Source organism: Podarcis raffonei, chromosome 2 (genome assembly GCF_027172205.1).
Source record: "Podarcis raffonei isolate rPodRaf1 chromosome 2, rPodRaf1.pri, whole genome shotgun sequence".
NCBI classification, from domain to species: Eukaryota; Metazoa; Chordata; class Lepidosauria; order Squamata; family Lacertidae; genus Podarcis; species Podarcis raffonei.
The window spans coordinates 96,546,605-96,690,783 of record NC_070603.1 but is presented as its reverse complement, the minus strand read 5'-3'; the positions used below and the strand labels follow the sequence as shown (position 1 = coordinate 96,690,783).

Genomic DNA, 144,179 nt, shown 5'->3' with positions numbered 1-144,179 from the left:
CGAATTCCTGAAGTCTTTCGATCTTTCTTCAGAGATGTACGTGGATTTTGCTCAGCGGAACATCTGCTCATTCTCACAATTTTGATGCTTTCTGTGACATCTAGTTTTGCATGGTGCACAGTTTGTCACACACAAAGAACGTACAGTATATGTAGCTATTAAACTTGCTTCCTTTTTAATCTGATAACACAGACAGCAATAGAAGCGTTAAGTCTGAAGAGAGATTCTGTGGCGAGTTTCTCGATTTGCACAATGTTTACTAAGTTCTGTAGCTAAAATCCATGCATACCCCACGGAGTACATTTGAGTTATTTTGGCCGTGGTTCTTATAACAATTATTCTGGAGCATCCCATTGGTTTCAATGATCTGAGGTTTGCAGGCTTTAACTTGGCAGTGCAGTTTGAACTAAGATGCCAAGCTGGTGCTTTCATGATAGCAACAATAACTTGAGTTTCAAGCTGGAGCCTGTCAATCTGATCCTAAGCATTTGCAGCAGCCTATCAGCCTGTAATGCTGGCATAAAATCACGGCTTGTGATGTTGTGTTGGTGCAGCAGTAGGAAAGTCATTCTGTATTAAGCACTCACTTTCTGGAGGAATGGTATGCCTTTCGACTGGTCTGTTTATAACATCCTGCCCTCACTGCAGTAGAAAGTAAGGGATACATACACATATTTTCTCCCTACCCTCATATTTCAGGTAACCCTCTTATGCAAATATTTTTGCTGCCCTGACACACACCAGGAAGGAGGGCAAGCTTACATATTTAAAAACAGGGTGGGTAGGGGAAACGCAGGCAGATGAGTGGAGTAGAAATAATAAATTATTATTATATTATGAAAACATCTGGGCATAGTAGAGATGGTGTTGGAGCTGAACTGGGGAACCTGATCTCCAATCCTTTCTTGGCCAGGCAGCTCACTGGGTGACCTTGAACAAATTAATGTAACTTACTTTGCAAGGCTGTTATGAATAAGGAAAAAACATCATATGTGATGTGTGTTAGTAGATAAGGGAGATACAGTGGTACCTCAGGTTAAGTACTTAATTCGTTCCGGAGGTCCGTACTTAACCTGAAAATGTTCTTAACCTGAAGCACCACTTTAGCTAATGGGGCCTCCTGCTGAGGCGCCGCTGGAGCACGATTTCTGTTCTCATCCTGAAGCAAAGTTCTTAACCCGAGGTAATATTTCTGGGTTAGTGGAGTCTGTAACCTGAAGCGTATGTAACCCGAGGTACCACTGTACTGTATACCCAGATATGGAAATCCCCCTTAGTTTATTGTTAGAGTGGATCCAATATAAACTTCATAAAGAGGTGTCGAACTAGCCTCAGAAGATTAGGGAGGAGGAAGAGAACTTCACATCTATTAGAGAAAGAAGACCAGGCACCAAAACTAAAGTATTAGGGAAGACTCTCACTGCTATCTGGATTGATCTACCAGTATAGTATGAGTAAAGTTGGGTTGAGATATTGAACTAAATATTAGCAGATGTGTTAGATTATTACAATAGGAACGTATACATGTGGTGCAATTGTAACATTATGTATATAGCTTTTGAAAAGGCATTCTGTGTAACTGATGCACCAGCCAAAGCCACTCCACTCCAGGAGCAAGTCCAGTTCTAAGAGCACTTCCAGGCTATGGACCTTGTCTTCCAGAGCACTTCTCCAAAGGAGATACAGCCATTACAGTACATACTTCCCAGGCTCTGCAGCTTCCAGCAATAAAAAACTCATTCTACCTTGATTCATTCAGTTTATTCAGTCTTATCTAGTCCCTTAGAATGCAGGCTAGCAATTGAGGAACTAACAGTAACTGCTGCACTTAGTTCTGATGAAAAGGAGAAAGAGCAGAATATGGATGACAACACCATGCAGTTTCATGTAGATATTAAACAGCAACAGAGATGAGGTGGAATCCATGGGACTCCACGACACAACTGCAAAAGAATCAAAAAGAGACACCATGGTGTACAAAACCGGATGCTTTTATCTGCCGCAAGGGCCGCAAGGGCAGCAAAACCGGGCGCTTTTATCTGCCACAAGGGCAATAAAACCCATATTGGTCTCCACAGCCACAGCAGGCGCTGTAATTCTCCAATGGTTTGACTTTAACCCCGAAGGCACACTTCCCCATTGTCTCCCAAGGCAGACAGATGCCAACAAATGTACTATGCTAGTCCACTGCTAGTCGGTACTTTTCTCTTGAGGTAGTCTTTGCACAACTGTAGCTGTCACCAACTGCTACTAAAACATATGTAGGGGAAATTGATGTCTGGATGCCTAATCAAAGCCTGAAGCTCTACAACAGTACAAAAATGGAAACCGTAAAAAATGGAAACTGTGCTAAGTGGCAAGCATTAATTTTGCTACATACCGTGAAATAAAACATAAGCGTTACTGTGGAGAATACTTTTTAAAAAAAAAAAAACCTACACCAGAGGTCATTTCAATTCTAAGCCTGCCAAAGCAAATAATTGAGTATTTGGATTTTCTAAAAAAAAATAAAAGGGGAAAAATAAATATGTTTCTGATTACTCGGCACTAAATGTTGTGTTCTGTCATTATAGCAGATTGCTTAATTGTGCTACTGATTACTTTTCCTGAATTCTTCATACCGATGTCGTTTCTTCAGCAAGCGGTGGAAACACTAATTACCAGGAGGAATGTTGTCTCAGATTTTGTTACAGGCTTGTACACATTTTTAAAGGATGAGATATATAGAGTTTGCCTAATTCTCCATCCTGGCTTGTTTGTGTAACCCATCTCACTTGCTATTCACTCCTCCTTGGGGACTGTCAAAAGCAGAGACCAGAAAGCTGCCAAAACAACTGGAAAGCTCTTGGAACACAAATAAACAATTTTGAAACACCCTCCAAATGATGTCGTCTAGTCCCTTGGACTTCATTCTCACTCAGCAGCTGCATATTTATTTACTTCATTGCTCGGTGCTGTGTGAGGCAAGGCAGTACCTGCTTGCATCTCAATGTATGCAAAGTAAGGTTCGTCTAATATGAACATCTGCACTACGCAGTAATTGTACCACATACCCAGCACCCCTTTCTTAATGGCCCATCAACAAAACATAATTTGATGTTATTTAAGTTGTTTTCTAGTCACCTGCAGACTCCATCCCTCTGAACCTGCTTCTTAAGTTTCAAGCAATGGAATGGTTCGCACACACAAGGAAGAAAAGCCTTCAGGTTTGTTAAAATTAATTTGACAAGCTAAGTAAATAAATAAAATACCTTTCCATTAGGGCCCCCTGCTGATAACCGCCCAGCTTACTTGCTGCAACGCACATTAATGTGTTATCCCTTATTTATTTTTTTGTCATGCTAACTAATGAAGTTAATAGGGAGAAGCACATTGCTCATAGTTTAGAAGCCTGGTAATTGCAACGGCCATTTATATGGATAATAAGGAAAATGCAGGGTAATGATTATGTTAGGGGGGGAAACAAAGAGCAGCTCTGACAAGACAGAAAGCGCTCCCTGCTTTGTGAAATTAATCTCCGTATTAGTAGGAAAGATCTGCAATGTGCTCTGGTGTTGTTGGGGGTTTTTTGGCTTTTGAATTCATTCTGATGTATCTTGTGGGTCCTTCCGGACAACTGCAAGGGGTGCCCCACAGCTATTTAAGTCTGCTGCCACCCACCAGCTCTGTGGCTTTTTGTTGCCATCTAAAAGCACCTGTTGCTTGAGAGCCCATCTAAGAGAAGGAAAACTCTGATGCTAAACCTCTGCTGCCTTGTGCGATATCTTTGGAAGAAGAAAAGGCTAAGGAGCAAACCCTACACAAATCTGGTGTGGAGTCCCTAAGGGGGTTGGAGGGCTCCTTCCTATGCCTCCTTCCAGCAACTCTTGCGTCCCAGCTAGTGTCAAAAGCATTATTCTGCTTTCCTCTGGACCACATCAGTGATCTTGTCGTCTGGGCAGCTTAGGACCTCCATACATACTGCCCAGGCTTGCGCCCCGGGGAAGTCACTTTGATGCTGCTAACACAGCAGTATGGCTTCACACACACACACACACACACACAGAGAGAGAGAGAGAGAGAGTTGCACTGCACTCCATTGTATACAAAACTGTGTTGAATGGTTTCTTTAAATGTAAAGGTTCATCATTGTTCCACCCGATGTGTATGTCTTTAAGGGGCCAGAGCAAGGGCCAGAGCAAGATAACGAGACCCAGCTTTACAGCTGTGAAGCATAGCAGGTGCTGCTGAGTTGTATTTGATTAAGGTGTGTCAGCATTTGGGTGTAGTATATAAGGAGCAGCACCTAGCTCTCCCATTACCCTGGGGGATGGGTTGGTGGTTGGGTCTGGTTTGGTTGTTAATGTACTTAGTGTAAAAGGAGTTTTTGTTTTTCTTATTAAAACCTTGTTTAAGTTATTTTTGAGTCCTTTCTTTTTAATGCATGGTCTCCCCAGCAAGCTCTCTGCAGCGTTACCATACTGCAAACAGCCAACATCTTTGGTTATGGGCCCAGCTGCTGAGTGGATGACTGCATATTTTTGGACTCTGAGAAAGGTTTGAAAACTCCTTCTCCTGTTAGCGTAGTTCTGTGGGTCTGGAAGAGTTCCAGAATGGTTGACCGGGTTCCTGAAGCTGAGAAGGCTCTGGTCTTCCCACAGCTAACAGATGAGAACTATAGTTTATGGTCTTTTCGGGTGGAGGCACTTTTGACCTCTAGAGAAGTATGGACCTATGTAACTGATGACCCTCCTGACCCTGTGACTAATGCTTGGTCGAAAGGAGATGCAAAAGCCAGGGCAATAATTAATTTGGCAGTCAGTGACCAGCAAGTAGTCTATATAAGAAATAAGAAAACTGCCAAAGAAATGTGGGACAGTCTTGCAGCAGTGCATGTTAGAAAAGAGTCAGCATCTGCATTGACGTTTTTCAAGCAGTTGTACCAGACGAAGTTGCAGCCTGGTGGTGATTTGGCAGCACACTTGAGACGTCTGGAGGCAATACGCTGCGAATTAATTCGAAGGGACATGGACATACCTGATATTCAGTATGTTTTTATCATTCTATGTTCCCTTAATGAGGACTTCGATGGTATAGCTAGCCAGATATCTGCCGTTCCACCAGCACAATTAACTGTGGAAGGGGTGACGGCAAGATTAATGGGCGAGTTGGACAGAAGGGAGGCTTGTGCCATAAGCACTCCTATTTCCAGAAGTAATGAGGAACGCCATATGCAAACTTGTGGTGATACAACTGCATTTAAAGCTGCAAAGCGTTGTTGGTTCTGCAGTAAGCAAGGACATTTTGCAAAGGACTGCAGATCCAAAAGAAAGCAAAGTACTCCCAAGCCTGTTTCTGTTCATCAGTCACGGTTGTCAGCCCAGCAGCCGACATCGTATAGTAGAGACAGAAACGAGCCGCGAGTTTTCCATGCTAGGACAACAGATCGTAAAAGACTTAAACGTGCCAAGTGGAAGTCTTTTGTTGTGGACTCAGGAGCATCTCAGCATATTTGCAACGATCGAAGCTTGTTTATTTCTTTCGAAGAGGAAATTGGTAATGTACATTTAGCCAATTCACAAGTCTTGCAGTCGCTTGGCAGGGGTACTGTTAAACTTGACTCTTTAAACATTACAATAGTGAACTGCATTTACTGCCCGTCAGTGGACAATTTATTATCAGTAAGGTGTTTTGCTCGTCAAGGCATAACTGTGCGTTTCTTAAAGTCAATGTGTGAGTTTTTCGATGGGAACAAACGTCTATTATATGCCCGGGAATCTGATGGTTTATATAGACTGTATTTTCGCACCTACTCACAATTGCCTATTAACTGCAGAGCAGCACAGTCAAGCCAGGGGTTGAGGAATGTAAGGCCTCATTCCGGGTGTGTCCACGAGGCACACAGAATTCTGGGACATCTGAATTTTGCTGATGTGATTAAGACAAAGAATATTGTTAATGGCCTCAACTTAAAACCATGTAAATTCTTTATGCAATGTCTATCCTGTTGCAAGAATAAGATTAAGGTTGCACGCAAGGGTAGGTGCTCAGATAGGAAAGTAACTGAGCCATTTGAGCGTGTACATTGTGATTTAGTTGGGCCACTCCCACCTTCATTAGGAGGTTCTAAGTACTGGCTTACTCTGATAGACCAGTATAGTAGATATTGTTGGACTTATGCAATAGCTGAGAAGTCCCAAGCATTTGAGAAGTACAAAGTTTTTTGCAACTGGGTAAAAACGCACTTTAACAAACCAATTAAGAACCTGTTTTCTGACCGGGGCGGGGAATTTGTTTCTGAGGATTTTGAGAAATTCCTGGAAGCGCAGGGGACTACTCATGAGTTATCTTGCCCCCGAAGTCCCTGGCAAAATGGGCTTGTTGAAGTTGTGCAGCGTGACCTACAGGCAGGGGTTAAAACGTATCTGCACGATGCTAATCTGCCCAAAGACTTTTGGGCTGAAGCGCTTAATGCGTTTTGTTATGTTAGAAATCGCAGTTATCATTCTGGTTTAGATGTCACCCCCTATGAGAAGCTGTTTAAAAAACGCCCTAATCTGAAATACCTACGCATTTGGGGTTCAGATGTAATTATGCATTATCCCGCTAAGCAGAAATTGGGTGAACGTAGTGTCCAGGGAAAATTAATGGGCTACCAGCAGGGGGCGTACAGAATTTACATACCAGCAACTGGCAAATTTCATATTACCAGAAGCATGATACAAACTGTAAATTGGAATGGAGTTGCTGTTTTCCAAGATACTGATGGTATAGCTAATACTGAGGAAGAAGAGGAGGAAGCAGCAGCAGCAGCAGGGAATAATGATCCTGAATTAATGGAAAAAGACAAAAAGCCTGTTGAATCTGATAATTTGTTTGATGATTTAAAGTCACAGACACCTGAGGGGAGGTTAGATTCTCTTGAGTTTTCTGACCGTGAGCTTAGCTTACAGGCATCTCTTCAATCTGACAATGATTTACAACCTGAAACTAGTGGTTCACTTAGTCCCATTAAGTCTGAGGAGTCTGACTCTCCTTCCGGACTGAGACGTTCAGATAGAAAGAGACAGAAGCCACAACGTTTTGCAGATGAACATTTTAATACTGTGTATGCCAGTAAGGCAGTTTTTGAGCCAAAAAGCTACAATGATGTTCAGAAATTACCTAAGCAACAAGCTGCAAATTGGTATAAAGCTATGAACTCTGAGATAGCTTCTTTAAAAGAGCATAACACTTGGTCTCTTGTACCACAAACCCCAGATATGAGACTTATTGATTCAAAATGGGTTTATAGAGTTAAAATGAATGACAAAAATGAAGTTGTAAGGTACAAGGCTAGATAGTTGCTAGGGTTTTCAACAAATTACAGGTGAAGATTATGATTTGTGTTATTCACCAAGCGTAAAATATGAAACAGTTAAGCTTTTGTTAAAAGATGCATCACAACGTGGACATTCTGTTTTGAAAGACATGTACAAAGTATGCTTTATGTTTTTGTTCCACAATGATGAACCGCAGGGGAAATGTTGAATGGTTTCTTTAAATGTAAAGGTTCATCATTGTTCCACCCGATGTGTATGTCTTTAAGGGGCCAGAGCAAGGGCCAGAGCAAGATAACGAGACCCAGCTTTACAGCTGTGAAGCATAGCAGGTGCTGCTGAGTTGTATTTGATTAAGGTGTGTCAGCATTTGGGTGTAGTATATAAGGAGCAGCACCTAGCTCTCCCATTACCCTGGGGGATGGGTTGGTGGTTGGGTCTGGTTTGGTTGTTAATGTACTTAGTGTAAAAGGAGTTTTTGTTTTTCTTATTAAAACCTTGTTTAAGTTATTTTTGAGTCCTTTCTTTTTAATGCATGGTCTCCCCAGCAAGCTCTCTGCAGCGTTACCATACTGCAAACAGCCAACAAACTGAGGGTAGGGGAAAAGAATCACTTTTCTAGAAAGGAAAGGTTAACTTACGGGCACTGGATGGAACGCACCAATAACTGAGGGCCCTGACAGCCTGTATCCCACTTTCAAAATTGGTTTCCTTTATAAATGTTTTTGCTTAGTTGAGCTTATGAATGATTTCTTCAAATTGTGCTTCATTGCCACATGTACTAGACCAGGGGTGTCAAACTTAAATTCATCGGGGGCCGCATCAGCAGCTTGGTCACCCTCAAAGGGCCGGTTGTATCTGTAGGACTATGTGTCCACTCAATATAAAAACAAGTGGAGGTTTCCTGAATGCATGTAAAGTGAAGTTTTCCTGTGTAGAACGGCCGGCGCCGCTAGAGGGCAGACGTTCTCTGGCTTGTAGGCTGCCGCGCATGCACTGAAGAGGCGGCTTTTTTGTGTAAAAAAAAAAAAGCGATAATAAGAGGTGAAGGCTGGCGGCCGGCGGCGGCTACACGGGCCACATGACGAGGTCTGGCGGGCCGGATTCGGCCCGCGGACCTTGTGTTTGACACCCGTGTACTAGACAATAGCTGGGGGGGTGTCCTTAGGAGGTGATGCATCTGATGTTTGTGTTCCCAGTAGATGGGACAGGAAGAAGTTTCATGGCTGTCACGTTTAGACTGAATAACATTTGACTATATTAAACTGGAGCATATAGTGGGGAATAAGGTAATATTTCCACCTTCTTTATTACAAATAAGAATTTTATATACTCTTGTGGTGGCTTTGATAGCTATAATTTGGGGTGCTTTTTTCTTTCTGTTCCTTTCCCATGATAGTTGTGGGAGAGAGGTTGAGTGTGAGGGAAATCAGCTGCAAGAAAGTGGAGTGTGTGTGTGTGTGTGTATGACGCAGGTGGCACTGTGGGTTAAACCACAGTGCCTAGGACTTGCCGATCAGAAGGTCAATGGTTCGAATCCCCACGACGGGGTGAGCTCCCGTTGCTCGGTCCCTCCTCCTGCCAACCTAGCAGTTCGAAAGCACGTCAAAGTGCAAGTAGATAAATAGGTACTGCTCCGACGGGAAGGTAAATGGCGTTTCCGTGCGCTGCTCTGGTTTGCCAGAAGTGGCTTAGTCATGCTGGGCACATGACCCAGAAGCTGTACACCGGCTCCCTCGGCCAATAAAGCAAGATGAACGCCGCAACCCCAGAGTTGGCCACGACTGGACCTAATGGTCAGTGGTCCCTTTACCTTTACATTATATATATATATATATATATATATATATATATATATATATATATATATGCTTTAAAAATTAACATTATAAGTGGTCTAGTGAGGCAAGGTTATTTATTTTTGACACATATTGTGTGGGCTGAAAAGTCTCCTTTCTCCATATCAGGGGGAAATTGTTTAATGCACACTGAGGTAAAAGGGACAGGAAGTGTTTTCAGAAGCATTAAAATAGAGGTGCCTTATATCTACTTATGCTCATGCACACGTACAAAGCCATGTCTTTCTATACTAGCTGGAAAATAGATTTGATTTTAAAAATTGCCTGCTACTGTTTTTGCGTCCTGCACTGAATGTATACGGACATGCACACAAGGAGCTCAAGAGTCGATGACACTTTTAGCATCCTATGAAAAGGAGTGGGGTGAATCCAGTCACAGATTCAACCAATGAGCAAACATCAAAATAAATATTCTGTGCATACAATATATGGCTAGTAGGAAAAGCTGAATGGCTAAATAGGATGCAGAAGAACAATGGGGGTTTGTGCATACAGTGGTACCTCGGGTTACAGACGCTTCAGGTTACAGACTCCACTAACCCAGAAATAGTACCTCGGGTTAAGAACTTTGCTTCAGGGTGACAACAGAAATCGTGCGGCGGCAGCGGGAGACCCCATTAGCTAAAGTGGTACCTCAGGTTAAGAACAATTTCAGGTTAAGAACGGACCTCCAAAATGAATTAAGCTCTTAACCCGAGGTACCACTGTACTGCGATTTCCACTTTATGAACCACACAATTCAAAGTAGCTCTGGATAAGGAAGGCCACCACAGGATCATGAAAGGGCAGCAAAATGTTGTTTGCTTATTTTTTTATTTTTCCCTGCTAGGGAGAGGTGTTAGTGGGATTTTCTGACTCTGTTGTCAACATAATCTGACTGCCCTTGGGTACTATGCACCTTGATTCGGGTGAGGGCAGGGTTTGGTATGCCTCAAGCAGCAAAATGAACCCTTAGCATGGCATGCCATTTAAAATATTGCTGCACGCCACCCCAATTTCCAAGTGGTGAGAGATTCCAGGGGTTCCAGGCGCTTACCCAAGGTCCAGCTATTTATACATATGTAGAACCTGAGCCTATGATGGAGTGGCTCACAGCATTAACACCCCAGAAGATATTGTTCCTCCCATAGCCACAGCCACAGCAGAAATCAGGCATGGCTTTGTCTCTCTGGCTTCTGCTTGCTTCTATCCCAGCTCATGCACACTCTGGCTTTTGTCTTTCTCACTACCAGGCGGGTGAGGGAGGGGGACCACCCATTTGTGCAATGGCATAGAGCAACCTCCTCTGTTATACTAACATCCATACATAGGACCATTAACGAACCAAGAAGCTGGTCTGGCTGCTTCAACAATTGATTCCGCCATTGGATTTAAACCCTTGCTGGTTCCAGGACCCCCCTCCCCTGCAACTCACAACACTATTATTGATAGTTGGGAATGGAAATTGTAGTGGCTCAGTGCCTCAGGGGTCTCTCTTTTTTTCTGCCCATCTGACAAAACAGTTCCTTACACTATCTGACTGGGGGCTAATGCTTCCTGTGTACTGTGGTTGCCACTTGCACACAGTCAGGCCGGTCTGTCTGAACCACATTGGATGGGAGTATTATGTGGCTGCTTCCCTAGGTTGTTAGCTCCCGGCACTGCCGTGGGAAATAGCCACATTACCCATCTGCTCACATGGTTCCCTCCTTCACATGATATTATTGTGGTGGAAGACCTGGAAGAAGAAGAAGACGACGAAGAAGAAGAGTTTGGATTTGATATCCCGCTTTATCACTACCCGAAGGAGTCTCAAAGCGGCTAACATTCTCCTTTCCCTTCCCCCCCACAACAAACACTCTGTGAGGTGAGTGAGGCTGAGAGACTTCAAAGAAGTGTGACTGGCCCAAGGTCACCCAGCAGCTGCATGTGGAGGAGCAGAGACGCGAACCCGGTTCCCCAGATTACGAGTCTACTGCTCTTAACCACTACTCCACACTGGCTCTCAACAAACATGCCACACTGGCAACATTAGACCCACCCAATGCTATCTTTCTAGAAAAAGAAGTGCTGGAACTCATCGTGAACATCTTCCTCATTGTCTTAGCATGACAATGGAGAGGTGACGGAACTGAGTTCTGGTGAGTTCTGGCTGAGCAACAGGAGCTCACCCCATTGAGCAGATTTAAACCGTCAACCTTCCAATCAGCAAGCCCAAGAGGCACAGCACCACCCACTCCTTTTTTTTACATACATAATGACCACCTGTGGTTGCTCTCCCCATGCAAGCCTCTTACAGGATTTGCTGACCTGAGTGGGTCAGGATCTTCATAATACTGTTAGTGGCTACTGGGAGGGCACAATGCTTAAGTCAGATCAGACTCTGAGGGGCAGATTTTCTGTGCTCATAAACATATGCACACGTGTACAAGTTGAGAGACAGTCACCATGAGGGAGAAAGCCACCTTAAAGTAGTCTTAGGAGGAGTGTGCTTACAAACTGGTGAATTTTTGGACTGTTCTTGCTGAAATCAAGACAGCTGGTAGCCTTAAATCCACAAAGGACTCAATGGATCATGAACATTATTTATCTGAATAGGTTTCATGTCAAAATACTACCTAATCCCTATTGTAGAGCTTTCCAAATTTTTGTTGTTGGTGACACGCTTTTTAGGCATGCATCATTTCGCGACACAGTAATTCAGTTTTACTAGCAAACCAGAGGTTAAACTAACCCCTTTCTAGCCCCGGGAGGAGCGCGGGCAGCATTCACATGACACACCTACACACTGCAGCCAACACACTGAGTGTCGCGACACACAGTTTGGAAATCTCTGCCCAATTGGAAGGAATGGAGATCTTTACATCTGCAGTGATAAATGATCTGTTCTTCTTCACTCCACCCCTCCAACTAATAGGTGCATGTTGCTCAAATCTATACTAGTTAATGAAAAAATAATAGACCAAAGTAGCTTGAAAATCATTTAGTTACTGTCAATTGTGATGCTGGATCAATGAGGGACATGATTGTCAATTACCCTTTTGCTTTTTATTTTGTCCATTGCAATTATTTGAGATCAATACTTTCAATCTTAGTTGATAATAGATATCAACAGTACTGCCTTGCTGTAGACAGACTGCTATATTATGGTAGGGTAGCTATCATAACTATTTAACTAAGTGACTTCACTTCCACTCAACTAGGATAAATATGGCTTCCCGAACCAAGGGCATGTAAATCATTTTTGGAATGATTGCATGTCAACAAGCAGTTCACCATGAATGGCAAAGGAAGTGATACATCTATGTTTCATTCAATGGTATGGCACTGGATGAAAAATACTAATTATTTAAATATTGTGTTATTTTTTTTAAAAAAAACCAGGGACCGGAAAAGGATGATAGGTGATTGATACAAAAAAAAGAAGCACTTGGGGTTGTGCTCATGAGTACATGAACATGTATTTCAATATGATCTGTTTTACAGGATTCAACTTGTGCACTTGTGTGTCTGTGCACACATGCAGCCTGCCTCTCTCTCTTTCTCTTAGGCACTCCATTCCCTCTCCTGATTCCCACAGCACCTTCTTTGCACTGCCTCCCATATTGTTCCATTCCAAATTGTTCCAAATTGCTCGCCCCCCCCCCCCCAATTGTAGGTGCTCCACTTTCTGTTCAGCTGCTCAGGTGCTGATCTGAAAAGCACACAAACCGAAAAGAGGAAGCAGGAGAGAGTACTGTTCTTCTACTTTGTTCTTTAGCTCCATTTACTTTTCAACGAGGGAGGGAGGTAATCATCCCCATCAACTCCCGATGAAGGGGCCAGTGAGTGGAGGGGTGGGCTCAGAGGCTTTGTGGGCACCAGGGAAACCACTCACCATAGCCCCCTCCACCTCTTTCCCCTTTTCTTCCTAATGTAACACTAATGTCTCAACAAATGAAACTGATCCGTAGAAAATGTAACTTGAAATAAGAGACATTGCACATACTTTTGTAAACCAAGAAATCTTTTTTAAAAAAGAGAAAGAGCCACTGAACCCAGAGGTGCTACATTGGTGACTCCTACCATACTTAGTAAAAGGGAAGCGGGTGGCGCTGTGGGTTAAACCACAGAGCCTAAGACTTGCCAATCAGAAGGTCAGCAGTTCGAATCCCTGCGACAGGGTGAGCTCCCGTTGCTCGGGCCCTGCTCCTGCCAACCTAGCAGTTTGAAAGCATGTCAAAGTACAAGTAGATAAATAGGTACCACTACAGCGGGAAGGTAAATGGCGTTTCCGTGTGCTGCTCTGGTTTCGCCAGAAGCAGCTTAGTCATGCTGGCCACATGACCTGGAAGCTGTACGCCGGCTCCCTTGGCCAATAAAGTGAGATGAGCGCCGCAACCCCAGAGTCGGTCACGACTGGACCTAATGGTCGGGGTCCCTTTACCTTTACCATACTGAGTGTTCATAGAATTGTGCAGTTGGAAGGAAGGGTCATCTAGTCCAACCCCGTCCAATGCAGGAATAACAACTGTTCTAGCAACTGAGCCAGTGAATTTGGGGAATCTGAAGTTCAGCAGGAATAGGTCACATAGCACAGCAGAAAATCTTAACCTCTGTAGCAGCTATGAAATATCCCATCCATGTTGAGATTCACTGATCCATAATTGTGCCACATTTGTGACTTTTCTGCCAGACTATATACAGGCCTGACTTTCCAGAGGCCTTCAAAATAAATCCTAGCTACCTCACACTTTGCTCATTTTAATGTTCAGATGCTACAGCACTGATGTTAATGGGGATTAACCATTAGCCATCTGATTGCAACATGGGACATTGCCAAGGCTTGTATCTTTCTGTTAATAGGCAGCGCACATGTTAGACTGAATCGCCATTGGGGGCAGGATTCAGCCATGCTAGGATCTGAAAGTATAGTAATGCTTTATTTATTGGCATATGCATTGATGAATAAGTTGCAAGCTGTACAAAACTACAGCTCATCCAGGTGCATAGATGGCAGCAAAGCAATTGGGTCATGTGACCTTTTACCCCTTTGCACTCTAGCACCATCCGTCAGGATTCGTTTTAGTTCTAAATGTACATGCCACTAGATTTCTCGTAACAAGTATCATTCAATGCAGTGGTAGCTGTTGGAATAATCCTTGCTCCACTGAAGTTAATGGGTTAATTCCCCATTGACCTGACTTTAAGATGTCCAATATTTTACCATCTAGGCAAAGGGGATGATGCCACAAGCAAACCATGTTTGTCCATCAAGGCCTTGGCAAATCCAAAAGATTTTGTACCCATGAATGAAACCAATCACTGTTCCCACTAACAGTGAAGTGGCTCCATACTGGTTAGTATGGCAGTGTATCAGGGCCACTCAGGAAGAAGGAGGGTTCTTCATGCCTGGGAGATACCCTAAGTATGCAGAAAGATGCTGCTTTTAATGCCCCCGTAGACAGCTAAAATAAAGCTTAGATTCATGTACATTTGGGAGTAAGATTCAGGTAGGTAGCCGTGTTGGTCTGACGCACTCAAAATAAATTTAAAAATTGTGCAGCATCACCTTAGAGACCAACTAAGTTTGTTCTGGGTATAAGCTTTTGTGTGCATCTGAAGAAATGCGCATGCACACGAAAGCTTATACCCAGAACAAACTTAGTTGGTCTCTAAGGTGCTACTGGACAATTTAAAAAAAAAAATTGGGGGGAGGGGTAAGGTATGCCTATATTTTGGGACTTCTCCATTTTAAGGTTTACTGCATAAACCAGTGGCAAAGGTTCTATCAACCTGACAGAAATGTATCTGACTCAAGAGGAAGAGGATGTGAGGAACAGCTGGGTTGGATTCATGGCTCATTAACATTAAACAGGTCCATTCCTTCTCTGTATTTGGAAAAACTCCAGTTCCTAAAGACTACTCAGGGGTGCCATGGAGGGCCTGCGATCAGTTGTTCAGAACAAACCAGACAACACAGAGGTTCCTTTGCTCTCTCCCCCTCAGCCTTCTTCAGTGTCTAGCTGAGCTTTAATCCACCGTGTCATTGCCAAGTGCCGTTTTCAAAAACAATGTGCTCAGAACCAATCTCCCCTGGCTGCTGGATGGTTGCTGCATTGTGCCAACTGAAGGGATTGTTTGGCAGGCTGCTGTTATATAACAGAATGTGACTAAGATGGCCAGATGTGGCCTGTCACCTCAGTGATCAGCCAGCATGGAAAAGGCAAGGACAAGCTGCTCTCCACAAACACGAGTTACAAGGGTGGAAGTATAAACAGAGCCTACTCGGATGTGGGAGAAAGCGCAAAATAACTGAAGACTTTGGGGGGGGGATGTATAAAGAAGGGGACCAATTATAAACAGAAGAATATTTACTAGTGCTTATTTCATTCTCAGTTAATATTCTACCCCACAAGCTCCAAATTCTCTCACACCTTTAGGAAACCCAGACCAAATAGCAGAATTAAATGTTAATAGTTGCATGTCTAAACGCAATTTTAGCTAGGAACACTTTTGTGTAGCTTCTTTTGAATTCTGAGGCAGGGTCAAGTAAGGTGGGAAAAGAAGGCGAGTGAATGATAAGTGTTGGCAGGCAGGGTGGGGGACAGTTTGACTGGAAGGCAATGGAAGAGAAACCCAGGGGTTCTGTTCTGAACAGAAATGTCTATTCAGATCAATTAAATTCCTCTTCAGGTCATTTCCAGTTGTTTTTCAGACTTCATGTGATGCGACTTGCATAACTCCAATCTTATCCCTGCAACGATGAGGTCTAGAAACTTGCTTTAATGCGAAGAAAGCTGAAATGCTGCGGACTTCTATGTCAAGACTCTCCAACACTGAGGGAAGGAGAACTGTCAACCACCTAGCCCCCTTGGTGTTCCAGCTGATGTGACCTTGACCTCTGCCAGCCATTACCAGAGGGCTGAGCAACATCTTGCCCTGAAGGGAAGATAGAGGATAGAACGGCCTGGGGAGCTTCCAAACATCTTGCTCCCTGTGCTCCAGCTAAGGTGCTCTCTGCCTTTCCCAGCCACTGCAAGGACTGTATAAAGGCCTGACTTTCCAGAGGCCTTCAAAATAAATCCTAGCTACCTCACACTTTGCTCATTTTAATGTTCAGTTGCCACAGCACTGATGTTAATAGGCATTAACCACTAGCCATCTGATTGCAACATGGGACACTGCAAAAACTATCTTGCCCTAAGGGGAGGAAGGATACAGCTTTCAGCCGCCGACCCCCCCCCCAAAAAAGTGGCATATAAATGTCTTAAGTTGGTATATAAATTTCCCAATGGTGCAATGTTGGCCATACAAAACACCAGATTTCACACACACACACACACACTGTGCCCAAACTCAGCTTGGCTTGTATGTAATCACAGCTTTGAACATGCACTCACCACCACATCCAAAGTGGTGGGTTGTTTTGTTTTCTGTGCATTGTGCCAAGTGCTGCATATACAAAAATACTCACGGCTTCAGAAGTGGTGGCAAATGTTTATCCAGAGCCACCTGCATGTGCTAGCCAAAGAGGAAACAGGGTTCCTTTTCATTGACTGTAAAAGCTGCCATCACACTTGGTGCATTTGAAACCTAAGGTTTCTTAACACCCTCTCCGGATTTCTGTAGGTGCTGGACTTATTGGACTCATTGCAACTAGAAAAGAATACAAAGTCAGTCTGAAGGTGCTTTTCTTACATTGTACTGACTGCAGAAATCTAGTCCTGTTCATATTATTTAGGTCCAGGATGGTGTTAGTGGTCAACCAGGTTGGGCATTGGCCAGGGGCCCTTTACTGACCTGGCCTGACTGCACCACCACTCACCATCACCCCTTCTGAATGGCTGTTTAAGGAGTGGGCAGGTGCTGCTGCTGCTTTTAAATGGGAGAAAAGCTTGGCTCCTATCCGTGGTGGCTTCCTGCTTTCTTAATTTACCCAAAATGCAATGTGCTGGCCTATAGATCTATAAAACTCATGATACTCAGCCTATGTATCTAGAAAACGAGAGGTATCACAGAAAACCCCATGATGGGCAAACTTAGGCCCATGAGTCAAATGCAGTCTTCCAAGCTTCTCTATCAGGCTGTCCCCAGTCCACACTCCTCACTGGCTTTGCACCCTGACTGGGTGTTTTTGCCTGGCTAAAATGCGCCCTTGAGCTTTGATAATGCTCCTTGCTTGGAGGATAGCATAGTCTCCACCTGCCCTGAATATGCCGGTACCGTCAGGAAAACCCTTAAGCCCTCCCAGCTTCTCACTTTCTCATGCCAAGTCCCAAATCGCCATCTTTCTTGAGGTACACTAACTAGAAATGGCTTCACATAGGGCGAAGAAGAAAGAGGTGCCAACTGAGGCAGCCTCCTCCCGCTCCTGCTTTGCCACTGCTCCTGGTTTTCATCTAAGGAAGGTTGGAGGGTATGGGACAGAGACAGAGATGTGACCAAATGAACGCCTGTTGCTCACACCACTTTTGTTTCTCTTCCTGCCCACCACTTGTATGTGGCCCCCAGAAGATTGCATCTCCCAGCCACTTATCAGAGGGCTGGACATCATATTGCCCTGAAGGGAAGGGAAGAAGAACACAGAGTGGCCTAGAGAGCTTCCAAACATATTTGCTCCCTGTGCTCCAGCAATATTACAATTAAGGGAAGGGAGGAAGAAACAAATTTGGATTTGGGCCTGTATGTTGAGATTCCTGCATTGTAGGGGGTTGGACTAGAGGACGCTTGAGGTCCCCTTACACCTCTGCAATTCAATGATTCAATGACTCTTCACAGTACAACGCTCTGCATATCTGTGCAGAAGTAAGCTCTACCCAGTTCAATGGAGCTTACTGTGTATAGGATTTATTCATTTTTGTAGGCAGTGAAATAATCTTCATTATACAAGTAAAAGCGCTTTGCGATACCATAAACTTTTAAAGCCCTGCACATTTCCCCTCTAATCAAAGTGATACATGTCACTTTACCTCCCACTGATATATTATTATTCAATATCTGCTTATATCTTGGAAACACTTTGTTTCAGAATATGTTAGAATGATGTACAAATCAGCTGGGACATTAATAAAAAGACTGAAACAAAGGGGGGAAAGGCTTCGGCAGATATCCATGCTTTTAAAATTCTATCTTAATGCACGCCACTTAACGTCCTCGGATTGTCTTCAGTACCAGAAGTGGGGAGAGAGAGTTGAGGGAAGAAGAGAGCGAAAGTTAGACGTGTGCCAATTTTCAAGCTAGGAAGCATATCCCTTTATGCTAGTTTTCTGTTTCATATAGAGATGACTTCTCCATACATTAGGTTATGGTGCCATCTTATGGCAGCTTCTTACCACTATTTTATGTCTGTTTAATGATTTCGTAGGTATCTTCTTAATGACTTTAAAGGTTTAAAGCAAGTTAAAAAACAAAGCCTGATTGCCGTATAATATAGAACTTGAAAGAGAGTTATGGAACAAAACTGGACACACAGTTTTGTTTCCTTAGAGGTTTTCAACTCTCTTATGGATAATAAAAGCAAATATACTGTTTATTAACTGTATATAGTGTTGAAGCAATGATTCTTCAACATCAACTTCGTTGGACTGGTCATGTTGTGCGGATGCCTGATGATCATCTTCCAAAGCAACTACTCTATTCCAAACTTAAAAAAGGAAAGCGTAATAGTGGTAGTCAACAAAAAAGGTTTAAAGACTGTCTCAAGGCAAATCTTTAAAAAGTAGTATAAATACTGACAACTGGGAAACACTGGCCTGTGAGTTCTCCAGTTGGAGAACAGCCATTACCAAAGGTGTCATGGGCTTTGAAGACACTCGAACTCAGGACGCAAGGGAGAAACATGCTAAGAGGAAATCCACATGCTTGGCAAATCCACACCGTGATCAACTCCCATCCGGAAACCAATGTCCCCACTGTGGACGGATGTGTGGATCCAGAATTGGCCTCCACGGTCACTTACGGACCCATTGTTAAAACTGTGTTTATGGAAGATAATCTTACTCAGCTACGAGTGATCGGCAAAGAAGAAGAAGATTATTAACTGTATATTTATTAACTGTATTCTGCACTAGTTCCCCACCCCATTAAAAAGAAGCGTGTATCTATAGAATTAGGTATTTCTAATTAGAAAACCCTTTTATTATTTCAGTCAGAAGGTTCTTCCTCTAGAAAGGTCTTAGCTGATATTCTGCATATGTTGGATCTGTACATGCAGTACAAATCTGAACTGCGGGTCCTGTATTGAGTGACATAGAATAAAGAAAAGGTAGAAATTGGAGAATGAGTATGTTCTTTGCTGCCATTTCAGCATAGGGATTCGCTTTCAGAGCAAATACATGACCTAATGTGGCTCAATACTTCTCTGAGGCATAACCTGCTGAAGTTAAACAGCTCTGAGGCTGGTCTGTGCCTCTGGATAGGAGGCCACCCGAGAGCCACATATATGTGTCTGTGAGTTCCGCACTGGGAGAAAGGTGGGTATAAATGTGAGAAAGTAAAATAAATCTTAAAAATTCCAGACATGAATCCTATGCCATTAAGTTGTAACGTGGAATTCCCCCTCCCAACCACATTCAAAACAAATGAGGAAATAAACAAAGTCGTTTATTGCGTAGCTGCCTCTTCAAAAACCAACTTGTTTGACAGAGAAACAGACTAATCAAGAGGAACCTTACAGAGGGAATGGCACTTCTTCCTCCCCTTTCACCCTGCTGTAAATGGGCAGCAATTAATTACAGAGCAGAAATGAAAGCCAAAAACTTCGGTTTCCCTGCAGCAAATTAAAATGAAATCCAGTCTTACCCAGTGAAATATGTGAACTATTAATATAATAACAAACAAATCAGTGATTTGTGTTTTCAGACATTTCAGACCCCAAATGCCATAGAAACGCCATTGGAATTTCTGGTTCTCGCCTCAGTTCATTTTGCAGTTGACCTGAAGGCAGGGGAATTTCCTAAGCCCAAAGGCCTCCTTCTGCCAGTGAAGCCTTCCTGTTTCTTCTAACTGTTTTGAGTCCCTAAATACTCTGGGATGATGCCCCTCTGACCATAAAAGCAGTCCTATCATAACTGTCTGAAAGTATCAGATAGTAAACAGGAGGGCAATCACACGCTGGCTTGAAAGTCGGAAAGCTGAACTTTAATTTAAAATGTTGCTTCAGATGTAACTATATGCCTAGCATGACCGTTTCCTCTTTCAATTAACAACACAGTCATTACCCAAGGAAATAAAGCTTTCCCTACCCAAATGTGTTTCTCAGTTCTAAACAGGGAAACATTTCCTCAGCTCTATAGAAAGAGGTTTTGTGAAACAACACTCTTTCTAAATGTTCCATATATTCTGGAGGTTATATTAATCTCACTGAGAAACACCCAAACCCAGACATTGTAGTATTTTATTTTTCTGCTCTTGCTCTCTTGATACATTACAGATCACCAGCAAGTTCATCTCTACACTGAGCTTGACAAGAACTGAGTGTCCAGTCCACACACAGGTACACTATAGATTCCTTCTAAATTTCTATTAATTCTGATTTGTTGAAACATGTCTTTATGTTAAGCTTGATCTTGCTCTGCTGGAAGCTATTCAAACCATGCTATTTCTAAAATGTGTAGGCTAGAATAATTTCAAGAGCCCTCAAATGACTTACTTTAATTGACTGAAATTTGTAGCACTTGCAAGTAGCTTTTTGTCAAGAGTGGCTGCAGAGCAAACACGCTACATCTCTAGCCAACTCCAACTATATTACAGCCATACCTTGGAAGTCGAACGGGATCCATTCCGGAAGTCTGTTCGACTTCCAAGAGGTTCGAAAACCAAAGCACGGCTTCTGATGGGCTGCAGGAAGCTCCTGCAGCCTATCTGAAGCCCTGGAAGCCTAGTCGGATGTTCGGCTTCCAAAAATATTTTGCAAACAGGAGCAGTCACTTCTGGCTTTGTGACGTTCAGGAGCCAAAACGTTCAGGAACTAAGCTGTTTGACTTCCAAGGTACGACTGTACTATCAAGCAAGGATGAGGAAATTCTGGTTCTCCAGACGTTGTTGGGTGACACGTCCCATTATCTCTAACCACTAGCCATGCCGGCTGGGGCTAATGGGAGTCCAACAGCCACAGTTTTTCCACCCCTGCTGTAAAGTAATTAAAAATAAAATAAAATAGTTGCAAGCCCCCTTGAAGGAGATTGAAGGAATGCTGGGAGATCATATGTAGAGAGCATATGTGCCTCCACTGAAATGTGTGTACTCCCAGGATTAATGTTCATCAACTTCTTTTGGAGAGCTTCACACCACTGTCTTACCTTGGGATGTATGGACAGAGCGCACTCTTCGTTGGTGCTCCTAGATCTTCTTGTGTATAGTTATAGGGCTACAAGATGCACTGCAGGAATGATTAATCCCCACTGTGACAAATGGATACATATAATGATCTCAAAACATGTTTTAAGCAGGTAACTCCCAGACAAGATAAAACCCTTAGATTTAAGCTGCTCCAGACACTTTGACTTAGAAAGAAAGAAAATGAATCCATTTCCAGGTTTTTCCTGGTTGTGGATAAGATCCTGTTACTAAGTTTTGTATTTTTTGGATTTTTGTGAACCGCCCTGTGTTCTTTGGATGGAGGGCAGTATACAAATCTAAGTAATGATAATGATAATAAGTTTTAATCAGCTTATAGTTATATTCAGCACAAATTGCCTGTAAATTTTTTTAAAAAGGTTCACTACAAAGCAGACAAATTGAGGTCTGGGCCTTTAGCCACCTCTCCTAATGCCGCTAGCTGTTTCAGGCCTGTTACAATGCCATTCCCTACAGACTGATCCTTATTCAGCTTTGCAAACAGACCAGCCATCCCTGAAGCCCATCTTTAGAGCTCTGCTTAAAATAAGTTCTCTTATTTGTCTCTTCACCTCCATTCTTTTCACCAAGCAAGCAAATGTATTACTTGGGGATAAATGAGAGCTCTGCCAGATCATATTCCTCAGGGTGGTCAACCATAGGCTTCTGGAAAGCTCACAAGCAAAATATTCTTCTGTGTTTTGAGCCTCAAAGAGCTATAATCAGAGATTATCCTCCTAGTGGCAATTTAGTGCGTGGCAATGTTACCTTGAAAAAGAGCCCGTTTTAAGCTGGTGTGATACCAGAGGTTTTGAATAGTCCCGTCGTCGTCCCCCCCACACACAAAAGCAAACAAACAATCCTTCACGTTGTGCATTCAGTCAATTCTCCCACCCCCTCTTTCTCCAAAAGCCCACACTTACCAGACACAGCTGTCTCCTACGCAGAAGAATGGAAGCAAATAATTAATTCGAACTGCCTACCAGAGGATCCGTGTAGCAAAAGCTCAGGCCAAAGGGACCCAGTAAAGAACTACATTTCCCAGAATTCCCTGGGAAGAGAGATTGATTGGTAAACTCCTCTGAGAATTGCAGCTCTGGGAGGGGAATAGGGGGTCTTCTAACAACTCCCAGCACCCTTAACAAACTACAGCTCCCATAATTCTTTGCTGGAAAGCGTGACTGTTTAAAGTGGCACCATAGTGCTTTAAATGTATACAGTAGTGGGAATGTGGCCTAACTCTGCTCAACGGTCCATTCTAGCCTCCTTTCAACAGTGAAGGAGGGAAGAAACCCATGGAAATTAGCAGAGGCAAGGGAAGCAAGAAATGGGACATGGGAAAATGTTGGTTCCGATGACCTTAGGCTTAGCTTCACTGAGGGCCCAGGCTGCAGTTATGACCTAGTCCTTATCATACGCATTAACTGGGACAGTATTGTGCACGGAATGGGCTTTAGCTGCTTTACACACACACACACATATACACGTCTCCTTGGCTTTGTTAACACCGCCCTATGTCCATTACAGGAAGTTAAAAGAACAGAACTGCAATGAACTATATAGATAAAAATAACCTAATGGGTTTCCTCGCACAAAATCATGATGTTATAAACCCATCACTCCCGTCCTCAATTACAATCAAATTCATGTTTTCCTCTCTAGGCTTTTGCTGAAGCAGGTTCTGTGCTACTTGAGGATGTGATGGATGGTTCATGTATTGGTCTTTGCCTTCAGCCTGCCTTGGCTCGCTGATTTATGGAGTTTTATTGACAGCAGCTGTAGCGGAAAGCATTTCTCCTAGCCCCTCTCCATCACAGATAACGTGTCATAGACACTGATACTAAAAGCAGACAGTTTGGAGGCTTGATAGAGGAAATTAGGCATCAGTAAACCATGAAATACCACTGACTGGCTTGTCTGTAGCAGAACAGCTTCGGAGGGGCTGTGGTGTCAATTCTACAGGAAGAATACAGATCACTGCTCACTTGAGAGATGTTAGCGCATTTTCAGCTCTTAACTACCCTTCCTAGAGGATTAACTTTTTCTTCTTTTTTTGCAAGACATGAATCCTCTGCTTCTCTGTCTATGTAGCAGATGCAAGCAACTGGCAGCCAAGCACAATACAGTTTCCATATAGCAAGTGGAATCATGAGGGCGTATGCCAAACCCAAACTTTTCAGCATTCTCTTATTTGTAGAGTTACTGTTTCCTGAGTGGCTTCCAGGTTTATGTTAAAGCACCAGAGTACATAAAATACCTTAATATCTACTTTGTACCATGCCACTAATAACAGGAATCTAATTTAACATTGTTTTATCATGGCATTTTAAGTTGTCTGGCTTGCTATTTTTTATGTGTCACCTTTTTTAACCCTCCGTTATTTATTTTTATTATTATTACAGTATTTATACCCCGCCCATCTGGCTGGGTTTCCCCAGCCTCTGTGGAAATCCACACGTAGACTCATCCAAGGATAATATAATACAACTGTAGTTTGCATTTTTTCCTTTCTTCAGTGCTCAGGTGCTTCTTAATATATTCCCTAAAGCATGACCTTCTGCAGTACTTTGGGCATATCATTCTGAAGCCCCTAAAAAAAAAATCTAGGTGATACAGTAATGTTTATTTTTTTTAATAGTATCAACAATACCTGCAAAAATGCATTCTCTGGAAAGGACCTTTTAATATATTTATTCAATCAGCAATTTTAGAAAATGTTAATACTGCTGTTATAAGTTTCATTGCTGTTCCACTCATATTTGTTTCGCTTTCTCTGTTTTGTAGCTGTTGCTGTCCAACCTAACCATAGATAGCATTTTGTCGACTGCCTAGAAAACCCTGGTGTAAAGGTGAGACATAAATGTTTGCAAACTGTTTTTAGGGTTTTTGTTGTTGTTTTTTACAATCAAGCGGTGCATAAATTTTATGAAACAAAAATAAAATAAATGTAATGGATCTGATTTTTATGATAACTACAATATGACTGCCTACTGCAAACTGGCCTGGCTTTCTCCTAACTCTTCTAGGAATGAGCTCTATGTACTAAAATAAGCTGACCTTCAAAAGGACAGCACTGGCTTTCCCACTCAATGGCAGTCTTACAACTTTACAACATTAACCCTGAAGTAGCCAAGCAGATGCTGCGGTTTCCTGTGTGCAGTTTACTATAACATGAAAGGGGAAGTGAGTGGTTTGGCCACATAGCTGCACAGGATACAAGACAGATCTAGCCCAGTGTGTTCTTCTATTCTAACTGGAAGCTGCTATCAAGGGTCTCAGCCAGAGGACTTTCCCTTCATTGGTTCTCAGTGGACAGCCAGGTGCCTATGGGAAGCCTGCAAGCAGCACCTGAGCATAAGAAGCCCTCTCTCCACCTGCAGTTTTCAGCAACTGGTACTTAAAAGGCATACTGCCTGCCTCCAAAAGTGAAGGTAGTACATAGACATCATGGCTGGTAGCTACAGATAGCTTCCTTTTCCGCATATGTGTCTAATCCTCTTTTAAAGCCATCCAACTTGGCAGCCATAATTTCCACAGTTTAGCTATGTGCTGTACAAAGAAGTGCTTTCTTCAGTTTGTCCCAAATTGTCTTAGCGTTCAGCTTCATTTATCCACCTACTTTCTCCACTTACTATTTAATTCTGCTTGATGCCTAGAGATGTTAGAGATGGAACCTCAAGAGAGCCTGCTCCAGTATGTCATTTGTGGGACTTAGAGATATGGTAAAGGGCAGAGAATTTGAAATTGAGGAGAGAAAGGATGGTAAATTTTTGTCCTATAGAATGACCACCAGAATGATCATTTCATACCCTTGTAGGGGGGAAGGCTTTAGGGCTCACAAAAGTTTGAAAAGACCTCAAAAGTAATCTAGTCTAACCCCTTATTTTAGTCTTTTGAAATCTGGCAGAGACGCTGTTCTTTAGTTTAGGAACCATTATTCACACATTAAATCCAATTCCTGTCAGCTACCCACAATGGCATACCACATATTTTAAGTCTGTTTCAAGTTGCATGAGATTTTCGACAGAACTTCATTCTTCATTAACTTGTCAAATTAGGAAAATTAGGAGATCTGTCAGAGTTAAGTGTAGTTAAGATTGACGATGATTTTTTTAGATCAAAATTTGGGATATCCCTCCTCTACTTCTTTTATCTAATTTCCCTCATCTCTCTTCCTACTCCCCCAGCATCCTATGAGAAATTATCACAAGGGGAAGATGAACTGTTCTGCACTCAAAACTGCTCATGATACTTTCTTTTTGTTAATTAAAGAAAAAAGATAAATTTTGACATTTAGGTACATGTGAAAATGTTTATACAAGTAATTCACTATGTCAGTTATTGTGTCTCTTTCTTGCATTCAGTTATTTGCATTATAACAAGTCTCTGTGTGTGTCTCTTTCCCTCCTCCCCACTCCTGGTTCATAACTCTTCAAGTTGATCCCATGGCAGGAGGAACACACACAAACCATTCTCCTCTGTACATCTTCCAGTTGGCAGAAAAATGCATTGACACAGTCCTTGGGGAGCTGTCGCTCCTTTGTACCCACTATGTAGGAGGACAACATTTAATTAATTGGCACTGATAGAAGTGTGTGATCTCTTTGGAGTTTTCCTTTGAAGAATATGTAAGACATGGAATTCAGGAGATGAGTGAAGGTAGACTCGGCAGTTGTAACAGATACAGGTCCTTGATGTACCGTCTCTCAAGTAGCAGGTTGCTGTCTTCTGATTCCCCCTCCCCGTTTTACTTCCATCCAGTTAAATCCTTTTATCCAAGGCAGGAGTGTTTTGAGATCCACAGTAACAGCCTCAGCTTTAGCGCAGTGGGACAATTCAATCCTCCTAAGCTGTCAGCGATTCTTGAGCCAGATGTTTTTCAATGCGTAATATGAAGATGTAAAAAAAGAGTCAATTGCTCTAACTGGAAGTGAACTTGAAGAACACGGTTTAGCTTTCAAATCATAGCATTTCTGAAGATGTTGAATAAGTGCTTATTATTATTCTTAAAAAAAGAGGAAACATCTCACAAAAAATATGATGGATACATACATGTAGATTCAAAAGGCTAACTTTCTCTGCTGTGATGCAGACAGTTCTCAAAAAGAGTAAGTTTCTTCGAAGTAGAAATTGTTAGAGCCATTTCCATGCATTTGTTCTGCACATTCACATGAAGTGCTTGAGACCAGCAAAGTTGGCCCATCTTGCCTTGCCTTGTGAAGCATGTGAGCCTTATTGAATTGCTACAATTACACCATTTATTACATATTGAATTTATATCCCGACCTTCCTCCTGATGCAGCCCAGGGAGGCAAATTTTAAAAACAAAGCAAAAATATTATAAAACAGTCAAAACATTAGAAAAAACTACAGTTAAATATCTCTAATAGCAGTTACAATTAAAAACATTCTTCCATCCAGGGATCTACCACTCCAATGCCTGAGTAAATAGGAATGTTTTCATATTCCTCCTGAAAGTTGGTAAGGATGGAGGCAGGCACACCTCAACAGGGAGGGCATTCCCAGGGCCTTTTCAGTAGTGGTCCCACAGCCAAGAGATATGCCAAACTCATCAGTCAGAACAAGAAGATTGGGTCCACACAAGATTTTCCAGAAATTTCAAGAAAGCAAAGAGCGAGAAAAGAGAGCTATTCTTAACAAACCTCGGGCATTTCATGACAGATCAGGAAAACAAAACAAAATCTGCTAATAATGAATGGTATAAGGTAATTAGAGAAAAAACTAGACATGTGGGTCAGAGGGAGGAGAGAGACTGAGGTAATGGGAAATATGAACTTTTCCTACCTCAGGTTTCTGACATCTTCAAATGTTTCTTCAGATGAAGTGAGTGCAGCAGAATTCTATGTAATTACTGCTGTAGACGCCTCTTTAATTAGTTGACCCAGCGGACAGCCTTTCATCCTTATTAAGAGGAATTTACAATTAAAAGGCATTGTGTTAACTGCAAAGCTGTACTCCGGGGAGCCATCGAGCCCTCTGTTTCACTGAAGAGGCCCATCTCATTTGGAAGAAGCGTTAAACAGGACCAAAGCATATTTTTATGCCAAGGCGAGAGCAGAAGCACTGTGCGCATGAGAGCAAAATCAGAGAATCAGAGAATCGTAGAATTGGAAGGGACCATGAGGGTCGTTTAGTCCAACCCCCTGCAATGCAGGGAACTTCCACTACCCTGAGATTAAAAGTCTCGTGCACTACTGAGCTGTACTGTGGCAGCACTGGAGCAAGAGGCAGAGTTATTGAGCACCTTCATGGCACACTCCTAAGGATATTTACAAATTAAGTCCCACTGGTTTTAAACATGGCATACTTTTGTATAGATATCTGGGCATAAATAAAAAGCATTCTCAAAATGTCCAGATATACCAGTTTTGCCCAAAAGCAAGAAAAATAAAGAAAAGGAAAAACGGAGTGAGCGAGCATTTAAGGGAGGACCTATCCAGCCACTCTGAATGTTACTGAACATGCGTGCACATGCAAGGGACAGATTATTATTTCTCTAGGCACACAGTTCAAAAGGTCTAGTTTAATTGTCTTGGGCCCGGTCTTATTCAACATCTTTATCAACGACTTGGATGATGGACTCAATAGCTTCCTGATCAAATTTGCAGATGACACCAAACTGGGAGGGGTGGCTAACACCCCAGAGGACAGGATCACACTTCAAAACGACCTTGACAGATTAGAGAACTGGGCCAAAACAAACAAGATGAATTTTAACAGGGAGAAATGTAAAGTATTGCACTTGGGCAAAAAAAATGAGAGGCACAAATACAAGATGGGTGACACCTGGCTTGAGAGCAGTACATGTGAAAAGGATCTAGGAGTCTTGGTTGACCACAAACTTGACATGAGCCAACAGTGTGACGCGGCAGCTAAAAAAAGCCAATGCAATTCTGGGCTGCATCGATAGGAGTATAGCATCTAGATCAAGGGAAGCAATAGTGCCACTGTATTCTGCTCTGGTCAGACCTCACCTGGAGTACTGTGTCCAGTTCTGGGCACCACAGTTCAAGAAGGACACTGACAAACTGGAACGTGTCCAGAGGAGGGCAACCTAAATGGTCAAAGGCCTGGAAACAATGCCTTATGAGGAACGGCTAAGGGAGCTGGGCATGTTTAGTCTGGAGAAGAGGAGGTTAAGGGGTGATAGGATAGCCATGTTCAAATATATAAAAGGATGTCACATAGCGGAGGGAGAAAGGTTGTTTTCTGCTGCTCCAGAGAAGCGGACACGGAGCAATGGATCCAAACTACAAGAAAGAAGATTATACCTAAACATTAGGAAGAACCTCCTGACAGTAAGAGCTGTTCGACAGTGGAATTTGCTGCCAAGGAGTGTGGTGGAGTCTCCTTCTTTGGAGGTCTTTAAGCAGAGGCTTGACAACCATATGTCGGGAGTGCTCTGATGGTGTTTCCTGCTTGGCAGGGGGTTGGACTCGATGGCCCTTGTGGTCTCTTCCAACTCTATGATTCTATGATTCTATAATTACCCCACCCAAATCTGGCATGGCTCCTCCTCGTGCACCAAGGGCATCTGATGCAGGTGAGGGGCTGCAAGATGGATTGTGTTTTGGTTTTTTAAATCTTGCCTTTCAACATTGAAAAAACCACCACCATCACCCCGCAAAAATGGTAGAGAGAGAAAAAGCAGAAATCACTGCACAAGCCTGCCAACGAAGTAAAATCAGCAAGCACACAAATGCGCAAAATGATCATCTCATTGAAAGCTTGTGAAAACATAAAATTTTAGAAACCAGGTAAAAAGGAAACCAAATTCCAGTGGAGGGCATTCTGTGACCAGAGCACCTCTACAGTAGAGGCTTTATTACAGATTAAAAACCACATTATATCAGAGCCTGGAGGTACAGGGCGTCTAAGAACCTACTTTGAATCAGGTGGTCCTTCAGAACGTTTGGCCCTAAGCCAGGCATAGGCAAACTGGGCCCTCCAGATGTTTTGGGACTACAATTCCCATCATCCCTGACCACTGGTCTTGTTAGCTAGGGATCATGGGAGTTGTAGTCCCAAAAACATCTGGAGGGCCCAGTTTGCCTATGCCTGCCCTAAACTATATAGGGTTTTATAGGTCATACGCAGTAATATTGAGCTGTGCTCAGAAACCTTGCTAGCCAGTTAATTATTTTAAAAAGAAAAACTGTTTGAATAGTCTTCAAGGACAGCTCCAGATCCACGAGGGCATGGCTGTCACCAGGCACTTGCAGCAGATGCAGCACCTTAAACTGGTGAAAGGTGCTCCACATCCAAAAAGCCACTTACACCAACCAAATAAGGGCTCGATCAAGGGGCATCCCAAAGCTGCAAACTTGAATTGTCAAAGGGGAATGAAACCCAAAAACAAAGAGGAACGTCACCACCCAGATCCAGTGACACCTCCCCTCCCTAACTGTACTTCCATTTTGTTGGGATGAACTCCGAGTTTATAGTTTGTCCACCTTCATCCAGTCCATTAACTACACCATGAGGTTGGCAGAATACACAGCCCCCGCGATGAGACAAACCTCTCTGGACGTCTTCCTGATGTTGCACAGCTCCGGGACGTCCACAAATTATCAGTCCCTGGGCACTCCAGCGACGCATAGCAGATGCCTATGTGTACGCACACTCTGCAGAGATTAGCAGAAACGAAGTGGAGATTGGTGTGCTCATTCTAAGCTTTTATTAAGCAGTATGTACAGGACAAAGTGATCACGGCGTCCTCTCACTTCAGCTCCAAGAGAGAACAGAAAGTAAAAAGTACAAAAACACAACAGAGCGGAAGAAATAAGGCTAGCTTCCGTTCTCAGGTTTTCCAAGCCTAGAAAGTAAACATAGACATGTGATGTAACAGTCACACATCAGCAACAGAGGAGGGAAATGCTAACAGAGATACCTGTTCCACACTTATATCCACTATATCAATGGAAATATAATTTATGACTGTTACAACACCTCACTCCAAACGACCTCATTTGGTGCTGTTGTAGTACGTTTCATGGCACGGGGGACAAAAACAGCACTGCAGTATTTCACAGCACAAGTGTCAGAAAACAAAGAGTGAGAATTCCCCAGCACCACTTTCAGGAGTTAATCCGGCAGGTAGAAAAAGAATTAGTCGTACCTCGGAAGTTGAACAGAATCCATTCTGGAAGTCCATATGACTCCCAAAACGTGCGACTTCCAAAGCACGGCTGCAGAAAGCTCCTGCAGCCAATCGGAAGCTGCAGAAGCCCCATTGGATGCTCGGCTTCCAAAGGAACGTTCAAAAACCAGAACAATCACTTCCGGGTTTTGATTGTTTGGGAGCCGGAACATTCGACTTCCAAAGCGTTCGGGAGCCGAGGTATCCTAAGGATACCAGGATGAATCTAGAAGGATACCGTGGCTGATGGGTGTCAGATACCAATGAGAAATCCTGGGAAATTGCCAACACAAGACTCCCTTGCCTTTTCGCCAGTACGCATTGTTCATCAGAGCAGCCAAGACTGTTTCAGTGCCAATCAGGCTAAAAGTCACTCTGAGTTGGACTCATATACCATCAGTGCCATCCAAGAGTGGCTGGCGTGGAAGAGCTAGTGTTATGAAAGGGAGAAAAACTTCTCTTATTTTTTTCATGCTTTGCATAATTTCATGAACTTCTATCACGCCAACCTTCTCTCTAAAATAAGACGTGCCAAACTTTATCCCATTCATCGTTTTGGTTGCCTCTTTCTAAACCCTTTCCCAATTCTACAATATCCTCTTTGAGGCAAGATGACCAGAACTGTACACAGTGTTCCAAATACAGCCACAACATAGATTTGTATGACAACATAATGAGATGGGCAGTTTTATTTTCAATTCCATGCCTAATGATCCCTAGCATGGAATTTGCCTTTTTCAGAGCTGCTGCACCCTGGTGGGTCAACATAATCACTGAGCTACCCACTATGACTCCAAGGTCTTGTTCCTGGTTGTTCATTGTCACCTCCTGAGTCACCTCTGTTGCTGGCAACAGACCAAAAGGAAAGACGTCCCACCAACGCAGGTATGGTTGCTAAATGGTATGGTTTTAATTGTACATGGTGCATGCCTATGTCTAAGAGGGACTTTACTATGTTGCTATGGAAGCCAAATAAAATAAAGTTAGAGAATGACAGTGACATATTCTAGAACAGGGGTCAGCAAACTTTTTCAGGAGGGCCGGTCCACTGTCCCTCAGACCTTCTGGGGGACCGGACTATATTTGGGGGGGGGGAGTGAATGAATTCCTATGCCCCACAAATAACCCAGAGATGCATGTTAAATAAAAGGACACATTCTACTCATGTAAAAACACGCTGATTCCCAGACCGTCCGCAGGCCGGATTTAGAAGGCATTTGGGCCGGGGCAGGCCCCTGGGCCTTAGTTTGCCTACCCATGTTTTAGACTAGAGCATCTTGTGATGTTCAGTGCTGAGCTGCCTCTCCAATGAGACAAAAGCGATTTATGAGCCCTTTTTGAAATTTTAGTAATGGCTTCTTCAGTCCTGATTCTGTAAATACTGAGGACATACTGTACTGTTAGGTCTTTGAAAAATATAGACAAATGTTTACTCTTATGTATAAAAACAGCATATCAGGGTGGTGACCTTGAAGAACACTTAAATTTCTTTTTTTAAAAAGAGAGAGGGAACCCAATAATAAATGCAGTTCTGAATAGATGTGTACGAGTTTATAAAACTTTTAATAATGCTAGTTAAAATGCACAAATCTTAATTCATAAATACAAATGAACTAGTACAAAAATTAAAAAGGGGAAATTGATTCATTTAGAAACACATTGAATTCCAATGGCTGTCTCTTGTAGGATTAAATGGGTTGTTATCAGTGCAGTCAGAACGATTTCCAAAATACTAAATGCTAATCCAGTAATGCTGCCTAGAAGAGAATGCACATTCCTCTAGCTCATTGTGAGGAACTAAATAAATCTTTGGTACTGTAATAAAAAGCAGAACAAAAACTCCAATAATTAGTGCGGGGAGGAAAACACACACAAACTAATGTTGAGAATTTTCACATTCATGCTTCAAAGTGTAATCAACTTTTCTTCTCTATCGAAAAATGTATTTAAGGCGCCATCATAGCTTGCAACTAGATACAGTTGAACTAGTTATGTTTACAATAAAAATTACTATGCATTTGATACTGACCTTCATGGGTGAAGAACACATCTGATATGATTGCAGGGGGGTAAGAAGGGAAGATCTGTTTTATAAAAAGTTTGCTAAAGGAGATTTGTTAAGGTTCCCATTTTAAGTGAGAGCACAGCAGAGGGGTTTAAGTTTTGGTGTTTGTTTTTTTAAAAAAGAAATATTATTATTTTTAATTCAAACTATATTAGGCACCTCTGGAACAAAGAGTTGCAATTTTATTCATCCCCCCCCAAAAATAGGTATTTGAAATAGCTAAAAACAAATGCCAATCAACAACTGACTGCTCCATACCTGATGGCAGCTTCCATACCACAATCAGCATAACTGCATCTGCTCCAGTGTGACTATGATCACAGAAATCAACAGTGATGCATCATCACAAACAATGCTTCAGCCCGAGCAATGTCCATCTTCAAGCCTACCCGTGCTCTCAGGACAGATATGAGCCATTTGATACTGACCTTATTTTAAGGGGCTTGTATCTAACGAGTTTAAATTTAGTCACATCAGAAGTGTATTTTCAGTCTATGGGCTCTGTTCAGTGATCATTAAAATATATTTACAGTATGCGCATTATCAGTGCATAAGCAGAGGACATTGGAAGCAACCCAGGTACTGTGCAAGCTCCATTCATTTCAATGGAGCTTGAGCAGGATTCCCCTTGGATTTCTCCCACTGCCTATTAGGACAGTGCAAATTACAACCTCTCTGGGGGACAAATCTGTGTGTATCTCTTAACATGATGGGAATGTCTCAAAGCAAAGTATTACAGAAAAACATGGTTCACAAAGCTATTAATTTCTCTAGGTACAGCAAGTCTAGAAAGAGCAGCATATCATGCCTGTGCATATTTGCATTTGAACTAGGTATAGTAAACTACTTAACTGTAAAGTCTTCTACCTTAAAAAGAAAGGAATACTAAGTAAAAGTGACCTTTTCTTTGTTAAGCAGTCATGAAAGGAAACATCACAATCAGCAACTGAGGCAGCAATACTCCTTGCTTTTGAATAGCACCAGCTCAAGAGGAATATAACAATCTAAAATAACCAGGCTTTGTGGTGCTTTTGCAAGTGTTTTTGTCCATCTTTCCACTGTGATGATCTCAAAAAAACCCCCCAAAAACTAAAAATTACAACTTGAGTTCAGGACTGCCTCCTGTGTTAATGTCTCCTGCGTCCACCTTCAAAAGCGTGGTGCTCTTTGTGAGCTGAAAGATAAGATGACACAATTATTAAATATGCAAGTATTAAATATATTTTGTTGATTATAGTCATTTGGACAGCACACTCTGCTACATGCACAATTTTTACTTACGTTTATAAAAAACTGCTTTAAAAGATGTTTGGGGCAAAAGTTCATAGATCTTTTCTAGAACTGTAGCTTCACTTGCTAACGACGCGTTTACATTCCAAACTTGAACAACATCTTCCCGATCACGGACACTGACGCTAACTCCTATTACTTCATCACCTGCCAAGAGAAAGCATCATCATCATCAATCATCTAAAAACTATCTTTGTTACTGGAGCCAGTTTGGACTCCTTACCCCAAATCAAAAACACATCATGAATAAAAAACAACAAATTAGTCCTAAAGGACATGTTGTGAGGTGGGGGAACTTTACTGTAAACATGCTTTTCCTACAACTTTCCCACGTAACTGGTATAAATTCTACCTCAATAATTATGAGCTATAAATAGATAACTTTAGTATTAAGCTTATCATAGAGATTTTTGAAATATGTTGCCCTGTTTGTGCTTTTGGCTTGTTTTTGTTCGTTTGACTGAACCACAGGGGTCTGGGAGATGGCAAGTAATTCAACCCTGCATGGCTTTCCAAACCAATCAAATAATAGCATTATTTTATTTTACTACCCATTGACACATATTACTTATTTCATCACTGTAAAACAGGCATCCCCAACCTACGGCCCTCCAGATGTTTTGGCCTACAACTCCCATGATCCCAAGCTAACAGCACCAGTGGTCAGGGATGATGATAACTGTAGTCCAAAAATCTGGAGGGCAGAAGGTTGGGGATGCCTGCTGTAAAACAACTGTACCTATAAAAGAACATTTCTTTATTTATGGTTGGTACTATATTGGGTATACAAAGCCGGGGAGGGAGACCAATCAGGCAAATTCAGATTTTAACACAGAAAAGTACCTATCCTATTTCTAATGCTATTTGCTAGCATTATCCCAAGAAGTGCTACATAAGAAAATATGACACTACAGATAAAAGTGCAGACCAGTAAAAAGGTCACAAACCACATTACGGGGATAATGTAAACAGCTGAGCCCTGCATCTGATTTTTATATATTACATGCATACACAAAAAGACCAAACATGGTCAGGCAGTAGCTGAATGCCTGGCTCAGAAGACATTCCTGTTAATTTCAATGGACTTTCACCCAGGTAAGTGTATACAGGATTGCTGCCCTAACCACCAGTATAATTCAGTCTGCTCTAATTATTCAGGGAGGGGGGACTATTTAGACATCCCAATCACTATATATAGGGGACATAATGTAAAATGGAACAATTTCATTGTTTTGTGTTTTTAGACAATTAGAGAGGTCCCAAAATCACTAAGACTAAATCTAAGCATGATTGGTAACACTGATATTCTATTATATGAAACTTAATAGAATTTGTATTTTGTTGTTGAAGGTAAGCCTGTTTTCCGAATAAGAGCACGGAAATCTATAGAGATGCAAAGAACATCAGCATGATTCATGAATCTTGTGTGTAAAGCTGGAGCACCTAACATCTCTAGGACCCTGATTGCAGTGTGTGGTGCAGGCTTTCTGTTGGTGCATAATCAGGCACTAAGGGAGGCAGAATCTTTTGCCAAAGCACCAGTGCCCTCTTATGCTTTATTTGTCTTGACTTGGTCAAGAAGTACTCCTTTCAAATCATTAACCAACACAGAAGGATGCCTTTCCACTGTAATGACCGAAAGTGATGGCAGCCAATGAAGGAGCAACCTCTTTCCTCTAGGTTCTCTCTTCTTCTGTAGCACGTGATAGTATAGAGGGTACCCACTTAGAGTGAATAAGGATCAGGCAGACGCAGCTTTGGAGAAAAGAAGGTGAGGTTTTATTGCTGAGCAATAAGGACCCAGTGGAATCTCTTCCAAAGAACTGGGACCCCGAATGACAGAAATCCAGAGGACTTTATACCTGAGCAAATCACAGATCATGAGACAATCATGAGACAGTCACGAATCACCAGCGAAAATTAACCAATTATCGAGCTTCTTGCCAGGCTTGCAGCTCCTGGTCAAGCGCAGAGTTCTACTTCTGCTTTCCGTTGCCTGCAATGATGCGCTGTCTAACCTTTCCCCTAGTTCTGACAGGACAGGGAGTTTTGGAGTTTTTGTGGTTTAGCTCTTACTGTTCTGTGGATTAATTTAGCCTGTATTTGAGGGGATTTTGTACCAGTGTCTCTGATTCATGTCTTCCCCTTTGTTCAGGGTACACGGATGTTTTCTAGGGGAAAGGTCGGTTCTACCGTATTTTTCGCACGATTGGACGCACCGGACCATAGGGCGCACCTAGTTTTTTGGGGGGGAAATAAAGGAAAAAATTTTTCCCTTTATTTCCCCCCCAAAAGCAGGTCAGGGAAACCGAACCAGGTCGAGGAACAGCGGGATAGTGGCGCTGTGCCTCCCTGCTGTCCCCCGAGCTTGTGGGGCTGGCTGATGTCTGCCTGGCGCGCGGGGCGCTCTGCTTCAGGGCGCCCCGTCCGCCGGGCGGCAGGCTGCGATCCGCAGCTTGGGGAGCCTTGCGGGGAACTCCTGCAGGGCTCCCCACCCTGCGGATGTGTTCCCGAAGCGCCGGGCGCTCTGCTTTCAGGGCGCCCGACGCTCCGGGAAGCAGGCTGCTATCCGCAGCCTAGACATCCCTGCGGGACCTCCCGCAGGGTTGCCTAGGCTGCGGATGTGTTCCCGAAGCGCCGGGCGCTCTGCTTTCAGGGCGCCCGACGCTCCGGGAAGCAGGCTGCTATCCGCAGCCTAGACATCCCTGCGGGACCTCCCGCAGGGTTGCCTAGGCTGCGGATGTGTTCCCGAAGCGCCGGGCGCTCTGCTTTCAGGGCGCCCGATGCTCCGGGAAGCAGGCTGCTATCCGCAGCCTAGACATCCCTGCGGGACCTCCCGCAGGGTTGCCTAGGCTGCGGATGTGTTCCCGAAGCGCCGGGCGCTCTGCTTTCAGGGCGCCCGACGCTCCGGGAAGCAGGCTGCTATCCGCAGCCTAGACATCCCTGCGGGACCTCCCGCAGGGTTGCCTAGGCTGCGGATGTGTTCCCGAAGCGCCGGGCGCTCTGCTTTCAGGGCGCCCGACGCTCCGGGAAGCAGGCTGCTATCCGCAGCCTAGACACGGCTAGCGGAGCGCTAATCCCGAAGCTTGGGGCTGCGGAGCTCAGCGCGCCTCAAGCTTCTGGGTGCCGGCAAGGTCTAGACGGCTAGCGGAGACCTTGCCGGCACCAAGAAGCTTGGGGCGCGCTGAGCTCCGCACGCCCCAAGCTTCGGGATTAATGCAGCGCTCCGCTAGCCGTGGGAGAGCTGGGTCTCCCACGGCTAGCGGATAGCTTCCTGAAGCCTGGAGAGCGAGAGGGGTCGGTGCGCACCGACCCCTCTCACTTTCCAGGCTTCAGCGAAAGCCTGCATTCGCTCCATAGGACGCACACACATTTTCCCTTGCTTTTTAGGAGGGAAAAAGTGCGTCCTATGGTGCGAAAAATACGGTAAGTTGCTGTTCCAAGCAGTTTGCAGTTAGCTAAGGCAAGAGCTTTCCTTTGATTCAAAATGGATTATAAAAATACTGTAAGCCCTGATTATGTGTGAGCATATATGAATATATTGATTACTGATAACTGATTATATGAATAGCATAAGGGTAGCCCTTCTTTCCTTGCCTCACTTCCTCTGAGTCACTTTGTGCAGGATCTGTGGCAGTCCTGTTCCCACTCTCTGTCCACAAATTCTACGAAAAGCGAGCGATGCTGATATGTCAAAAGTAGGATGGCAAGTGAAGACATTTACAGTGGTACCTCAGGTTACATACGCTTCAGGTCAGACTCCGCTAACCCAGAAATAGTGCTTCAAGTTAAGAACTTTGCTTCAGGATGAGAACAGAAATCGTGTTCCGGCGGTGCAGCAGCAGCAGGAGGCCCCATTAGCTAAAGTGATGCTTCAGGTTAAGAACAGTTTCAGGTTAAGTACGGACCTCCAGAACAAATTTAAGTACTTAACCTGAGGTACCACTGTACATTCTTTTCCTGGCAAGGATCAAACAGCTGGATAATTCTCTTGGATTATGAAGGTTGCCTGAACAAAGTTGGAGAAAATCAATCCCTCTCCCTAGGCTTAATCAGGCAAAGGGACAATGCACTTTGATAGGATGAAAAGTGTCAGCAGGGGATTTTTATTTGTAAATTGTGCTAGCAATGAGTAACCTTTTCTGTGCTGCACCTATTTTATGCTTAAAACCTAAGCAAGGGGTGCTCAAAAAATCAAGACAAAAGCAAATAACAGGAAGTACTTTCTCACCTCCTGCACAGCGGTCTGTAAACTGTTCCCCAATTGTAGCAAGCAACAGCTCTTTCCAAACTGCAGACTAGCAAAAAACCAAGAAAATGAAGAAGCTGGTTACGTTGCAGTAAGTATTCCATTTGCAGTTTGAATAGCTATACTGTCTGCAACAGCCACATTATTCTGGTGCATTTTATTACAATTTCACATAAATTATATCTATATGTTTAACTTGAACATATTCAACAGGTGATATCCGGCTAATTCATGCTCAAAGCAGAACCATAAAACCAGTGGACTTGCCCATTAATTTCATAGGATCTACTCAGAGTATGATTTAGTTGGATATCACACCAACTTCAATCAAGACTTCAATGATCACGCATCCAAATCTGTTCTGGAGCAAACCAGATACTATAGGCAGGAAAGAGGGCAAAAGTAAAAGTGAAGATACTGGCTGTCTGATAAATATACAACGGTCATTTGAAGAAAATAGTAACAGTGCCAGCAGCTTTTAAGCAGTCAGCACCCACATGAGTGGAAGACTGATGCTCAGAAAACAACACACACTTCAGAATGCTATTAGAGGCAGAATAAGAAGAGGAGGAGGAGGAAGAGGAGGAGTTTGAACTTGATATGCCGCCTTTCACTCCCCTTAAGGAGACTCAAAGCGGCTAACAATCTCCTTTCCCTTCCTCCCCCACAACAAACACTGTGAGGTGCGTGAGGCTGAGAGACTTCAGAGAAGTGTGACTAGCCCAAGGTCACCCAGCAGCTGCATGTGGAGGAGCGGGGAAGTGAACCCTGTTCACCAGATTACCAGTCCACCACTCTTAACCACTACACCACACTGGCAGACATAAAATGTCTTGAGCTATCCATGATAAAAAATAAATAAAAGGCCATCTCATTATACAACTGAAGTTTAGTGTGAGTGATCCTTTACTGTTAAATAAGTAGACCACATGCACCTGCATCACCATAACCAACTGGGTACGACTATATATAATGTTAAGCACGTACCGTATTGTCTTTGGGGACCTTCATTTTCCACACACCTCCCTTGGCATTGCTTTCTTCTTCCCTGAGTTGTGAGGAAAAAACAATGCTTGGCTGCACAGACTGGCAATTTTTTTACACCTAGGTACAGTGCAAAGGCACAGATTCCAACAGCCCAGAATCTTACCTCATTTAAACATAAAAATAAATGCAAGTTTTTTTAGCTTTGAAGCAGGTGGAAATGCCTAGGGAATTCTCAGAATGTAGGAAAGGGCCAAATAGGATGCCTAGTGGTCAACAGGTCAGACTTTAGTTCAGGCATAGACAAACTCGGCCCTCCAGATGTTTTGGGACTACAATTCCCATCATCCCTGACCACTGGTCCTGTTAGCTAGGCATCATGGGAGTTGTAGTCCCAAAACAACTGGAGGGCCAAGTTTGCCTATGCCTGCTTTAGTTCTTCACCCCTTCCCAAGCCAATCAGTCAAAATAATAATAATGGAAAGCTTGTTCATACTTTATAGAAGTTGCAGGACTTGAAGTAATTTGAGAAAAAAATGAAACCTATTGTGCTACTGTCCTCCAGCACCTGCTGCCTGAAACAACTGCTTCACAATGCCTAATGGTAGGCAAACCCTGAGTAATCTGCTGGTGCATGAAAAGATTTTTCTGAACATAGCCTGATCATACCTAAACATGTATTTATCATGGATCATATCCAACAAGTTGGTCGCAATAGTGCAAAGACCATCTTCCTGCGTGATGAGACTTTTCTCCCCTCTCTGCCCAAAGGGTTGGAAAAACCTCTAGAACAGATTGAAGGATGCATAGGGAGAGGACATCCTGGTGCACAGGTGAAAGTCTTTGCACTAATAGAATAACTTTGTTGAATACAATACTGCAATTTAGGTAACCCTACTTCAGAACCTAACAATTATGATACAAGTATACATTCTAGTGCCGTTTAAAGCAAAATCTGGGTTGTGGATAGGCAGTTCCACTGGTGAAAGTTTCAGAATAAGTGAGAACGGCATGGAAGGCACGCAAGTCTATGGTTTATTATATATAATAAATACACTCCTCAAACATTATTAATTATAATCTCAATTATTAAACCACATTTCATGAATTAGAAGACAAAAACAAGGCCACTATCAAAATAATTAAAAGGAAATGACTTAGCTGTGACATTAGTGCTACCAATTTTCCCCTACAAAAAAGTGACTGTGAAAATTTTGATCAAGGGGACTTCAGAAGAAACAAGCATATTTTTTCAATTATGACCTTCAAACTATGGCCCCTCTTAGATGCAGCTTTCAAATACAAGTGCAGGTATGAAAGGAAACAGAACAGCTTTCATTTCCCTTTGGCATCCTTCTAGCATAGAAAAAAAGGGAACAAATCCCCTATAAGCAAGTCTAAAATAATTTCGGAAGAGACAAAAACACTTGCCCAAACACACAGCTCACCTTGATCTTGGGTATAATGACTTTTTGCATCAGGTGCGGGCAGGACTTGTCAGCAGACTAGGTGAGGCTCACCAAAGCAGCAATTTTATCAAGTGTTGCTCACTTTTGCAATCTGCCCATGTTTACACCTATACTGTAGACTGGTGCAGCCCCTCATAACATTAACTTCCTGAGTCTACAAGTTTGGCATAATGGTTTGTTGCCTTTCACCATTGATGGTCAGTACTTTTTTCAGAACTGCAGCTTAAGCAGCAAGTGCCTTTTAAAAAACACATCTGTGTTTTTTAAAAAACGTATTCATTTGTACAGACTGTTTTTTACAGTATTTGTCTTGCTTTCCTCAGTAGACTCTTCTCATGGTTTTAAGGGAAATACCGTATTTTTCGCTCTATAACACGCACCTGACCATAACACGCACGTAGTTTTTAGAGGAGGAAAATCCGTAGGCATGCCATCCGTAGGCATTCCCTCCATAACACGCACAGACATTTCCCCTTACTTTTTAGGAGGAAAAAAGTGAGTGTTATGGTGCAAAAAATACGGTACATTTTTCGTGTAACAAGAACGTGTACCACATTTTGGTCTTAGGTTTTAAAAAGAGCAGGTTGTCAGCATCAACATCCAAGTAAGCAGAAGTTTGATTCAAGTCAGTAAGATCCATATGGGTGTTTTGTTTTTGTTATTTCTATAAATACATTCATTGAACCGTGAGTGGCGCTGTGGGTTAAATTACAGAGCCTAGGGCTTGCCGATCAGAAGGTTGGCGGTTCAAATCCCCACGACGGGGTGAGCTCCCGTTGCTCAGTCCCTGCTCCTGTCAAGCTAGCAGTTTGAAAGCACGTCAAAGTGCAAGTAGATAAATAGGTACCGCTCGGTGCGCTGCTCTGGTTCGTCAGAAGCGGCTTAGTCATGCTCCCTCAGCCAGCTCCCTCAGCCAATAAAGCGATAAAGCGAGATGAGCGCCACAACCCCAGAGTCGGCCGCGACTGGACCTAATAGTCAGGGGTCCCTTTACCCTTATAAATACATTGGACATGGCTACTTCAGGCATGTCCAAGACCTTGAGCACACCCAGCAGGATACTGCAGTTTGTGAGCATAAGATGTGCCCCACCACCACCACCCGCAAAACTCCACTTGTATCTCTGCATTTGTATCCATTTCAAAGGTGGTCTGCCACATGAAAAAGTGATCTACTGTTCAAGAAACAAATCCAAAGCTTCACGCTGAGAGAGGGCAACTGATTGCACAGTTCCCTGAAGCCCAGCCTTGTCTATGCAGCACTTGCCACAAATAACCAAAATTTCAACATATTTTAACTTGATTTTGCAAAGCCTGCTTTTAGGTAATTATATGAGAAAATCATATTGCATAATATTAACATTTAAAAAACACCATGGGCAAACAAAAACCAGTTCAGTGTAATTTATCATGTTTACTAAACATAGGTGTTGTTGTTTTTTCAAAAAATAACCTTCTGATCTTCCCCCCGCCTCTCTACTTTTGTTTCTATTTCCCCCCCCATTTCTTCTAACTTACACGTAAATAAACAAGTAATGAATGCAGTTTGTGGCTGGAGCGCCATAATAATGTGAATGTAAACATACCACAGCGGCCGTCTTTCTCCACGCATTAAATGATAACTACATCTCAGAGGCAGGTTTGTCACAGGAGGAATATTGTTATAAACACTCCAGAAGATCTAAAGAGAATTATTACACTTCGTAAATTCACACATAACAGCATGGCATTTCCTTGCTTTGTTTAGCTCTGTGGTACAGCACATGCTCTGCCTGAAAGAGGTGCCAGGTTCAATCGCTGGCATCTCCAGATAAGGAAGACCACCCCCCACAAGAGAGTCACTGCCAGTCCAAGGAACTGACTTGGTATAAGAGAGCTCTCCATGTTCAGAAATAGGGAACAGGGTGTTGCTCTTGGTTTTTTTCCACATGCTCCCCTAACCTGAAGGATAGCTGCACCAAGACTTTTTGATTTCCTATATGCCCTTCACCAGAATATGCCAGGGTGGGTTACTATAAAATACAGTCCCAAACTATTACAGTGGTACCTTGGGTTACATACGCTTCAGGTTACAGACTCCGCTAACCCAGAAATAGTGCTTCAGGTTAAGAACTTTGCTTCAGGATGAGAAAAGAAATCGTGTTCCGGCGGCGCAGCGGCAGCAGGAGGCCCCATTAGCTAAAGTGGTGCTTCAGGTTAAGAGCAGTTTCAGGTTAAGAACGGACCTCCAGAACAAATTAAGTACTTAACCCAAGGTACCACTGTACAGTGATTTAAAAAGCAATAACCAAGTGAAACAGTTTCAAGCAAAATGCAAGGTATTGGAACTAGACCCAGTTGTGTTTCCTAAGGAAGCTGGTTTTCTTCCACCGTGCTAGAAACTGAGCCACTAGCCTACAACTGATCTTCAATAATGCAACAGTTCTGAATTCAATGCCCTCTCAGGCGAGCTTGTAAGTCATCACTTAAACTTGCAGCCCATAACTTTTGGCAAAACAACTAACACATTTTAAAGTAAATTGTAGCTATAATTACAGAAAGGTAGCCGTGTTGGTCTGCCATAGTCAAAAAAAAATTTTTTCCCCTTCCAGTAGCACCTTAAAGACCAACTAAGTTAGTTCTTGGTATGAGCTTTCGTGTGCATGCAGATACAGGTGTATCTGAAGAAGTGTGCATGCACACGAAAGCTCATACCAAGAACTAACTTAGTTGGTCTTTAAGGTGCTACTGGAAGGGAAAAAATTTTTTGTTGTAGCTATAATGTTATCTTCATAAAGAAAACAAGGAACCCCCAACATCCTAAACAACAAGGGAATTGAGTCAACAATAAGCATCTTAAACAATGATTTTAAACATGACATTTTAAGCATGCTTTTTTAATTATTATTTTTGAAAGGACAACTATCCAGTATACCTATAGCTTACTAGTTCTGCATTGAACATTCAAAGGGTTGCATCCAATGAAGCCATTGAACAAGCAGAATGAATTCTGTTTCGGCAATGAATCTTCACCTTCCCTTTCATGTGCCTCCACATGTGGTTTTTTTTTGTTTTTCTGAGTTTACAGATTTTTGAGTGTGCATGGAGAAGAGAAATTCTGTTATGCCACTAGCTGCTACTAAGAAATTGGGTAAGGGGAATCCTGGGGTGCAAAATCTTCAAGACAACCATGTGCATATATTCCTACCTGGCCTTTACTCCCCCAAACTAAAGACTATGGGTGGTATTCAACTAAGTTCTGCTCACGGTGGACTCACTGAAATTAAAGAACGTGACTAAGTTATGTCCAGTGATTTCAATAGATCTGTTTTGAGTTAAACTTAAGAGACTACTCAGGGAAGAATTTCATGCAAGACAATGTACAGCTGGTTGCCTCTAACCAAATCACTGTGTGGGGGAGCATCTTCCACTTGTGCAACAGAACTTCTCCCCCCACAAATATCTGCTCTAAGGGACCCCCCAATTCTCCAGAGCAAGTTGGGGGTGCACACTGGGGGGGGGGGAGCTACGATCCAAGGCATGAACAGACGTTGTTCCACTCATGCAATGACGTTGTTGGACTCAACCTTGAATCAGATCATTACAATCCCTGTACACTGAGAACAAGAAGTACAGCACAACTTTCAAATGCAAGAGCAAGTTGCATTTCTGCTTTCAAGGCAGCACTGGCATTTCCCTCAAAAGGGAGAATTATTCAGTGCCTTTTTTGCTCGTGGGCTTTCTCATGTTGATGTTTGGTCTATACAGATTGGTGGGTCCATTTCTGTCTTCCTGAGTAGGCCTCTATAGATGGGGAGTGGACACTGGCAGCAGGAATGCAGCCTGGGATTCTGCGCATCTGTACTGCAACATGGTGACAAGGCCTTTACATCACACGGCCTTCAATTCCTTTTGTTTCATGCACCAAAATTAGTATTCACAGAACCCCCGCTTCCTGAAAATGAGCACTTTCTGTGTCTGCTTGACACTGTGATGAGACCAAGTTAGACTACACAGTAATTTTCTTTGTTTTACTATAGCACTGAGGAATTCTTCTGTTCTCAGCTTCAAATTTTTGCCTGTTTATCATAAACTAGCAGAAACTGATGCTGGATTCCCATCAGTTCAGCAGCTTATAGATCCATTTACTAAAGTAAATTAGTAAATGTGTGGTGTGTTTTTTTAAAAAATAAACTATACTTTTAAATTTAACATACAAAGAATGATCATTTTATTAGGGGCAAACTCAGTGATACATAATAAGTTTTCTGTTCCTGCAATAACAATGACTTTAGACCTGTAAAGGGTGTTTACAAAAGCATTCCCCCCCCCCAATTTCTACTGATCGTAATACAATGCCTTATTATAAACCAAACTGACTGATTTTTCAAATGTTTTGTTAGATTAGAAGTTACATCTCAGCTCTGAAAAAACCCCTGTTTGGTCTATCAATAATACATGGGATTTTATATTGCAACATGAAATTCTCATATGCAGCATCTTTGTTACCTGTACAGTTTGTACTGTGTAGATTTTCTTTAAATTTGATGCACATTCAGCAGCTGTTGTCCCAGGAAGTGACCTTGAAAAAAGGAGAGAGAGGAAGAAACCATATATTTAAAGATTCGGTATAGTAAGTGTACTCATCAGATTTATGAAAAGAAAAACATTGATATACAGTGGTACCTCTGGTTAAGAACTTAATTCGTTCCGGAGGTCCGTTCTTAACCTAAAACCGTTCTTAACCTGAGGTACCACTTTAGCTAATGGGGCCTCCCGCTGCCGCCGCTGCGTGATTTCTGTTCTCATCCTGAGGTAAAGTTCTTAACCCGAGGTACTACTTCCGGGTTAGTGGAGTCTGTAACCCGAAGTGTTTGTAACCCGAGGTGTTTGTAACCCGAGGTACCACTGTAATAATAATTATAATAACACAAAAGTATGCTTTTAAAATACATTTATATACTATGAGAGCAGGTACCATAACTTATATTATGGAAGTTGACATGGTAAAATGGTGAATCTGATCAATATATTTTGGTGGGTTGTTTCTTTTAATCAATATATTTGTGTGATCATCCAACTCTGCTTCACAACAAAGCTGTGTGTTTGAGAATTACCAATACCACGGGGTTTGTGGGTGGAAGGAAAAATGGAAGTAAGTCATAACAAAACAAACTACTCTCTTTTGAAGTCAGGTTTGGGGAGGGTGGTTACATCTACTGTCAGAAGGTGATGATATAGTTTCTTGTTTCTCTCTCTCCCTCCCCCTTTCCTTCCAATCCTCTTTTTCAATTTGGATAATTCATTTTGAAATAGAATGCAGTTTTTATTTAATTTTACAGACATTTTGTTGTTGTAATTCTGCATAAGTTCTATTTGAATCCAGAAATTTCTCTCTTTTTTTCTAAACTATAATCACAAGCGTTGTTGTTGTTATTAAAAGAAAATAATAATAATACTGGGAGAAAGGCAACATGCACACATTTTGTTTTGTTAAATAAAAATATTAAAGTTCCAATCTTGCACAATTAAGCCGTTCAACTCCTATTCAGAGGGTGTTAAAGAAGCATAATACTGCAACACACTTGCCTCCATTGAATACAGTAGGAAATTACTTCTTTGTAAATATGATGAACACTGACAAATTGGAAGAAATACTGACTGAGGAGGGTGCGCTGCCTATATCCACCCAAACCTCCATGGACGTTCTTTAGCTTCAATCCTTATTTTAGCCATAGGCAGTGCTTTTTTTCTGGGGGTACGCATACCCCTAAACATTTTGTGAATTTCTGTACTTTTGTCCATTTACTGTATTTATTTTCCCTGATTTGAACTGTAAAATGGTGGTTGTCTTGAGTCAAAATGAGAGTACCCCTAAACTTTTTTTAAATGAAAAAAAAGCACTGGCCACAGGAATATACAGTGGTACCTCGAGTTACAAATGCCTCAGGTTACAAACGCTGCTAACCTGGAAGAGTTACCTCAAGTTGAGAACTTTGCCCCAGGATGAGAATGGAAATCGTGTGCTGGTGGCGCAGCGGCAGCAAGAGGCCCCATTAGCAAAAGCACGCCTCTAGTTAAGAACAATTTCAGGATAAGAACAGACCTCCAGAACTAATTAAGTTCATAACTAGAGGTACCACTGTATTTTAAACATGTTCTGCATCTCACAAGGCTTAAAGAAGCATTATTCTCACAACAAAGGGGTTTTAATAAATTCTTCTATTTATTTTACATCTGTGCCACTAGATGGCCACATTCTATAAATCTAGCAAGACACTCTCTATAGTGAGTAAAATCCAAGAATAAAAGCTCACACAAGTTAATTAATGTCATGTTATTTCTTTTATCATGGGACCCTGTTCTCATACGGAAACGGGCCATGCGGAGGTCTTAAATATACCTGCATACATTTCCTACAAATACAGTACAATATACTTGTGGCTAAGTTATCCATATAGAAGTCCTTTCCTCTAAAAAATGTTTGGGGGTACTCTTTTTCCTACTCATATTGAAATACTGCCCCTCAATGAGGCCAAACTTAGATTCACAAAATGTTTAGGGGTATGTGTACCCCTGCGTACCCCCCCCCCGATGAAAAAAGCACTGCATATAGATACCCTGGAATACTTTTTAAAAGAGACTAACTCTGGAGGAATCATGTTGCTTCTCCTTTGCGAAACTAACGTGAACAGCGTCCTATGGACTATTGCAGGCATAGGCAAACTTGGCCCTCCAGAAGTTTTGGGGACTACAGCTCCCATCATCCCTAGCTAACAGGACCAGTGGTCAGGGATGATGGGAGCTGTAGTCCCAAAACATCTGAAGGACCAAGTTTGCCTATGCCTGGATTACTGAGTTACCCAGATCTATCTAATCTCATGCAAGCGATATGCACCCAATATGGTTCAGTAACCAATTACAACCATAAGCTGACAACCATAGCAGCAAGATGGACAAGTCTTGCCAAGCAAGAAGATCCCATTAGCAGCATCTGTAGCAAAGGTGTAGTGTTTTCTTTGGGCTTAGATTCAGTCTTTGCTCACCTACAGAATTACTGAAACCCACAGGCGCACCTTTATAGCTACATATCGGGAACACTTGGCTTGCTGTAAGAACTGACCCTTTTTTTTGTACCACGAAAAGCTCCAAATTGGGATAATTTACCAAGCAAGCTATCTTTTGGGCCTTCAAAAGAGACTACCAAACTCAGGATAGCAAAGAGATTATGTTATCTTTGTTATAGAAGATGAGCCAAATGAATGTGTGATTGGAGCTACGTGTCTTCTGCTAACAGTTTCATAAACAGATGGAAAGTGAGTTAATGTACTGAAAAAGTATCCCTTCTTGTGATGTTTGCTCTAGGCAGAGGTAATCATTACATTACAACATTTTAAAAAAGCAACCCAAATCCATGACAATGTAGGGAATGAGTGGATTTAGTCTCTGTCTGAAAAGCAGGTAACGGACAACATCAAAACCAATGGCTGACTATTGGAATGGCTAGACATGCAAAATTCACTTCTAATTGTACATCTCTCTGGATCATGCCTCTTGTTTTTAGTTCCAAATACTATTTCTGTTGATTGGAGAAGCACTCAGTACATTTGCAGATGGCAGAAATCTTAGCTATCTTAACTATTTTTAAAGTACGGGTAGAACAGAGATTTATCCATTAATTTGCCTCACATAGCGATGAACCACATGTCATTTTACAACAGCTTGAGAAAACTGATTTCTCCTTTGGTATGCTGAAGAGAGATGCTGAATTCCCCCAAACTGATAGCTTCTAGTCAGCTGCCTTAGACTATTAACTTCCATCCGCTGCACCTAACACAAAACAGATTCCTAAGAACCTACTAGTGATCTACAAATTATTACTATCACAGGCTTCTTTGGTAAACTTTCATAAGTTGTATTTTAAAGGGGGAAATACCCAAATGGGCAATAATTGTAAAACATATATGATTCACTGCAGATTGTCTCAGACAATACTACGAAACAGCATAGTTTCAGGATGCTTTTCAGGGGCAGTCCCACCAAACGCACATTACGGGGATCCAGTTTAGAGGTTACTAAAGCATGTGTGACTGTGGCCGGGTCAGTCATCTCCAGGAAAGAACACAAGTGGTGTAATAGTCAAACCTGTTGAATGGTTTCTTTAAATTTTAGGTTTCATTATTGTTTCACAAGATTTGTATGTCTTTAAGGGCCAGAGCAAATAACAGGACCTAGTTTTACAGCTGTGAAGCAGTATAGCAGGTGCTGTTACGTTAATTAAGCTGTTGGGTATAGTATTTAAAGAGCAGCATGTAGCTCTCTCAGTACCTTGGTGGATGGGTCACACTTATTGATATAATGTAATTTAGTGTAAAAGGAATTTTTGTTTTTGTTACAGTGGTACCTCGGGTTACATACGCTTCAGGTTACAGACTCTGCTAACCCAGAAATATTACCTTGAGTTAAGAACTTTGCTTCAGGATGAGAACAGAAATCGTGCAGGCAGCGGGAGGCCCCGTTAGCTAAAGTGGTGCTTCAGGTTAAGAACCGTTTCAGGTTAAGAACAGACCTCCAGAACGAATTAAGTTCTTAACCCGGGGTAACACTTTATTTGTTATTAAACCAAGCAAAAGTTACTTTTGCGTTTCTTGAATGTGTGGTCTCCCCAGCACGCTTTCTGCAGCCCAACTAATCTGTGAAATAGCCAACAAAACCTAGACAAAGGACTCCTGGATGATCAGGTAGCAGCAGTGATTAGAAGCAGAGACAGATTGACTACAACTCTGCATCCTAAAAGTGGCTGGGCCATGCCCCAGTAGTAAAGCATACTCTTTGCATGCAGAAGGATCCCATATTTAATCCCTGGCACCTCTAGAAAAGGCTGGAGAGACCCTTGTCTGAAATCATGGAGAGCTGCCAGTCAGTGTAAACAATAGAGAGCTAGATAGCTATAAAAGGTAAAGGACCCCTGGGCGGATAAGTCCAGTCGAACTTGACTACGGGGTGTGGCGCTCATTTCACTTTCAGGCCGAAGGAGCCAGTGTTTGTCTGCAGACAGCTTTCCGGGTCATGTGGCCAGCATGACTAGACTGCTTCTGGTGCAACGGAAGCCAGAGCACACAGAAATGCCGTTTACCTTTCCGCCACAGCGGTACCTATTTATCAGCTTGCACTGGTGTGCTTTAGAACTGTTTGGTTGGCAGGAGCTGGGACAGCGCAACGGGAGCTCACTCCATCACGGGGATTTGAACCGCCAACCTTCTGATCAGCAAGCTCAGTGGTTTAGACCACACCTGCGTCCCTAGCAGTGCTAGATAAACTAATGACATGGCTTGGTGTAAGGCAACTTCCTATGAGGAGTGCAGCCCCGTCCAACACAGGCTGCATAATAAATCCTGGATTACCCCCCCCTCACTAAACAGAAACAAGCAGATGGGTGCAAAAGAGGGTCTGCCTGGCAGCCTTGGTGTATGAATTTACTTCTGTAAGTGAAGCTCTTCTTCTGTTTATAGAACTACTACCTTAATACATACACGTATGTTGGTGTGAAACAGACCCAAGTGCTGAATCCATGAAGCAAAATGATCCTCATTTTGAATCTGCAACATAGTGTAGACAAAATGTAGCTCTCCTGCTATATCAGATGGTGAAATATGTTTCCAAAGGCTGCCATTGTCTACATCTGGTTATGTCAATGAAAGATTTATCATTAACTTTATAGAGGATTGGCATACAGGCCAGCACTGGGCCCAGGTTGACATTCCCACCTAAATGTTAAACTATTTTCTCTAGCAAACTAAAATACGTTTTGGAAGAAGGGAGGGAGAGACTTGGCACAACAAAGTAAGTTTGGCAATATCAAAATGTCCATGAAAGAGTTCCAAGGGGACAATTTAATACTGATGTGAAAACATTCTGTAAGCACTCCAAGGGTAACCTTGGCCTGCCAGGCTGAGAATGGTATTTCAGTGCAAATTAAGTGACTGTAATCAGACAACAGTGCATGCCTGAAACAAATTTTGTTGAGCGGTTCCTACACAGTCTCTTTCAGAAGACACTCAACGCAGTTATGGTGATGACAACAAGTTGTTTTTGGCCAGTAATTTACTCCACAAGGCTTTCATTACTTTCACTTCCCTGAAATTAAGAGGGCAAATGTCAGATGGCCACTGGCAGTCACCCTATTCCATAGTGAAATAAAAACTAACCTATTCCAGTGAAACTGGAACTAACAACAGCAGAGGATAATATACAACTGATGCCTAAACAACATGTCTATTAGGGGTGTGTCCCTTAACAGCTGCAATTTATACACTTCTGAAATAGTTAGTTGCTCTCTGGTTTAAAAATATTCTTATTTTTATTGTATAGTTTTAAGTATGACTGTTGTAAACCACCCCGATATCATTTATGAATAAGCAGTATATAAATATTTGTACAAATTAAATTAAATTTCCTGTCACTGAATGAACATGATAAACCTTTACTTAACATGTTAAACTAAACCTTTTTTGGTTAAATAACATCTGGCTACAGTGCTTTTAACTCACTCATAGTGGGCTGTAGTCAACTTTTATGCAGAGTGCACACACTGAAATTAGTGACCACAACTAACTTAGGTCAATTAATTTCAATAAATCTACTCGAAGTAAAAGATAGTTAACTACAACCCTGTCTTTTTAATCATGCATAACACATACAGCACCATAAATCCCCACACACACCCCAGAGAAATGTAAGAGAAGTATGCTAGGTGAAACAAATATTTTCTAAGTTTTTAGTCTACATCATGAATATTTGTCAGGCTCTTTAAAAACGTACATGTACTTTACATTTCATGCAAAATTATAATCATAAAATGTGCAAAAAGTGTACGGTTGTATTAAACAAATACAAAGTAAAATCTAATGTTTCACAATTAGCAGAATGTGGTGCAATAGCACGGAGAGATAAAAATCAGATTGCGAAATTCTGGTTCAAGTTACTACTAACATTTCTAGCAGTAACAAAGGTGCCGGGACTCCTGGAAACCACAACCTCTAAATCTGGTGATCCAGTATGTGCTAATCCCAGATGTGCATCAGGTTTTGCAAGCCTTATGACCTCCCTCCTTCCCCCTTCTGCAGAGGGGAGTGACAGAACGAACTTCAAATGACTGTGCTGCAAATGTCAGGTGTGCCTGTAGGTGGTGATGTGTACAAACAAAGGTCTCCCGGGTTACCTCTTCCCTTTTCTTTCTCTCTCTTTCTGGAACAGAGGCTCTTTGATCACTATAACAATACCATACAGAACGGTACTATGTAGAGCGATGCAGATTCTCATTAGGTTTATTTCTATGATTATGGATGAAATTCAGTGTAGCACTAAGTGGGGAATGTGTGCATGGAAGGAAGTCCACTCACACAATGAGACTTATCCCTTCTTCCCTCCACCCCACAACCCCTAAACTGTTCTGGGTCTTACTCCTTCACTGCTAGCAGCTGGTGGTCAGGGTGTGGTTTAAAAGGCTAGTTAGTATAAGGCCTCCATCTCGAGCTTTCCACTCGCTGGGAATAACACAGGTCTCTAGCTCCTAGTTTTTCTGCCTTACCTGAACTATCTGCCCTTGGACTGTTGCCTGACTTTCTCCCTAGATCACATTTGAACCTAGACTGATTCTTGATGCTTGATCCTGGTTTGTTTGGACCAGGGGTTGGCAAACTAAGTACCGGGGGCCAGATCAGGCCCAATTGCCTTCAGGATCCAGCCCGCGGACTGTCCATGGATTGGCATGGGGATTCTGTTCGTTCGGGCTGCACCATTCCCCACCCCCCGTGCCATTCCATTCCCCCCACACACACACACCGTGGCGGCGGCGCCTCCTCCCTCCCTCCTCCTGGCTTCTCCCCGCCCTGCCTAGAGGAGGAAGGGGGCTGGGCTGAGCTGGCTGGGCGCCATTTTAAACAGCCCCTCTGCGGAGCCAGCCCTTTCACACCGCTCATCTTCACTCTGCCGCCACCACTCTGGTACTCCTGTGGGCCAGAGAGCGGAGCGGATGAGCTCGCTCTGCCTTCCCACAAGAAGCAGCAGCGACGGCAGCCCCTGGGAAGGTAAGTGGGGCTGGGGAGGAGGACTACTTGCCCCCCCTCGCCTCTTCTTCCAGCTCCCCCCCCCCCAGCGCCGCTTCTCCGGCCCACCACAAAGTCTGAGGGACAGTGGACCGGCCCGCGGCTAATTTTTTTTGCCAACCCCTGGTTTGGACTGTGCTAATTCTGCAATGCTACCCTCGCTTATGAATACTTAAGTGAGAGGCTTATACCTCCTGTAAATGAGGCCCTAGCATCTGAGGGCATCCCCTGGACTGTGGATCTATCAGGTGGGTGATCACAAGAGTGGGGGCTTTTTCTGTGGTGGCTCCACAATATTAACACCCCCAGTAGAGTGGCAGCATGTGATTACAAAGGCTTTTCAGAAGGCCTTAAATAATCATTTGTTTTGTTTGGCCTACACTAGCACTGACTGCAATCTAGAGTACGGTTAAGGAGCAGGAGTTCTGAGTCTGTTTCAATTTTGTCAGTTACTCTTAGTAATTTTATTGTTGCTAAGTTGCTTTGGATGGGTTTTGTCTGGAAAAGTGGCATACAAATATTTGTTAAAAGTCCACAGGCTTTAGCTGAGATTCCTGCATTGCAGGGGGTTGGACTAGATGACCCTTGGTGTCCCTTCCGACTCTTAAGATTCTATGATTCAAGCAGCCAAACACAGCAGCTTGCAAGATTCACCACTTGGCAATCAGGTGGGGTAATCTGGTTGGAGGAACAGGTTCTTCTCTTCCACAAAATCTAAATGCCATGAATAGCTAACATATGACTGGGTAAATAAACTGGTAACTTTTGTAGAATAGCCTGTAAGGTTGAAGGTTGTCACTTTGGCTACCAAGCTAACCACATTCAATCCACAGAGCTGTTGTGTCAATTGCAGGCTGTGCAGTCGTAATCTGCCAAGTAGGAAGACGCCAAATGTGCTTTGACCCAATGGGGATTCATCCTACCTCCTGGACCATAGGTCCCAGTAATCTAGCCAAACTACCTACCAGGTGAAGCTGGAACATGTGCAGAGGAGGGCGACCAAGATACGAACCAATGACTTCTGCTCTTTCGTACAACCAAAGAAGGCATTGTGCTTGCTATTGGCATGTGTTTGGTATTTATTATGAGAACCAATTTACCTGAATCTGGCTGGCCACTGTTTAAGCAGAATAGGTGGGCCTTTAAGCTGGCCTAGCTTTTATGCATGCCTCAGATGGACTGCTACCACTGCAAAATGTGACCTCGCTTTAGTCCAGTCATTAAAACATGGTAAGGGAAACACTGGCCATCCATATACTGTTGGACTACTACTCACATAATCATCTCCGGCCAGTGGTGAGGCTGATTGGGACTAATGGAAGCTGGAATCCAACAGCATCCATAGGGCCCCAGCCTACCCACCTCTGCAAAAAGTATTTCAGAAGATTCTATTCTGCATGTGAGAAGGCCAGATTAACTTGGGGTGGAACCGAAGGCAGAAGAAGAGTCCTGTTCCAGACTTAGCCTGCCAATTACTCTAATTTCCAATCATCTAAATAATAATAAACCTCAGCAAGTGCCCAGCTGCCCTGTTCTGTCCTCAAGCCTATGGCTTCTAATAATAGGTTTGGGTCGGGTAGGGTCACTGATGTAACCACAGAAGAAAAGTCTTTTACAAATGTTTCCTTACTGAAAACAAGGCTGTGATGGAAAACGTGCAGTGGGCTGACTTTCTGCTAAAGTAGCCCTCAAATTAGGAGGCACATCTTGAGTGGGGGATTCTCTGCTTGTGCAGCACATTACATAACTTGCAGTATAACCAGCATGTACAGAAATTTCAGAGTATTCCATTTATGTGAGTCTCACTCACTTTGGTGGCATTTCTGCAAGCTGATCTTGAGTTTGTTACCTTTCAGTAATGTCTTACTGTTGGCATCCAAGTAATTAAACAACCTTGGAAGGATTTTTATCATTAAAGGCCCGATATTTTTTTTCTTCAAAGAAACATGAGATACAGACAACTGAAATGAAAGGTTGTAGATATCTAGATGGCTCCTTGAGTGTAATTATGCATGAAACCAGCACATCATATGATAGCAATCAATCACAGAAACTCAAGAGTATGAAGGATTGTTTTTTTAAGTAACAAAACAGCTTTTGCTAACGGCTTTGGGCAGTAGTTGCCAGCATAGCACCGTTCAGAATGATCAACTGTCAGGGGAGAGAGCTGTAGTCCAACAAACATCTGGTGGTCACCATGTTGGCCAGGCACAGGCAAACTCCAATCAAACTCCAATCCTTAGCTAACAGGACCAGTGGTCAGAGATGATGGGAATTGTAGTCCCAAACATCTGGAGGGCCGGAGTTTGCCTATGCCTGATGTTGGCTATACCCCTGACTTAGGAAGTAAATTACAATCTGGACAGAGATTTGATTGTCTATCCCTGTCCTCTACTTCTGCACACTTAAATATTATCTCTCCTTCACAATTCCTGCCCTTAAGAAACTAGAACAAAACTCATTGATACCCCCACCACGGTATATAACCAAATATATATCACCTAAATAATATGTATCTAATCACCAATTTTAACTTTTTGGGTATTTCATGTAACTGGTGAAAACTGGATGCTATGGATTAGTCCGGGGGGGGGGGCTTTTTTTTTTTAAAAAAGCAACAACAGGAAAGAACCTAACATCATCTTCAGTGCCACATCTGGTGAATCCCAACTTGGGAGAAAGGTGGAATATAAATGCATTCAATAATATAAATGTTGGCTTATAGTGACCCTAAAGATTTATCGTCACCTTTTGTTGCTTTGTTTGCTTACCCAAGGCCTTTTGAATGGTTTTGCTGAACTATTCCTGGCCTGCAGACACATTGTGTTTTGGGCACCTTGCTTGCTTCTACAATCAATATGTGGATTATACCTAAGGGGTTTGTAAGGTGAGGTAGCTTAGATCATTCTTTATCCTACAACAAGATGTCCTGCCATGTGTTAAAATACCTAATGCAAGATGGCTATAATTTAAAGGCAGCAGGCGCAATGTTGGCATATAAGCTATGAGAAAATTTAAAAAGGATACTGTATTTTTTGCTCTCTAAGACGCACCAGACCACAAGACGCACCTAATTTTTGGAGGAGGAAAACAAGAAAAAAATATATTCTGAATCTCAGAAGCCAGAACAGCAAGAGGGATCGCTGCGCAGTGAAAGCAGCAATCCCTCTTGCTGTTCTGGCTTCTGGGATAGCTACACAGCCTGCATTCGCTCCATAAGACGCACACACATTTCCCCTTACTTTTTAGGAGAGAAAAAGTGAGTCTTATAGAGCAAAAAATACGGTAATTTCCTACTGAGTTTAAGTGGACAATGAGATGGCAGAGATGTGATTTTAGTAGCAAACATGGGGACTCAGATGAGAAGTGCAGAATGCTACTTCCTTACCTCCTTGCATCTTCTTTCCCAAGTATTTTTGCTTTTGCTGAGCTCCAATACATCAAGTGACTTTGGCTGTGAGAGGTAAAGGGGCGGCACATCTCACCCATGTGTTCCTTTTGCTGTTAAAATCAGACGCACTTCCCACTATCTTCACGATATGAGAGTTCCATTTTTAAGTACACAAAACTACCATGGTCACATTGTAGCTTGTCCCTTAGTATTTCATTTCAACAAACCCTTCAGTGGTTGTAAAAGGTGCTAACCAAATGCAATTGGTCATAAGAACATTTCAGGATTTATGTAGCTTGCCAGAGAAAGCTGTTTATACCTCAAGGACATGTTTCTTTCTCAAGTTACAAAAACAGATTGGTACAGGAAAACAAGCCAACCACCTATGACAAGCTCCAAATGGACAGCGTGCGTGTGTGTCATTTGACAAGTACTGGGATATCATGGAGTTATAAAAAGCAAGGCTAAAGAAGCAACCAATTGTAGTCTGATGCAGTATAAGAAAGCAAGCATGTCAGTCTTTTTTTGTAATGACTGGAGGAGTGGATCTGGAGTGAGAGACACTGGGAACAAGTCTTATATGGCTTTGAATCTTGTGGAAAATAAACACCGGATAGAGGTTTTAAGAAAGGATTATGGTTTCTTAGCAAAACAGAGAGGGGAACCAAGGTTTGTTTGTTTTTTATCATGAGTGGAGGGAAGGATGGATTCTCAGACAGCTCTATTTTAAAGCAGTGAATGAAAAACAAGGTAGGAAGAGATCATGTTGCAAATTATGGACAGTTAAGAGCAGATCAAAGTTTCAACCATAGAAGGATATTTCAAGAATATGGGTTGATATAAAATAAAATAGCAACACAAAACTTAATGAGAAGGGAAGAGTTAATCCTTTGTAAAAATTGCCAAAATTGTAAAAAAGTTTCACCTGTTGAATGTCTGCCCATCGTAGGACTTTAAAGGAAGGGGGCAATCAAGCACGGATTGTAAGGTTTGTGTTGAAATAATGTTTGCCATTGATATATGTTCAGTAAGTGTCTTTGTGTGTGTGTGAAACCTAAGAGTAAATAATCTGCATTTAATCCAGAATAACTACCACCCACTAGTTCCCTAACTTTCATTATAATCCACTTCACCAACACCATAGTTTCTTGCAGGCATGCACAGAAAGATAATGCCAAATAGGATGGTTAATGGTTATCAAGGAGTCATTAGTTTGTACTGTGGCCTGGAATACACACCTTTAAAGGGCGAAAAAAGAGTAATTTCTAAATTGTGAATATTACCTATATTACCACTATGCTGTTTCCCCAAGATGACTTCTAAAGTGACTCTGTGATGTGGCACAGAAGAACCTTGCAGCACAATCCTACATGTTTGTTCAGTGGGACTTACTCCGAGGTAAAAGTGTATAGGATAGCAGCCCCACTGTTCTTTAATGCGTGTGGATGTGCCACCCTCAAATTTACCTGTGGGGTTGGGGCTGAGGGGAAGACTAGGAAGAATGAGTGGGAAAAACAACAGTAAGCAGTCTCGAAAGTAAGCAGGGAAAGACAAAAACTGTTTAGCTGGTAAAAGAGGCCTTGGGGTGGCATGGCCCCTCTCTGATATTGGGTAAAGGATTATGGCTAACTTTTTAATGGCTAAGTCTTTGCCTCAATTTATGCCTTGTGGTGTGTTTTTTTAAAATAAAGCATGTGGACTGCACTGTCCACTGATGCAAAAGAAGTAGCAGTATCCCTTTTAACTTCTTGTCACTGGTGGGGAAAACGGGGTGCACACAACAATATGTTTCTTATCAAGGCCCGTTTTATGGTACGTGCAATTAAAAAACGTTATTGTTAAATTTATATCTCACCCTTCCTCCCAAAGGAGGCCAGGGCAAAACAAATACTTTGTTTTGTTTTGCTTTAGCTTAGGGAATCCATGCCCTAGGGGATGTATTTCCAGACAGCAGCTGGTCTGAAAACTATCCAGAGAAGGTTGGTTAAATCAATAAACAAACCACCTTAAGCGCTGGGTGCATTAAAAAGGAGTTCCAAAACTGGCAACAAAGGGAAGCGGAGCAGAAATGCCACCCAATGGGATAAAAACACAAGAGCTAGGATGCCCCAAGTTGTTCTAGGGTACCTAAGAGGCGAGCCTTTCCCAAGGCAACCCACGGAGTAATGTTGCCCCTTTCCCACCCGACCTTGTGCGTCTCAAACCTTGAGGAGGGGTAAAGCTGCACTTGTTGGCTTTTCTGCCTGCAAGCTAGATGCGCGCATGCATTGTGTGTGGATACCACCGAGTCAGGAAAAGTGAGCCTCTATCACTTCCCTCTAAGAGCCCCTATCACTTCAACACGCTTAACAGGGATGATCCCCCGCTATGGAAAAAGAGGTCTCAAGAGTTCAAAACCTCGCGGAGAAAGCGAGCCTGAGGGCGCCCAGGGCTGGTTGCCGGGGGGGGGGGAGCCAAGGAAGGGCAGAAACAGCAGCTTTGGGTGGGTTAAGCGAAGTAAAGCAATCGGGGCTGGAGAACAGAAGACACCCCCCCTTTCGTTGCCTTCGGCGGAGAAGGGAATTAATTCGCCATGGGGACGGAGCGAGCTGAGCAGGAGAGGAGGCGGCGGCGGCGAACAAAGGCCGGTCCTACGCCGCCCACCCCCGCCGCTGCCCCCTTGAGCGCATCTTTTCCCACCCTACCGGCGCGGGAGAGGCGAGCTCCAGGCCGCGCGCTCCTTCTCCTCCTCCTGCTGCCGCTCGCCTTCCCCATCCGGTGTGCCGGCGGCCCCGCACTCACTTGTCGAGCCAGAAGGTCCACGGCGAGTGCAGCGGGATCCCCTTGCCGGCGTCGGGCTCCAGGCCGCTCAGCTGCTGCTGCGGGTCGGGGTCGAGATCGGCCTCGTCGTCCGCCTGGTGCTGCTGCTGTGGCGCCGCCGCTGCGGCCGCTGCCGGGCTCGGGGGCTCGGGCGGGCCCGGCTGCCTCTCGGGGGGGCTGAGCGCCATTGCCCTGCGCTTCCTTCGGCCCAGGCTGAGTCAGCGCCGCCTCGCTCGGCGAAAGCCCGCCTTGTTGCGTACACAGCCGGCGGGCAGCAGGGGGCCCTGCCCGCCCGCTGCAAATCTGGCACGCCGAGCGGGCAGGCCTCGCTCGCTCTGTCGCTGGCTGGGGGGATCTCGCCTATTTATAGCGCCTTTGGCTGAGCAGCGGCCCCCTGCCCCGAGCGGCTTGCAGTCTCCTCTCCCACCCATGTCTCCTCCATTCAATCTCGTCACAGTGGAGGGAGGCGCAGCTGGTCCTTTGAGCCCATCCCGGGGTGGATTTTTGTCACACTCTATCTCTCTTCGCTGCCCGCTATTTAACTGGCCATAAGTGAGTTTAAAACCAAGCCGTTACAATAAATTGAATCTGGATGGGTGTTGGTTTTGTTCGAGAAGCTGGGCTTCAGATTCCACCTCGGCCAAACCTCAGCTGCCTTCATTGGGTTTGCCCCATTTACACCAGCTTTGTTAGATGGGCAGAGGCGCAGAAAAATATAGTGTGTGCTTTGAGCATCCAGAGTCGGCTGAGGTGGAATTTGAAGCCTCTTTGGACACATCTTAACACTTTCCACTGGCTCTTTTACCAGTGATATGCCTGTTCAAACATGTAAGCTCTTTCACAGGCAGAATCATTGGATGTGATTCTGCTTCCCCACATGCACATTCAAGTTCTACACATAATGTAATAAAGAATTCGTGGTTTGTTTTAATTGGTGTCATGTTCTGCTTCTTTTGTGAATTGCACTTGCAGATTGTGAAGTGGCCTCATTAGTTAGCTACAAGCACGAATGCTTGGACAGCACACTATGAGCTGTGTGGAGGAACCCGCACGAGGTTTGTTTTGCATACGTGCACGCACACACACACACACACACACATTTTGTATTAACTGCCTACTTTTCATCACTTCAGTTGGAGCATGATCCCTTTCTGCAAAAATAAAATAAAAAATGGCAACATGGATTGAAAAAACAAGCCTCTTTCCACTGCCCCCCCCCAAGTTATATGATTCCATTTTGAAGATAGAAACTACATATGGATGCTTCCTGTGATCCTTTCTGTGTGATGCATGGACTTCTGAACACGAGATGTTTGAAGTTCTACTACAGTAGTCCTCTGGTTGTTCTGTAAACGTCCCTGACCATCAGGTATATACTGACATAATCACACAGAGCCAGTGTGGAGCAATGACCAGAGTTAACTTTGAAGTATGGGCGAGTTACTTTAGCTCAGCCTAACCTCTCACAGGACTATCATGGCTGAAATGCTAGTGTGTTCCACAGAGGAAGAGTAGATTCATAAATGTGATTATTACTTTTGGCATAGGGCCATTGTAATATCACACAGTTTGTACATACTGTATGTTCTTCAGATTTTGCAGCAATTACTCCAGAGGAGATTCAGCAAGACTTTTTAAAGATCTGGCAATCTCTAGTACCTACTTAATGTATGAATAGTCACAAATAACTGCATATAGTATTTATCTAGAGCTTTTAACTTCACTAGCAGTACAGTACGTAGCAATGATGTGTCTCAGTTTTCCGGACAAAATGTTCAGTCTTTTTTGTGTTTGTTCTGTTAGAGACTGCTGTGTTACCAGCTTTGCTGCTGTTTGAGTGCCTTCAGAGAGTGTCTTGAAGATAGCTACTCACGTCTATTCATTAAGGTGGACACTCTGCTGACTGGAATGGGGTGGAGGCAGGTTCGAGACAGCTATGAAGGCAAATCCAGACTGAGCTCATTCCTTCTTTCAGTGGCAGGGCCCTCTCTGTTGGCTGCCTGGCTGTGATGTTGGGCCAGTCAAAAGCTGAATTTGCTGCTCTAGCATGTAGGAAGAGGCATGCCTCTCTTTCTTCCAGGTGTAAGAGTTCACTTTTACTACACCCGATTGAATAATCCCTTTAGCTTTATCCATGAAAATACTTCGCACATAGTTTGTGGATTTTGGCCTTACATATGTACTGCCAACAGAATCCCACGTGTTCTAACTCTTGTGCACCTGAGAATGCACATTTCAGTGAGGCCACAATGTCCCTGAAACTCTCTTGCGTAATGGAACAAAGAATAATGTAAGATGCTGAAAGGATATTGAGTGGTCTGAACGATTTTCTGCACACTGCTTCTCCAAATAGTCATCAACAAAACTATGTTTCCTTATGCAATCTCTGGGAATCGATGCAAAAGGTCACAAACTGCGTATAAAAGAGACAAAGCATTTTACAAAAGAGGAAACAAACAAAATAATAATCTCATCATTTAAATGGGGAATTTTAATTGCTTCCCAATTGAATAAAATATTGAGCAGCAGTGGCATTACGCGTGCCTGTTTTTTTAAAAAAATGGTCATTTTCAGATAGAAGGCAGAAGATTGTGGTCACAAGGAACAATCTTGATTTCTGCATTTTGCTGTGCTGCCTGTGAGACTCTTGTTCTTTGACAATGATAGCTGTCTGGCATGCAAAGGTATAATTTTTATATTGTGCTCTGTCAAAATAACTAGATTGGTTTTGTATTCCCAGAAAGGGCAAAAGGAAAGAATTGACTTGAATGGCAAAAAAGAAAGGAAGGGCTGTCCCAAAGTGGTCTGCTTTTTGTTGTTGTTTTAGCCTTCCCCTCCGATATGTGGCTCTTTTAGGGTACTATTCTGTGATCTATTCTCTCCTATTAACCTACACTAGACCGTAGTATATAAGGGAGATTATAAGCTTGTCTTGGATAGTGGTCCTATTTATGGCATTTTCTTTTGCTATGAGGTTGGACTGGCCGGAATTAGTTGTGACCTCTAATAAGAAATACTGTACTCTCATTTGTGATTTCTGATGTACGGTACTTTCAATGTACAGAACACTTGATACCATCATTGTATATGTACCCTCTGAGAAAGGTCAAAATGAATAGCCGTCTGGGACATACAGTGCTGGTTGTTTGGCTAACATTAGCAATGGCTGAAGTGGATCACAGGGTATTCACCAACAGAGCTTCTTTCTGCATGGAGAGCTTCATGGCTACCTTGTGGGAGATATTAGCTGTTGAGGGAGGAGGACTTGTTTAACCAATACAGTCAGTGGGTGAAGTTACGCCCTTTTTTTTACTCTGGACTGAATGGCCTTACAACCCTGCACAATTCTTAGACCAGAGCTTTCCAATCTTTTCATGCCAGTGACACACTTTTTAAACACGCATCATTTCATGACACAGTAATTCAGTTTTACTAGCAAACCAGAAGTTAAACTAACCCCTTTCACACAAGGCACCTACACACTGCAGCTGACACACTCATGTGTCACAACACACAGTTTGGAAAGCTCTGCCTTAGATGATAGAACGTATTATTTCACTTACTTCAGAATATGGTAACTCAGCCCTTCTGTTTAGGGGGCCTTTCTGTTCATTCTGTTGAGACTGGGGACCTCTGCTACAAAGCCCTGCCCATATGGCATCAATGGATACAGCTGACCCAATAAAACGTTTTCCATGTTTTGGGAGGGCAGGAACACTAATTACAGTACTGCTAGAGACGGTGCATGGCTCATTGACTGCACCGGCAGTGTAGTGGAAAGACATTTGTACATATGGACTTATGGAAACAAGCGATCAGTCAAAAGCAAAGCCAGAACAAAAGAAGAGCATAGGAGTGATATTGTAAACCAATATGCCTTATGCTGAAGATGACAGCCATTATTATGCTGAAGACGAAAAAGTACGAGTGTGTACGTACGTACGTACTGTATGTGTGCGTGCATGCCAGAGTGTTTGTTTTGGTGAGGGCCTTCCCATCTAGGAAAAATTACATACCTGAGTTTTTCCAGTACTAGTTGTCATGGAAACAGAATGAGTTTTACTGATAATGGGTATATGTAGGGTGCTTGCTGTGCTGTGAAATAGGTTCTTTGTGCATTCTAATTGTAGGAGTTCATTAATAATAACGTCTCTTACATAACCTTAGCCCTGCTAATATCCCCAACCTATTATTACAAAAGGTGAACAGTGTTATGTAATGTGCAGGGTGCATTGGACTCTCAAGAGTAAGCCAATCTGAAGCCCTTTCTAGCTCCAATAACTATGTAATGGAATTTTATGTACCTCAAAGCAATTATTTAGCAGTACTGTACAGTGAGGCTTCCAAAGCCATAGTGACTTTTTCAATGGCAACCAAATGCCTACAGCAGTGAATTGACTTAGATCCCCTTCCCACGAAGCTTAATATTCCAGAACCCTGGCTTAGAACTTTGGAGACTTTGATTTAGATATTAATGAGTAACCCACATGGCCACTTGCAAAATCCATTTAGTTCCAAAAAAGCCTATTCCAGGCTGTGTACTGGACCTAGACATCAGGTATTCAGAGGTAAATAGATAACTACGCTGTATCCGAAGTGAACTGCAAGATACATTTTTCCCCTGTTAAATTTGACCTATTAAGCATCTAACCTCTGGGTTTCTTCCTTTATTTTTATTACCATATTCAACTCAAATTCTAGAATGTGTGCCCATTTTAGTAGACTAAAGGTGTTTAGTCTGAGAAAGAGGTTAGATTAGAAACCGAACTGGTATAAAACTGAGGCACATCTATTATGGCATTGTGGAGAAAGATAAAGTTTAGGAGCTCAGATAACTCTTTGGTTTTTTTAACCAAGTCAAGCTATTTCTCCATTTTCTGCTTCAGCTAGTCAGGGATAAGGCTCTTTCAGTAGATCCTAGTTCTTAATACCTTATTTCTGGTTCCTAGTTCTTTACTGAATAGCTTCTGCTTTCTTATTTAAGATCCATCCTACACACATTAGGAATGCTTATGCTCAATGAAATCAATTACCTGGGCTGCAATCATACTCGGGAGTTTGAACACTGAGACTTATTTCTGTTTCAACATGAATAGGATTTACTCTACATGGCATCCAGAATAAGGCAGAAATGGATTTAGATGCAGCCTGTATATATATATAAAAAAACCTTGAAGATTTCAGCAGCTCTGGGCCCCAAATAATGTTCAGGCCACTCCAATCCATGGCACCACAACACTGTCCAATATGAACTGCTCTGGTATGCCTAACCCAAAGCTTAATCTAGGAACAAACCTAGGCACAAGATCTCCCTTGGTGAGCCACTAAGCAAAGGAAATTCAGAACATTATACTGTATAAATTTATTATATAATCTGGCCATTAGAGGGAGCTTCAATGGTTTTTTATGAATGGAACCAAACAACTTTCCTGGCTTGCTTGTCCTTCCACCAAGGCTGCATACTTATTGAAGCAACCGTATGCAGCACCATTGTAGATAAATCAGATTTCAGAATACTAAACTACCTCTGACACTGGCATTTACTTTACGAAACCTCATTCCCAAAAAAATCAGCAGGCTCAAAAGAACCAGTACTTTATTTCAATGGATGCCTGTCTCAAGTGTGCAAACTGTATTCTCCCAGTAAGTTCTATAGTATATGAGTAATGTTAAACCTTTTGCAAAAATTCAAAGGGGATAAATATTTATTATAATCCGTGTTTGTGAACTAGCCTTTCTGTCCACATTCTGCTCCTTTAATTATGTTTGGCCTGCCTTTTTATTTATTTGGAAACTCCGATCATAATTCTTCAAGTGTTTCTTCATTACTCCTGCTTATGACCATATTCCCAAGAGAAATTTAGAAAATACCTGGGGAGGCAGACTTACCTTTGTGACACTGGTAACAATCAATCTACTCCCTCCTCTTCTCACACCCATTTGCATAATTACAACCCTATTGCCAGCCATGCAATACAGTTAGATCAAATGGTTGCCTAGCAACCAATTGGCCCTCAGTGCAAATTAACCTCACGTAGTTGAGGCCCTTGACTATTTGTGCTGCACTGAGGTGCCCACCCTTCACCCTTGACATTCAAAGGGGACAATTAACAGCACTGGGAACTTAAAAAGCTCCCTTATTCCAGGCTACACAACACCTCCATCTAACCCCAGGGTACGTGGGGAACCTTCTTCCACTTGAGGTCTGCATTCCCTTCTGTAGAGACATGCAAAATAAAGTTTATACACATCTAAATTCAATATTGTGGACTGTCATTTCACTACCTGAAAACTCCACACAATACAGTATCTTTTATTTTAGCTGTACAGTGGTACCTCGGGTTACATACGCTTCAGGTTACATACGCTTCAGGTTACAGACTCTGCTAACCCAGAAATAGTACCTCAGGTTAAGAACTTTGCTTCAGGATGAGAACAGAAATCACACAGCAGCGGTGCAGCAGCAGCAGGAGGCCCCATTAGCTAAAGTGGTGCTTCAGGTTAAGAACAGTTTCAGGTTAAGAACGGACCTTCGGAACGAATTAAGTACTTAACCCAAGGTACCACTGTATGTCTAGGGGAGCTAACCCATGTCCCTTTGGATGTTGTTAGAATCCAACTTCCACAACCCCTGTAACTATATTAAAAATGGTAAAGGTAAAGGACCCCTGACAGTTAAGTCCAGTTGCAGACGACTCTGGGGTTGCAACGCTCATCTCGCTTTACAGACCCGAGGGAGCTGATGTTCGTCTGCAGTTTTTCTGAGTCATGTGGCCAGCATGACTAAGCCGCTTCTGGCGAAACCAGAGCAGTGCACAGAAACGCTGTTTACCTTCCTGCCAGAGCGCTACCTATTTATCTACTTGCACTTTTTGGCTTGCTTTTGAACTGCTAGGTTGGCAGGAGCTGGGACCAAGCAACAGGAGCTCACTCCCTCATGGGGATTCAAACCACCGACCTTCTGATTGGCAAGCCCCAAGAGGCTCAGTGGCTTAGACCACAGCGCCACCTGCTTCCATGTAATTATATTGGGCACCTAATTAATTGCTGGGGTGTCAGGGGAGGGATAGTACCTTTGGTGGGGGACAGTTCATGCTCCTTCTGGGGTAGTTTGCCCACTACCCAGCTCTCCCCAGTGGCTCCTAGAAGCTGTCAGCATATGACAGCAGCCACACCCTAGGAAACTGCTTCAATTGGCTGGCTAAACAGGCAAGGGTAACCGATGAGTCTCAAACCCTTGGTGAGTTAGGGACAGCCTCTCCTCTGCATGTGAAGACAGACTCTGGTGGATCACACAGATGAGACCAATAGTTGGTCCAATGGTCAAGAAGGCGGTTTCTGCATGTGCTGTAGAGGGAGCTGAGCGGCAGACGGGGCTTAGCAACCTAGGTAGGTAGCCCATCTAGAAGGAAAGCTGATCCTAAACCTCTGCTGCCTTGTGGGGTATCTTCAGGAAAATAAAAAGCCAAGGACTAAACCCTACACAAATCCAGAGTGGAGTTCCTAAGACGGCTGGATGGCACCTTGTACGTCTCCTTCCAGGAAATCCTGCAGCCAAGCTGGTGCCAAACATATTGCTCTGCTTTCCTTTGGAGCACATCAGCAAGGTCGAGAGGGAGGTCCTGTCTTCTGGACAGCCCAGGACCTCTATACACACTGACTGCCAAGGCTTTCACCCTTGCAAGGTCACTGCTGACAACGCAGCAGTTTGACTTCACCCCCAGAGGCACACTCCATTATCTCGAGACAGACAGATGCCAACAGCAATTAACTGCAAGCCACAAAATGCTTGCCTCTCACGGAAGGGGATTTTTTTTAAACTTGAGAGGAATAATAGATTTAGAGCAAAGAAGTAACAGAGCTTCTAAATGCTGCAAGCTACTTATAAATGGACTAAGGAGCTTATTCAGTCATTGTATCTCCACAAGCTCATTAGCTTGTTGCTGTAGTAGTCCGTGCTGTGGTTTAAGGCAGTTAAGGCAGGTTCCCTGGCACTCCCTGCTCAAATATATAAGGAAATAGTTGTAGGAATCAGGTAGCTGGGATGAAAAAAACAAAACAGGATTCTAGAGAGATTTGGGTAATCCTTTAAGAAATCGGATGAAGAGTAAAGTCTTATGAAATCCAAAGCAAAGCTGGCATAACCATAGAGACGCAATTCATGGGCAACTTGTACGCTGCTGCTTAAAAGTCAAACCAGGTGGGTTCTTGATTCACATGAAAACTCACTTGTATGAAGCAGTACCCATGTGATTCAGCGATATTGAAGTACACCAGGGAAATGTCCTTGGAAGCGTTTTCTTATTACTCAAATCACACAGGGCCCACAAGTTGTTTGTCATACGGACAGTAGCCTTATCTTCCATGAATTTATCTGATTCCCTTTCAAAGCCATCCAGGTTGATGGCAAATTGCAATCGCCACATTCTCTGGTAACGAATTCCATAGCTAAACTACACACTGTGTGAATAAATACTTCCTTCTGCTCCCAGCATTCAGCTTCATTGAATAACCCCAGGTTCTAGGATTATGAGAGGGGGAAAAACAGAACTTCCTGCCTACTTTCTCCACCCGCATAACTTTCTGCCAGTCATGTGACATCACAATTAGGTCATCTCGTTCCGTTCCCCCGTCTAATGGGTTAGGAGAAGGTTGGCAAAGTGTAGGGGGCTCCGGGCTCTTTTAAAGCTTCAAGGTGACATCAGCAGAGTAACATGCAACAGCAAACACCCAGTCCATCAGTCACTCTTCACAGCTTCAGGGGAGAACCTCCGCTGGCTTACATCTGCAAAAATCAGCCAACATCAGCCATGCACCATCTACCTGCTTCTTCTTCTTTTTTTATTGCATTTCACAAAACTAACATTTTCTTTTTCTTTACAGAAGAACAAAGAACAATTAAGTCCAACCCAGAAAGTTGTTGAAAAGATGCATACATAAAATGGGTAAGTACAACCATAATTCAATTTATACATATATGCTAATCAGGAAATACATATTTCTTTTTTAGGTGCAGGTAAGAAGTCTTGTAAGTTGTCAGTTGGAACATAAGATATAAAGTCTGACCAAATCACATGTACATGTTCCACGGGTTCTTTGCCTCTGATTACAGCAAATGTTGAAAGTTAACTTTTTCAGCAAGAGACCAAATAATGTTGCACCATAATGCAGGAGGCAATTCATGTTAAGTCTTCCATTTTTGTGCTATAAGGTAGTATTGCAACTGCCAGCCATGAAGTTAATAACTGTATTAAAGAAAACTGTTTCAGATTGTTATCCCACACATTTTTTAATGCAAGTTGTGGGGTTGCCCGATTTTCAGACTTTAAAATTTGTGCAATTTCTGTAAATACCTCTTTCTTGTAACCAGGATAGGCCTGGATCTCCTGTATTTATTTTAAGTTGTTCTTTGGATAACAGTTTGTCATTAACATGGAAATCACATGTAAATGGGGTTTCCCCGCCCCCCCCCCCCCATGAAAGGATTGTACTACGCAAGGCCGAATCCTGGACTTGAGGGTGAAAACAGTGGCATTAGAGGCAAGTATAACAGAGACTGACAGCGCTGCCACCTTTTCCATACCTGTAGCATATTCAAAGTTGTTTTGGAGAGCCTAATAAAAGGAAGCACCCATATTTTTGTGTCTGGTATCATTTCACCTTCCACGTCAACCCATTTCTTATTGGATCCGACGATAATAAAACTTAGCTCGAGTCATTTGTTTAAGCTTGATTTCTTCTCTCAGACCTATGTTATAACAAGTTATCAGCAACTTCTTAAGATTAGTTCTAAGACCCAGTATTTTATTTTTAATTTTCCTAATTCTAATCTGAATATTGGTAGGGCTTCCTTTTGGAGGCCAATGGAGGGGTCCGGCACACTTCTCTGCGCGGCTTCTGCTCTTCCCCCAGGGACCTTTGACTCAGCAGAGCTTGTAAAACACAGCGGAACAGAAGCAGGAAACGTTCTTCGTGTGAGGGCAATAATTCAGGCTGGATGCAGCAGTCTCCTTATCTTTAAAGTCTTTATTCCTTAGCAAAACACAACATCTATAAATCTCCTGGCGACAGTTCGCACATCGCTGCTCTCTTCTCGGAGCAAACACGCACACTGAGAGACGCAGTAAAACCCTCCCTTCAGTGTTCTAAACCCGCCCTCAGAATGTGAGGCGTCATCACTCAGAACTCTTAACCCTGTAAGTTCTGAGCCTCTCCTAACACCCCCTCTCGAATCACGTTCTGAGAGGACTTCTGAGTGTTCAACACTTTTCCCATTGCCTTCCGCCCCTTCCTGGCATCGTTGTTAGGCACCTGTTGAACCTCACAAACCTTAGGTTCGCACTGTGCGAAACCAACCCACGCATTTGTGACCTGAAACCTCTCAGGTGGAATTCCCTTTGTAGCCCGCGATGACCGCCTGGGCACAAACTGGGGTGCTCCTTTTGACCCACTGGGGCCAGCATGTGCGTCTTCCTCATCAGAAGACTCCCCCCCTGACTTGACACGTCTGTGAGCTTTCTCCATTATGCGCACAGGAGATGAGGGCTCACTCTTGGACACTCCCTTAACAACCTGTGGAGACGCCCTACTCTGTTCAGGGACCTGGTCTCCACCAGCAGGTTCAGGCTCTGGCTCTCCTTCCTCCTCAGAGTCAGACAGACAATCTGAGTGAACGTTAGAGCGCGCTTTGCGCCTTGCCCAACCATCCTGCTCAAAGAACTCAGCCTGTTTACTGACCAGAAGCTTGGTCTGATCACCTTCTGGATATGCGAATCTCCACCCTTTTGTCGCAGGCTCATATCCACAGAAGATCATTTCCTGGTACCTTGGGCCACCCTCCTGCTGCAGAAACTTTGGTACAGGCACCATGGCTCTGCTACCAAAAGTGCGAAAGAAATGCACAAGCGGCTTCTGCCGATGAAGCAGGAAATACGGGGTGTCACCTACCACTGCATTGTAGCACCTGTTCATCGTGAAATTGGCTGTCTTTACCGCCTCCCCCCAAAAACTTTGAGGCAAACCAGAGTCATCCAGTAGAATCTCTGATGCTTGAACCAGAGCTTTACTCCTAAGCTCTGCCACGCCACTTTCCTGAGGAGAAGTCATCTTGTGACGTATCCCCCTCTGGCGAAAGAAACCCTTTAGAGCAGACCCAGTGACCTCTGAACCTCCGTCACATTTGAACCCCTGCACCTTGGTGGAGAACCTTAGTTCCACCTCTGCAACCCAATCTTTGATCAGTTGTGTTGCCTCCTCCTTAGTTTTCAGCGTGTACGCCCATGCGTTCCGCGTATAATCATCTGTCAGCACCATCAGCCACTTGGCCTTGCCCAGACTTGGCTGTGGCATATCAGAAAGGTCTGCATGCACAAGCTCAAAAGGCTTTGTGGTTACTCTCTCCACCCTGGGATCATTAAATCCCTTGTTTCTGGCTTTTCTGCAAGCTTTGCAATTCAAAGGTTGACCACATTCTTTTACCTTGCATCCTTTGGTGCACTCTGATAACATCTGAACATCCTCACAGGACCCATGTGACATTCTCTTGTGCCACACGCAAGCACACGACACATGAGTGTGATCAGTGGCTTTCCCAGTATTCCCCTCACCCTCCAGAGGTGTTTCCAGAACAAAGAGGTTGTTCTGATCTTTCTCAACACTTATTAGCTTTTTCCCCCCTCTGGAAATTGTGCAAACATTTTTTTCAAAACTCACTGAATATCCCTCCTGTAAAAGAGAAGGTACAGATAGCAGGCAATGTTTTATCTCAGGCACGAAATAAACCTTCAATTCAGCCTGTAAGAAAGAGACAAACATGTTAACAACATGGGTTACACGTCCCTGTGAACCTGTAGCAAATTTAACTGTTTTCTCAGTTGAAACAGCCTTGCAGTTCCACATTTGTCCACCAGGTGGCGCTGTGACCAGATGGGCATTCGCAGCCGAGTCAACAACCCAACGTAGGACTCTCCCCCCTCCGGAGTTGTCCTTCTTTGTTGCCTTAGCAACTGACTTCCTGCTGCCCCCGACCTTGGGGCGTTCGCTGCAGGTGTTGTTGTTGTCCAAAACAGCCATAGAGGCAGACAGCTGATAAGCGTTTTCACGCCTGCCCCCTCTGCAGGCCCAGTTGCCATGGAAACCCGGCTGGTTCCCATGGGAAGCGACCTTGGACACATCCTGCCCTGGCTCCCTTGCTCTCTGTGGGCAGCTGCGACGCAGATGGTCAGCCGAAGCACAAACAAAACATCGCCGAGTGGAAAACTTTGCAAACTTGCCTTTGGTCTTCTCTGCCCCCCCAACCTTTCCAGCAGCACTCCTCCTTGAGGCTTGCCTGCTGTTGGGAAAATGGCCTTTGGCTTCTGCTGTGGTTTCTCTGCAAACCCCCTCCAGCTCCTGCCAAACAGCCTGGGCACTCTCAAGACTCTTAGAATGGCCTGCATTTCCACTCTTGGGTGCAACTCTCTTCTCTTCTCTCAGCTGTTCTCCAGCACGCAGCTCATGTGTAGGGGCATTCTGGCAGCCCTCCAACACAGTCCCAGCCCCCTCTGGGCTTTCTGGGCGTCTCTCAGCCCCTGCTGGGCTTCCAGCCCCCTCTGGGCTTGGTGCCTCCTTTGAGTAGCTCTCAGCCCCTCCTGGGCTTGGTGCTTCCTCAGAGCAATTCTCAGCCCCCTCTGGCCTGGCTCCCACTGCTTTCTTCAGTGCCTGCCTTCTCCCGGCCCAGGGCTTGCTCCCGTCCACCTTATGAAAAGGGATTGACGACTTCTGGCTGTCTGCCATCTCTCCCCGGGGCCCGGCCTACTTACGGTACAGTAGCACCTCCCGGTCTGGCAGATCCTTCCCAGCGAGCTCCCTTCGCTCTAGCTGGCTCCAGCTACCTTAGCTGGCCTTTGGCTGCTCCTCAGCCTCTTTGCCTGCAGTCACCCTTCCCAGCGTCTCATCGCCTCTGGCTGCAGTCTCTCACACACGAACGTTGCTTATCTTTATTGCTGATCTTCCATAACCTTTGGAGGCCAATGGAGGGGTCCGGCACACTTCTCTGCGCGGCTTCTGCTCTTCCCCCAGGGACCTTTGACTCAGCAGAGCTTGTAAAACACAGCGGAACAGAAGCAGGAAACGTTCTTCGTGTGAGGGCAATAATTCAGGCTGGATGCAGCAGTCTCCTTATCTTTAAAGTCTTTATTCCTTAGCAAAACACAACATCTATAAATCTCCTGGCGACAGTTCGCACATCGCTGCTCTCTTCTCGGAGCAAACACGCACACTGAGAGACGCAGTAAAACCCTCCCTTCAGTGTTCTAAACCCGCCCTCAGAATGTGAGGCGTCATCACTCAGAACTCTTAACCCTGTAAGTTCTGAGCCTCTCCTAACATTCCTGAGGGTTAGGTAACATATACATCATGTCATCAGCATAAAAGTTTAATAAATGCTATTCAACCTTTCCCCGATAACCCTTGATACATGAGTAATGAAACTGCTAATGGTTCCAGAGAAACAGCAAAGAGCAATGTGGACGGGGACAACCTTGCTTTGCTCACTTGCCAATATGAACAGACTTCAAATTCACAGCATTTGTGCTAACAGTGGACTGGTAAGAGGCACAGAGGACTCTGATAGTAGTCATGAATGTTTTGCCCATCTGATAGTGTTCTAAGACTTTAAAAAGTACCCCCATTCTAAAAAGTCAAAGGCCTTGTAAATGTCCAGTGACGTCACCAAAGGGCTGGGATTCTTCTTAATTACTATCATATATTATACTGACTAACCTGCATGAGTGTTGTGTCTGCCTGGGATAAACCTGGTTTGGTCCGAATTGACAATTGTATGGATCACCCTGCTAGAAGCCATGACTGATGTAAAAAAAAGTTGGTTGAACAGGGTGATCCATCTGTAAGATTCCACTTCCTACCTTGTTTAGATAAAACAATTATTTTCAATGGGGACCAAATGTTTGAGAGGGCTCCACCCCTCCAAACGACATTAAACAGCAAAGTTAAATATGGTGCTACTGCAAAGCTATACAAAAAGTGCTACCAAAGCCATCTGGTCCAAAAGCTTCTGAATGTGAATTCCACCAGCATCCATCCACCTACATCTGCCAGCTTCTGCTTGGTCCACTACCAAACATCAGCCACCTTCCGGCTACTCGTCCGTATCTGCTTGGTCCGTCATTGGACATCAGCCAGCTTCTGCCATGGATATCAGCCACCTTCAGACCACAAACTCGCCACCCACTCTGTAAATTCACTGGCTTTTGCAAGCAAACTTGCCTTCTCATCTGCTCCACAGCATCCTCATGCCAGATGATCACCTCCTTCCAACTGCCAATTTGCTTCCTTCACATGGTAGTATCCATGTGGTCTCCATGGGAGAAAAAGGTGAAGCGGTTATTTCAGTGTGGCTCATCAAAGAACTCGGGGGCGGGTCTAACTCTCTCCACTGAATGACAGACAGCATACCCAAGGAAAAGAGGTTTCCACCGTGTACAAAATCATGGAAATTTTCAGTTTGATACTGTCACAACCATTGCCCATTGTGTTCTGTTGGCTGAGAGCAAAAGGAAAATAGGAAGGGGACCAGGGAGGGAAAGGAGGAACAATTACACTTGCTCACAAATGCCCTTGCTAGAGTGGTGGCAGACCCATTTGGATGAAATTGAATATGTTGACCCATTTCGTTTTAGTAAAAAACATGGATCAAAAATCTAAAGGTACATTACAGGATCTGTCTGACAGGGTTGAAAGTTGAAAAGAAGGTGAAATATCTGGGGGTTTGGTTGATGAATAAAAATGCAATGTTATGTCAAAATGACTGAAAATATGAAATGTGGTTATAGTAGACTTACACAGATGGAGAAGTAGTGAAAATGAATGTACTACCAAAAATGCTGTTTGTTTCAGACTGTGCTGCTGATCAATTAGGTTACCTGTTTTAAACAACAGCAGAGACATAACGGTGCAATGGCAACTTGCATTAGGTTAGATTTTATTCACTCCTGCAGGTGCAAGGTATCATCTGATTATTAATTTATGAATTCTTAAGATTAATAAGATAATTTTTATCAGTTTTTTATAATTCTGCTTTCCTGGTTTTTATAACTCTGTTTTTATGATGCAGTTTTATTCTATTTTTATGTTGCTTGTCTGCATACTTCTTAGAGGTTTCTAAATATTAAGTAGGTTGGAAAGGTTTTCAAATGAACAAAATAAATAAATTGTCCTCACTTTGCTGAAACTCTACAGTTCTCTTCATTGCTTTCTTTTTTACACCCCAACCAAGGAAGAAAAACTTAACTTTATTTTCATGCAGAATTATTCCTGCAACTTGAGAGAGGCCTAAAACATGACTCAGCTTTCCCAGAAGTCTGCATTTCCTTCCTCTCCCCCAGGGTTCTACTGGGCTTTTACTTAAAGGGACAGTAACATATCAACTAACAATGATAACAAAGCTTTGAGCAGACAATAAATTTACAAAAGATTAAAGTAGACTTAGATTACCTTCTGCAGGTGGTGTCTGGAAAACCTAGTAGTTCTCAGATATTCTTAGAAGGCAAACAGAGAGTGAGTGGGATATCTCAACCATGGACCTGGGTTTTTCCCCTGGAAAAAAAGCATCTCCCTTCACATCCACTGAACTTCCATTCCTTTATGACATCATAGGTCATTAGTAGCCAATGGTAACAGCTGGTGGGGGCCATCACCATTTAGACCTATTTTATATCTATATATCAATCTATATCTATATCTATATCTGTGTCATTTTTTGGGGGGGAGGTTTTCTAAAAAAACAACTTTGCAGGTGATAGGAACTTTACTTTTTTGAAATATGGCAACTCTAGTTTTATTAATACATTTACGCCCCATTTTTTATCCAAGAAGCTTCAGGGGCCACACACGTCGTTTCCCCTTTCCTCATTTAATCCCCACAACAACCCTGTGAGGTAGGTTAGGCTGAGAGGCAGTGACTGGCCCAAGGTCACCCACAACCGTTTCTTAGATTTCTCAATGTGTCCCAAGGCCCAAAAGGTTTGGGACTCCTGGGCTAAAGGGTTCAAATCCCCACTCAGCCTCACTAGGTGACCTTGGGGTTGTCTGTCTTTCAGACCAACTTACCTCACAGGGTTGTTGTGAGGATTAAAGGAGGCCAGAGGAGAAATGTAATAATATAAAGTCATCTCCATTGGTCATCTAGGACACAAATGCTGTCCTAAGAACACTGCAAGCCCTCCTGGATCTGATTTGCTCAGGACACCACTGCTAAAGGGGCACCTTTTCCCCTACAAACCTGCAACGTTGTTGTTGTTTCAGATGATGGGTTTGTGTTGTGATATTTATGGATCCACAATGATGAAGGGCATGCTAGATAATTCATTTCTAACTCTTAGGATAATGGTGGAATGAAAATCTGCCCTTATTCCCTTATGGGGGACACAAGAGCCCTGATAAAGTCCTTTGTTGGTTCTCCATCGGTCGGAGGAAAAAACAGAGGCCAACCAGAGAATACTGAGAAGCAAAGCAGCTAGTAAGCCTGATCTTTAGTGAACTGTTGCAACAGGGTGTCCCCTTCATACGCAGGAGAAGGAGGAGGACCCAGAGCCAAGGTGTGTCCGCCCTTATATAGACATTTTAAATTGCCCACCTTGGAGTCCAAGACCACCCCAGTAACATCATACCTACATCACAGAAGGGGTGTAGCTCAAGACCACCACCCCAGATACATCATACCTACATCAGAGAAAGAGCGGCTAAAGAAGAAATCTGAGTGGGTTGTGTACCTCCTGTCTGGCAAGTTACCTGTTAATGTTTACTGGATTGATACCCTGGGGAGCCTGGCCAGTCTTTTGTAATGATAAGTACTTAGTTCCTGAGCCAAGTCACAGGGTCACCCTATTCATACACAGACATACCCTTAAGACAGGATTTGTGAAGGAGTAGACAATGGGGAGGCTCCTCCATTTGACCTTGCAGAGAAAACACCTGGTCAGCCTGGGAGTCAAAATGGCTCCATGGCTGCTCTCCTGTGCAGCTTCAGACATGTGGCCTATATATTTATGTATGTGTTTGCTTGGTACATTTATGAACCTTTATTATATACATAAGACCTTAATTTATTTATTTCACTTGAAAAACCTTCTTTTCTTATTTAAAGGACAGCATATACTTTAGTAAATCTCCAGAGATCTGTCTCCTGTGTCCCAATGGAGTTCCTGTAAATTGTGGCAGTAAGAATTGCAGCAAGGTTGAAACAGGAAAACGGTAACGTAGAAGAATCTCCCCATTTTAATTCATCCCTGAATCCATTTTGTGCAGTTAGAGCTTTGCAGTTTGAAATCTGTGCATGAGCTTTCCTACCAAAACAAACAAGCTGTTTTGAAGTGCGTGTGCAAGCCTGTGTTCTCTTGCAGTTCCTAGTACAACTGAAAGGAATGGGATGTATGGAGAACGAAACACTAGGAGAGCGGCCAAGCATAGTAATGACACTAAGGACTCAGCTACATTAGTAAAGAAAAAGCAATTTGAATGCGCTATAAACATGCAACACCAGATGGCACCAGAGAGCAGGAAAGTTTTAAAAGCAGTTTTCAATGGAGATTTTTTCTTTCATTATAATGATCTATTTTCTGACTTAGTCATAGTGTATGTTTTTCCTGTGTCTAGATCCACCCTAAGTCCTAGAGCACGGAAGAAAACAAAAATATCAGCACAGATAACCGAAAGCAGACATTGACAGACCACTAATACACAGAGCAATAACTCAGAAGACAAAGACAAAAGACAAGGAAAGATGGTTTCATGTATTCAGTAAGAAGGTTGGGGTGGGCTGGTCTGAAGAGCCAAAGAGCAACAACAGTGTGTTGTAAGTGTGTACTTGTGATGGGAAGGATTGCTGTAATTGTCTTTTTAAGTGGTCATCACCTAGTAATTGGGCATGTATGAAAGCCTCTCTCTGACTTTTTAGGGGCTGATCCTATGTACATTTGTACTAATAAAGGCCTAATTTAACGCTAGCTGGCATTCTGTTTGGGAGCCCCGGCTGGGACAAACACTTTACAAATTTCTCCAACCATAACCGTATACCGGTACATCTCAGTTCCCATTGCAGAACGTAGCTGAGGGACACTCTTGAGTGTGGTTTAATTTTCTTTTTTCTTTTTATATCATGCTGCTCCTCTCTTTCTCTCTTCCCCACTGCCACACCTAGGGTCTCGCTGACTTCCCTGTGCCCACCTGACATACCTTCTGCAACTTAAGCATATGAAGTGTAGCTTCAAAAACGATTGCCTTAATTCACACTGACAAAACACCCACTGTGTGATGACAGGAACGCAGGCCGGTTTCAAAGCCGAGCTGCCTACACTTTCTCACAAAAAAATGACACTGAACTTCTACCTCATGCCAAGATAGCCACTTGCCAAGCTAAAGTGCTTCAGGGGGATATAGAGGTGAGGCATAACATTCACTTGCGAGCCATGATACGATTAACAATTGCCATTTCAGTACTAGTGGACTGTAAAAGAAATAGAGCGATGGAGATGAGGGGACACTTCTCAGGCTCCTGGCCAGTCTGCGTTATCATGCAGTGGTGGTTCAGCTGTAGACCTTCTTGGGAGAAACTGACTATCTTGACCTATTCCAGTTGAGGTTCAGGACTCCTCTAGGGACACAATTGGTGTCAGGAGTGCGTGCAGGAGCCAGGCCCTGTGACCAGTAGGACTTTGCAGGACTGCGGCCTTCCTAAGTTTGTTCTGAAGAGGCAAAGCACGGCTGCACAGGTGAGGCCAATTGGTAACTCACAGCACCTGGTGGCAAGAGCCGGGAAGGGATATAAGATCAACATTTCCCTTCAGCTCTTTGCCATAGCAACACGCTTCCAGCGTTTGGCTTCCAGCTTCTTGATCCCCGGATCCTTGACTTCGTGACTCTTTGCTTCCTGACCCTCGGACCTCTGACTTCTTGACTCCCGGCTTTCTGACCCTCGGACCCTTGACTTCCTGACTCCTGGCTTCTGGACTCTTGTTCCTGCTCCCACCCTGCCATCTTGCCCCCGGCCCCAACGTCCTCAGCCGGGACTTTGATCACCCATAGACTGGACCATGACAATTGGCCTTGGTTGCCCTGGTGGATGACCTTCTTAGGGAGATATAAAAGAAAGCACTTATTCACGCAGCACATAGTTAAACTATGGTGCACTCACTCTCACGGGGCAGTGGAGGACACCAACTCAGATGGCTCTGAAAGAGGATTAGACAAATTCATGGAGGAGAAACCTATCAATGGCTATGCTCTTTCTCCACAGGTGGAGGTGGTAATACTTCTGAATACCAGTTGCTGAAAACCCACAGGAGATGGGCGAGCTGTTGCACTCATGTCCAGTTTGCAGGCTTCCCACAGTCACCTGGTTGGCTACAGTGAGAACAGGACTCTGGACTAGATGGGCCATCAGCCTGATCAAGCAAGTTGTTCTTATGAGAGGGATGGGGAGTGTGACCCTGCCGATTCTCTCGAATCTCCCAGAAGCTTTTGATTCTGCAGGATCAGTATCTGCAGGGGCCCGAGCCACCGCGTCACTCCCTAGAGATACTCATGGCTTGGGTGTGCTGCAAGCCCTGCAGTAAGTGCCGCCCCCTGTGGTGTGGCACCCAGTGCCCCCCACCAGCTATGCCTCTGAGCGCAGGTCATGATTTTGTCCCCAGTGGTATTTAATACCCCTCACCTTGTCAAATTTGGTCCATTAGCAAATGACTTGATCCTCTAAGTACTTTGCCAAAAGACTACAGAGGTTCTTTGGGAGTAACAGAGGGTCACCTGCTATTATTGGGCAACCTCTGAACCATGCAGAAGAGCTTCCCTAGCTGGCAGCGAGAGGATGCAATGGAGGCAGTAGGGTATGTTTTCTTTACTGTCCTCACTACCCACTACCACATGGTGGGTACTGTCATGTGATCTAGCCCATGCTCAGTTGGCATCGGCATGAGACCTCTTCCATCTGTCCTACAGCCATGGTCTGGTACACCAGTTTGAAAGATCAACACTAGCTGCCTATTAGTGTCCAAGTTTTGTGTTATTTGAAGCCCCAAACAACTTGGGACCAGCATACCTAGCAGACTGCCTCCCCAGTACAGACCAAGCTGACCTTCAAGATTTTCTGAAGATATCTTGCTGGCCATTTCATGTCCAATGGATTTTCACTTTATGTCAGAGTGGAAGAGGGCATTCATTGTGACAGCTCCTACCCTCTGGAATACCCTCCCTTGAGTAATTAGTGAGGTGGAGACAATAATGACCATTAAGTGCCCCCTTAAAAAAAAAAGATGTTACGTCTACCCAAGCTTTCCTGGACTCTGATTCTTAATTCTTGTTTTGTACATCACTCGGTTTAATTTGTGATGTAGTGTTTTGAATGTGCCTCATTTTTCTCTTTGTTCTTAGGAATCTTTACTGAATGTTGTTCATTGTTTTATTTTTATTGGTTTTATGTAAAACACAGAGAATTTTTATAGGGTTTTGTTTTGTTTTGTTTTAAAGTGCAGTGTAGTTATGAACATTAGATTGGTTACTTTGCGGTAATCTGGGAAGCATGAATGCTCCCCTTCATGGGAAACATCAATGTTTGTCCTGGTTTTATGCCAGAATTGTTTTATCCTACTCTGTTTTATGGCATGTAATGGATTTTATAAGTTTTAATGTATTTTTACAATTCATGTGTTTTAGTAGGATTTTTTTGCTGTAAGAAATTCTGAGTTTATTTTTTTATAAAGAAGGCATGTCATATTTAATAAATAAATAAATAAAATTATTAGCTAAAAGCATTGGATTGTATTCCCTCATGCTGATGGAAGTCTTTTTAACTCCACAGAGATTTTGGTCAGCAAAGCGAGGGAAGAGGGCAGGATATTCTTTTCTGATTCCCTCATTTCTCCTGCAGCCTCTGCCCCACACCACTTCCCCTGCTATTCCAAAATTATCCTCCAGCTCTCTCTAGCACATTTTGGGTGTGCATGCATGGGGATCTGTAGAGGGGCACGAGGAATCTTTGAAAAACTGCTTTCCCTCCTGATTCTGCTGATGGAGGAAACCACTGCAGGATCAAAGAGCCTACTGGCTGGGTTGCACCCAACCCTCTACGCCAAATGTCTGGAAAGCAAACCTCCATCCAACACATTTCAGCCTGCACAGCATTTGGCAGCGGCAGCAATTAAAGGCTCACACTGAACAACGTGAATGCATGCTTACTGAATGATACATCCTCCCCCATGGCTCCGGCTTCGGCTGTGTCCCGTTGTCACAGGGGAGCTGTTCCACAAAAGCTGGGTCTCCAAAGAGCAGTATGTTGCCTGTGGCACACGGGCATCTGACTTACAAAAGGCAGGGATGAAACTGAATATCGGCTTATTCTCTCTCTGCCCCCCCCCAACTCCTTTGAGTCAGCCTTTTTAGGATCCTACATGGGTAAATAAAAAAAAACCTCTAAGCAAATGAAATCGATGGAGAGGTATTCATAGGCGTGCTACTCACGTCTGGTTGTTTCCAGTCAAAATAATCTCCCACTCAATTATGGAGAAGAATAGAGATGCCAACCCTGCCTGACTCACAGTCAGATGGAGAAAACGAAGAGGAGATGTTCTTGTAGCAGAGAAGGTTTGCGGGCAGAGTGGAACTTACTCAGCAACTATTTTAAGAGCGTAACTGGGAACAAAGCCACCCATTAGGAAAACAGGATCCCGGACAAAATGGAATCCTTTGACAGGGGTGCTCACTGGATTGATCAGCTATAGGTCATATATCAGTCACCAGTTCATAAAACAGCTACCCACTGTTGTGGCATAGAGAGAAATGCAGTAGTAACTGGTGCCCATTGAGAATGGAAGGGCAGAAGGCAAGGAGGCCAACAGTAGGTGGAGCCAGAGCCAATGGCAAGCAGAATCGACACATTCTAGCTTTGCCCCCATCCTTGCTCCTGCTGTGTTCTTCAAGGGCAACACAGAGACTTGAGCAGGAACCAGGCAGCCGGGCCATCCCCTAGGCTAGTTGGGCTTGGGGATTGGAGGGTCAGCAGTTTGAATCCACATGATGGGGTGAACTCCCGTTGCTCAATCCCAGCTCCTGCCAACCTAGCAGTTTGAAAGCACACCAGCCTCCACTGGGTAAAGAGCTCACAAAAAGTTATTGCAGAATTACATCTGCACACAGAGCAACTGGCTTGGTTTTCCTGGTATTGAAGTGATGCCAAGCAGTGGAATTCGGGTGACAAACAAGGACCATCCTTTTAGAGCACAAGTCCTGAAAGTGGCTCTCATTTGCAACTAGCTCCTCAGCATAACAGACTGAAGAACCACCTGGTTTCATTATCCTGACATGGCTTGCTTTTTGGATTTCAGAACACTTGTGGCCCTGGTCGTATTACCTACCCATGCTTGACTTTCTCAGACCTGAACCCTGAATTATGTCTTTTCAAACCTAGAATGGTCCTCCAAAACAGTTGCCTGTTTGTTTATGGATCTTTGCCTTGGCTAGGTGTGAATTGACCTCTTGGTATCTACTAATCTTGTGGCATGTTTTGCCGCTGGCAGGAATCGGACATTGTGCCAAGGTGATCATTCCATCAGGGCAATGATGGTCCTCTCCCCCCCCCCAAATGCTATTTTGGGAGATCTCCTGAGCCATTTGGGGGGTGGGAAGCACTGTTGCACAAATGAAAGCCCTCGTGCAGGGTTCCAGCTGACAGGACTCATTATTTGAATTGTGCCCCCTACGTCCACTCCTACTGAGTGCAGTGCCTTAACAATTCCCAACTTACATCTGAGCAACCTTCTTGCAAAGTCACCACAGCTGACAAAAGTGTGGCTCATGATAGGGCATTTGTAGTTTCCTCGTGATTTGGCTCCATCATATGCTGAACCAGAACCACCGCCTTAGCTGCTTTTCCCTCAGACAACCTTTGTGGGAGCTGTTGCCTGGCAACCACCAGCAAGGAAAGACTTGTCTCCATTGTGGGCTGAGTGAATTCTAGCTTCTCAGCCCCCTTTCCTTGGGTTCTGCTGCTTAGAAGGTGGAGGCAAGTCAACATAAAGGAAGGCCAACAATATAGACAGCAAATGCCACTTGGATATAATCCTGTCACATGTTTGTTTCTGATACCAGACGTGTGTGTTTTAAGTTGATTTGAGACCCTCTTGGGACTATAAAGTGAGGTGCAAGTATTCTAAATAAATAAATAAATAGCATCCTAGCCCATAGCATATCTACTTCTCTCAGCCTTCCTAGCACCATCCATTATATCTCAGTAACACAACCCAGCACTTAAAGGCTCCTCTGTGGAATTGTAGTTCAGTCAGTGTGAATGCCAGGCTATTATGCATTTTGATACATATATTTCATTCTGGGCCCAATATCTGAGTCTTCTTGGCAAACAGCATGGTCTCACTTTGTGACACATTTGGATTTCTTAACAGGCAATAGGAACAACACTGCTTGCACAGACCTTGTTCAAAGGATCTGCAGCATTGCTTTGCCATCAAAATTCCTTACCTGGGAGGCTATTGTCTCTGTTTTCCAGATAGGGAACTTAAGGCTAAGCGATGGTGCTTTACTGCCAGCAAACTGGGGCTTTCTTGACTGCATGCACTTTGAACTCAGGCCTCCCAGTTACAGCCTTAACAACACACCATCCAATGGGACCACAATAGTTTCTCCTACACTGTTTATATCACTGCTGTTAGCTACCTTCTCAAATATATTGCTGCTGACTTCACAGGGAGCCTTTGGGTGAATAATTCTTCAGCCTAGAGAGATGGTGTCCATGTACTCTCTATAAAAATGTGTGAAATGTCTCAAAAGCTGCACAAACACTAACCAACCCATTGGCAATGTACTGCATGCAGATGAGAAACCTAGCAAGTCAAACCAGCTTGTACATGCTAGTGATAAGCAAAAACCCCAAATTCAATTATCTCTTATTTTGCTACCAGGGCAATGTCAAAAGCTGCAAAGGGAACAAAGCCACGGGTCAATGAAACCTATTTAGGATACATGACAAATTAGCCTAAATTGCCCTAGATGAGTCTTCAGGCTGCAGTCTGAGTCAGTTATGTAAAATATAACCGTTTCATGGCGTCATATCACATTTGCAGTGGTGTAAAGTGAAGGAGACTTTGGCCTTCTGGCATACAAAAAACAGTGTTGGAACTGAGGAACAGGCAGAATGATCTACTGAATTGAGCACAGCTTTTAGTACCTTTTTATTTTCATAACAATAATTTTTATCTATTTAAAATTGTTTTATCTCATGTTCAGGACTGAGTAAATATGAACTGTTCATTTACTATTCAGTAAGTCCTCTCCCAAATACCCTTTTCAGAAGCTGGTTTGGAGAAATAATAGACTCTGATTTGGAGAAAACACACACACACACACACACACACACACACAAAAATATTATATATCTCATAACCCTTCACTACAAAAGTCTCTAAGCGGCTTACAAAGATACAATATAAAAATAAATCAGTTAGAAATACAAAATCAAATTTCAATCAAAATGCCTGCTGCAATAAAAATCTTCAATAGGTACTGGACGTTCAGCAGGGAGCTGTCTGACCTCAGCTGGAAGGAAGTCCCACAAAACTTGTTTGTTATTTGTTTGCCATTTTTGTGCCTAATGGTATCTAGTGCTGTCAGGGCTGAATTATTGGGCAGAGGTCCAAAGAGAGCCAGCAGAATTAGCAGCAGGGCTGGCTTACCACATTTTAAAAGTAATGTACATTGCCATTTAAAGCAGGCTTCACTAACCTGGTGACTTCCAGCTGTTTTGGACTACAACTCCCATCAGCCCTGGCCAGCATGGGAGTTGCAGTCCAAAATATCTTGAGGGAACCAGGTTGGGCAAGACTGATGATCTAAAGACCCTGCCCCCTGTAAGCAGACAGTCTCAGATGACCAAAGTACATCACTGATGGCAACCAAGGAGCCTTAACAAGATCCCATTAAAACAGTGGTTCTCAACCTGTGGGTCCCCAGATGTTGTTGGACTACAACTCCCATCACCCCTGAGCTCTGGCCTTGCTAGCTAGGGGTGATGGGAGTTGTAGTTCAACGACATCTGGGGACCCACAGGTTGAGAAAGGCTGCATTAAAACATCAGCCACTGTATAATGGTTTGAATCTGTCAAGCAGCTGAAATGGTCATCGGAGGGTCTCCAAAATCAGTCTTAACACCACTCAGCACAGCAGCAGGTGGCTCTTTGGCTACCTTAATCCCAGACCATTCTGGAACATAGGAAGCAAGCGACTACAGTACTGCTCAAAGTGCATCCGTATTGTGTACACTGGCTGGCAACTGCTATCTGAGGAATCTTTCTGAGCCTTGGACCTTTCGTGTCCCAGAGCATCGTGTTCTCTCTCATGGAGGTAAAAACCAGCGCTTTCCATTGTACCTGAAAACCAACACTGTAGCTCACTGAATATATGTGCAGTGGTAAATGCCTGTCAACGATCAAAACCAGCCAGCTCTTCTTAGTGAAATAAATGTGCAGTCCTACAGAAATAACCTGCAACTGGCCCTGTAAATTACTTTGCATATAGCCCCATTCCATATTATGCTGAGAGGCCTATAATCTGCCGCCAGCTGTGTGCCACTGCCTTCAATTGCGCTGACTGCGGACTGGTCAAAATGCCAAGGCATTAATCTGGGGATTAGTGAGCATTAGGTGAGGGGTCATTTCCCCCTCTTTTAGCTGCAAAAGGAAACATTTTTACCTCTGTCCCTGAGAACATGGGTCATGAATCCTGCCTTTTAAACAGGGGCCAAGAGGAGCAAGCCAAGGCATGAGAATATGGGGCTCTGGCAATTCCGTTTTCACACGCTAAAGCAGGGATTTACGGTGACCATCAGGAATTTGAGATCCTGGCTGAATGTCAGGCTCATCATGTCAAAAGCTGCTGCGTACATGGATATCGGGCTCTGGCTGCTGAGATTTCTGAAGCCTCTGCCCTTCTCTAAAGAGGCAGAGAAGGCTGGAGGGGATCCCAAACAACCCGCTTATCTCAGCTTATCATCTCTTTTAGAGGGGCTAATTATGCCTAGGGGTTGAGAGCGAGAGAAACAGGGATGATTAAACCTTGAAAAGAGAGAGACAAGATAAACAAGGAGTGACAAACAGAGACAGGCAGCCAGCTGTTCTTGCTTCCCTGGGTGTTTGCCTTCTCTACCGACCTCCAGGGGAGTTTCCGACTTCTGATGTTGGAGCCTGCCTTCACAGGGCTGTTTTTGACATCATGATGGATGGAACACATACCCAGGTGCTAAATTTGCCAACCAGGTAGAGCGTGCATGCTTAGGCCATTCTCTTTCGTAGATGTTTTTAAAATAAATTTTATTTTCAATGCAAAATTACAACAAAAATTACATTGAATCCAAAATGAAACTATACAAAGAAGAAATCTCTTTCGTAGATTTTGATTGCTGGCAACAGGGAGGAATGTTGAGATGAAGGTAAGAGATATTTCGGCAGAGAATGTGGGGAATGGGGCCCATGAAGTATTTGTTCACGCCAAAGCCACTGCATACACACCATCCTTTTAGGACACATTTAAAGCGCCTCCTCCCCTCTCCTTAAGAAAAGAATCATGGGAACTGTAGTTTAAGAGTGCTGGGAATTGTAGTCTCCAGGATTCTTGTGGGCAGGGAAACACGCTTTAAACGCACAGTGGGTACACAGCCAACCCCTCCCAAGGGTTCTAGGTAACGCCAAGATTGCAGGTTCGATCCCCGTACAGGATAGTTGCATATTCCTGCATTGTAAGGGGTTGGACTATAGGATCCCAAGGGTCGCTTTCAACTCTTCTATGATTTTACGAATTCTGATGGGCGAGAACTTCCTATCATCGTGGGGCCCAGCCCTGGTGTTCAATGGTCACACAGCCAGTCTAGAACTCAGGTGTCTTTTAATTTTAATTTTGCGTGCTTCTCTACCGCAGGTCTTGTGGCTCGCCTAGCAGTGTTACCAGTCATCTGGGCCAATTCGCTCCGGATCTGTCAGGATGCTCACGGACGGCGGATGACTGTGGCAGCAGCAGCAGCAGCAGCAACAACAGGACTGCTGAATGGCCATTGTTCCCCCATCTGCTGCTGAGAAACCCGCCCCGCCCCGCAGGCGCCGATGCCTCTGAGCGCTTTCGCTGGTCCTTAGAGGGAGAGGCAGAGGAGAGGCAGCTGCCGCCGCCTGCGGCTTGCCTCTGCCTCCGCGCTCCCCTCCACCTCTCCTTCCCCGCCCCTCCATCTCTCTGCCTTCCTCTTTGCGCAGGCTCAGCCTGCGCCCCCTACTACTCCACCCCACCCCTGAACCTGATCTCCGGCAGCAGCAGCAGCGGCAGCAGCAGCCTCCCCGCCGGAAGCGCGGGCCTAGCCAATACCTGCACTCGATCGCGAGCCGCGGCCCCCTGCGCGTGTCGTGGCGGCGCGCTCGCCCTTCCCCTCGGCGCTGCCGCTGGCTGGGAAGACGGCGGCGGCGGTGATGGCGCGGAGGAGAAAGTGGCCGAGGGAAGCCCGGCCTCCGCTGCGAAAGCCGTGCGGTAGGAGTCGGTAGAGAGCGAGCGAGCGAGAGACGAGGAAGCAGACAATAGGAGGAGGGCGGCGGGCAACAAAAGGCGCGATGCTGGCAGGGCGGCAGCGGCAGCGCGCCCCAGGCCGGGGAAAGGGGACCCTCGTCGGTGCCAGCCTTTCCTCCTCCTCCTCCTCCTGCTGCTGCTGCTACTGCTTCCTGCCGGGGTCGCCCTCTGCATCCCTCCCGGGAGCCTTTTAAAGTTGGATGGCGACGGCGATGGCCGTCCCCTAACGAGCCAGGAGCCGATCGCGATGCTGGCGGAGACGGAGGCGGCGTCGGCTCGGCGGAGCTGAGCGCAGCGGCGCGCGGGAATGGGCTGCGCCCGGCGGCGCCCGCACAGCTCGAGGTGGCCGCTGCTGGGGGGCGAGGCGCGGGGGAGCGAGCGGGGAGGAGGAGGACGATGCCGCCCTCGCGGAGAGGAGCCGATCGGGCGGCGGTAGGCGAAGAAGACAGCTGGTCTCGGAGGCGGGAGAGCCCGGCGGGGCGAGGCGGCGCCGCCGCTAGCTGCCCTTGAGGAGAAGTCCCGTCTGCTCGCTCCTTCCGCAGCGTTTGTGCCTCAGGGTCGGCGGGGAGGTGGGCGATCCTCAGCCTCGCTCCATGGCGAACGCCAGCGAGTTTGCAAGCAGCAGCAGCAGCCCGCACTTGCCCGGCCCCGGCGGCCTACTCAGCGCCTCGGGCCTCAAGCTGACCACGCTGGGCTTGATCCTGTGCCTCAGCCTGGCGGGCAACGGGCTCTTCGCGTGGCTCATCCTCAAGGAGCGGCCCCTGCACCGCGCGCCCTACTACCTGCTGCTGGACCTGTGCCTGGCCGACGGGCTGCGCTCGCTGGCCTGCTTCCCCTTCGTCATGCTGTCGGTGCACAGCGGCGCGGGCGCCTGGCCGCACGGCGCGCTCAGCTGCAAGGTGCTGGCCTTCCTGGCCGTGCTCTTCTGCTTCCACGCAGCCTTCCTGCTCTTCTGCGTGGGCGTGACGCGCTACATGGCCATCGCGCACCACCGCTTCTACGCCAAGCGCATGACGGGCTGGACCTGCCTGGCGGTGGTGTGCATGGTGTGGACCCTTTCCATGGCCATGGCCTTCCCGCCCGTCTTCGACGTGGGCACCTACAAGTTCATCCGCGAAGAAGAGCAGTGCATCTTCGAGCACCGCTACGTCAAGGCCAACGACACGCTGGGCTTCATGCTCATGCTCGCCACCGTCGTCGCCGCCACCCACCTGGTGTACGTCAAGCTCCTCTTCTTCATCCACAGCCACCGCAAGATGAAGCCCGCTCAGTTGGTGCCGGCCATTAGCCAGAACTGGACTTTCCATGGGCCCGGGGCCACCGGCCAGGCGGCAGCGAACTGGACCGCTGGCTTTGGCCGGGGTCCCACTCCTCCCACTTTGGTGGGCATCCGGCAGAACACCACCCATAGCCAGATCAAGAGGCTGCTGGTCTTGGAGGAGTTCAAAACGGAGAAGAGGATCTGCAAGATGTTCTACATGATCACCCTTCTCTTCCTGCTTCTCTGGTCCCCCTACATTGTGGCCTGTTACCTGCGGGTCTTCATCAAGGCTAGCGCCATCCCCCAAGTCTACTTGACCACTTCTGTCTGGATGACCTTTGCCCAGGCAGGGGTCAACCCCATCCTGTGCTTCATTTTCAACAAGGAGCTCAGAGTCTGTTTCAGAGCTCATTTCCTCTGCTGCCAAAGCATACAAAATACTCAAGGCACCATTCTGTGTGATCTGAAGAATTTTGGGATGTAGTTTTATCTTTCCAATTGAAAATAGTACTCTCTATGCGCTTTTTTTTTTTTTGGTATATGCACTTGAGAAATTGTTATCTAAGGAGACACCTTGACTTTTCCCCACACCCTTAGGTTTTAAGATATTTATTTATTTATGTGTTAGGGGGATTTGGGGGGCGGAGGGGAGGGGAGGAAATCGGGGAAGTAACACAGGGCTCCAACTTTCTTGGCTGCTTCTAACATTTCTACAAATGATTCTGACATGGATAAAAAGGCCATAATTTTGTGTTGTTTTTTTTAAGACCCTACTGGTTTTGATAAAAGCTAAGCGATTTTATTCATGTAAGATTTGATAAAAGCCCAAGATGAAATTTTATATTAAAGTGTTATTTTTGATGACCTCAATATATTGTATTACAGTGTTTGTTTTTAAAGGGTGACCAAGAAGGAGAAACTGTACTGTGTTTAGAAGTCGTTTCTTGCTGGGGAGCTTTTGGATTAATTTTTATTTCAGTACTTAAAGCAGTGAATTTCTAACTTTGCCTGAAATAGAGAAACGTGAGATGCTACCCTAACCTACATCTTAACCTTACTCAAGTTATTAGGTCGTTTCCTATTGACCTGAAGAGAATTAGGTTCACTTGCTTTGACGTAGACTAACTTACATTTTCTTGTTGCACTGTTCCTTTCATAGTATTTCAGAACCCCTTTGGTGGGGCGGGGGGAGAGGAAATGATAATTTTAAAAAGCAAATTGATTACATATCAACTTTAAAAAAACTGTCAATATCAGGTTTTTAAAATCACACTGACTTTCATACTTTATTGGCTTTTTAAAATGTTATCTACAAATACTGGACAATACTTGTACATCTTGACTGTTTTAATAAAAACACTGTTCAATTCTCGTACATCAAATGTTTATGCTTTGCTTTCTACTCTTGTTTTGGCATGGCTTGCCTACAACCTATGCTACAGGAAGAAAATAATAATTATATATGGGTGCATTTCTGTGGTTCCTGGCCGGGTTGTCCCAGGACTATAGGACAGGTTGGATCAATTCCTCTGATTTGGGAGACAACATGGAAGAGGGAGATCTGGTGTGGTGCTTCCCTCTCAGATGTGCCAGCTCAACTGAATCTCTGACTTAACTGAGGTTGGCGTTGTGGCACTAGTATGCCCAGTGATGGAAAATTTCAGGGCTATTCTGCACAGCAGTTTGGCTCCAAAGCCCTTCTGGATCCTCAGCATCCCCAAGTGTGTGTATGGGGGGGGGGATTTGAGCATTTCCCTGTATGTGTAAATTTCTCTGTCCATTGTTTCCAGTGGGAAGAAAAACCTGGGAAATGGGCAGGTTTTTTTAATAAGGCGGCAGAAGCAGATCCCCTACCCTCGACTTTGCACTGTGATTTCTTCTTAGACCCTGGTTTCGCGGGTAGCACTGTGGTCTAAACCACTGAGCCGATCGGAAGGTTGGCGGTTCGAATCCCTGCGACGGGGTGAGCTCCCATTGCTCGGTCCCGGCTCCTGCCAACTTAGCAGTTCGAAAGCACCTCAAAGTGCAAGTAGATAAATAGGTACCACTCTGGCAGGAAGGTAAACAATGTTTCCATGTGCTGCTTTGGTTTCACCAGAAGCGACTTAGTCATTCTCTCGCCCTGACCTAGCCACTGTGATCCACGCGACGGTCACCTCCAGACTGGATTATTGTAACTCGCTCTACGTGGGGCTGCCCTTAAGACTGACCCAGAAACTCCAGCGGGTGCAGAATGCTGCAGCGAGACTCCTTACGGGGTCTTCGCTGCGAGATCACATTCATCCGGTGCTATATCAACTGCACTGGCTCCCGGTGGAGTACAGGATCAGGTTTAAGGTGCTGGTTTTAACCTTTAAAGCCCTATACGGCCTTGGACCCTCGTACCTACGGGACCGCCTCTCCTGGTATGCCCCACAGAGAAACTTACGGTCTTCAAATAAAAATATCTTGAAGGTCCCAGGCCACAGAGAAGTTAGGCTGGCCTCAACTAGAGCCAGGGCTTTTTCGGCTGTGGCTCCGACCTGGTGGAACACTCTGTCACAAGAGACTAGGGCCCTGCGGGACGTGACATCTTTCCGCAGGGCCTGCAAGACAGAGCTGTTCCGCCAGGCCTTTGGCCAGGGCACAGCCTGACTCCCTCCCTCGGCAATCTTCACGGAGCTCTGGCCCAATAGTGGCCAGTGGCTTGAATTTAATTAATTCTATAATGAATGATTTTAGAGTGTTGTTTGTGTTGTACTTTTGTATTGTTTTATTGTTGTTAGCCGCCCTGAGCCCAGCTTCGGCTGGGGAGGGCGGGATATAAATAAAATTTATTATTATTATTATTATTATTATTATTCTGGCCACGTGACCCGGAAAAACGGCTCCCTTGGCCAATAAAGCGAGATGAGTGCCGCAACCCCAGAGTCGTTTGTGACTGGACTTAATTGTCAGGGGTCCTTATCCCAGTTCTATGCATCCTAAAAACGACTGCACATTTCTAAATAATAATAATAGTAATAGTAATAATAATAATAATAATAATAATTCTAAGTTCATGCTAATTTATAGGCCTAAATAGAACTACTCTTCCCCTCCCCCACATCTGTTAAAACAAATGTCTATTTCTAAATGGCTCATCTGTTAATGTCAGAAGAGTCTCTAGATAATTTGTGTATCACTAATTTTAGTAGACAAAGCAGTTCCTGCACATAATTGCTTATCTGCCTTGCACGGTAATACCAGATATCATTTTTAAATTATTAATGTTCTAGGTTTTTTTTAAAAAAACTGCAGATTATGTGGTAAACAGTTTCTAAAAATATCACTAAGCTAACTGTTAACTACTGTAACTACTTTTGCTGAGCTTACTTTTTGGAAATACAGGAACAGTGTGCCCCATCAGATTCATTTTTTAAAAAATGAATGAGCTTTAGGTGTATAGCAGAAGTTAACATTTTAATGTAGTTCAATAAGAAGGCGAGCAAAGAAGAACTGAATGCTATCTCAGCAGCCGTCATATTAATTGTAGAGAGAGAACTTGACATGAAGGTGTGGAAAGTTCACTCTCTTCAGGGCAACCCATCCGAGAGGGAAAGATGCTTTGGTCAGATTTTGACAGTTGTGGGAAAGAGGAACTTTGGGAGGTGTGGATTTCTAGGCAGCTTGTGGGGCCCTAGTCATCTGACCCTGTGGGGAGAGAGGGGAAGTAAAGTACACTAGTGGCCAAAATTCTGGAAAGCTGCATATCAACCTAAGCAAGTTGTGTTTTCTTTTTCTGGTTATTTGGCTATAACTCTTGATAGAATACAGATAATTGAACAAACTTCATTGCAATACATTCTTCACTGAATTATCTTTCCATTGATATATAATCTTATGGTATTACTCCAAAAAAAGGTGGTGTTATGAGCCATCAAACCTCGGAAATACACTTTCCCCAAAAGGTTTCCACAATTTTGGCCACTAGTGTATACACCCAGAAGATAAAGAGGAACATAGACATCCAGAAGGAGCTGACAGGAGAGAGAGAGAGAAAGAGAAGGAGTGAAACCGAGATTTATTCTAGCAATCCGTTTTGATGTATTGGGTTGTCTATATGTTCGTATCTACAGTACTATTATACAGGTGTGTTATTGAACTGTTTTACAGCCTTGTGGGAAATCTACTGCCTCATGAAATGGTTAAAAGGCGGGATATTATTATTTATTAAATTCCTACACTGCCTTTCATCTGAAAAATACAGGGAAGTGGGTGGCGCTGTGGGTTAAACCAAAGAGCCTAGGGCTTGCCAATTGGAAGGTCGACGGCTCAAATCCCCGTGACAGGGTGAACTCCCATTGTTCAATCCCAGCTTCTGCCAACCTAGCAGTTTGAAAGCACGTCAAAGTGCAAGTAGATAAATAGGTACCACTCCGGCGGGAAGGTAAACGGCATTTCCGTGTGCTGCTCTGGTTCGCCAGAAGCGGCTTAGTCATGCTGGCCATATGACCCGGAAGCTGTATGCCGGCTCCCTCGGCCAATAAAGCGAGATGAGCGCCGCAACCCCAGAGTCGTTTGTGACTGGACTTAATGGTCAGGGGTCCCTTTACCTTTTTAAAGATATGTAAGGAAGGTGCCAGGTGAGTGCCCCTGGGGAGAGGATTCCACAAATGGGTAGCTGCTGCAGAAAAGGCCTGTTCCTGTGTTGCCTCCAGACTTCTCGTGGAAGGGGCACATGAAGAAGGGCCTCAGATGACAATTGCAGGGTCCGGGACGGTTCATATGGGGAGAGGCAGCCCTTGAGGTATAGCAGTCCTTTGTTGTTGTTGTTTAGTCGTTTAGTCGTGTCCGACTCTTCGTGACCCCATGCGCCAGAGCACGCCAGGCACTCCTGTCTTCTACTGCCTCCCGCAGTTTGGTCAAACTCATGCTGGTAGCTTCGAGAACACTGTCCAACCATCTCGTCCTCTGTCGTCCCCTTCTCCTTGTGCCCTCCATCTTTCCCAACATCAGGGTCTTTTCCAGGGAGTCTTCTCTTCTCATGAGGTGGCCAAAGTATTGGAGCCTCAGCTTCACGATCTGTCCTTCAAGTGAGCACTCAGGGCTAATTTCCTTAAGAATGGATGCGTTTGATCTTCTTGCAGTCCATGGGACTCTCAAGAGTCTCCTCCAGCACCATAATTCAAAAGCATCAATTCTTCAGCGATCAGCCTTCTTTATGGTCCAGCTCTCACTTCCATACATCACTACTGGGAAAACCATGGCTTTAACTATACGGACCTTTGTTGGCAAGGTGATGTCTCTGCTTTTTAGGATGCTGTCTAGGTTTGCCATCGCCCTTCTCCCAAGGAGCAGGCGTCTTTTAATTTCGTGACTGCTGTCACCATCTGCAGTGATCAGGGAGCCCAAGAAAGTAAAATCTCTCACTGCCTCCATTTCTTCCCCTCCTATTTGCCAGGAGGTGATGGGACCAGTGGCCATGATCTTCGTTTTTTTGATGTTGAGCTTTAGACCATATTTTGCGCTCTCCTCTTTCACCCTCAATAAAAGGTTCTTTAATTCTTCCTCACTTTCTGCCATCAAGGTTGTGTCATCTGCATATCTGAGGTTGTTGATATTTCTTCCAGGATTCATCCAGCCCAGCCTTTCGCATGATGAATTCTGCATATAAGTTGAATAGGCAGGATAATAGCATATAAGTTGAATAGCAGTCCTTAGGTGATACAAATAAAACTGTCTTTTGTTTAGTTATGACCTTCAATATTTGGGATTTGGTTGTGCCATCCATTTGTGGGAGTTGCAATTTTGTTTCCTCCCCCCCTTGCAACTGTGTGCACTACATTTGATGCTGAACTTCTAATTTTTGGGAAAGGGTACCTCTTCCTTGGACAATATTAGCAGCGGCCACAGAGAAGAGGGTTTGTCACTTTAGCAAAAGCTTATCATTTGTGAGAGAAAGGGTGGAAATCATGATCCTTCCTAGCTAGAAAAAGAAAGATTTGAGGCTTGGAGGCAGGATTCTTTGTGACAGTCAGAGAAAGTGGAGTGATTTAGTAGAGTATTACTTCGCTCCATCAAAATGTTGAGTTTGTTCCTGCCTGTCACCCAAGCTCTAGAAGAAGGATGATGGGAAGGAAGTTGCTGAGCAGTACCACTGGCACAAGTAAATGAAAGGAACAGTTTGCTGGTATTAGGTTTTGCAGTCTACTACAATAGTTTCCAAGCTGGGTGTGGTGGTTGCCGTTCTTATAGCCCCCTTGTAAGCAATTAGTTGTTTTTTTTGGGGGGGGATCATTTTTGAACAGGCACGAGGAAAGATGTGCCAGCACTTCTTCCTTGTAAACATGGTCTTCTTGGCAGATGATGTTGCCTCTACTTTCTGGTGCCCCCTTATCTGCACCTCTGTTATAGATTGCAACCTATGGCCAACAAATTCAGTATTGTCTATAGGCAGCAGCTATTTAGGGTCTTTGGCTTAGGTTTTCCATCACCTGCTATCTGACAGCACTTTTAATTAGGGCAGGTTGGCCAAGGGGCCTCCAGGTAAATCAGGTTTGTTTCCCTTATTTCCTCTCAGACTGTGAGTAGGTGGGCATTGTTAAAATAGAAAAAAAGGAATGCAGAATAATGAAGTACTTGCTTCCATTAAAACAATGTTTCTGCCAATACATCCATGAAATGTAAATTGCTCCATAAAGAACGTCCTGTCACACCTCCTAAATAGATCACTTGCATACATCCATACAAAATATAGTCCCTGTGTGTGCTTTCATAGGTTGAAGTTGAACCTTTGCTTCTTGTCAACCCAGCCAGATAGGTGGGGTATTATTATTATTATTATTATTATTATTATTATTATTATTTATTACAAGCAAAATAACTTCTCAAAAACAGACACCACTAACTGCTGGCCTCTGCAGTTCATAAGAATCAGAATATAGAATATAAAATCTTCTCATGTCCGTTTCATTGTCCTGCCAATTTTTGTGATACTAACAACTCCTCCTGGGAAACATGTTCCTTTTTGTCAAGGCCGCTTACTTTATACTAGAGACGTCTTCTTTAAAAGATGGTTTAAGTGAAGGTATTCTTAGCTGTTACTTCTGGGGTTTTCCCCCAAAGCACTCACCTGTGCAGCATGCACATATTTAAAAATGTGCATATGTGTGTGTGCAAGAAAGCGAGCTACAGGCATTTGAATGTGGTCCTATTTGGAACAAGATGCACATCACTATGTCTTACTATGCTGAGATGGCTAATTAGTCAGATGTCCCTTGATGAGGCACACTGGGGACGTATCCTACAATGAAGAATTCTGTCTTTCTAGCCAAGCTGAGAGGATGATTGAATAGCCAAACCTGATTGTTATATACCTGCTGCTTCTGTAAGGACACACTCCGGTGAAAACATTGGTAAGCTAGAAAGGTATGTCAATTGAGCATTTGTCACGGCAGGTGCAAGATTTAAAAGGAATTAATGGGGCTGCTTCCTATGTGCAGCTTCATTCTGTCGAAGCCCCATTTTAAAGCTCATGTATGTGATAGGAAATAAACAAGGAAAGGGTAACAAATGCAGTACATTATTCAGCCATCAAAGTTGCAAAAGATTGAGATTTAAAATAAACACTAACCCAATTCACATTTGATAACTCTGGGGTTCTCAACATGGTGCCCATGGGCTCTACAGTGTCCTCAGTTACCCCCTTGGCTCCTTGCCAAGGGCCCTACCTAATCCACCTCTCCCATATGAGGGTTTGGGGCTTTTAGGGGGGTGGTTCAGTTACAGAGTTCGCTTGGGTTTTGGGGCGGGAAAAAGTGCCTACTTTTTTGTCTACTTTGGTTTTGGGGGAGATGTTCTGCCTGTTTTTGGAAGTGGGGTTTGACTGTGAAATTGGTTTTTGTGGGGCCCACAGCACTTTCTTGGATTTCCAAATGGGTCACCAGGCAACAAAATGCTTGAGGACCGCTACGTCAACTATTTAGCTGCAAGGAGAAAAGGAAAACGTTTCAAAATGGTATTGTAGTATGAATCAAAACATCATGGCTTTAAAATGGGAAAATGCAGTCCACGTTCTTTCCAAGCATCCTATACAGTGGTACCTCGGGTTACAGATGCTTCAGGTTACAGACGCTTCAGGTTACATACTCTGCTAACCCAGAATAGTACCTCGGGTTAAGAACTTTGCTTCAGGATGAGAACAGAAATCGCGCGGTGGTGGCACGGTGGCAGCGGGAGGCCTCATTAGCTAAAGTGGTACCTCAGATTAAGAACAGTTTCAGGTTAAGAACGGACCTCCAGAACGAATTAAGTTCTTAACCTGAGGTACCACTGTATAATGAATATATGCCCACATTATGGACTGTGGTTGATTCATTAGCAAATCTCACTGCCACCCATTGTTTGAAGGATTTACCTTGAGCTAGGGGCAGAGTTAAAAGCCTAGATATTGTGTATCTTCTGCTAATACTGGGCATTGCTCAAAAGAGACAAAGGCTAATACTCCCTTGTGAAGGTAATGGAGGTGCAAAGATCTCATGGAAGAATTCTAACTAATGGTGATTCCCCATGGCAGTTGCCACACTGATGCATCTTTGAGCAATTTCTAGACAGAGCAGATCTAGGTTTCCTAAAGTTATAGGAGAGCAAAGATTAGGATTGGAGCTTTGATGTTTTGTTGGCCCCAACTATAGAATTTAATGAAGATTGGGAGTTCTCCTAGATCTGGCTCGCTATAAGTATATACTGCTGTAAAGTTTGTTTCATGTTTTTTTTTAATGTTGTCTGGGTTTATGTTTTACATGAACTTACATACGTGTGTGCAGTAAATGTATGTTTTTAATTGTGAATCTGCAAATATGTTTTCCACAGCTGAGGAGCCACACATGAAGTGGCCTCATTTTGTGGTGCTGTTTTCTCATTTGTTCCTAATTAGCAGGGAGTTCTGGCAGCAAGGTCAATACATTCTTTTTGATACTTTCAGTTGATGAGTTCTATGGGTCAATGAAGACCTGATAGTCAAGTGCCAATGGCTGTGTGAAAAATAGCTTGCTGGTTAATGAAAGGCAGCTTTAGTTCTGACAAAATTTGACCTACGTGAAATAATGCACATAGCTAAATTCTTCTCATAGCTCCATGAATCGAAAACAAATTTATTGCTGTTCCACTTTAGAAGGTTTATTGTAGACTGGTGCTTCTGGGTTTCTTCACATAATACTGAAAACAACATACATCTCAGAAGCCGAAGAAAGACCTCACTGGGTTGCATTACATTATTACATAAATCTACACATTTTGGCGAGGGGAGGGGGAAGTTAAGCAGAGAACTAAATAAGGATCTACTGAATGGGTATATTTGGGGAACACATTTCCAGAGTGACTCATATAGACAATACATGGGAACATGAACAATTAATCTTGATGTGCTATAGCAAAATTACTTTGGGAGTGTTTCCTAATGCTTAATGGAAGAAAAGGCTATGGAGTGCAAGGTTGTAAGTCGCCACCCAACACAACTATGGTTGGTTATCCTGCACAGCTTCTGGAATCATCAGTTTTTCTACTATACTTGGTCTAAAGCTGACTTCTGATACCCAAGGATTTTCAAACATTCTTTTATTAGAAATACACCTAAGATGCATGACATGGTGTGCTTCGTCTGCCTTCAAAAATACTGGGACGAGAAGTCAGAGCCAAGTTGTGATGAATTTCCTACTCATCTCAGTCAGTTTATGCAGTCAGCAGAATCTAATGTTAAAACTTTTCTGGACTTTCCTCACAACGAATGCAGTCCTACACAAAGAAAGGTATCTTGGAAAAGCTCAGTCTAGACTTTTCTCATGTGTTTCTCACTCTACATACCAGTTTTGTTTTTTAAAGGAAGCATTTAAATATGCAGCCATCCACCAGCAGCCTAACATGGTGTATAGCTCAGGGAATGCTGCTTCCCTTCATGGTTATGCTGATGGTATAAACTGGTCCTTATTGACATCAGCTAAAGAGAATGTGCTTGATGTGATTGGCCTTAGCTACTTCACACTGCGGACTCGGGCAAATAAATGCATGTCAATTGTCTAGATACACTTTGCACCAGCTTTCCACACATAGAATCGCTACGAATGTAGGAAATGTATAATACTATACTGCAGTCCTATGCACATGAAGATAAGCCTCAATTCACTAAATGGGGCTTACTTCATAATAAACATGCACAGGATTACTTTGTTACTTTTTTGTGTGTGTTATATTTAACAAGGATAAGTAAAAAAAAAAAGTAAGACTGAAGACAGCTTCTATGGCATTTTATAATTTTTCATGGAGCATTGAATTGTATAGGAGGTTCTTATGTCAAATTTAATGGTAACGTTCACAGAAATCTTGAGTGATGCATACTTTCGTACATAAGTTCTCAATTTAGTGTTGATAGATAACAATAACTCACTGGAAAAAATCAAAGACCACAGTGCAAAAATAAATATATAATTTTAAATAAATATACTGCCATTATTCTGATACAGACTTATTACATAGTGATATTGTTATAATTACATAACAAGTCATGTACTTTAATTAAATAGACTTTTCCAATTTTTAAAAAATATATAAAGTACACTTCAAATATCTGACAAGCTGCTAGTTTATGCCAAATAAAATGAAAAGAATTCTTTCTCTTCTCATACTCAGAGTGTATTAATTTTAAACAGTATTTTTATTACTTAAATGCTTTGGTGCTGGTTGTCATTTTTAAATAACGTAAAGAACACAGTTGAAGTGTTTAAAATAATGTTATTTCTAATCTAAAATAGTATAATTATTACAACAAATATGTACCTGGATTATCATAGTCTAACAAATTGTCTTGTTCTTAGCCCTATATTGCAGTGCAAAATACTTTAATTCAATCTTAGTAGATTCAGAAAAACCTTGAGCAAATTTATGTAAATTGACCTGGTAATTATGGACATCCGTTTTCTAGATGGCTAACCTGATCATCCTTAAGCAGGCCAGATTTTAGGAGAGAGGAGCTATCTGTACTATTCCTTCAGTATAAGTCTGCACAGTTTGTGATCTAAGCCAAATGCAACACAGCAATGATGCATTGGGGCCTGCCAGTTTCTTCTTGTTACCTGTTTTTGTAGGCTACACAAATAGGAGGTTTATTGAGCCTCAGGTAGTCTGCCACACATGACTGATGTGCTATGTTTGAACTGGCAAGTCTCAAGTTGTACAGGTCTACTTCAGCACATATTAGCTTGTGCTGTTAAGAATATGAAGAACTCCCTGAAATTGTCCAGCTGAAAACATCTTGGCTGCCGTGAACTATGGTATCATAAAAATGATAATGGTTACAATGCAAGAAAATATATTGGAAAATTTCCAGTGACAAATGACTTCATCACAATAACAAGTAAGGATCTTAATACATGGAATACAGTAACGGCACAGAATCCTTCCCCATGCTTTCGCTAGAAAAAGATATCTTCGTTTTTGAACTCCGGTAAACATTTGTATTTGCTAGGAGAAATCCAGACACAAGCCAAATTAGGTAGGCATGGACAGCTGTGATGAATTCTCTTCCCCCAAAATGGAATCTGAAATCAAATAGTTAATGTTAAAGAAATGAAGGCAAAGACAACTCAACAGTAGGTGCCTGCCATTAACACTAAAGTTTCCACACTAGTATATTAAACTAGTTCAAAGGGATCCCCAAAAACATATCCCATCTTCCTTACAGGTGTACTGACCTATTTTCCTCTCTTGGTGTTTATTCTTAACTATATAATGTGGAACTGATCCTCTGTGTGCACAACCATCATTTCAAAAGAGCAGTAAGTCTGGTATAGATTATTATGGTATGTACCATTGGGAGTATCACTTTTGGCAAAGACCTAATCCAAAGTTTTACAGCGTTGGTATTTGCTATCCCACATATGCTACCTTGCTTCAGATTGGGCCTTCCAATAGGATCATCCAACAACATATACCTATGTCGTACCTGTGGGAGAATAAATATTTCTAGTGCTTTCCTGGAAACAGCACTCAATATTTGCCTGTAAAAAAAGGAAATGGGTTCAACAGGAGCAGCATAGGACTTGTAATAGGGCATGAGACTTGTAAGATTGCACAGAGCCTCAAAAATATTCTTACCTACCAGCTGCACAGGCAGGTTTCACCTTATTTTTGCCAATGTTTCTGTTAAGCACCTCAGAATTTTTTTCTCAATGGGGCAGATAAATCTGTTCATCTTTAGAATACCTTGCTTTTACAAAATGGAACCAAATGGATTCCTTTCAGTCAGAAGTTTAGGAGCTGATTATGTGCAGCTCAGTGCAATGCCACACTTTCAGCCAATGAGAAACACAAGTCAAAATCAAATTTTATTATGATGTAAGCAGGACAAATACATATGAAGACACTTGAGCCAACGCTTCAAAAATTATTTCAGAATGACTCAGAATCTGCTCCATATTGATGATGCTGGGAAGGGAATGGAAGCAGGCAGTTGAACTGTATATACAGTATATACAATTTGTCTGTATATACAGTAGCCAAAATATTTTGCATGTAACAAGTCAAAAGAATAGGATGGTGCTATTTACTGCAGCATACCCCTTCCCAATGCCTTATTATTGTTTCTCCTCTTGTACAACTGAGCTGGGAAGCAGTACAGTTTTGGGGGAGCATATAACTGTAAATGCCAAAATCTATGCCTAGTCAGGTGTGTGAACTCCCTTACTCTCCTGTTCCTGTTTGCTTTGCTATAAACCTCTACAGTTTCATTATCTCTGACCACTGAGGCTGATGGGAGTTGCAGTTCAACAATGTTTGAAGGGTACCATGTTAGCAACATGGTTTACAAGTATGGTTGACCTACTTTTTGCTAAAAACCATGGGCTTGGAGGTATTATGCATTTCTCCAAATCATACACCCACAGCAAAATTTTCCTCTAAAAACAAAACTGTTGCCAATAATGCTGTTTCATAGTGTTATTGCAAATAATTGGTTGGGATTATGTATCTAGTCCCATCAGAATAACACAATTCACTGGGGTCAACAAAACCTTTTTTGTGTGTCAGATTTTCTTCTCAAAGACCAATGCATTTTGTTCTTGCATTACAGTATTATTGTCAAAGCATCATGTTGTGTATTTTTTTCTTTATAAAATGTTGCACAAATAATATTTTTTTCACCTTAATGGAAAGAAAAAAAATCTATAGAAGTGGTAGCAGGGCTAAATGAATTGCAGCTCAATCTTATCTGAAAGACTAACATTTAATCTGTGTTCTGATTTAAGCAGTATGCCTTTACTGATCTCTGATCAGCTTATATCAGTTGGTGGTCCACTTTACAAGCTCTCCATGTGTGATTTAACAAAGGGCACTCAAGGCTAATCTAGTATGAAGACAAAATTGCCTTTCAATTTAGGCTTGTCCTTGCAGATCAAGTTTAAACTCAGTGGTGTGGTAGTGAGGGAAAATAGAAATTGAATATGTCTGCTTTGTACCTGACCAGCAGACAAATGGGGAATGTCAGTGTTTTGACACTTTGAATGGTCTTCTGTAACCCCTATGGATAATATGAGCTTTTTTGCAAATAAATTGGATGATTTTGAGCTATTTCTGAGGAACATCGGCTGCAGTATTCTGGATATGACGTATGGCAGCCCTAGCTTCAAGGCTAAATTGCAAGGACTAATTTTACTGAACAGTAAATACTTTGAGAACCAGTGCTAGAAACAATACAAAACAAGACCAAGATTTTCAAGAATATGCAGTCAGTGACATTCTTCCCTGCTTCTTTAACAGCAGACCAAGAAAGAAATGGGAATAAAGGTAATGGCTCCACCCCTCATTGCATGGAATGAGCATGAATGTATTTAGGGGAGAAAAAGGATGGCAGTGCCTTCTTGCAGCTTTATGGACTATCCCGTCCATTGTCTGCCCAGATACAACAATATGAAGAAAAACCAATGATTTGTACATAGGGTACTAGCAAGCAACTGAGTGTCAAACTGTCAGTTGGGTCTTGCCAATGCTACTTAAAGGTTGAAGAGAGCTCCATTGTTAGGTTAAAAGCTGAGACTGAGCTATATCCTTAACAAGAAAAAGAGGCAGAGCAATACAGTAAGTCTAAGTGCATGGTGCAATAGTGAAATGTGGATATGGTTAGGAACAGAGTATTGTCATAAAGTCTAGCAATGGTAAGAGAGTAGAACCATAAGCTATGAACCTTAATATTTTCAAAATGCTGCTGCATTTTGAACCACCTCTTCTTTTGGAAATTATGCATGGTCTGCCCCCCCCGCCCCCTTTTGAGAATATAGTCTGAGAATATATTCTCAGACTATATTCTCAAAAGGGGGCGGGGGGGGCAGACCATGCATAATTTCCAAAAGAAGAGGTGGTTCAAAATGCAGCAGCCAGATTACTGGCTGGAGTTCCATTTAGATCTCACATAACCCCTCTTTTAAAACAGCTGCACTGGTTGCCAGTTTGTTTCTGGGCCCAATTTGAGATGCTCATGTTAGTGTTTAAAAGGCTAAACAACACAGGCCCCAAATACCTGAACAGCAGTGCCAGCTCCTGGGGCTGATCTCTTTCAGCCTCCCTGAATATTTTTGAGGTGTACAAAAAGCACGAAGGCGAAGCATGGAGCCCAGCGTAGTGTGGCTCCAGTGGCCGGCTCCTTCTTCTCCTGCCATTTGCCATGTTCGGCTCTGCCCCAGGCTCCTTCTGACTCCTGATATAAGGTTACCATACGTCCCTGTTTCCCAGGGATAGTCCCCAGATTTACAGCTTTCTCAGCATTCACATGTATGTAGCGAACAATAAGTGTCCCCAGATTCATTGAAACACATCTGGTAACCTTAGCCTGACATCACATGTGCGATGCCCCACCCCAAATCACCCTTGTGTACCCTTAAAATCTGCCCTAGAAGGTTGAGGAGAGATGCAGAGGAGATGAGAGAAAAGCACGTGATCAGAAGACTACTCAAAACAATGTTGGATTCCAACCTCTGGAAGGAAGCAATGAGGTACTTTTATTACCTGAACAATTTGCCTACTCAAATGATTAATAGCTCTGGAAATCAGCAGGGTTTGAATGATCTCTTATACGAAACAAGAGTATAAGGATAGTTTTAAGATGCTTATATTCTGTAATGTGAAAGAAAAGCATTGGACTTTATTTTTTTTACCTTAAGACCTCTTACAGAATAACACTGACAGTAATATATTTATTTGCGTATGTTCTTATGCTGCTGTTTCCATAAAAAGAAAACTTCCTCTGTAAAGTATATGTTCTTGCACTTTTGCAATGGATAATATTTTATGCAGTTTGACTCACAACAAAATATATTCATATTTCCTTCTACCCTGTCAGTTACGGTATCACACAAGGTACCAGAAAAAAATACTAACTTTATGACTCAAAGGATGACAGTCTTCTCCCAAGGTTCCCATTGGTGTGCACATCCGCAGGCTCCGAATCCAGAGGCTAACAGCACAACACATGCCTCCACCACACTGTAGATCTCTGTCGCAAGCCTAAACATAATAAAGACACACAGTATTAGATAAGTAAAATTACTAAAAATAAACTGGGCTACTACCCCATTATTTTATTGTACATCTAAAAGCGTATATTTTCAAGAGGCTTTGCTAACACAAGGAAATTGTGGGGTTCGGGATTCACATGGTCATATAGCCCATTAGAAGCTGAAGCAAGTTTGTTTGTTTCTTTAAATTAAAAATCCTTAGATTTAGTAATTGGAAATCTTTTAATCTTAACAGGTGGAACCTACATATCAAATGTCACATGCTGTCTTTCCTCCAACCACCATCGTCAGTTCAAGTAAAGATAACCTGTGGTCTGGATCCATCAGCTAAAGTCAGCCACAAAGGCCCCACTGAAACCAGTGGGGATTATTTAGTTGGATCCAGGCCACTAAATTATTTTATACCATGAATGGTGCCAGACAGAATGAGATGATGGGTTAAATGATTATTTGTTGCCAAAAGAAACATGCATAGCAAGAGGTTCTATATTAGCTTTTATGCCACAGAATAGCAGAGCAAATATTTGTGATATTTAACAATACAATGTCTCAATGTTCAGGCAGAGGTAAGATCCACCAGATGCCTACAATCACTTCTGAAACACAAAAACAATATTAATCTGGTCCAACAAAAGCATAAGCCCTCTTTTCTTTCTATTAGAATACTTTTAATGTTTTGATTTATTTATAGCAGGCATAACTCTGTAGCTAAAAATGGAACAAGTCATTGGAGCTTGTTTCTCTGGATATTAACTGAAGCTCTTCTAAATCAAGCTTGCTCACGCAAGTATATAGTGGTTTACTCATGCAAGTATATAGTGGTTTACAAAAATCTAAGAATGCTAAGAACAAAATTACACAAAACCACAAGAAATTTAAGAAAATAAATTACAACTTCCATAAAAACAACATGTGCAACACTATCCCAGTCATTCCTGTTCAGAAGTACCATTGAATTTAATGGATTTCACTCTCATGTAAGTGACAATAGGATTGCAGCCTAAAGCTTTTCTGTTATTCATTGTCTATCTTATAATTTCTGGTAAAAGTCGATTTGAAAAGAAGATTCTTAGAGTATTTATTCATTTGTGACACACATAGGCCACAATTTATCAGGGAATAATCTGAGGCATTCATGCTGACCATAGTTATACTAAATACCATGACATGTCAGCTATAAAAGACTGGCAGGCATCAAATGTTAAATATATTGAACATCCTATCCCAAAATATTTGGTTAACACTTTATATAAAAATTTACTCAGGAGAACCTTCAGACAAAATGAGGATTCATTCAAGCTCTAAAGTCTCCTGCGTTCGTCTCCCACCCTTGCCTCTTCCATACTGTTATGACCAGAACAGGCCACAACTCCTTGCCCATCAAGTCAGCTTCCTTTTAATTTGTAAATAAAAAGTCTTTGTACTGTTTTATTATGTTAAAATCAGCTGGAATCCTAGACTGGTAGAATGAATGGTTGCTTAAGGACTGGTGATTTAATGCCTGTTAGACAAATTCATGCTAATGTGTGGCAGGTGAGTTGTAGTATACTACTCCTGTGCTGTTTGATTACAGACACCTTGTTCTCCTCAAAGGTCACTTTCCCTGGACAAATCCTCATACATAGTTGTGCATGAGCAGCCAGTTTCTGTATACAAAGATCCGTGAAGTTGGAGAGCATGACAACGATACCAAAAAGGAGAAAGTGATATTGCTAGCCACCTACATATACCACGTGCCACCTAAAACCACCATAAGAATGAACTTCAGAGTCTTAAAAGGGCCAGCGCTGCTTCTGCATCCCACAGCTTCCCTTCAAGTGTGCTCACTGTACTTCAGGATCAGTTAAGTGCAGTGATAGGTATCAGGTTCTTCAGGGAAGGCACTTGTGAGGCTCCTGACTTGAGTCCTGCAGCTATGGGAGTTTCTGTGGGTTTCTGACAGGTGCCATGGCCTTCTGAAAATGAGTAGGAAGCTTGGAACCCTCAACTTGGCTCCTTAGCTGATGCATCTGCAGCCTCCAGCTCTGTATCTGGAGTGCTGATGAACTCCATGGTCATGAAAGTACTACAGCTGAGACAAGGCACCTGCCTCTGTACATCTGTAAGATGCTGACAGGCTGAGTATAGACTGTCTATATTTTTTATCTTATATCATTTTAAAATAAAAAACAACTTCATAGTAGAAACTTCACTTGAAAACAAAGGTGATGAGTTAGCCAAGATTGGACTAAGATCAGTTTAATGCCAAAGTGGATTTTGAATGGTTTGTGAAAATGCCCTAAGTGCAGATGTGGAGAACCTTTGGCTCTTTAAATGCTGAAGAATTACAACTCCGATCAGCCATAGCAAACATGTCCAATGGTTAGCAATGGTGGAAGTTGGAGGTCAGCTTCATCTGAGGGACCAAAAGTTCCCCACACCCGCCTTAGTGAAATCAAGGAATACATTCAGGCTATAATTCTAACCCCATTTACCTGGCAGCAAATCCCACTGAATTTAGTTGGTCATGTTTCTGAGAAGACATGGTTAGGACTGCACTGCAAAAATAACTTTGCTTTTGTTTCATTTCAAATACTTGGACTGTGAAGCTCTATAAGATTCTGCTGAGCAATGGCATCATAAATAAGCAGATTCACAGGAAAGTGTTTATGAACAGATAATGGCTCTGAGGGAAACATTACTGTCCACTGAAACAAATGCTCACTTTAGAACAGTTCATTATGAATATAATTATACTCTACTGCATATTATGTAATTTTAATAAGAAAATTGATATCAGAGCACATATTTACATAATAGATGGTAGCTTTAAAAAAACTGGTTGTATGGTAATATTCAAAGTCATTACTACAATTTTATTTTGAATTCTGAGATGAGGCACAAGGTTATGTTAGTTTACATGTCAACAGGGAAAGAAATGCAAAACCAATTCCTAAGATTTGTATAAAATATTAATTGCTAAATACTGAAATATTAACTGGATTTTAGCTGGTTTCATTCTATTTTAATGTTTCATATATATTCTTAACATTGTAGAAATTTCAGTTCTATTCACTAGTTCATTTTGTAGGGCAGAGTTAAATCCTAGAATTGATGCACATTTACTTTATTTTTTGTTTTTGTTTTTTAAAACACACAGATTGCTGCAGATTGCTGCCACAGAAATTCTCTGCTTTCAGATAGAGACCAGGCGGGTAATTTGAAAAGGCTAAAAGCAGTAGATGAAAAGTCCTTTTCTTGACCTTGTCACTTTTTCATCTTGCCCTTTCTACTTAGTCAAGGCAGGGCTTTTTTCAGCCAGAGCTTGGCAGAACTCATTTCTGGCACCTCTCAGGTGGATGCCATTGCCATTTTAAGAGGAACTTGGCATTCATGGTGAGTTCTGGCATCTCTTTTTCTAGAAGAATAGCCCTGACTCCAGGTGTCTCTTCCTTTCCTAGGATGCCTTGGGTAGGTTGCTCTGTTTACTTTCTCCCCTCCCTCAGTCTCAAGGCCACTGAGGAGCCTCCTCACACATCTTAAGATGTTCTCAGAGGTCTGGTCCCTACACACCTCCCGTCAGGATAACTCCCAATGTGTGAAGGGCTTATGCTACCTAGGTGCTTTGAGATGAAGGACAAGAAGGTAAGCTTCAAACCATTTCATTATGAAAAATAACAGATTTAAAAGAGGGACTTTCTTTGGAATTTATTTATTTAAGATATTTATATACCCCTGAATTACCGAAGTATCTAAGCAGCATGTAGGCTGCAGGTTGATTGAGTAAGCATTAAGAACATGATATGTTCAGAAATCAGCATATGTGCATTGACTGCCCTCAAGCATTAAGCAGATAGTGTATATTTAACAGGGAGAAAGAAAAGAGATTTATCCCAAACACAAATATTACTCTATCTTACAGTTGTTCCTTTTATTATTTCATTAATACAATTGGAGAAGTCAGGGGAACCCTGCTCAAGGATACAATTCAGTTTCTTGTCAAATTATTCCTGCACATGCCGCTGTCATACGCAAGATTCGCTCTCTGCTTCTACCACTGGATTACTTCTTTCACAAGCCAGCATAGGCTGGATCATACCCCACCCGAATATAGAGGTGGTCATTTAGCTAATTTCTTTGAAATTGTATTTACACCTGTAAAAATAAAGTATCATGCAATGGTAAAATAAAATAGAAAGTATTAGAGGAACCAGACACGAGGTTGTTCCTGTACTCCTTTACTGAGTCTGGCCATAAGTTCCAGCCAAGTGCCAAACTACAGAGGAGAATAAAAATGCCACATTAAGCGCCTTTGAAGAGACCCGCTATTAAGTGCAGTATTCTGTACTGAATGAAGGAATCTGTGCAGCATTTACTTATAGAGCCCAATTTCCTTCATGGTGCTAGAAATCTATCAGCACTGCCAGTATGTCATATAAGTCTTGCAACTTGTTAGCTTCCATCCTGCCCCTCCTGCTCCTCTCTTTCCTTCTGTCACCTGGACCTTAACAGTGAATCAAACTGCAGGAGGAAAACAGATTCTACGAAACAGGTTCAAGATCAAAGGCACAATGGATCCAATCTAAAGCAGGGGAAAAATAGAGCAGTTAAAGTAGAGAGCCAAGACAATTGTTAAATAAAGCAGTTTTTAAAAATGTGTTTAGAGAACTTCTGTCAATAACAACACTTTGTAAGGAATAGCCAAGCCCTTAGCAGAGGAAGAAGTAGGGAAAATCTTAACAAGCTAAAAGTATTGAAGCCTATCCACCCTCCAGCCACAGAAAAATGTGGCTATTATAAAGTCACTTTGATTTCAAAGTCTTTCTGTAAGCTGAAATACCTGGCTGGAGCTTTTAAGAGAAAATGAACCTTTCAAAGTGTTGCTCAGGCTCTTGTTGTCGTCCTTCCCCACAATCGATTATATAAAAAGTTTCTTGGCAAGACAACAGGGAGTTGCGAATCGTTTAAAACGTCTCTTTGAAAGGGGGAGAGGGGTGGACGTAGGTGAGAATCTCTCCCGGACTCCGGAGCTGAGTGAACATCTCCCCTGCCTTGAGAAATTAAATGTGACAGAGGAAGGAAGATTCTGAGGAACTCAGCACAGGAGTATCGAATCCAGAAAAAAACAACAACAAAAAACGCTTCTCCACAGTTGCCTCAACTTCCAAACTGAGCGCAGCTGGGGGAAGCTTTTGGAGTTACAGGTTGCGACGGCGCAAGAGCAGCTGGCTCCCAACTCCTGCCCAGGGACAACCCCAGCCTTAAATTACAAAACAAGCCAGTTAAAGCAGATAGTCAGTGCGGGAGGCGACTCAAGTGCGGGAGGCGACTGCCATGAGCGCTCCTTTGTCTCCCGTCCCAACCCTCTTTCCCCAGAATATTCATAATCCTCCAGGGGACAAGCTCCAGCCACCCCACAACAGCCGGATACCACCAGGCACGCACGCAAAGCCTCAGGATCAGGCACGCCTCACCCCATAAACTTCAGCAACTCGTTTCAGGCGAACGCCTCCCCAAAAGCGCGCCTCGTCGGTCCTTTCCTCCACAGAAACCCCCCCACAGCACACTTAAAAGCCATTCTTGCCTCTCGCAATCTCGAAAGCACTCGCCTCCCCGCCTCCCCGTCTCGGCTGGTGGTGCTGCTTTCAGCCAATCCCGGATTTCCCGCCAAAATAGCCACCAGGCTCAGACGGCAGAAAGGGCGCACAGGCGCGCACTTGTCTCGCCCGCTCCAACCGTCGGGGTTAACTCGCGTCTCGCCAGTCCTTCCTTTCTCGTGCAAGGTGTCACCCCCACCCAGCCCTCCACTCCCTTTGCCAAGTCTATTTGGTGGCGATAATCCCTCGCCCCAGAGGCTGCCCCTCTCACCCCAGTGATAACTGCAGAATCCCCCGTGGAGAGCAGCAGGAAGAGGAGCGGGACGCAGCTCAGGCTCCTCATGGCTCCCTCTGTTCTCTCTCCCCGGGGCCGCTTGCAGCTCTCCGCGCGCTTAAGCCTCGCTCAGGGCTCCCCTCAGGGCAGCAGCAACCGTGAGGAGCAGGAATGCAGCCGGGGCCGCTCCAGCCCGTTATAAAGCTTAGGGCTGCCATTCAAAGGCAGGATGAGTCACTCACCCACCTACCCAGCAACGCTGCCGTCGGGGGAGAGAAACGGGGAGGGGGAGGGCACGCGCAGGAGCAGCCACATAAACACACAACACAAAACAAGCGCGCACCTCCTCCCCTCACGCTCTCAAGAAGTAGTAGCGCGGCGATTCCCTCGCGCAGAAAAGTGCACAGATACGAGGAAGGGGGGCGCTCCAGGCTGGGTTGCGTTCAGTCGCCACACATGGGTGGGGTGGGCAATAGGTTTGTCAGCTTTATATATTTGCCGTGAGAAGGGCAAATGGGCGGGGGTGGGGAAGCAGGCAAGGCCATCTTGGGGATGCTGAGGAAATAAAACTTGCAAGAAGAGCACCGATTCCACAGTAAACACGCGTCTGGAAGCAGGAGCCCATGCAGTCCTACCAAAGAAACCCAAGTAGATGTACGTTCTAACATGGAAATATATCCACACAGGCAGTACCAGATTTACGTCTAAGCTAAACAAGCTATAGCTTAGGGCCTCACACAAATGAATGGAAGAGTCAGGTATCCACACACACTTGTGCAGCGTACCCAGAAAGATACACACACTGGAACACAACAGGGTGGTGCTATTGGGTTTGGGTGTAGGAGAGGCCATTTCAAATCCCCTCCCAAGCTGTGAGACTTTCTGGAGTATAACAGAAGGAGCATCTCCACCCCCATCATTCTACCCGGACACTGAGGTCCAGCACCGAGGGCCTTCTGGCAGTTCCCTCACTGTGAGAAGTGAGGTTACAGGGAACCAGGCAGAGGGCCTTCTCGGTAGTGGCGCCTGCCCTGTGGAACACCCATCAGATGTCAAACTGATAAACAACTATCTGAAGGCAGCCCTGCATGGGGAAGTTTTGTAATGTTTGATGTTGTATGGTGTTTTTATATTTTTCTGGAAGCTTCTCAGAACTGCCCAGTCAGATGGGTGGCATATAAATAATAAAATTATTATTTCCAAACTTGTCTTTCAATGTACTGGTTGTGTAGTTGAATGAGCTTGACTGTGGACACAGTTTGAGTTTACTGTGCAAAACCCGTTTATAAATAAACTACTTTGTGGTGAAAAGTATCAAAATGACATATCCAAGGATTTTCACACACAGGATATGCTTCTGAGATGATACCACACAACTAAGTTTTGTAACACATACCTCATCCCTGTTCACCACACATTTGTGAATCCCTGACCTTTCTGGACCTGAGTAATGTGCATTCAGGGGTCAGGAAGGTTAACCTTGCCTGGGCCGGTTCACTCCCGCGGAGATCGCCCTGTGGGCCGGATCGCGTCTGTACAGATGCAATTTCCGGCATCTGCGTCTGTGCAGATACGATTTCCAGTGCCATGGAAGCGAGTCCCAACTCCGTGATGCACTGGTTTACCGCAGTGTGCAGGGACTCACCAAGCGGGCAGCTCAGTTCGGGGGTGGCTCGGGGGCCATTTAAACGACCCCTGTGGGCCGCTTGTGGCCCATGGGCTGCAGGTTGCCGACCTGTGTTCTAGGCAGACAGCTCAATCTACTTAACCTTTTTTACTCCTTCTCTGTCATACACTTGCCTTTTTTCCCTTTAAGATTATTTCAAATTTTGATTTTGCAAAGTTGAAGGTAGAATCCTGTGTCTCCACGTGTAAACTTGATTTTTAAAGTAACCTAATTGTTCATACAAATTTACTTTAAAGGTGTCTGAGTGAAACATTTAACTACCGTATCTTGAGTATGGAATCCTTTTTTGTTCATTTCTAGCCAGGAATTGTCAAACTTGTTGGCTGGGCTATCCCATTTAAGGGGAGCATTTTGACATCATTTTCATTACAAAAATAGCTGTATATAGTATTTATAATTTTGCCATAAACAAACAATCCATTCATGGAGGTCATTTCAAAGCAAGGAAATAAGGGTCTCTGGATAAACAATTCGTGCAAATCTACATAAACTCACTGAAACCATCAGCTTTTAATACTTGCTGAAAAATCTTAATCTTTAACTTTATTCAGAACATTGATAACAGCCACAATCTATGCAAAGCTCAGCACAATTGATAATATAAGAATATCCTTATATGTATATCCTTATGTCTCTCCCACAGAAATTAAATCTGAAGGGGAAAATATCTCTTTAGGATCGAAAATTTTTTGAAACCAAAACATATTGTCCATTGTTGGCTTTTAACAGAACAACAGAAATGAAACTAAACTCAAAGATACAATTGTCCCATATAATAGCACTCAAACTTTCTATTTTTTTTAAAAAAATTATTTTTACAATTAAATTTCAGTTTATAAACATAAGCTATTCAAGACTGTCAAGCCTAAAGCAGAATATTATATAGTGAAACAAGCATGGAATTTTCCTGCAAGTATTTTTGCATTTCACTGTAAATTTCTTTGGTCAAGATTTAGAAGTAGTAGGGCAGTCTATGCAAATCACTTTTTTGGCCTTCAAGATGAGAATGGTCATAAATGGCAAAGCACGACATCTCTGAAATGAAGATGAATTCCTGGGGGAAACTGGAGCAAAAGGACAATTGCATGACTCTGACATTCAATCCCTGCCATCTTGAGATAGATCTAAACTGGTGCCATGGGCTTGATTGCCCATTGTAAAATCCCCTGTGGCAGACTTGCTTGAAAGTATAAATGTCAATTTGTTTTGTTTTGTTTTTAAAATAAGTGCATACCAAAGCTGCATTTGTTCTTGAACAAAACATAGTTTGAAAATAAAATTTAAATTAAACTTTATTGATTTTGTGGTTGTTGTTGTTTAGTAGTTGTGTCCAACTCTTCATGACCCCATGGACCAGAGCACGCCAGGCACTCCTGTCTTCCACTGCTTCCCGCAGTTTGGTCAAACTCATGTTGGTAGCTTTAAGAACACTGTCCAACCATCTTGTCCTCTGCCGTCCCCTTCTCCTTGTGCCCTCAATCTTTCCCAGCATCAGGGTCTTTTCCAGGGAGTCTTCTCTTCTCATGAGGTGGCCAAAGTATTGGAGGCTCAGCTTCAGGATCTGTCCTTCCAGTGAGCTTTTAGTTTCAGTAATTCCTCCTCTTTCATTGAGTGTGGGGCCAGACCTATAAGCTTCTTCAGTCCTGCCTGCTTGCGTGGTCACTGGCGAAAGTGAGCTTATTCCCTCCTTTGGGATTCTAGATTAGATTGAGCAGGACTGAGGTGCCAACTTGAATAAAATATTGGGGAAGGGGGGAGTAAGCTCTACCCTGCATAATCGATCACAGGACACGGTGCATGTACACCATTTAAATGGCAATGTCCAGCAACTTTGTGGAGTCCTGCCCTCTCAAATATTTGATTGAGGGGAGTGAAGAGACCTTGGCACCAGGAGTCAGCTGCTATGAGGAGGATTCAAATGCACACATTCTCCACTTAGGTTAACAATAATGTGTGAAGCAGTCCCAACAATATTAATAATATAGATATGTAAAGATAAAAACAGGGAGAGGTGAGAGAGCCCTTTGAAATGGCATCTGATGAAATGACTTTGAGTCCACAAAAGCATAGGAATAATAAATGTGTTTGTCTTTCAGGTGACAGAAGATCCTGACTGCTTTTGCTGCAAAAGTAACTGTGAACTAGAAAATCCGAAACTGTCTTACTGGTACAGAATATTTCCCTTGTAAACGACCATCTCTTGTTTCTGGCGCGCGCTTCCATCCATTAATTGAAAACTCCCAGACTTTGGAAAGGACTTCAAACGCCATCTAGTCCAACCCACTGCTGATCCAGGAAATAGTATAAAAGGTAAAGGTAAAGGTACCCCTGCCCGTACGGGCCAGTCTTGCCAGACTCTGGGGTTGTGCGCCCATCTCACTCTATAGGCCGGGGGCCAGCGCTGTCCGGAGACACTTCCGGGTCACGTGGCCAGCGTGACATCGCTGCTCTGGCGAGCCAGAGCCGCACACGGAAACGCCGTTTACCTTCCCACTAGTAAGCGGTCCCTATTTATCTACTTGCACCCGGGGGTGCTTTCGAACTGCTAGGTTGGCAGGCGCTGGGACCGAGCAACGGGAGCGCACCCCGCCGCGGGGATTCAAACCGCCAACCTTTCGATCGGCAAGCCCTAGGCACTGAGGCTTTTACCCACAGCGCCACCCGCGTCCCTAGGAAATAGTATAGCATTCCTCAAATGTTAAGCCTCTACTTAAAAAAACCTTAACTGTAAAACCTTAATGAAGGACAGCCCACCACCTTCTGAGGCAGGGGTGTAGTGTAGTGTAGTGTGTGGGGGTGGGGACTGCTGGGGCATCATGCGCCCTTTGATTCCAGCCTCTCCCCCTAGGGGCTGGGATCAACATGAGGGCAACATGAGGAGGACACAACAGCCATGCGCCCTTTGATCCCAGCCCCTCAGATCAAAGGGCACATGGCTGTTGTGTCCTTCTCATGTTGCCCTAACTGGATCCCAACCTCACAAAGCAGGGCTGGCTCAGGGAGAGCTGTGTGACAAGGACGTGGGTTGATGACTCTGGGACACGCAGTTTAAGGCGATTCTCTAAACCACAAAGTAGGACAGAATGAAGTCCAATAATTTAGTGATCCACAAGTGGATGATTAATTTCTTAGACCCATTTCTGGCCACCCATTCCTGCGCTGAGATGCAGTTGTAGGCCTTAGGTTCCCATGGCTGTTCTCCTGCTGCTGGACCAGTACCATGTATATCACTATTTCTATTGCCCCACCCCTTCTCTGCAATCTCATCTGTATCATATCTGAATCTCTTTAAACTACTCCCCTTCAGAACTACAGTTGTACCTGGGAAGTCAAACGCCTTGTGAAAGGAACGTTTTGGCTCCCGAATGCCGCAAACCCGGAAGTGATTGTTCTGGTTTGTGAACATTCTTTGGAACCTGAATGTCCATCTCGGCTTCTGTGGCTTCCGATTGGCTGCAGGAGCTTCCTGCAGCCAATCAGAAGCCAGACCTTCTGATTGACATTTTGGAAGTTGAACGGACTTCCAGAATGGATTCCATTTGACTTTCGAGGTATGACTGTATCTCCTAATCTCCTCAGACCAACCCCCTCAGTTCCCTACAGTAGCTCAAAAGGGGATTGTGTTTTATGCCTGGGTGTAGCCAGGATTTTTTTGGGGGGGCAGGACTTTTTTTAGGGGGGGGACAGAACCGATTGGTCAGTTGGTTAAGTATTTCTATTGTTTTACTTGATCTAGGGGTGGGGCAGCTGCCCATGGTTCCAGGTATCCCACAGTGGGCTACACTGCATGAAGTTACATTAAACTGGAATGGTGTCTTCAAGATGATTTCTAGCATTCAGCGTATTTGATGTACTTGAGGTTTTAAAATATGCCTCATAAATATATTTGGCTAGAATCCTTCTGTAACCTTCTAAGGTTTTCCCACCCTGTTGGTAAAGGCCAGAAATTCATGTGGGGTAGATTATTTTCTCCCTGGGAAAAATAAATATTAGAAGCTGAAGTACTATCCTAGATAATAGTGCTTTTACATGTAAAACAAAAAAGATATGGATAGCTTTTAAACCCTCAGCTTCTTTGATATGAGTGTGACTATTTTTAGCTTTTCTGTACAGCTGGTTGCTCTATATACATTAAAAATCCACCCTAACTTTCAATTTTATTGAAAGTTAATTGTGTGTGAGTAGGCAGTTAAAAAATAATTGGCCTATTCAAGTGGCAATGCACAACAATGGTTATAGATTATTGAAGAACAGTTATATGAGTACATCAGCTCGCTAAAAGGATAGTTTTCTTACAAAAGAAATGACTAAGTGCATTTGCTAACTATATTTATGAAGCTTTTTTCTTCTTCAAAAATCTTATTAAGTGAAGATTTAATTTGTTTTCTAGGTCATTAAAAAGGAAAGGCTTAAATTTGGTTGATCTATACCAGGCTGCAATCAGTGGGAATAATACTTTCCTAAACCAGTTCCCTAAAATAGAACATTAGTGGCTGAGCAACATGAGTCCCTTGGTTTGGACATAGACTTGGGCTCTGCCCTGCACCACAGAGAACTAGCAGGCTTCTTACTGACCACTGCATGATTAGCGATAGCTCAACAATGGAAGAACCCGACTAAAATACCTCTTAACCTATGAGAAAATAATATATGGGATACAACGATTGAGCACCTCACCAGATATAGGAAGGCAATTAAAGGCATAACGAATAGAGACACCTTCCAAGAAACATGGACCCCTTTCTTGAACTATGCTAATGACCAAAATCAAGACCTTGTTATACCAACCACTCAATATTCTCATTTGAAAGGTTACATTAAGTAATATGTTTCAACATTGAATGTGCAAGTTTATGTCTAAAGTCAATGAAAAGAACAAACACCATTAGATGTACTGCTGGATAAGTGTTTAATGATTCTTGTCTTTGCTTTTGTATTTGTATAAAAAATTGTTTAAAAAGAGATATACCACAAGGCAGCTGAGGTTTAGGATCAGACTTTTCACTTCTGTTAGCATGTTGATTACAGGAAATATAAGAAACATGACACTAGCATTACCAGTGTATAGCATCTTCAATGGTGTGCTCTGGTCCATGGGGTCATGAAGAGTCGGACACAACTAAACGACTAAACAACAACAACAAGCATCTTCAGTATTCACTGAGATCTGCCTCAGACTTTTACGTTGATGACATCGTTGCCATTCACATGGGCACACTGGTGTCCTTTTTGTGTAGGAAGCCATTTATGTGTAACAACTCCCATATGGGTTGATTGATTTTGATGACACCATTAAAACTTTTCCTTGGCATTGTTAGAATTAGTTTGAACCAAAGGAAAACCATTTCACACGCAGATGGCTTCCCATTTAGTTATCCTTCTCAATAGCAACTATGGTAGCCAACAGTATAACTTGTGAAGGGGTGGAGCTAGCTGACTGAATCATTACTTGTCTCTTTCGTCAAACCTTTTGCAGTTTTGCAAGTAACAGAACTCTCTGTATATATATCATAATCTTCTTCTCATAGAAATAATAATAGTTACTATGAAGAAGCAAGGGACGCTGGTGGCGCTGTGGGTTAAACCACAGAGACTAGGACTTGCTGATCAGAAGGTCAGCGGTTTGAATCCCTGCGATGGGGTGAGCTCCCATTGCTCGGTCCCTGCTCCTGCCAACCTAGCAGTTCGAAAGCACGTCAAAGTACATGTAGATAAATAGGTACCGCTCCGGTGGGAAGGTAAACGGCGTTTCCGTGCGCTGCTCTGGTTCTCCAGAAGCGGCTTAGTCATGCTGGCCACATGACCCGAAAGCTGTACGCCGGCTCCCTTGGCCAATAAAGCGAGATGAGTGCCGCAACCCCAGAGTCGGCCACGACTGGACCTAATGGTCAGGGGTCCCTTTACCTTTACCTTTACTATGAAGAAAAGTAATCTCTGTTCGTAATCTCTGCTGTAGTTTAAGAAAGACCTTTTTGTGTCTTGATGCCTGCAATGATAATTAACGATGAACAAAATATTGCAAGCCATTCTCTAATTCAGATAAAGGTATTAAAGAAGAAAAACTTCAAAGCCTCATGAAAATGAGAATAGGAAAAAGTTTTGCAGAAGGACTGTGATTAGAGTTTCTTGATCTTTTCTTTACCTTTGAAGTAGCTATGGGGACAGAGCTTGATATTAACTGGGATGACGGTTCTGGTGTGTGTGTGTTCACCCCCTTCCCCCCAATTTTCACATATTAATTGTCCCTCTACAGCTGCTAATGTCTTGCACCGGTGCCATCTATGGAACTCTTTAAAAAAGAAAGAAAAATGTTGGGGAATCCAATCATTGCACTCTAGTGTTGTGTATAGTTAGGTTTTAAGTGGTTTCATTTTATTGTAATTTTCCTTTGCAGCTGTAAATGACCATGAGCTTTCCCATCAACTTGTGTTCATTTTAAAACAAAGCCACAATCAAAGAACTACAATAATGCCTTTTTTCTCTCCTCAACAAAAACCAGTTGGAACATATCCTCACCTTTTCTTTGTATGCACCAGTTGATCAAGGCTAGAGTAGAAAAAATACTAACATTCCAGCAAGAAATATAGCAGAGAGGTTAAATTGGTTATAGGTTAAATTGTGAAGCAATGCCCTAAAGGGTAACAGCTATACACATCATGAATATCATTTACATTTACTCACAGTGCACAAAACTGTGTCCTTGAGTCCATCTGAATTACATTTATCAATAACACAAAATGTATCTTATGTTCATAAAACAGGTGGGGATCAAAAGTATACATTTGTTACAGTGGTGAACAAAACCAATATTTTTAATTTAGCTTGTTGTAACTGTTTGCTGGCTTTTGTGCTTAAGCGTGTAATAGAAGTAGAATGCATGTTGATTTTTTCAGATTCAAAGATATTGTTATGAGTTTCTGGGTGCCAGACTCCCTCAGATTCCTGGGTCCAGTAGGTGATAATCTCTGTTCATGTGCAGAATTCATCAAACCAGACTAATCATAATACTCCCTGCCCCCTGGAAAAGGAGGGCCACTTTTCAGAATTTTCCTTGAATATTCTCCTTTTTTTCTTGCCATGGGCACCTATTCCTTGCTGTTCCACTATTGATGCGAATTTAGGGCAGTGTGACCAGTTTGACCACACTGGGTGCTGAGTCTAGGGGGCACCACAGGGCGTCACAACTATGATGCAGTGTAGGGCCGCCATACATCCAGGTTTTTGTCCGTCGGAAATAGCGTCTGGGTGGAATTTCAGAAAATCGTGAAAATGTCCTGGAAAGCGCGGACGTATGGCAAGCCAGGTGGGAAATTTTGTATTTTTGGCAATATGGTGAATTGAGCAGAATAGAAGGCAAGAGACGGGGAGGGGGCAGCTGAATTTTGGAGAAATAGGAGAGCCAGTGTGGTGTAGTGGCTAAGAGTGGTAGTCTCATAATCTGGGGAACCGGGTTCGCTTCCCTGCTCCTCCACATGCAGCTGCTGGGTGACCTTGGGCTAGTCACGCTTCTCTGAAGTCTCTCAGCCCCACTCCCCTCACAGAGTGTTTGTTGTGGGGGAGGAAGGGAAGGGAGAATGTTAGCCGCTTTGAGACTCCTTCGGGTAGTGATAAAGCGGGATATCAAATCCAAACTCTTCTCTTCTTCTTCTTCACACAGGGTGCTGCTGAAATATGAAAGACCAAAATCTGCCTCTGCCCACAATCTCCTACAATGATGCCTATCTGGAGATTTGTGTAGGATGTTAAATTATGATCAAGCTATCAACACACACACACACCCTGCTCCCAGCGTAAAAGTCTTAGGGGAAAAAAGAAAAGATATGCACTACTGTCACTGTTAATGGTAAGCCCCGCTCAAAGTAGCAGTTGGAGAATTTCTCTGCCACCTGGAAAAAATAAGCGAAATGGTCCTATCTCCACTCCAGCTGCCATTTTTCTGGTCACAAATAGGATGGAGAATTTCAAGAAGTCATTTGCAAACAACCATTCCTTAAACCAGGCATCCCCAAACTCAGCCCTCCAGCTGTTTTGGGACTACAGTTCCCATCATCCCTGACCACTGGTCCTGTTAGCTAGGGTGATGGGAGCTGTAGTTCCAAAACAGCTGGAGGGCCGAGTTTGGGGATGCCTGCCTTAAACTGATGTTCCTACTTTGCGGGAACTTGAAATTAAATAAAACTACATGGCACTTTCTGGTCTATTTACCATTCCTGTACCTTACCTTGTAGTTCTTTATTTATCCCTTACATTTTATTTTGGAAATGTTATTTCAATGAATTTTTCTCTAGAAGTCAAAGCATTCTCTTTGTGCTCTTTTGTAATCCCTGCATGTGCAGGATAAAGAGAATTGGACTTTTCCATTGTTGTGAGCACATCATTCGAAAACCTTGAGTGTAATTTAACAGCTACTACTGATGTGAAACCTCTATGAAAAACAATCTCCACTGAAATGATTGAAAGTTGGTTTGGAAATTGGGAAGTCATACCTGATGGATTGAACTCCAATAAACATGTTGATCGAATTCTTTTCTGCTTATGTTCAGATACTGTTTCAATTAGTTTGGCATCAAAAGTACACAAATTATTCCCACTTTGCCAGCTCAGCAGTAGTTAAATTTCCAGTCCAAAAATTTCACCCACTTGCTGGCAACAATATGTGCTTGGCGTTTTGCTAACCTAATGTCAAGTGACTATTACCTCTGAAAGCTAATGGAGCTTAGCATGTCCATCTAATCAGTGTTCTGATAAAGAGCTTGTCTATATAATTAAGATAATTACCCAGACATGGATATAGGGATGAGATTCACCATCTAAACTGTACGCCTGGGGTTGTCCTCCTCCCAGCGCTTCACAGACATGAATTGATGTTGATTAGCTGAAACTGCCCCTTTATTCTTCTCTGGCTGATTAATGTTCAGAATGACATGTACAGGAGACCCAACAAATAATTTTGTGCATCTGGAAAATGATAGGCAGATGCATGCATTCAGATTTTGCAGTTTTCCTGTGGAATAGTTTGTCTATTCGCTGCCAAAAAAGCTTATGTAATATGTACAGAAGATGATGAACTGTGATTTAGATTCATGGCTAATTATTAAAAAATATGCAGTGACATTGTATCAGTGTGATTCAAAAGGATAAAAGAATAAGGCATATGGAAAAACAGAGTTAAAGAGTTAAAGACAGCACATTGACCATTTTTGACAAAATGTTTAAGACTGCTGTTGCTTATACAGCAGATACAGAATTTGTAGGGAATCAAGTTGGGCGTAATGCTCATTCATGACTTTTCATGGATATTTCAGCTTGGGAATCCCCACTGAAGAGATCCTCTGGGTGGGTAGAAGTTGTAATATATGATTCAGTCTTCTCTGTGAATGGGAACTGTTCATAGCTCCTCGGAGTTCCATGTGTTATAATTAACAATTTCTATAAAACCGAAAACAAGCTAAAGCTTTTCCTGCTATTTCAGTGGCAAGGCATGTAAATGAAGGGCAGAATAGTGATTACTCAATTTGGTCAATTTGGTCAATTGGGCTTTCGGATTTCAGTGGTGCCCTGTGTGATGCTAAAGTCTGGCGCCCTCCTGCCTCTCTCACTCTGTTCTACTGCATTGTTGTGGCGCCCCCACTAGTGTGGCACCCAGTGCTGCCAAACCAGTCATGCTACCCTAAAACCCCCTCTGCTTTGGTTAACAACAGCTGAATCTATCTCCATCTCTTTATTCCCCTCTCTTCAAATGGCAGCTGCAGAGTCATAGAATCATAGAATCATAGAGTTGGAAGAGACCACAAGGGCCATCGAGTCCAACCCCCTGCCAAGCAGGAAACACCATCAGAGCACTCCTGACATATGGTTGTCAAGCCTCTGCTTAAAGACCTCCAAAGAAGGAGACTCCACCACACTCCTTGGCAGCAAATTCCACTGTCGAACAGCTCTTACTGTCAGGAAGTTCTTCCTAATGTTTAGGTGGAATCTTCTTTCCTGCAGTTTGGATCCATTGCTCTGAGTCATCTCAGTGCCTCCTCTGCATCTGAACTGGCCATAGTGCAGGGTGAGAGAGGTTTTGATTTTTTTCTAATAATTATTTCTTCAGGCAACCCCCGCCTGAAGCTTCTATTTGTGCCATTTAAAAAATATTCGCACAAAAGCAAGGTGGCAGCCCTAGCGAGGAGTAATGTTAAGAATTTGAAGGGGACGGTTAAGCGATATGCCAGCAAAGCCTTTAGCTATTATTCTTTCTTTGGTCTAGGGCTCTCATTGTTTCTAAGCCATGAACTTGGCCTGGATAATCAATGAAGTCTGCAGCCTTCTGCTAATAATAACTGGATCTACAGTGTCCCCTCTGTTGCTGGTGGTTTGCCGTAGGGTTTAATCCCTCTGGAGGAAAGGAATCTATCCAGCGAGTGTGCCATGTTCTTTCTGAGTGACAGCTGTGATCAAACATATAGGAAGGCACCGAATGTCCTTGAATTCTAAGAAATCTCATGTACTAACACTGAAGCAGGCAACTTCAGTTTCACGGATTGTACAATGTGAACGCTTTGAAGATGTAACCCAAGTTGGCTTGGAGTTGTTTTGAAGTGAGTGCAATGCTCATTCATAAAAGCATGTTATTTTCAGTCTGATTTTGCAAAATGAAATGGTAGTAAAAGCGTGCATTTAAAGCTAGCTTGGGCTTGCTCCTATCTCATCTGCTTTTAGAAGAGGTAGCAACAACAGCAAACATCACTGAAGCAGTAACCAAGGCCCAGGGGTTTTGTTTTGTTTTTTTAAAAAATTAAAAACTCAACTCAAGCTAGCACACCTTCTAAAGGGTCTCGCATCAGAATTCCAGTTTGAACCGAAGTCAAGCTAATTTTAAGTAGGACATATAGAAGGATTTCCAGTCCTATAGCAATTAATGCTTTCAGAGCCTTAAACTATTCCCTTCTAAGTTGCTTCCCAAGCTCCCCACTTCCCTTAGTGAACAAAGAACGCATACATTTGGTAGGTTAAATATGACTTACTTACAAACCCTTCAAAGGTCAGATTCATGTGCTTTTCCATACAGCAGCAAGAAAAGACAGGAAGTGTAACTTAGTTTCAAAATGGTAAAATGTTTCTAAATTATTTGTATAATGGCTTGCTAAAGATGGCTTGCTAAAGCCATGGGGTCTAAACTTGGAGCATCTGACTTTGGCCTCCTTACTGGTCAGGTTCACATGGTGGAAAATAGGGGGAACAAAGAGTTTGGTAACCTTTCCTCCCAATGTGAGGGAGTATAGCTTAGCTAAGCCTAGCAGGATAGCTTACTCTGTGGTCTTAACCCCTTCATGCATTCATTAGAGTTAAGCATATCGGTTATATGAAGCTGATTTTTCCACATTTGAAAAGAATTCAGAACTCAAGGGCCTGATGAGCTGCACCCAAGGGTATTCAAGGAGCTTGTAGATCTAATCTTAGAGCCTCTGTCTATAATTTTTGGAGAACAGGTGAGGTGGACAAATCTTCCCATCTTCTAATTAGGGAAAAAGAAGATCCAGTCAGCTTGACATTAATACTAGGAAAGGCCCTTAAACAGATAATTAAACAGTCGGTCTATAAGAAAAAGCTTCTGTGATTACTAAGACCCTGCATGGGTTTCTCAAAAACAAATCATACCAGATGATTTTCAGCAAGACTTTTGACAAGGCTGCCCATGATATCATTGTGGAGAAGTTGGCAAAATGTGGGCTGGACAAAGTAACTGTCAGGCGAATTTGTAGCTGGTTGACTGACTAACAAGCCTTTCTTGTGCTCCTATATCAAAAATTTAGGAACGTTCAAGTTTTACTGCCTGTGTTTTCTGAATGCTAAAAGAAAAAGCATATGAACCTGAGAAGAGTTTGTAAGCAAACCATTTCAGCGTATGGTCTTTCTCATCGCTAGGAGAAGTGGGAAACTTTGGAAGGAACATAGAAAGGCCTATTTTTAAGATCTAATAGCCTATATTTTGACACTTTGCTCATATTTTGTGATTTTGAATCTCTGCTGGGGTTTTCTCACCAAAGAGTACTTGTCCCAAACCTGGATCTTGCTATCCAGGGAATTCTCCTTGTATTCTTTCTTGCTACCAACATCAGCTTGTGTTTTTTAAATATTTTAGTTGCAACAAATTCTACAACTATTGAATTAAATCTAAAAGTTCCCTTCTCTGAATATAAGGCAGCTAAGGCTGAATAAAAGGGTCCATTGGAGGAAGACTAATTTATAGTAGGGAACTTGTATTTATTTTTATTTTTAAGGATTTAGATAATCCTTTTTTAAAAATCTCATGTTGGCTTTTGATCAGAATCAGTGAGTTAAAGCTGAAATGCATGTTTTCAAAGCAGTTGTTCTGCTCATCACAATGAGTTCTAGTTAACCGAGCTTGTTGCGATCTAGGTGAGTGCGTACGCTATTCCAAGGGCAGGAACAGTCCTAGTCCTATAGCTGACTTGCTGTGGTTTGTCCTTGACTACTTCACTTAACATCTCGCTGCGTCATTCCTTGCAGGGTTCCAGCAATGTTTCAGGCAGCTTTCCAGATCGCTTGTTTAAACAAGCAGTGACCTTAGGAGTATATACAACAGATATACTTCACCTAGGCAAATCAGTCTCCTTTTATTTTATCTTCCCTTCTCTTTGTACGTAGAAGAATTAAAGATTATGTGCAGGGATTTAAAGCAGGATCCATTAAATGGGTTATGAATATGTGATATGCTAAATGTACCCAGGATTAAGATACATTGGGTGCCACATTCCAATGAAAACATTAATAAATACCTTTGCATTTATTTATTTATATTAATATCCATATTTATATTCTGCTTAAATTTCAAGATAAACTCAAGGTTGGCTAACAAATGAAGGCATCAAAGCAGTATTAAAACATGTAACAATCCTTATTCCATCCCTCCAATCAAGTTCAGAAACACCTTGCACACAGTTCATCTTCCAGGAAGCACAATCCCACCAGTGTTGTGTGCACTTTAAGGGGTGAGAAATTTCAGGAGTGCCATTGCATACCTCAGGTTTGATTTCCTTAAAGAAGGAGACTGTGGTGGAGAGGCAGATAGATTTGCAGCCAACAACCTCTTACTGAAATTGGCTGGCAGTGGGAGTGCAGTTCTTGTCTCTGGAAATTTGAAATCTATTTTTGTGAGTCTGACTGCTTCCTACAAGTTCTGCTTGTATATTTGTAAACAAAGCGATTATTCCAAAAACAGTGTAAGTCTTCAGTGCTCTCTTATCCAAAGGAAAGTAAATCCATATAGCATGAGCTACGAAACGTCTCACCTCTTGGAAGTGGGGAGCATGTAACAGTACCTTATATGCAGCTTAAGGAATTTCTTTTCATGCTTTACACATTTGATGATTACATATAATTGGGGAAGGGTGATATGGCAGACTGGGAATGCATAAAGTCTTATGTACCCTATTCTGACTTCCTTGTCAGGTCTGCTCAGTCTGTTAACAGAAAACATACACTTTGTGCACTCTTTATTTCACAATGAATCTGTTTCATGAGACTCACACACACTGCATTCCTTGCATTTGGTAGATTATCATTTGGTACCAATCGTTCTGCAGTATAAGCTTCTTTTCCAGTATCTAGTCAGTGATGATAAGTCTACACTGATAAAACAGGGAAAGAGAAGAAGAGCATGTTAGTGTCATCTCATGCTTATCCTACCGTATTTGAGAACCAAGACTGGTGTAAGCTAAACAAAGCTCTCTTGGGTGAAAATCAAATAATCTTTCTCAGGGGTTCAGCAGAACTTTCACAAAACCTAATGAGTCTCTAGATCGGGGTAGTTCACATGGTGCCCACCAAATGTTGTTGGATTGGATTATCATTTTCATCAGCCCCAGCCATCATGGAGTTAGAGTCCAACAAAATCAGGAGGGCACCGCATGGTAGATAGAGGATGAAATCCAGGGTGTGTGCATACCCATCTGGATTTTTTTAGTGGTTCCTCCTCTAAAGCCAGCCCCATTGAACTCTCCAATTGCTCTCCAAACTCTAAAAGTGGGTTTAGATCATCAGTTTCATTCAGGTCCACCTGAAGCTGACTGGTCACCACACTCTCAGTCATCTTGCCCGGAAAAGGGACATTTGTGACTGAGAGTTGTCTACTATATCAGGGTCCAAAAAGGGCCTCTTAAGGGGCCTTATCATCAACCTATTCAACGAAGCAGGCATCACCCACTCTCTCAGTAAGGCATTAATCAGCACTCCTTCAACTAGTTTTTATTAGCTGTGACACACAAGGGTCAAAGGAGCACAAAGGACTGATGGACCTTGGGGTCTTATGTTTCAGCAGTGCCCTGTGTGATACCTAAATTCAGGGGCCCCTGCCTCTCACAGTCCATTCTAAATACAGTGGTACCTCGGGTTAAGTACTTAATTCGTTCTGGAGGTCCGTTCTTAACCTGAAACTGTTCTTTACCTGAGGTACCACTTTAGCTAATGGGGTCTCCTGCTGCTGCCGTGCTGCCGGAGCACGATTTCTGTTCTCATCCTGAAGCAAAGTTCTTAACCCGAGGATATTTCTGGGTTAGCGGAGTCTTTAACCTGAAGCTTATGTAACCCGAGGTACCACTGTAATAGTTGTGGCACTCCCAAGGCTCCTTACCCTGTGCGACTGAATCATTCATGCTTCTCTAAATCCACCTTAGAGTGAGCATGTTGAAAGTTGGTCTCCCTGCATGCAACCTGTCTGCATCCGCAGGCTTCAAAACAGAAACGGATCCCAAAGACTAAGATTAGAGTGCTCTGGACACTTCTACTTGACCTGAATTGTGACATCAAGGCCAGAGCAAATGTGAGTGACTTTGCCCTTATAGTGGTTTGCACATTTGTCACAGGCTCTTATAGGAACAGTCCTGGTCCTTCAACCAGATCATTCACTACCCTACAAAGTGCTTCTGAAAGACACAATGGTGGTGACAAAGTTAGAATTCTTTGCTGCCATTGCCACCACATGGGAGAGACACACTTACGCATTCTGACCTGTGCTCAGTCATATTTGCTGTGAAATTTGCATGCCAGTCATCATCTGACTTGTTTCCTTGCCCAGAGCTCTTTAAAGAGCCAGTGAGCACTTCAGGTTCTATAGTGCCATAGACCGCACTTAGGAGTGATTCTGTCAATAGTCCTCTCCATCTTGCCATTCCATAGCAAGTCTAGGGCCTTAAAAAAAGCGCCAGCAGGAATATCCTGTCAGAACATTCAAGAATTCCTCAGATAAATCTCCAGGGGCTGACTTCCACCATTAGCCTCTTGTCCCTGCAGGGAGGGAATCTGCTGCCAACAATCAAAATCTCATCAAGGAGTGATCTATCCATGACAACATCCATGTTACCCCTCCCACCTACTCACTAGAAGCAAAGCATTCATTCATACATTCATACATTTTCTGTCATTCTGTAAAATGCTCAAGGTGGTTTACAACAACAGATGCCCAGAACCAATGGTCTGAGCACACAGCAGGGGCACCATCTGGGAGGACCAAGGGGCTGAGGGCTCCCCCAATTTTCAAGGAGGGGGCCAGGCCCCCTCAGTATTGCACGGTGATGTGTGCACGCCATGCACACATGCTGCACGACGTGCTCATGTCAATTGCACACCCCACACAACATGCTTATGTCATGCGAACAAGCCACGTGTCGTGCACGCACCACACCAGCATGTCATGCAGCATGTGCATGACACATCAGCACATTGCTCAGCATGCACACATTGCACAGCATGCGCATGAGATGTGAGCACATCCCGTGTGCATGCGCCTGTCTCCTCAATTGCAGAGACAAGCTGGCGTGCCTGGCACACAGTAAGATGTGGCGAACCAACACTCCACCTAACACGAATGAGCTCCTTAAGAGTGTAAGTAGGAGCATAAAATTGGGTTTTTCACATATTGGTTTCTGTTTTGCAGTTTTTCAACAGTGTTTGACTGAAAAAGATTAAAATAACCATAAGCTCTGCATTTACTCAGAATTATTATGTGGCAGGAACTATTGGAAGAAAACAGATTCAGAAGGAATTTATCATGTCATGCTTCTCATACGCAGTTAGAGAGATACAAAACGGAGGCTATGGGCAGGATGTGTATAATGGCTTAATGTGTCTTCCCTTTAGAAGGCTGCCTGATCAAGAACAGAGACGGGAGCAAGACATTGTTTCATTAGCATCGAGGAGGCATAAATCTAATAACAAATAATGGGCTTTTATCTGACCGAAATACAAAAACCCATTCCCAAAATCATTAGCTCCAATCGCAAATGAATTTTGCAGGGTTGCAAGATAGTTTGCACCTTTGTAACGAACTCTAATAAATTCATTGGACAACATGTTAAATAAAGAGATAGAAGGGTCTAATTTACTGGTTCATTACACCAGCTGATTTCCAGGGCGCCTGGCATAATACTTTGAATTTCATATCTCAGAAACGTGAAGAAAGTCGAAGCATCTGGCTCTAATGTAGTGTGGCACGCAATTAAGAGCTCAAAAGCCTTGAATCTGTTTTCGTCGCAGATATACAACGCTATTATTATTTCATTACCAAAAGCTGTCAAATATTACATATCTCCAATACTTACTGTGACACCTGATTTGAATGTTTAAGCATATGTTGCCTGTTGCAAACTCAGTAATTTGAAAATGCCCAAGCTATTCCCTCAGAGAGTTTTCCCATGCATTTCGATGTCTTTTGCTCCATGATATTAAATTCCCCTGGGGAAGTTGGCACAGTCCTCATAGCACTAAGGGCAAGCTGTTATTACTTCCTGGAAAATCCTCATGTAATTCTAATCAGCTAGCCGCTGCTTAGGCATAGTCAATCATTTATCAAGAGGAAAACACAGCAGATATCTGAGCTATGATTTTGTACAGCGGCTAAGGGCCTTCGCAGGGAATCTTGTAAAATAAATGCTTTGCCATTGTGGGGATCCAGACAACTTTTTCCAAGATAGTGAACTTGTTCTAGGAAAAATCACATTTTCTGCACACTGCAATCTTTGGGCCCTCTAGTAACTGGTCAATTACAGAAGTTGGTGGAGGGTAGTTATATATGTTTGTCTTAAGGCAAATTTTAAAAAATGTAGTATAAACACCAACAATGGGGAAACACTTGCCTGCGAGCGCTCCAGTTGGAGAACAGCCTTTACCAAAGGTGTCATGGGCTTTGAAGACACTCGAACTCAGGACGCAAGGGAGAAACGTGCTAAGAGGAAGGCACACTTGGCAAATCCACGCTGTGATCAACTCCCACCCGGAAACCAATGTCCCCACTGTGGAAGGATGTGTGGATCCAGAATTGGCCTCCACGGTCACTTACGGACCCATTGTTAAAACTGTGTTTATGGAAGATAATCTTACTCAGCTACGAGTAATCGCCAAAGAAGATGTTTGTGACTACCTAAGGAATAATGCTGATCAGAACGATTACAGAGTTGCAAACCTCAACAACAAAAAACCCACTCGAAAAGATAGTGTACCGAGTCTTAAAAAAGTAAATTTATCCACATTGCAATGTTAACCCCCCCCCCAATAATGAACATACATTGGTCTCTTTTGGGTTTTCAATGACTTACCCTTGATAATATGATTGGCTGTGCTTTTTAATTATTCTTAGGCTCTTTTGGGCATCCTCCATTCTTGACTGCCTTTGCAACAGCTGAATACATGAGCCACTGGGGAATGCTGCATGTCTTCTCTCTGTCTTGGATGGAAATTAGTATCCTTCACACAGTAAATCTGAACATGAATTAATGCCTCATTATTCATTTGTATTTAATAAAAATGTATGTGTTAATGTCAAGGATGTGCATAGCATTAGGCTCTCTGTTCTTATAAGCTGAAATAGGTGAGCAATAGCAACACAAGTTTTAAATTACATAGCGCATGAAATGAATTGTTACTTAAGAAGCCGGGAACAAGTGTTGACCCTACACATTCCTTCCTTGCCTCTTCACATGATAGTTTCATCTCAGAGATCCTTGTTTGTTTAAACCAGTGCTCCTTGAAACAGGGACTTTTGGTTTAGTATCAGCTTACTAACCAGGAAATTAAGCCAGGCATATAAAGGTAAAGGTAAAGGGACCCTGACCATTAGGTCCAGTCGTGGCCGACTCTGGGGTTGCGGCGCTCATCTCGCTTTATTGGCTGAGGGAGCCAGCGTACAGCTTCCGGGTCATATGGCCAGCATGACTAAGCCACTTCTGGCGAACCAGAGCAGTGCACAGAAATGCCGTTTACCTTCCCGCCAGAGTGGTACCTATTTATCTACTTGCACTTTGAGGTGCTTTCCAACTGCTAGGTTGGCAGGAGCAGGGACCGAGCAACGGGAGCTCACCCCATTGTGGGGATTTGAACCACTGACCTTCTGGTCAGCAAGTCCTAGCCAGGGATATACTGGTTAGTAAATTGACATAATTAGATACTGTGGAGAACTCTGCTTTAAACAAACCAGATTATCTGAATTCTGTACTACAGTTTTCAGCTTAGAAAATGTAATAAAATGCTGCATATCTTAGGGTAAGTATGTTTATAAATAAGTATGTTAGGATAAAATATGTATATAGACAGTATTTAGTGATAAAATACATAACGGTAAATATATAAATACTAATTTTCATACAGACCTGCAGAAGAAGAAGAAGAGTTTGGATTTGATATCCCGCTTTATCACTACCCGAAGGAGTCTCAAAGCGGCTAACATTCTCCTTTCCCTTCCTCCCCCACAACAAACACTCTGTGAGGTGAGTGGGGCTGAGAGACTTCAGAGAAGTGTGACTGGCCCAAGGTCACCCAGCAGCTGCATGTGGAGGAGCGGAGACGCGAACCCAGTTCCCCAGATTACGAATCTACTGCTCTTAACCACTACACCACACTGGCTGCAGAGGCACGAGGAAAGAGGATGGTACAGATTTATTAATAAACACATGTGATATTGACACAGACCAGAAACAGAGTGACCTCTCCATCCTCATTCAGCCACAGCATAGAAACTCTGGTCCCTTTTTCAACAGAGCATACAGCATGCCTGACTTGCAAAACCAAGGTTCCCAATCAGTCCAATGACAGGTCTTGCACCCGGGGGCAGAGGAAGGAGGGTGTAGTAGGGGCGGGTCGCCCCAGATGTAACCACTGAGGGGGGGTGTGACAAAATGTCGGGCGACACTCACCCCAGGGCCTGCAGCGCACCTGAGCCACGCGTCTCTCCTGGGAGTGACACAGTGGCTTGGGCACCCGCAAGCTCCCCACTGCCCCAAACAGTCCACGCGTTGCCTCCCCCCCAGCTGTGGGGCGGCTGAGTGGGATGAGGCAGGCAGACTCATTGGAGGCCCCACAAGCAGCTGGCCCCACCCCTGTGCGCAGGGCACATGCGCTGCCCCAGATGTCCGATTGGCTTGCTCCACCGCTGCTCACACCAGATCCTGGGCACCATTCAGGATCAAGTCTAAGGCTTCTTTAGCCAGTAATGGAAATGTATACAGCTGACAGAATCATACAAACCAAAGACGTATTTTCAAATAAGTGATAATGCTATTTCAAGGGCAGTTTAAAGCCTCTTCACACCCCATATTCTCATTATCATTCTAAGCAATAAACTGAAGCCCCTCGATTCTGGCATAGTTCTGTTAATCTCTGTTCACAATATTCAATTTCCCTACAATGATTTGGCTGATTTATTGGCTCTCTTTTATATTTTAATGGCAGGAGCTGCCGAATAACCCCATAAATTTGTTTCACTCCCTCAGCTTTGATATTCAAGGTCGTTAAAACCCCTAAAAGATTCTCTGCTTGTATCACAACTAGAAATGTTCTCCAGGTTACCCAGTGGCTTGTTTTATAATTACTGGAGGCAATACCAGTGTGTGTGTGTGTGTGTGTGTGTGTGTGTGTGTGTGTGTGTAAGTAAGTAAGAGATGGAGAGAGATTTATGATTAACAGGGAAGAGAGGAAATGAAAATTGAATAAAATGTTTAATATAGCTAAAATATAGTAACCATCACGGCTGCAATCTCACATAGAGTGCTAACGGAAGTTATAGATGAGCAGCTATGCATGGGGAAAGCTCAGAATTGTGCATTGCATTGCAATTGTGCATTCATAACACCCAAAACACTTTCTATATCCCCCAACCCCAACATTCCTTCACTTGCATGCTGTCATCGTTTACTCTGCCATAGTCTGTCCTGCACAGAGTTCTGAAGTCACTTATGGTCATCACATCCCCCTGTCCCTTATTTCACTTAAGAACATTTAATAGAACATCGATTTGCAGTGCAATCCTATCCATGCCTACTGAGAAATACGCACCCCACCAATTGTGTGTCTCTCTGTGGGTTGATCTTCCTGGAGAGTGCAGCTGGGGATCAAGCATTAATCTTTTCCCCTGCCCCTGTCACCAGCTGCATCTCCAGTATTAGTATGATCACCTATAACAATTAGGTTTGAAAGGAATATTCTATTGGAGGCAACAGAAAGCTTTTCCAAGTCTAACTGTAGCAAGGAGGGACATTTTCAGAGGGTTACAGCTGGGTGTCTTCCTAGCCTAATTTCAGAGCGGGGCAGGAGTGGGGAGACCCTGTGGGTTTCTGCCAGAGGTCCACTTAGACAACCCGTGGCTTTAAAGGGCTGAAGTCAAGGTATCTTAAACTCCTGAACTGCATGGCCCTTTTATTGCTTCCCGACAAGTCATTCAGAAAACGATTAAGGCAAGCACTTGGCCACCATCTGCCTGATGACGAATCGAAAGATAATGTAAGTGACTCTTTAGGCACGGAGCTAATTAATAAGGAGTTTGTCCAAGAGCACAGCAGGAATAGGTTGCCGCAGCAGTTTGGAGTAAGCAGACACCGATGTTGCTGAAGGGAAAGAACAAAGCACGCTGCAAGCACAGTGTACATTGCAAAGCTGGGACTCGGGAGGTATGAAGAGCTAATCAGCACAATTAAACAGATATCTCAGGGCCACTAATAGTTTTGCGATTAATTCATAATCTGTTTCTACAACTCTGCTGGAACAATTTAATGACATAGTTTCATGTGCCTATAAATGCACCGGTCAGATTACAGGCCTTCTATGGGTAGTGAAAGTGAGTGTCGAATCCCAGGCAGAGACGCAGGTTGTCTAGGTGATCTTGGAGAGAGGAGAAAGGGAGTGTCGACACTCAGAAAGCTCTCAACAGGCTGCAGATGGGCAGGCAAAGCTTGCTGCTTGCATATAGCAAGTTATTGTTATTTGAAGACTGTCTGTCCTGTTTCCAAAACTTATCTTCTCTAGGCAAGGACTGTCATGGACTGGCTGGATGCAGAAGAGTGGTAGGAAGCACCAGCTGGGGAACCCCCAAGGGAAGAAGGCTCAGAGCCAGGGGACTGGTGGTGGGACAATGAGTGACAATGAGTCAGAGGGAGAAGAGAGAGCAGACTAGGGGGAGGAGGTGTTGGAAGCTGAAGAGGCAACAGGGTTTAGTGAGCAGGAAGAGGCTGTGGCAGAGAGAAGTCGGGGATCAGAGGCAGAAGTGGAGGCTGGTGAAGAGCAGGGTAGGGTTGCCATATTTCAAAAAGTAGCCAGGGAGTCTCCCCCTCCTGCTGTGACCAGCTCCCCTCCTTCCTGGTGTTCCAGAACCCAAAGAGGAACGAAGAAGATGGAGCGAAGAGAGACAAGACGAAAGAGCTTCAAGTTGCTAGGGAAGGACCCAGGATGGGGCGGAGACTTAGAGAGTGGTGGAAGGCTTGCAGTCCTCGCAACTGGGGCAAGACCCACTGGGAAGTGTTGCTGTAATCACTAGGCCTGAGCTGTTTTGTTTCTTTGAATAAATAGTCGACTTCACTGACACCTTGTAAGTTATTGTTGACTTGCTCCCATCTCCCACCTTGACAAAGACAATGGAAACTCACCTTCTGGGGCTCATCCAGACTTGCCCCTGTCCCTTCCTGAGGAAACCTGATCTTCACTGCTGAACTGTAGAAAACACCACTTGGATTTTCTAGAACTGACGTTCCAATTTATTGCTAAAGAGTGGGTTTCCAGGGAAGCGTTGGGGGCAAGGGCAAAACTGCTTGGATCTCTGCTTTCTAGGCATGGGCCAAGCACAAGGCTGGATGAGCCTTTTTAAAACACGTATTCCAAAGCCTGTATAATCTGCCTGTGGGCATAGTGAAGGCAGCTCCTTTCTAAGTGATGCTTCAAAAAGCAGGAACATGAATAATTTGCACCATGCTGGCTTTTTTGCTGGAGACTGTAATGTCCAGAGCTGCCCTAAGCAAAGCCTTTCCAGCAGAGAGTGACCAATGGGAAAGCTCTTCGCGGGCTGCACCTTTAAAGAAATGCTGGAGCCAAGTCGGATTTACAGGTCAAACTCTGCACCTTGGATTGTGGAAGGCCCATAGCTCAGCATGCAGGAGAAGCCAACTTCAGCACCTGACACCTTCAACTGCAAGCATCTCAGACAGCAGGTGTTGGAGGCCCTGGAGAGCCACTGCCAGTCAGAGCTGACCAGTGATTTTTACCATATAGAAGTTAGCTTTCTATGTTCCAGTGCAGTGCTGATGTTATTGCAACTTAGTCCCCATGGAAGAGGTTCTTCTTAGAAGCTAACATAGGAGCCAACTCCTAGGGGCTGAGGTCCCATTGCCCCCCCAATAAAATATTTGAGGGGCCAGTCCCTCCCCAAGTTGATGGGCATTGCTGTTCAAATGGTGTGTGTGCACTGCATCATGTGATTGATTATGTGGGGTGGGGCTTACCTGGGCCCCCCAATATTTTATTCAAATTGGCACCTGTGTCTGCAAACAAATATATTCTCTCTCTCCCCCTGCTCTCACTCCAAACCTGTATCTTTGAGGAGCACCGTAAAAGGAATGCTGGCATGACAATGCTTCTGGCTTTTAAAAATCTATGCTTTAGTTAGTATTAGGTTTTTTTTTTATATTATCAGTACAATTGTGTCTTTTTTATTAAAAAAGTAGTGTTAGTTTTTCTAGCAGTTTTCTTTGGCATACTGTGCTTTTGGAAATATTTTTGCACTTGCTTTTTGACAGTGTGTGGGAAAGTGTGTGTGCGTGTGTGTGCGTGCGTGCGTGTGTGTAAAAATGCCAAACAAATGAATAACCAGCACCAAAATGTACAAAAACCAGACAAGTGATCTAACATCCTGCTAAAACAGCTCAGAAAAATGTGATCTATGTGTGTACCTTTTCCCTCCTGCATTAGGGTTTTCATTCCTTCTGTAAGGAGAGACCTTGAATAGCCATTTTAAAGAGGTTTATCATTGTAGTTGAAACCCCCAAATAGCTCCTGGAGCAGGTGTGTTGGGAACGCAGAGTATCTCCAAATGATCACTGTTGACAAGGCATGTTCAGTTTGGACTTGAAGCACAACGTTTTGGAGACTGTGAGAGCCAGTGTGGTGTAGTGGTTAAGAGCGGTAGTCTCATAATCTGGGGAACCGGGTTCGCGTCTCCGCTCCTCCACATGCAGCTGCTGGGTGACCTTGGGCTAGTCACACTTCTTTGAAGTCTCTCAGCCCCACTCACCTCACAGAGTGTTGTGGGGAAGGAAGGGAAAGGAGAATGTTAGCCGCTTTGAGACTCCTTAAAGGGAGTGAAAGGCGGGATATCAAATCCAAACTCTTCTTCTTCTTCTTCTTTCGGTCCCTGGCGTGTTTGTCCAATGCCTCTGACCGTCTGCTTTAGCCATGGATCTTATCTGCAAATGCTTTTCGTATCTAGGGCAGGCCGAAAGTGACTGGCAGTTTCACCATTTGCTTCACTTGGAATTGGATTAAGCCCCATAAACATTAGTGAAGTGTGTTTACTTCCCTAACCTGAAAGAGCCTGGCGGAAAACAATTGTCAGGTTGCAGTTCTCTTACGCTCATTATGCTCCTTTGCACCTTCACATTCTCATCTGTGCTTTCCCCCCTTTTCCTTTGAACTCCCTCCTCTCGTCACCAAATTCTACAGAGATCACTGTACTTAGATGCCCTCCCTGGCATTATGTTGCTGCTGTCCTAAATCTAGTGTCAGTGTGTGTGGATAGCATTGCAGCCTTACGTGCGTACCATGCAAATGGATCCCTTGCTGTTAACGCTACCTCCTCCACAATGGCACTTTTTACCACTTAATCCTTCCTCCCCAAGAATGGAGCTGCTTCACTCTACAATGGCACATAAATAAAGACAAGATTAAACCTTACTGGATGCTGAGAGGCAAAGTGCTGCTCTCTGATGTTCAAAAAGCCAGAATAATGTGATGCTTATAGAGACAGACAGCTCAGGCAAGGACTGCCTGGAGCACGGAATGATTGTCAGGATGGGCAAAAATATAAAAAATCATGTGAGTGTATAAGCTGCCAAGGCCAATTAATCCAAAGAACATTTTGCAACCATTAGGGTATTTTTTACCATGCAGACAACATAATTGCTATGGGCCCATGTGTATAAGATGGCAAACCTTTCAATGATATTGAATTTTCGTTTGACCTATAATTTATGCTCATTGTGTTTGTCTCCATCTGGATGACATTAGTATTGGACATCTGAATTGCTGACTCGTTTCTAAACCATCATACAAACCATACTGGGAGAGAAGCCTAGGAATTGCCTACTAAGTGGAAGGACTGTAGCTCAGTGGCCAGGCACCTGCTTTGCATGCAGAAGATCTCAGGTTCGGTTCTAGACTTCCAGGTAGGAATAAGAAAGAGCCCTCTCTGAAAAAGCCTTGGGCAACCACTGGCTACCAGGGGAGACAATACTGAGCTAGTCTGGCTTAGCCTAAGGCATCTTCTTGGGTTCCTGCAGAAACTGTCACACATACTAGCTTAGGTTTCCCCAGCCTGGTGCCCTTCAGATGTTTTGGACAACTCCTCCCTTCAGCCACAGTCAGAATGACCAGTGATCAGGGATGATGGGAGTCATTATCCAAAATATCTGGGGAATATCTGGTTAAGGAATGCAGTGCTACGTTTTGGATGATGATGCAGGCACTGGTGGAGGAAGAGGAGTGTGGGGGAAGCGCACCGCCCCTGGCAGTGTGATCCCCAGGGTGCCATCGCGGCTGCCCCCCACCCGCGCTGGGCACCCTGCCTCCGCAAGTGGCACGCCGTGCCCCGCCTGCTCTCCACCCCTGGTGCTGGAGCATGAAGCTCTGCCACTGGATGCTAGTATTTATGAAAGGGAGTTTGCTTCCTAGATATTTGTTGTTTAGTCATGTCCGACTCTTCGTGACCCCCTGGACCAGAGCACGCCAGGCACTCCTGTCTTCCACTGCCTCCCGCAGTTTGGTCAAACTCATGCTGGTAGCTTCGAGAACATTCTCCAACCATCTCGTCCTCTGTCGTCCCCTTCTCCTTATGCCCTCCATCTTTCCCAATATCAGGGTCTTTTCCAGGGAGTCTTCTCTTCTCATGAGGTGGCCAAAGTATTGGAGCCTCAGCTTCAGGATCTGTCCTTCCAGTGAGCACTCAGGGTTGATTTCCTTAAGAATGGATAGGTTTGTCTTCTTGCAGTCCATGGGACTCTCAAGAGTCTCCTCCAGCACCATAATTCAAAAGCATCAATTCTTCAGCGATCAGCCTTCTTTATGGTCCAGCTCTCACTTCCATACATCACTACTGGGAAAACCATAGCTTTAACTATATGGACCTTTGTTGGCAAGGTGATGTCTCTGCTTTTTAAGATGCTGTCTAGGTTTGTCATTGCTTTTCTAGATATAACAGACTGATAAATCTCCCTCCCTCCTTCCTTATGTTATCTGAAACCATCAGTTCTGCTAATTTAGGGCTTAATTACACATTACCGGTAATTGTGTGGCTTTTCAGCCATGTCAAGAGAGACACCCCACCCTATATGTATACGGCTCCCAATTTTTACTGGAACCACAGGAAGTGGAGAGGGGAGTTTTAACCCTTCTTTTCCATGCTTTACTTTGCTGCAGGGACACAAGTGGAGCTGTGGTCTGAACCACTGAGCCTCTTGGAGTTGCTGATCGGAAGGTCGGCGGTTCAAATCCATGCGACGGGGTGAGCTCCCGTTGCTCTGTCCCAGCTCCTGCCAACCTAGCAGTTCGAAAGCATACCAGTGCAAGTAGATAAATAGATACCGCTGCAGTGGGAAGGTAAATGGCGTTTCTGTGCGCTCTGGCACTCGTCATGGTGTCCCGTTGCACCAGAAGCAGTTTAGTCATGCTGGCCACATGACCTGGAAAGCTGTCTGTGGACAAACACCGGCTCCCTTGGCCTGAAAGCAAGATGTACCTCCTAGTCTCCTTTGATTGGACTTTACTGTCCAGGGTCCTTTACCTTTTTAATTTGCTGCATTTTTTTTTATTCTTCATCTCTGCTGGGGTTCTCTCACCAAACAGTGCTTGCCTGAAACCTGGATTCTGGCATCCAGGGAATTCTCCATTTATAGCTCATTTTTTTCCCTTGCTACCAACAGCAAATGAATTGCATTATTCAAGATTTTAAACGCAAAACTGTTTTCTTTGTTTGGGTATGGGCTGTGAACTGCGAGTTATATTTTTGTTTGGTGGGTGTTATTTTAAGTCTCTGTTCTCTTACTGTACAGTGCTCTGGGCAACTCAGCTGGAAACGTAAGGAATACATATCTTCACCCCCCTGTGTTACTACCAGCATTAGCCAATCCCATTTCTTCTCCCAATGCAAAGAACTGTAAAAGAGTCCAGAGGAAAATCATTTGCCTCTTATCTCAAGGGACGCATAACACAGTACTGCTGAGTATTATAAAGGGAGCCAAATGCCCTCCTGCCTTCTCATCACTTGTAAGTGGAACGTGAACAGCAAACAGAAAAACAGTCTCATCACAGCCAAGAGGGTGAACATTATTTTTCTTTTCAAAAGATATGAATACTGCCTCTCCAGAAAACTTTGGGTGCAATTTGCTAGATGAGGGCTTTAAATCTGAAACAAAGAAAGCAAGTTAAGATAGGAAACAAGGGCTTCTCTGTTTAGCGCTGCTGAATCCTGCCCCACCCATAGCACACTTTTGGGGTATATGTGTTCGTGCGTGTGTGAAAATATGGTCCATGTTCTCACTGTGGACAACAGATCTTGAAAAGCTGAAGCACGTTATTTAAAAGCATCTGTTTTTATGAGAAATCTGCTGTTACGTGTGTGAGTTATTGAACCAAAGACATGAATTCTGCCACCCGATATTTCCCAGAATGGCAAGGTAGAGTTCAGTTTATGAGAACTGCAGTGAAGCCTTAGCTGCCATGCTTGCTGTCATTAGGTGAGGATGGGGAAAACACAAATTCCCATCCTTGGTTCCCCACCTGGGAAATGAGACTGTAAACTGTAATATCTACTGGTTTATAGCAAGATTACTTATTCATCTATTTACAAAATTTTAATCCCACCTTTAATAATGATATTCAGGTGTGGGGGGAATAACATGAAAAGGTTTAAAGTTACCAAATAAAAATTAAACTTAAACCACCAAAACATCCAGAACCAGCACAAAAATGGCCACAGTCATCGTATTAGTGTGCTGAATCATCCAGCATTATAGGGGTTTTCTGGAAACCATGTGAAGTAAGATGGGAGGGGAAGTCTCAAGGCACAAAAAAACCCCAGAAACAATATATGGTCCAGTGCTCCATTTGCTCCTATGCTTCCAGACTGCCTCCATTATGTACCCATTCCTCCATTTTGTCTCAGTCTCCATCTTCTCTGCTGCTGCCCAACTGTGCTAGAATTGGTTGCCACCCTCTGTTGCCACGATGAAAGACATATCCGAACCCTAATTGCCTTGGAATTCTTATATGCACAAAAGTCAAAATTCCCTGTGTCCTAAAGCAAAGAGAACACCCTGTCACCCATTAAGTGCCTATACGAAAAGCCTTGCGTTCGTTTGTGTGGCTTTCCACCGATGTCCAAGTCTGCCAAAGGCCATCTTTTCAGGAAACAGCTTGGGCACCTCCACCATTTTTGTTCCCCTGGAAAACACCCTTCAGAAGACACCTGTGTTTTTCGTTTTGTAATATCAGATGCTTCTGAACCCCTGAAGAAAATGTGCTCTTTGGAGAGTGGTCTTGTCAGTATCCATATTCTCCAAGATTTGCACCCAAAAGTACATGAGCTGTTACTGCTCTTGCCCCTCTGCCTCCTGTGACGCTGCCTGAGAAAGGCTCTGTCATGACCTGGAAGTGCTGGCTATGCCTCCCTTTGGATTTACACTGCTGTTGGGGATCATTCTACCTTCCATTTCTCCATGCATCTCAGCAGACGCAATGACAGGTAAAACCCCTTTCCTTCCTCCTTCCCACATTCTCTCCCCGCCTCTTCATCCACGCTCTGCCTCTTTTTTCTCTTTTTCTGCCTGGATGCTGCTGCTGCTGCTACACAGCCTTAGGCTCATTGTGACTTTGCTTCTTCTCCCATATCCCCTCTGGGATAGCTTTCAGCAACCTGACTGCAATTTTGCCAGTTACTGCCTTGTAATAAAAGTACTCCTTTTCCGGGGTTGGTGTCTAAATTGTGGCCACTAGCTTTAGATGGCTTTAGAAAAGGGGCATCTAGATTAAAAAAAATCCTGAAGGAGAGATCTATCAGTGCTTCTGAGTTATGAGGCTATATGCAATATCCGGGTTCAGAGGTAATAACTGGTCACTGAATGCTGGTTTCTGGAAAGCTATGAAGAAAGAGGCTATTGCTTTCAAGATCTGCTTTCAAGATCGGCCTCGGTCCAGTATATCTGAAGGAGTGTCTCCACCCCCATTGTTCTGCCCAGACACTGAAGTCCAGCGCCGAGGGCCTTCTGGCGGTTCCCTCGCTGCTAGAAGCCAAGTTACAGGGAACCAGGCAGAGGGCCTTCTCGGTAGTGGCACCCACCCTGTGGAATGCCCTCCCACCAGATGTCAAAGAGAAGAACAACTACCAGACTTTTAGAAGACATCTGAAGGCAGCCCTGTTTCGGGAAGCTTTTAATGTTTGATGCATTACTGTATTTTAATATTTTGTTGGAAGCTGCCCAGAGTGGCTGGGGAAGCCCAGCCAGATGGGTGAGGTGTAAATAATAAATAATAATAATACAGTGGTACCTTGGGTTAAGTACTTAATTCATTCCGGAGGTCCGTTCTTAACTTGAAACTGTTCTTAATCTGAAGCACCACTTTAGCTAATGGGGCCTCCACCTGCTGCTGCGCTGCCGGAGCATGATTTCTGTTCTTACCCTGAAGCAAAGTTCTTAACCTGAAGCACTATTTCTGGATTAGCGGAGTCTGCAACCTGAAGCGTTTGTAACCTGAAGTGTATGTAACCCGAGGTACCACTGTAATAATAATAATAATAATAATAATAATAATAATAATAATAATTGACTTGCTGAAGGCATCTGGTTGGCCACTGTGTGGTATCTTTGGGTGGTGCAGGGCAAAGCTGCCTCTCAACATTGGAGTGGCTGCTGGTTATCATGAGGGTCCAGCCCCACCTGTCCCACCCTGTTGGCCACTGCTGCTGCTATGGAAAACAGGATGCTGAACTAGACGGCGCTTTAGTTTGATCTGCCAGGGGTCTGCTTGTGTTCCTGACCTGCCTTGCGGAATTGTTCTTCAGGACAGAAGAGAAGGAAAGCAAGTGGCAAATGTTATACATATTTAATAAAAATAAATCACGACAAGAAGCATATTTCCTGAGCTACGAAAGAAGGGCTCTGGAAACTAAAGTGGAGAGGGGGACTGGCTCAACACACAACGGTCTTTCACACCCCCAAACAGCAAAAGGTTGCTTATTCTGCAGACCGAAATTGTGAAACCTTCCTTGGAGGTTTTTAAGCAGAGGATCGATGGCCATCTGTCATGGATGCTTCAGCTGAGATCTCTGCAGGGAGCTAGACTAGATGACCCTTGGAGTCTGTTCCAACTCTACAATTCTATGGTTCTATGTTTGCATTTTACACTTGATGCAAAGAGTCCCTGGTTTGGAAATCCAGCTTCAGGTTGCCTTCCTGAGTATTGGTGTTATGCACCAACTGGGTCCCTCTTCAAATGTGTCATTCATTCTGCCATTGTGCTTATAATAAAGCCCAAGTACATTTCAGAGCCATATGGTGTCATGAATATTTGAGTGTTTCATAAAATCAATGGGAAATTCTGCTGAAAAATGGATGTCCTAGCGTGGCCTCTTTTTCTTACCAGCAGTGGAGAAGTTTAGCAATGTATAAATATACACATAAAGCTTTAGCTGATTATTATTATTATTGTTATTATTCACAGCATCACATCTGCTCCCTTTCTTCATTTTCAGTATCAGGAGCTTTTGCCCCATGGAGCTCAAAGCCCCATGAGGTTGGCAGCATCAAACTTACAGCGACAAGCCTTGGACAAAACTAGTCACAATACACTAGCAAACAGAGTCTGTGCGGCTAAATGGGATTTAAAAATTGATATGGCACTGGTTTGTTTTACAACAAGGGCGTGCATCCCACTAAGGCAGGCAGGGAACTTTTTTGGCCTGAAAGCCACATTCCCTCATGGGCAATCTTCTGGAAGCCATAAACCAGAGCGGGATGGGGGACAAAGTCACATCCACATGTCTACACCCTTTCCACACATATCTGTCTATCTATGCATCCAGGCCTCATTCACAAACACATCCATGCACACATGTTTTCATATACACTCTTTCATCACTTTTGTTCCTTTAAATAAGCAAGGGAGGAAAAGCCAGGAAATGTGTGTGTGCGTGTGTGTGTGTAGGAATTGCAAGGGCGGATTTGTATTAACTAAAGTGGCACATTTAAAAGTGCAAGATTGTGGTTCACATTTATTATTAAAAATAACTCAGGGTAGCTGAAAGGAAATGTGTATTATAACGACTCATTAAGTGAATTAAATGTAGACACTTCAACATAGGTTATAAAAAGCGAACTTTGTTTGAATCTGGGAGGAGGAGGTTATGCTGCAAGCAATGGAGGCAGATGTGCCTCTCACATCTCAGACACATGTCTGAAGCTAACTTTGCTGAATTTCTACTAAGAATATTTTACCTGCCTTATTTTATTGCTGCTGCATAAAGGAAAGTTCATGCCTGAGACCTAGAAACTGTAAGTAAAGCATTTGAACTTACTCTGCAGTCTGTGGTCTGATTGATTGAAAAAGGGGTAAAAGGAATAAATAAGATTTAATAGCGTCCCTTAATCTGCCTAATAATGGGACTCAATGCTCTGCTACTGGGGCTCTCTGTGTGCCAGCCCTATGTTTTTTAAACTGGGCACCAGCTGTTTTCCTTTGTTGTTAACCCCCACACATGGGTCTTTAGAGGATTAAATATGATTAATATATCCTCTTACCGATTCCCATCATTTCTCACCTCCTCAAGGCTTTGACAGGCTCAAGCTAGATGGCAAGTTACACCCATGGCGGTGATGACCCTGCCATGAGCATGCTGTTGCCATGACAAGGGCTCCCTGGTTCCCCTCTTCCCAGCTGCAATATATGGAATAAGTCGAATGAAAGGAATATTAGGCCTTAAGAAGAAGAAAAAGGTGTGATAAATACATATAAATAATAAATAATTTTTTATTTATACTCCGCCCTTCCTGGTTCAGAAAACTGGGCTCAGGGTGACTAACAACAAATTTAAAACACTTAATTGATGCAACAAAAAACAGCATAAAATGCAGTATAAAATGTGAATAACAATAAATTCAGAATTCAAAAATCAATTTAGGGGGGAAATCCATGCAATAAACATTAGGTGATCACCAGGGCTAGCTGGCTAAATTAGTCCTATTTGGGCCAGTGAGGAGACAAGGGGAGAATTAGCTGTGAGATCCAGAGCAGGTAAACTTCATAAAAAGGGGAGGGGGAGGGAAGGGAAGGGAAGGAAGGGGAATAAAAGATCAGGCTAAGTTCAAATTGAAAGCCAGGCGGATTAGCTCTGTTTTACAGGCCCTGTGCAAGGAAGTTAAATCCTGCAGGGCCCTGGTCTCATGGGACAGAGCATTCCACCAGGTCGGAGCCATCACTGAGAAGGCCCTGGCCCTGGTGATAAGGGGCCTACAGATGTCTTGGGTAGTGGTGCTGGTGGTGCAGAATAAGCAGGGCCATAGCTCAGTGATAGAGCACCTGCCTTGCAAGGAGAAGCTCCCAGGCCTCTCCAGAGAGACTCCTGCCTGAAATCCTGGTGAACGGCTGCCAGTTGGTGTAGACAATGCTAAGCTAGATGGACCAATGGCCCAGCTCCATATAAAGCAGCTTCCTATTTCCCTATGGAAGAACCGAAATATGGGAGCCTCATTCATTGCTATTAACTGTGAAGTTTATTGATTGTTTGTTATCCCAGTGCCACTGCCCTAAAATGGCCGGAGCAGAGAAAGGTTACCTTCTTACCTATAAATTGGGCAGAACACTGCTTTGTACCCATTTCCAAATAAAGACTAGTGTGTTACTTTTCTGTGATACGGTAATTAGAACTGAAATTCAGGAGAGGGCCTGAAATTGCCCTGAGGCTACTAGGGGCCTGTTTGTGACTTTGGTCCTTTGTGATACTTAGAGTCACCAGTTCTGCATGGCGCACAGCATCTGAATGCTCTGAGTTGCTATTGGTTTTCTGCCTGCCAGCAGCAAGGGGCAACTCCCTGTGCAACGACACTGACAGTTTTGTGAGTGCTCCATCTAGACACCACAACACAAAAGGGTGGGTTCTCTGATGGGAAGCTGAGTTCAGCAATAATCCCATGGTGGGCATTTCCGGATGGGTTCTCAGAACACAGTGTTCTAGGATTGGAAAAAGTGTGTTATCACACCTGGATCAGATTCTTCATGTTGCATTCAAGTTGCTTTTGGCCTGTGGAATTTATGTGAAACTTCTGGGTCAGTGACCAGGACCTGATGATGATTTGGCAGCCTTGATCTTTCTTTTCTTTCTTTCTTTCTTTCTTTCTTTCTTTCTTTCTTTCTTTCTTTCTTTTTACAGTCAGTCAGTTTATAATGGCATTGCTAAATTCAGTTACTGCACATTACTGTAATCCACAGCACAACCTTGGGAATACAGAGACGAAACCCAGCTGGGTCATTAAGCACACCTTTGCAGCCCATGCACCAACAGAAACATTTGTTCACGCTTGTTATGACTGACAGGGTCCTCTTAGTCAGCAAATGCTGACCGCAGAGCAAATTGGTTTGTGCAGCAGCTCCACATGAGTTACGAAATGAAAGGGGGCATTGAGCGAGGTTCAGAAAGTGTTCCCACTAACGCCCACCAGGTGGCAGCAGGAAGAGATGTGATTTAGACCAACAGGTATACATAACCGTAAGAAATATTCGAGATTGCTTTACACAGG

The 144,179-nt window shown here is 43.5% G+C and overlaps 3 protein-coding genes and 1 long non-coding RNA gene across 6 annotated transcripts; 2 read left to right on the top strand and 2 right to left on the bottom strand.

Annotated features, from left to right (window-relative positions):
• Positions 1 to 33,355: 33,355 nt before the first annotated feature.
• On the bottom strand, positions 33,356 to 59,275 carry EIF4E3 (eukaryotic translation initiation factor 4E family member 3). Its single transcript, XM_053378190.1, has 7 exons — positions 58,929 to 59,275; positions 45,159 to 45,231; positions 42,257 to 42,351; positions 39,206 to 39,266; positions 38,201 to 38,267; positions 33,961 to 34,116; positions 33,356 to 33,853 (listed from the first exon to the last, which is right to left on the bottom strand). The coding sequence occupies exons 1-7, from the start codon at positions 59,132 to 59,134 to the stop codon at positions 33,807 to 33,809; spliced, it is 705 nt and encodes a 234-aa protein (XP_053234165.1). The 5' UTR covers positions 59,135 to 59,275; the 3' UTR covers positions 33,356 to 33,806.
• An 8,384-nt stretch (positions 59,276 to 67,659) lies between these two features.
• Positions 67,660 to 76,891, top strand: LOC128408469 (uncharacterized). Of its 2 annotated transcripts, none has more exons than XR_008329101.1 (4): positions 67,660 to 67,891; positions 73,842 to 73,949; positions 76,090 to 76,196; positions 76,599 to 76,891. It is a non-coding gene; the product is annotated as an uncharacterized LOC128408469 (long non-coding RNA). The 2 variants fall into 2 exon arrangements; XR_008329100.1 differs by lacking the exon at positions 76,599 to 76,891 and adding an exon at positions 76,346 to 76,526.
• Positions 76,892 to 86,320: 9,429 nt separating this feature from the next.
• GPR27 (G protein-coupled receptor 27) lies at positions 86,321 to 89,182 on the top strand. Its single transcript, XM_053378189.1, has one exon. It carries the CDS (start codon positions 87,140 to 87,142, stop codon positions 88,289 to 88,291), a length of 1,152 nt encoding a protein of 383 aa, XP_053234164.1. The 5' UTR covers positions 86,321 to 87,139; the 3' UTR covers positions 88,292 to 89,182.
• Positions 89,183 to 96,929: 7,747 nt separating this feature from the next.
• PROK2 (prokineticin 2) lies at positions 96,930 to 109,343 on the bottom strand. 2 transcript variants are annotated; one of them, XM_053378188.1, is made up of 4 exons: positions 109,173 to 109,343; positions 103,189 to 103,314; positions 99,764 to 99,818; positions 96,930 to 99,359 (listed from the first exon to the last, which is right to left on the bottom strand). In XM_053378188.1, the coding sequence occupies exons 1-4, from the start codon at positions 109,242 to 109,244 to the stop codon at positions 99,310 to 99,312; spliced, it is 303 nt and encodes a 100-aa protein (XP_053234163.1). In that variant the 5' UTR covers positions 109,245 to 109,343; the 3' UTR covers positions 96,930 to 99,309. The 2 variants fall into 2 exon arrangements, with proteins under 2 accessions (XP_053234163.1, XP_053234162.1); XM_053378187.1 differs by lacking the exon at positions 99,764 to 99,818.
• Positions 109,344 to 144,179: the final 34,836 nt, after the last annotated feature.

Coding starts and splice junctions, on each gene's coding strand:
- EIF4E3 (XM_053378190.1), bottom strand. CDS start 59,134: ATGGCGCTCAGCCCCCCCGAGAGGCAGCCGGGCCCGCCCGAGCCCCCG. Junction 45,232..58,928: donor TGGACCTTCTGGCTCGACAA/GTGAGTGCGGGG, acceptor CCTTTTTTCAAG/GTCACTTCCTGGGACAACAG. Junction 39,267..42,256: donor GGAGAAAGACGGCCGCTGTG/GTATGTTTACAT, acceptor CTCACAACTCAG/GGAAGAAGAAAGCAATGCCA.
- GPR27 (XM_053378189.1), top strand. CDS start 87,140: ATGGCGAACGCCAGCGAGTTTGCAAGCAGCAGCAGCAGCCCGCACTTG.
- PROK2 (XM_053378187.1), bottom strand. CDS start 109,244: ATGAGGAGCCTGAGCTGCGTCCCGCTCCTCTTCCTGCTGCTCTCCACG. Junction 103,315..109,172: donor ATTCTGCAGTTATCACTGGG/GTGAGAGGGGCA, acceptor TATTATGTTTAG/GCTTGCGACAGAGATCTACA. Junction 99,360..103,188: donor GTCATCCTTTGAGTCATAAA/GTTAGTATTTTT, acceptor ATTTGATTTCAG/ATTCCATTTTGGGGGAAGAG.